At 44.7% G+C, this 144,179-nt stretch overlaps 1 protein-coding gene across 3 annotated transcripts; it reads left to right on the top strand.

Moving 5' to 3' along the window:
- Positions 1 to 48,791: 48,791 nt before the first annotated feature.
- On the top strand, positions 48,792 to 143,750 carry METTL16 (methyltransferase 16, RNA N6-adenosine). Of its 3 annotated transcripts, XM_063718378.1 has the most exons (11): positions 48,792 to 49,136; positions 56,645 to 56,772; positions 85,659 to 85,858; positions 89,905 to 90,045; positions 95,701 to 95,816; positions 99,229 to 99,371; positions 118,784 to 118,853; positions 122,119 to 122,208; positions 132,704 to 132,775; positions 138,914 to 139,087; positions 139,222 to 143,750. In XM_063718378.1, exons 2-11 carry the CDS (start codon positions 56,645 to 56,647, stop codon positions 139,846 to 139,848), a joined length of 1,761 nt encoding a protein of 586 aa, XP_063574448.1. In that variant the 5' UTR covers positions 48,792 to 49,136; the 3' UTR covers positions 139,849 to 143,750. The 3 variants fall into 3 exon arrangements, with proteins under 3 accessions (XP_063574448.1, XP_063574449.1, XP_009249394.3); XM_063718379.1 differs by lacking the exon at positions 56,645 to 56,772; XM_009251119.4 differs by lacking the exon at positions 132,704 to 132,775.
- Positions 143,751 to 144,179: the final 429 nt, after the last annotated feature.

Genomic DNA, 144,179 nt, shown 5'->3' with positions numbered 1-144,179 from the left:
CCCTGCCTCAGCCTCCCAAGTAGCTGGGATTACAGGTGCCCACCACCATGCCTGGCTAATTTTTGTATTTTTAGTAGAGATGGGGTTTCGCCATGTTGGCTGGTCTGGTCTTGAACTCCTGACCTCAGGTGATTCACCTGTCTCGGCCTCCCAAAGTGTTGGGATTACAGGTATGAGCCACCGTGCCTGGCCCTATTTTACCACACTTTAAAAAACAGTTTTATAGCCGGGGGCACGGTGGCTCATGCCTGTAATCCCAGCACTTTGAGAGGCTGAGGCAGGCGGATCACAAGGTCAGGAGCTTGAGACCGTCCTAGTCAACATGGTGAAACCCCATCTCTACTAAAATACAAAAAATTAGCAAGGCGTGGTGGCACGTGCCTGTAGTCCCAGCTACTCAGGAGGCTGAGGCAGGGGAACCGTCTGAACCTGGGAGGTGGAGGTAGCAGTGAGTGGAGATCGTGCCACTGTACTCCAGCCTGGGCAACAAAGCAAGATTCTGTCAAAAAAATAGTTTTATAAAAAGTTCATCCACAGATAAACAACATTTGATCCCAGCCTCTAAGATATCCTGGGGTTGAGAGATGGCAGCTGCCTTCCAGATGGATGGAGCTACTAGCCAGGAGAGCCAATCTAGCCCTCTAATCTCCTCACTAAAACCCCTTCAGTGGCTTCCCATTATTCTTGGGATCTTTGGCAAAAGCCTTGACAGGTTTATGGTGCCCTATGTTGTCACCTTTCCAACCTCATTTCGTGCTAATCCTCTACTTGTTTTTTCTGTCCCAGCCATCCTGGTCTTTCTTCTCTTCCTTGGAACACACCAAGCTCCTTTCCACCCCAGGACTTTTGCACAGGACTTTTCCTTTGCTTGAAAACCCTTTCCTCCTCACTCTATTGCTAACTCAAACCAAGTGTCATTTCCTCAAAGAAGCTCTCCTGGTATGGGTCAAGTTCCGTGTTATATTTGCTTATAGAACTACATCTTCCTGTTATAGTGGCAAACCACAGAAAACCTCCAAATAACAGGGGCTTACTCAAAATTAAACCTCATTTCTTTTGCACTTAGAAGTCCTGGGTGCTGGGCATGGTAGTGCCTGCCTATAGTCCCAGCTACTTGGGAGGCTGAGGTGGGAGGATCACTTGAGTCCAGGAGTTCTGGGCTGTAGTGCACTGTGCCAATCAGGTGTCCACACTAAGTTCAGCATCAATATGGTGACCTCCAAGGAATAGGGGACCACCAGGTTGCCTAAGGAGGGGTAACAGGCCCAGGTCAGAAATGGAGCAGGTCAAAACTCCTTTGCTGGCCAGGCGCGGTTGTTCACACCTGTAATCCTAGCACTTTGGGAGGCCGAGGTGGGCGGATCACCAGAGGTCGGAAGTTTGAGACCAGCCTGACCAACATGGAGAAATCCCATCTCTACTAAAAATACAAATTAGTTGGGTGTGGTGGCACATGCCTGTAATCCCAGCTACTTCGGAGACTGAGGCAGGAGAATTGCTTGAATCTAGGAGATGGAGGTTGCAGCGAGCCGAGATGGTGCCATTGCACTCCAGCCTGGGCAACAAGAGCGAAACTCCGTCTCAAAAAACAAAACAAAAAACAAAAACGAAAAAACTCCTATGCTGATCAGTAGTGGGATCACACCTGTGAACAGCCACTGCACTCCAGCCTGGGCAACATAGTGAGACTTCATCTCCAAAAAAAAAGTCTTGGGCCTCATGGTGCCTGAGATCCAAGCTGCTGCTTTCTCCTTCTTCCCCTTCCTCTTCATCTTCCTTCTTCCTTCTTCTTTCCTCCTCCTCCTCCTTCTTCTTCTTTCTTCCTTCTCTTTTGAGACAGGGTCTTGCACTGTTGCCCAGGCTGGAATGCAGCAGTGCAATCATAGCTCACTGCACTCCAGCCTGGACAACAGAGCTGCACCGGCTCAAGAGACCCTCCCATCTCAGCCTTCCAACTAGCTAGGATCACAGGTACACACCTCTGTGCTTCACTATTTTTTAAATTTTTAGTAGAGAAGGGGTCTCACTATGTTGCCCAGGTTGGTCTTGAACTCCTGGGCTCAAGTGATTCTCTTGCCCAAAGTGCTGGGATTACAGGTGTGAACCACGACACCAGCCCCACGGGCTTCCTTTATTTTCTTGCTCCAATACACATGGTTTTCATTCTCAAGGTCACTTGATAGTCCAAGACAGCAGCTGGAGCTCCAGCCATTATGTCCACATTCCCACAAGTGGGAAGAAGAAAGAGGAAAAAAGGCCAAGCCTCCTCCCTTTACAGACATCTCCTACAAGTCGAACATCCCACTTCTGCATATGTAGGATTGACCAGAATTTAGCCACAAGGCCACATCTAGTTGCAAGAAGCCTGGAAAATGCAGTTTTTATTCTAGGTACCCATACGTCTACCTAAAAATGAAATGTTCTATTACTCATAAAGAGGGACAGAAGGAACATTGAGGTGCTGCTAGAGCCTCTGCCACCAAAGCATTTGTTTTATTCATTTTGTAATCATACATTCATTGAAGGTGATAATTCAACTAACATCTTTCTCCCTCACCAGACTATGAGCTCCATGAGGGCAGGGCATCGTGTGCTTTTGTTTATTGTTGAATCCCCTGTGTCTAGCATGGTACTTGGTGTATAATGGTCATTCCTGAAAGATTGGTGGGCTGAATGTGGAAAGGAGGGTTTTTTTGTTTACAGACAGGGTGTCATTCTGTTGCCCAGGCTGGAGTACAGTGGTGCCATCATAGCTCACTGCAGCCTCGACCTCCAGGGTTCAAGTGATCTTCTTGCTTCAGCCTGCGGAGTAGCTGGGACTATAGGTGCATGTCGCTATGCCCGGCTAATTTTTTTTTTTTTTTTTTTTTGGTAGAGACAGGGTCTCACTGTGTTACCCAGGCTAGTCTTGAACTTCTTTCTGGGCTCAAGCAATCCTTCTACCTCAGTCTACCAAAGTGCTGGCATTACGGATATGAGACCCCATGCCTGGGTGCTCTGGGTCTGAAGTCTGTGCCATTAACCATCACTCAAGTCTGTTTGAGGACTAGGCTGTGAGGTGGTAAATTTCATCTCCCCTAGTCCTTTCGAATAGTACCAGGCTATCTCTGTGATACCTCAGGCCAAGTCAGCCCAATAAAACCCAGAGTTTTCCATTATAACTAAACCACTGTCCTACTGAGCTAGATTAAGAGAGGAAAACATCAGTGCTCACATCTATTCGGATGGCTATTGTTTGAAAGAAAAAAACAAATACCACACAGTGGCTCACACCTGTAATCCCAGCACTTTGGGAGGCCAAGGCGGGCAGATCACTTGAGGCCAGGAGTTCGAGACCAGCTTGGCCAACATGGTGAAACCCCACCCATCCCTACTAAAAATACAAAAGTTAGCCAGGCGTGGTGGTTGGCACCTGTAATCCCAGCTACTCAGGAGGCTGAGGCACAAGAATCGCTTAAACTCGGGAGGTGGAGGCTGCAGTGAGCTGAGATTGCACCACTGCACTCCAGTCTGGGCAACAGAGAGAGACTCTGTCATAAATAAATAAATAAATAAATAAATAAATAAATAAATAAATAAAAAGAAAGAAGAAAGAAAGGAAGGAAAGGAAAGGGCCAGGTGCGGTGGCTCATGCCTGTAATCCCAGCACTTTGGGAGGCTGAGGCAGGTGCATCATCTGACGTCAGGAGTTCGAGACCACCCTGGCCAACATGGCGAAACCCCATTTCTACTAAAAATACCAAAAATTACCTGGGTGTATTGGTGGGCGCCTGTAATCCCAGCTACTCAGGAGGCTGAGACAGGAGAATCGCTTGAACCCGGGAGTCGGAGGTTGCAGTGAGCCGAGATCACGCCATTGTACTCCAGCCTGGTTAATGAGAGTGAAACCCCGTTTCAAAAAAACAAAAAAAAAACAACTGTTTGCTGGGCCTGGCGGTTCACGTGTGTAAGCTCAATGCTCTGGGAGGCCAAAGCAGGAGGGTTACCTGAGGCTAGGAGTTCAAGACCAGCCTGGGCAACATAGTGAGACCCTATCTCTAAAAAAAAAGAAATAAATAAAATAACAAGTGTTGGTGAGGGTGTGAAGAAACTGGAACCCATGTGGATTCTGTGGGGATGTAAAATGATGCAGCTGCTGCAGAAAACAGTATAGTGAATCCTTACAAAACTAAGTGTGGAATTACCAGCCAACCCAGCAATTCCACTTTTTTTGTTTGTTTGTTTTGTTTTGTTTTGGCGGAGTCTCACGCTGTTGCCCAGGCTGGAGTGCAGTGGCGCCACCTCAGTTCACTGCAGCCTCTGCCTCCTGGATTCCAGTGATTCTCCTGCCTTAGCCTCCTGAGTAGGCGGAATTACAGGAACGTGCCACCACGCCTGGCTAATTTTTGTGTTTTTAGTAGAGACGGGGTTTCACCATGTTGGCCAGGCTGGTCTTGAACTCCTGATCTGAGGTGAACCTCCCACCTCGGCCTCCCAAAGTGCTTGGATTACAGGTGTGAGCCACCACGCCTGGCCTCAGTAATTCCACTTCTGGGTGTAGACCCAAAATAATTAAAGCAGGGACTGCAATGTGTATTTGTTCACCTACATTCACAGCTGCATTATTCACAACAGCCAAGTAGAAGCTACCCAAGTGTCCATCAACAGATGAATGGACACACAAAATGTGGTAGATTCATACAAGGAGATATATTAGTAAGCCTGAAAATGTAAGAAAATTCTGGCCCATGCTACAACATTGAAAACATGTGAAGTGAAGTAAGCTAGTCACAAAAATACAAATGTTTTATGATTCCACTTATATGAGGTTTCTAGGGTAGTCAAAATCATGGAGACAGAAATTAAGAGGGTGGTTTGTGGGCTTTGGGGAGGGGAGAATGGGGAGTTAGTGTTTAATGGGTGCAGTTTTCAGGGGAGGGTGATGAAAAAGTTACGGAGACAGATGGGTGTGATGGTTGTACAACAATATGAATGTACTTAATGCCGCTGAACCATACACTTAAAAATGGTTAAATGGAGGCCAGGGGCAGTGGCTCATGCCTGTCATCCCAGCACTTTGGGAGGCCGAGGAAGGTGGATCACTTGAGGTCAGGAGTTTGAGACCAGGCTGGCCAACACGGTGAAACCCTGTCTCCACTAAAAATACAAAAATTAGCCTGGCGTGGTGGTGTGCACCTGTAATTCCAGCTACTCGGGAGGCTGAGGCAGGAGAATGCTTGAACCTGGGAGGCGGAGGTTGCAGTGAGCTGAGATGATGCCACTGCACTCCACTCCAGCCTGAGCGACAGAACAAAACTGTCTCAAAAAAAAGCGTCTGCAGCCCTGTCTGTTGGAGGAAGATGGGACTGTCAGAGCTGCGGGGCTGAGGGCAGGGCAGTGGCAGGAGTCCTTTCCTGCCCTAGGAGTCACAGTCATTCAGCCTGCATGGGCAGGGTGTCCCGTTCTGTCAGTGTGCTTGACAAGACAACAACATGGTCCAACCAAGATTAGCCCATGTAGCAGGGATCCTTCTGACATCACCAGAAAGAGAAAGCCAAAGCATTGCCACATCTTTTTTTCTGGTTATTGGAGGGCATTTGTTTAAATGACATTTAATTTTTTTTTTTTTTTTTTTTTGAGGCAGAGTCTTGCCCTGTCTCCCAGGTTGGAGTGCAGCAGCTCGATCTTGGTTCACTGCAACCTCCGCCTCCCGGGTTCCAGCGATTCTCACACCTCAGCCTCCCAAGTAGCTGGGATTACAGGCGCCTGCCACCATGCCCAGCTAATTTTTGTATTTTTAGTAGAGACAGGGTTTCGCCATGTCAACCAGGCTGGTCTTGAACTCCTGATCTCAAATGATCTGCCTGCCTCAACCTCCCAAAGTGCTGGGATTACAGGCGTGAGCCACTGCACCTGGCCAAAATTTTTTATCTGTAATAAAATCATATAGGAACAGAGTTTTTAAAGAGTCCAATAGAAGAAAAAGGCTTAGAGGAAAGACAGCCACCTTCTGCTACCCAACTCCCTACCCAAGTCCTGCTTCTCAGATCCAACCACTTTGAACTCCTTTCTAGCTATTTTTTTCTGGTATTTATCCCCATAGCTCCAATAACAGGTTTATATCAGCACTTCTTAAAATTTCAGTTGCAGATATTACCCATGGGCTTCCTTGGAGGAACTTGAGGATTTATGAACTTGGAGGATTTAACTGTCTTACCTCACCTCTTTCCCTGCCTTCTCAACGTCTTTTTTTTTTTTTTTTTTTTTTTGAGATGGAGTTTCGCTCTTGTCGCACAGGTTGGAGTGCAATAGCGTAATCTTGGCTCACCACAACCTCCGAGGCCTCCCGGGTTCAAGCGATTCTCCTGCCTCAGCCTCCTGAGTAGCTGGGATTACAGGCATGCGCCACCACGTCCGGCTAATTTTGTATTTTTGGTAGACACAGGGTTTCTCCATGCTGGCCAGGCTGGTCTTGAACATCCCACTTCAGGTGAGACTCTATCTTTAAAAAATAGGCTGGGCGCGGTGGCCTCAGCCTCCCAAAGTGCTGGGATTACAAGTGTGAGCCACCGAGCCCTGCCCTTCTCAAGGTCTTTTAACACAATTTTGGCTAAAGCGTTATTTAGCATCTTCCTTATGATGGCTATGTAGGTATCAGTGACAACTACATGTATTTCCCTTTTGTTTTCCCTGGAGTGAACGTCTTCTTTTTTTCATGTGCTCAGCTTTGTTGGAATCTGTGAGTCTTCCCACACTCTCCAGCAACTCTGTAAACCCGTCCTAATCCAATTTTCCACATAGTCAAATTTGCTGGCTAGTTCCTCGGTTCTGTGTTTTCTTTGTGGACCCCTCTGCAACCCCTCACCCCACCTGGACAGGCTGCTCTCCTGGCGGCCGCAAGGTTCCCTTTCTGAAACTTTCCTTTGCTGTCCTCCTGGGAATGCCAAAGAGAATTGTTTTATAACTATTTTTATACCTTTAAAAAGCCCTACCTGTTCATTGTAGAAAAACTAAAAAGGCACAAGAAAGAAAAATAAAGGTGATACATAATTTTTCTACCCAAACATAACCATTGACATTTTGGTAGATATCTTCTTGGTCTTTTTCTACACATCGGTATACATCAAAGAGGGTAGAGCGTGGGGGAAACACGGGGGGAAATGCTATTTTGAAAACAAAGCTCAGGGGTGCTGCATTCCTGCCCCGGAAGAGCAGCAGGAAGATTCCGCTGTGGAGGAAAATAGCTTGTTGGGCCTCATCCGTTGATGAATAGCAAAAGTGCCGCCTGCCCCCAGGACACGGTTAACAGAGCATAAGGAGAGAAAATGTTTTTGAAAAAAACAGAGGAATCAAATGCTTTGCCAGGAGGCGGTGGCAGGAATTAAAACCCACAGCATGCGAGGGAACAAGTGTCTAGCGTCGCATCGTCCACTAGTGTCTAGCGTCGCATCGTCCACTACGGTAGTCACCAGCCTCATGAAGCTATTTGTTTATTATTAATTAATTAATTTATTATTATTATTTTTTTGAGACGGAGTTTCACTCCTGTTGCCCAGGCTGCAGTGCAATAGCATGATCTCAGCTCACCGCAACCTCCGCCTCCCGGGTTCAAGCGATTCTCCTGCCTCAGCCTCCTGAGTAGCTGGGATTACAGGCACCTGCCACCACACCCGGCTAATTTTGTGTTTTTTTTAGTATTTTTAGTAGAGATGGAGTTTCACCATATTGGCCAGGCCGGTCTCGAACTACAGACCTCAGGTGATCCACCCTCCTCAGCCTCCCAAAGTCCTGGGATTACAAGCATGAGCCACCGCGCCCAGCCTATTTTTTAAAGATAGAGTCTCACTCTGTCAACCAGAAGGGAGTGCAATAGCACAATCTTGGCTAACTGTAGCCTCCGCTTCCCGGGTTCAAGCGATTCTCCTGCCTCAGTCTCCAGATTGGCTGGGATTACAGGCACGTGCCACCACGCCCAGCTGATTTTTTTTATTTTTAGTAGAGACGGGGTTTCGCCATGTTGGCCAGGCTGGTCTGGAACTCCTGACCTTAAGTGATCCGCCCTTGAGGTGGAAATATCTTCATTTGACACAGCAGGCATGTGAAAAAATAAATAGGCCTGGCACAGTGGCTCACGCCTGTAATCCCAGCACTTTGGGAGGCGAAGTGGGAGGTTCGATTGAGCCCAAGAGTTCAAGACCAGCCTGGGCAACATGGTGAAACCCCATTTTTACCCAGGAGGACGAGGCTGCAGTGAGTGAGCAACACCTGGGCACTCGAATCTGGGTGGCAGAGCAAGACTCTGTCGCAAATAACTAACTAAATGAGACATATCTTCAGGCAAGAGAATGGCAGGTGGTTATTTTGGACAGTGATATCCAATGTTCAATTTTGAGCTGTATTGCACACTGTAGGGTGTTGTGGTTCTCTACCTCAAATCTTCAGTAAAGGCCAGGCGCGGTGGCTCACGACTGTAATTCCAGCACATTGGGAGGCCAAGGCGGGCGGATCACTTGAGGTCAGGAGATTGAGACCAGCCTGGCCAACATGGTGAAACCCCATCTGTACTAAAAATACAAAAATTTGCTGGGTGTGGTGGCAGGTGCATGCAATCCCAGCTACTCGGGAGGCTGAGGCAGGAGAATCGCTTGAATCTGGGAGGTGGAGGTTGCAGTGAGCCAAGATCTCGCCATTGTGCTCCAGCCTGGGTGACAGATTGAGACTCCATCTCAATAAACAACAACAACAACAACAACAACCACAAAAAAGGCTAGGCACAGTGGTTTATACCTGTAATCTCAGCACTTTGGGAGGCTGAGGCGGGCGGATCATGAGGTCAAGAGATCGAGACCAGCCTGGCCAACATGGTGAAACCCTGTCTCTACTAAAGATACAAAAAGTAGCCGGGCGTGGTGACATGCTCCTGTAGTCCCAGCTACTCAGGAGGCTGAGGCAGGAGAATCGCTTGAACCCGGGAGGCGGAGGTTGCCGTGAGCCAAGATCGTGCCATTGCACTCCAGCCTGGTGACAGAGAGAGACTCCGTCTCAAAAAAAAAAGAAAAAAAAATCTTCAATAAAGTCTGCTGCACACCTGGTTTGAGAGAAATGGTATTTGAGAGAAATGAAGGAACGAGGTGGCACAGTGTGGAACAGCATGGTGGGAAAGCAGAATAGGAGTGACAGAGTAAAGACTGAGAACCTCGAAGCATTCAACAATGAGCTAGCTCCTTGAAAAATCTTAGGAATTTTTTTTCCTTTGTAGAGACAGGGTCTTGCTCTGTCACCCAGGCTGGAGTGCAGTGGTGCCATCACAGCTCACTGGAGCCTTGAATTCCCGGGCTCAAGTGATCTTCCCACCTCAGCCTCCTAAGCAGCTGAGACTACAGGTATGTGCCACCACTCTCAGCTAATTAAAAAAAAATTTTTTTTTTGTGGAAATGGGGTCTCACTGTGCTGCCCAGGCTGGTCTCCAAATCCTAGGCTAAAGCGATCCTCCCACCTCGGCCCCCCAAAGTGTTGGGATTACAGGCATTAGCCACTGCACCTGTTCTAGGCACACATAATCTATGCAACTGAAAGATTACCAAGTCCCTGGAAGGGCGGGAGGAGCAGACTCAAGGTTTGCTTTCAGGAATGACTCCCAGAACACTCCCAATGGAGTCATTATCTGTCACCCACAGGAACGCTGAGTTGTAGGACATTCTGTTCTAGTGACAATCCAGGTACCAGGAAGCTGGGCCCAAGAGGCTGCTGCCACCCACCACCCCCACCTATACACTAGAATGTGGAATTCTGCCACTGCCACCTCCACAGTTTTCTCTCAATATCCTCAAACCTAGAGACTTGACATGGGCATCTCATGGCCTTCTTGCCAAAAGCAACCAGCTAAGAGCAAAAAGAACACAGCATGACCTCCTTCCCTTCCCCTCCCTTCCCCTCCCTTCCCCTCCCTTCCCCTCCCTTCCCTTCCTCTTGTCTCTTCTAGTCTCTTTCCTCCCTTCCCCTCCTCTTCTCTTCTTTTCTCTTTTTTTTCTGAGACAGAGTTTCACTCTTGTTGTCCAGGCTGGAGTGCAGTGGTGCGATCTCTGCTCACCACAACCTCCGCCTCCTGGGTTTAAGTGATTCTCCTGCCTCAGCCTCTCGAGTAGCTGGGATTACAGGTGCCTGCCACCACACCCGGCTAATTTTTGTATTTTTAGTAGAGGTGGAGTTTCATCATGTTGGCCAGGCTGGTCTTGAACTCCTGACCTCAGGTGATGCACCCGCCTCGGCCTCCCAAAGTGCTGGGATTACCGGCGTGAGCCACCGCACCCAGCCCACTTCCACTTTTCAGATCTCGAAGGAATGCATTTATTAATAAGTATCAACCTAGAACCCAAGCTGCACCCAGAATCCAAGCTGCATGCAATCTGCGAAGTGCAGCTTTCTCCTTCCAGCCTCCACAGCACAGAAAGGCCCTCTGGAAGAGCTGCCGAGGCTCCCTACGCTATCCAGCAGAGGCTGGTCACCTCTAGGAAATCTCACAGTCTCTGTTATGCGCAGAGCTATTTTTGTACTTCCTGCTCTCTATAGTCCTTTCTTCTAATAATAGAAGGTTTTCCTTTGAGGAGCCACCTCTCCTACTTGCAATGCATATGGTTGGGTGCGGCTGACCCCAGGCCCCAGTTCTAGGGGAGGGCACGGGTACCTACCCTTGGTAACTAGTATACTCCATCTCCTGCTTGTAATCCCAGCACTTTGGGAGGCCAAGGCAGGTGGATCACTTGAGGTCAGGAGTTCGAGACCAGCCTGACCAACATGGTGAAACCCTGTCTCTACTAAAATACAAAAACTAGCTGGGCATGGTGGCCCACACCTGTAATCCCAGCTACTTGGGAGGCTCACGCAGGAGAATTGCTTGAACCCAGGAGAAGGAGGTTCCAGGGTGCAGAGATCGCATCACTGCACTCCAGCCTGGGCGACAGAGCAAAACTCCGTCTCAAAAAAAAAAAAAAAAATTAGCCAGGCTTGGTGGCACATGCCTGTAATCCCAGCTACTCAAGAGGCTAAGACATGAGAATCGCTTGAACCTGGGACTTGGAGGTTGCAGTGAGCTGAGATTGCGCCACTGCACTCCAGCCTGAGCAATGGAGCGAGACTCTGTCTCAAAAATAAATAAATAAACTGTAGCAGGACAAGCTGCAGACAAAACCCCTCAGACACCAAGTTAAAGAAGGAAGGGCTTTATTCGGCCGGGAGCTTCTGCAAGACTCACGTCTCCAACAACCGAGCTCCCGGAGTGACCAATTCCTGTCCCTTTTAAGGGCTCAAAACTCTAAGGGGGTCTGCGTGAGACAGTCATGATAGATTGAGCAAGCGGGGGTACGTGACTGGGGTCTGCATGCACTGGTAATTAGAACGGAACAGAACAGGACAGGGATTTTCACAGTGCTTTTCTATATAACGTCTGTAATCTATAGGTAATATAACCGATTAGATCAGGGGTTGCTCTTCAACCAGGCCCAGGGTGTGGCACTGGGCTGTCTGCCCATGGATTTCATTTCTGCCTTTTAGTTTTTACTTCTTCTTTCTTTGGAGGCAGAAATTGGGCATAAGGGCCGGGCGCGGTGGCTCACGCCTGTAATCCCAGCACTTTGGGAGGCCGAGGCAGGCAGATCACGAGGTCAGGAGATCGAGACCATCCTGGCTAAAACGGTGAAACCCCGTTTCTACTAAAAATACAAAAAATTAGCTGGGCGTAGTGGCGGGTGCCTGTAGTCCCAGCTGCTTGGGAGGCTGAGGCAGGAGAATGGTGTGAACCTGGGAGGCGGAGCTTGCAGTGAGTTGAGATCCCGCCACTGCACTCCGGCCTGGGTGACAGAACAAGACTCCGTCTCAAAAAAAAAAAAAAAAAAGAAATTGGGCATAAGACAATACGAGGGGTGGTCTCCTCCCTTAAAACTAGTATACTCCATCTCCTGTTCTTGCTTGGTGTGTAATTCCTTAGAGAATATGTGAAGGGACATGATAGCATATCCCTGGAGACAGCCAAGAAGGGCAGGGATAGCCATTTATCTTGGACTGCTGGGATATTTACCAACCTAGAAGCCAGGGGCAGAACACTATGGTTCATTGTCATTTTCCGCTCTAAGAGTTGGCAATTGTCCGGTCTCAGTGATCCAGATGAGCCAATTATTCAACAGCTATCTTTTAGAATTTTTTTTTTGAGATGGAGTTTCACTCTTATTGCCCAAGCTGGAGTGCAGTGGTGCGATCTCAGCTCACTGCAACCTCCGCCTCCTGAGTTCAAGCGATTCTCCTGCCTCAGCCTCTCCAGTAGCTGGGATCATAGGTGTGCGCCACCATGCCTGGCTAATTTTTTGTATTTTTAGTAGAAACGGGGTTTCATCATGTTAGCCAGGCTGGTCTTGAACTCCAAACCTCAGGTGATCCGCCCGCCTTGGCCTTCGAAAGTGCTGGGATTACAGGCGTGAGCCACTGCGCCCAGCCTCCTTCAGAATTTCAAACTGTCTACAAAGAAGACAGTCCTGATTTTATTTTTATTTTTTAGAGACAGCGTCTCATTCTGTCACCCAGGCTGGAGCGCAGTGGTGTGACCATAGCTCACTGTAACCTTGAACTCCTGGGCTCAAGCCATCCTCCTGCCTCAGCCTCCTGAGTACCTGCGACCACACGTGTACACCTCTGCATGTGGCTAATTTTTTTTTTTTTTTCTGAGATGGAGTCTCACTCTGTCGCCCAGGCTGGAGTGCAGTGGCACTATCTCAGCTCACTGCAAGCTCCACTTCCCGGGTTCATGCCCTTCTCCTGCCTCAGCCTCCTGAGTAGCTGGGACTACAGGCGCCCGCCACCACGCCCGGCTAATTTTGTTTTTGTATTTTTAGTAGAGACAAGTTTCACCGTTTGCCAGGATGGTCTTGGTCTCCTGACCTTGTGATCTGCCCGCCTCAGCCTCCCAAAGTGCTGGGATTATAGGAGTGAGCCACCACGCCCGGCCTATTTTATTTTATTTTTGAGATGGAGTCTCACCCTGTTGCCCAGGCTGGAGTGCAATGGCATGATTTCGGCTAAGTGCAACCTCTGCCTCCAGGTTCAAATGATTCTCCTGCCTCAGCCTCCCAAGTAGCTGGGATTACAGGTGCGCACCACCACGCCCAGTTAATTTTTGTATTTTAAGTAGAGACGAGGTTTCACTGTGTTGGCCAGGCTGGTCTCAAACTCCTGACCTCATGATCTGCCTGCCTCAGACTCCCAAAGTGCTGGGATTACAGACGTGAGCCACCGCGCCCGGCCTAATTTTTGTATTTTTAGTAGAGATGGGGTTTCACCAAGTTGGCCAGGCTGGTCTCAAACTCCTCACCTCAAGTAATCCACCCGCCTTGGCCTCTCAAAGTCCTGGGATTATAGGTGTGAGCCACCGTGCCGGCCAGGACAGATGATCTCAAATGGCAAAGCTCTGAGATCCTGTTTGAGCTCATGATCCAAAGTCACCAAGAAGGTGTCAGCCCTAATGTTTTTCTGGGGGAGTAAATCAGAAGGGAAAGTGAATGCTCTCAGTTAAAGAAGGGGCTGCTCCTGAGATCTTTGGGCGCTTCCTGTATTCATGGGAGTCTTCCTGTCCATTTGTTCCCGTCTTGCTCTCAAACTTAAGGCTTCAGGGCAGGAATTGGCACATGTGAGACCCAAAGCCAGCCTCATGATCAAGACCTTGAATTCTGCTGAGTCCTGCCACGGTTGGAGTCCAAGGGTTGAAGACAAGCCTTTCCCAGCAGCTGATCAGGGCCTTTTACCGGCCCAGCCCAAGTGACTACTTGGCAGTGGACTTTGTGTGATCTATTGTTAGGTGCCCCAGAAGTGCCACTTTGGCTGACACCCTCATCCACATCAGGCCCCACAGCCCACAGGGCCTGTGACCTCTGAGTCTGTCTGTCGTCAAGGGCAACTCTCCTAGAGGATTTTCCAGGCTGAGCCACTTAAGAGAGGTGTCACGAGGGCAAGCCTCACTTCTGAAAAGAATGTTGACTAGGGAAGCCTGGTGGGAAGAGAAGAGCGGCATGTGGGAAGAAGCAGAGGCAATGAGGGGGAAGGAGAGTGGGGAATTCTGGAGTTACCCAAAAGGAAGAAAAAGGCTTGAACTTATGAAATGAAACAAAGCATGGCTTCCAAGAAATCTAGTTTGGCACAGGCAGATCCTTAAGTGAATAATAGATTAAAACGTGGTTGGGTGAGGTGGCTCACGCCTGTAATCCCAGCACTTTGGGAGGCCGAGGCGGGCGGATCACCTGAGGTCGAGAGTTCAAGACCAACCTGGCCAACATGATGAAACCCCCTTCTCTACTAAAAATACAAAAAAATTAGCCAGGCATGGTAACATGCACCCGTAATCCCAGCTACTCGGGAGGCTGAGGCAGGAGAATCTCTTGAACACAGGAGGTAGAGGTTGCAGTGAGCTGAGATCATGCTACTGCACTCAGTCTGGGCGATAGAGCTTCATCTCAAAATAAATAAATAAAGATTAAAATGTACAGAATGTCACATCATGTTGTACACAATAAGTACATACAATTTGTTATTTGTTTTGCTTTTTATCTTTTTATTTCTTCAAAGTGGTTTTTTGTTGTTGTTGTTGTTTTTTGTTTTTTTTTTTAGACAGAGTCTTGCTCTGTTGCCCAGACTGGAGTGCAATGGCGAGATCTCAGCTCACTGCAACCTCCGTCTGCCAGGTTCAAGTGATTCTCCTGCCTCAGCCTCCTGAGTAGCTGGGACAACAGGCACATACCACCACTCCCAGCTAATTTTTGTATTTTTAGTAGAGACGGGGTTTCACCATATTGGCCAGGCTGGTCTCGAACTCCTGACCTCATGATCTGCCCGCCTCAGCCTCCCAAAGTGCTGGGATTACAGCTGTGAGCCACCACGCCCAGCCTTGTCATAATTTTTAATGACTGTATGATATTTGATTATGTGAATGTACTATACATATATAGGTATATATATATGTGTGTGTGTGTGTATATATATACACATATATGTATATATTGACAGAGTTTTGCTCTTATTGCCCGGGCTGGAGTGCAATGGCACGATCTCGGCTCACAGCAACCTCTGCCTCCCAAGTTCAAGTGAATCTCTTGCTTCAGCCTCCTGAGTAGCTGGGATTATAGGTATGCGCCACCATGCTCGGCTTATTTTGTAATTTTAGTAGAGATGGGGTTTCTCCATGTTGGTCAGACTGGTCTCAAACTCTCAACCTCAGGTGATCTGCCTGCCTTGGCCTCCCAAAATGCTGGGATTACAGGTGTGAGCCACTGTGCCTGGCCGGAAGTACTATTTTTAACAATCTTCTGTTGCTAGATATTTAAATCATGTTTATTTTCAACTACTATAAACATGCTTCTTTAAACTTCCTGGCATATATATATATATATATATATATATATATATATATATATATCTTTGCACATCTGTCCAATTATTGCCTTCAGATAAATTCCTAAAAGTAGAGGTGATAGGTTAAATTTTTTTTATGCATATTGACATATTGACCACTTTTCCTACAGAAAGAGTGTACCAATTTATTTTCCACCACCCTGACTCATGCCTGATCACCCTTTAAGTTAACAGCTTTGGTACTTTTTGTATTAAGACCATGGCTGGCTGGGCGCCGTGGCTCATGCCTGTAATCCCAGCATTTTGGGAGGCTGAAGTGGGAGAATCGCTTGAGGCCAGCAGTTTGAGACCAGCCTGGCCAACATCTTGAGATCCTGTATTTACAAAAAGTTTAAAAATTAGCTCAGCTTGGCAGCCTGTGCCTATAGCCCCAATTACTCAGGAGGCTCAGGTGGGAGGATCACCTGTGCTCAGGAGTTCCAGGTTGCAGTGAGCTATGATGGCACCACTGCACTTCAGCCCCTAAGGGACAGAGCTTGTCCTCAGCCTCTGGAAGAGCTGGGACTACAGGCGCCCGCCACTACACCTGGGTAATTTGGTTTTGTTTGTTTGTTTGTTTGTATTTTTAGTAGAGACAGGGTTTCACCATGTTAGCCAGGATGGTCTCTATCTCCTGACCTCGTGATCCGCCCGCCTCAGCCTCCCAAAGTGCTGGGATTATAGGCGTGAACCACCGACCTTTCTTTTTTAACATCATAATTGCATAAGTTTTATCCTTTGGCTCAGCAATTCTACGAACAGGAAAAATTTTAAAGAAAATATCCGGATTACATGCAAAAAAGAGTTTATGCTGAGGCTCACTGCAAATTGTAATCACTTTGTATATGATTACATACACATAAAGAGTTTATACAGGCGTGGTGGCTCAAACCTGTAATCCCAGCACTTTGGGAGGCTAAGGCAGGTGGATTGCTTGAGGTCAGTAGTTCGACCTGACCAACATGGTGAGACCCCCATCTCTACTAAAAAAAAATACAAAATTAGCCGGGCATGGTGGCTCACGACTGTAATCCCACCTACTTGGGGAGGCTGAGGCAGGAGAATCACTTGAACCCAGGAGGCAGAGGTTGTAGTGAGCCAAGATGGCACCACTGCACTCCAGCCTGGTCAACAAGGGTGAAACTCCATCTCAAAAAACAAAACAAAACAAAAAAACAGTTTATGCCGATAGACTAGATTTTTTTCTGGCTGTCTGAGCAAGCCAATTGCTTTGGACAATCATCACTGTGTCCGGGTAGATTGGAAAGGGCGCCCTTAATTGTCTGAGTCTGCGCTCCAACTTTCTTACTGAGGGAGGAGGGGCGGGCGATGACTTGCAGCTCTGCGGACAGCACAAACCACCGTTGTTCAGACACCCACAGTCCGCACCCTTCTCCTTCTTCACAGGGTGAACCACCTGCCTATGCTGCTGTCTTTACCATCAGCCTCCCCAACCTCACTTTACCTTCCTCAATGACATCAGGTCTTGGCTCACACACAGCTCTCTGCCCCACCCTGTCTGCCAAAGGTCACTGGTGACATGTGCCCAGATAATTTTGCTACATTCTTTATGAGGCAGGATAATAATTTAAGATGATAACGAGTTTCTTCTTTCCCTTTCTCAAAATCCCTTTTAATCCAAGGCCACCATCCCTTCTAGGATAGAACCAGATAAAAAAGTCAACATCTTGGCTTTTAAACTCACAAGCTGTGCATTCAAGAGTGAGACCAAAAGACTCAGGAAGAGGTATGAGAGCCAGAAACAATTCCCCGCACCTCCGCTCCAGATAAGATTTCATTAGAGAGGGAAGACAGGTGGGGCACCGGAAGAGGAAGCAAAAGAACAGGAACTGTGCACCCAGCCTCATCTGAAGTTCAATAAACCTCTTTTAAGTGTATTGAAAAGATCTTGATTCCTGGGGAAGCCCCAGGAGGGCAGCAAGCCCCAGAGGCAAATCTCCTACCACAATGGCATGGACACTATGGAGTAGAAATGGTAGCTTGGCATGTCTAGGCTTGAGATTAGAAACAGATTCTTGGCCGGGCGCAGTGGCTCACGCCTGTAATCTCAGCACTTTGGGAGACCGAGGCAGGTGGATCACGAGATCAGGAGTTCGAGACCAACCTGGCCAACATGGTGAAACGCCGTCCCTACTAAAAATACAAAAATTAGCCAGGCATAGTGGTGCATGCCTGTAATCCCAGCTACTTGGGAGGCTGAGGCAGGAAAATCGCTTTAAATCGGGAGGTAGAGATTGCAGTGAGCCGAGATCATGCCACTGTGTTCCAGCCTGGGGTGACACAGCGAGACTCTGTTTAAAAAAAAAAAAAAAAAATATATATATATATATATATATATATATATATATATGCTGGGCGTGGTGGCTCACGCCTGTAATCCCAGCACTTTCGGAGGCTGAGGTGCCTGGTGGTGGGTGCCTGTAGTCCCAGCTACTCGGGAGGCTGAGGCACGAGAATGGCATGAACCTGGGAGGTGGAGCTTGCAGTGAGCCGAGATCGCACCACTGCACTCCAGCCTGGGTGACAGAGCAAGACTCTGTCTCAAAAAAAAAAAAAAATATATATATATATATATATATATTTGTATATTTGTATATACAAACACTGATTTTACTTGGAAGTGACTTGATTATGTTCTTTGCTTCCAGAGACCTGGGGCTGAAGAAGGACATTTAGTTCAGTTATAGAAAAATAAAGTCCATGCAACTGTGAAATTTGAGTCTCCTTTGATGACACTGAACAAATGGAAAAGCAGGGATCTAGCAATAACCCTGCAGTATTATGCAAGGTTTTTTGTTGTTGTTGTTTTCTTTGAGACGAGGTCTCACTCTGTCGCTCAGGCTGGACTGCAGTGGCACCATCTCAGATGACTGCAGCCCTGAGGCTTCCCAGGCTGAAGCGATTCTCCCGCCTCAGCCTCCTGAGTAGCTGGGACTACAGGCATGTGCCACCACGCCTAGCTAATTTTTTTATGTTTTGTAGAGACAGGGTTTCGCTATGCTGCCCAGGTTGGTCTCAACCTCCTGGGCTCAAGTGATCTGCCTGTCTCAACCTCCCAAGGTGCTGGGATTACAGGCATGAGCCATTGTGCCAGGCCTATGCAAGTATTTAATATTTACAAATACTACACACTAACATAGAAATGTTTATGATACAGTGTTATGTGAAAAAGCAGGATGTGTGTGCCCTTTTAAATTACAACAATGTTTTTCTTCGTTTTTTGAGATGGAGTCTTTCTCTGTCTTCCAGGCTAGAGTGCAGTGGCACGATCTCGGCTCACTGTAACCTCTGCCTCCCAGGTTCAAGCGATTCTCCTGCCTCTGCCTCCCGAGTAGCTAGGATTATAGGCGCCCACCACCACATCCAGCTAATGTTTGTATTTTTAGTAGAAACTGGGTTTCCCCATGTTGGCCAGACTGTTCTTGAACTCCTGACCTCAAGTGATCTGCCTGCCTGGGCCTCCCAAAGTGCTGGGATTACAGGCATGAGCCACTGCACACGGCCTCAATTATGACAATGTTTAGAAGAGGATGGGAATGGTGGCTCGTGCTTGTAATCCCAACACTTTAGGAGACCAAGGTGGGAGGATCACTTGAGCCAAGAAGTTTGAGACCAACCTAGGTAACAGAGCAAGACCCCGTCTCTACAAAAAAAAGAAAAAAAAACAGCTGGGCATGGTGGCACACACCTGTAGTCCCAGCTACTCAGGAGGTTAAGGTGGGAGAACCACTTGAGCCCAGGAGTTCAAGGCTGCAGTGAGCTATGATGACACCACTATACTTCAGCCTCAGTGACAGAACGAGAACTTGTTTCTATTAAAACAAAACAGGGCCAGGCGCGGTGTAATCCCAGTATCACGCCTGTAATCCCAGCACTTTGGGAGGCCGAGGCGGGCAGATCACGAGGTCAGGAGATTGAGACCATCCTGGTTAACACGGTGAAACCCCGTCTCTACTAAAAATACAAAAAATTAGCCAGGCGTGGTGGCGGGCGCCTGTAGTCCCAGCTACTTGGGAGGCTGAGGCAGGAGAATGGTGTGAACCCGGGAGGCGGAGCTTGCAGTGAGCAGAGATTGCGCCACTGCACTCCAGCCTGGGGGACAGAGCAAGACTCCGTCTCAAAAAAAAAAAAAACAAAAAACAAAAAACAGGCCAGGTACGGTGGCTCACGCTGTAACCCCAACACTTTGGGAGGCCGAGGTGGGCAGATAACAAGGTAAAGAGATAGAGACCATCCTGGCCAACATCGTGAAACTCCATCTCTACTATAAATACAAAAATTAGCCAGGTGTGGTGGCACGTGCCTGTAGTCCCAGCTACTCAGGAGGCAGAGCCGGGGAAATCTCTTGAACCCAGAAAGTGGAGGTTGTAGTGAGCCGAGATCACGCCACTGCACTCCAGCCTGGCAACAGAGCCAGACTCTGCCTCAAAAAAAAAAAAAAAAAAAAGAAAAGAAAAGAAACCACAAAGCAAAACAAAAGCAGCAAAAGCAATGTTTAAAAGAAAACCCTCAAAACATAGTTGAAATAAAATTTGGGACTAGACCAAAATGTTAAGTGGTTGTCTTTGGGAAGCTGTGGGTAATTTTTTTCCTCTATGAACATGTATGTATGTATGTATGTATGCGTGCACGTATGTACGTATGTATTTATTTTTGAGATAGCCTGAGATCTGTCGCCCAGGCTGTAGTGCAATGGCACAATCATGGCTCACTGCAGCCTTGACAACGTGGGCTCAAGCGATCCTCCCACCTCAGCCTCCTGAGTAGCTGGGACTATAGGCACACACCACCACACTTGGCTTGTTTTTTAATTTTTTTGTGGAGACAGGGTCTTGCCATGTTGTGCAGGCTGATCTTGAACTCCTGGCCTTAAGTGATCCTCCTGCCTCAGCCTCCCAAAGTGCTGGGATTACAGGCATGAGCCACCATGCCTAGCCCATGTATTTCTTTTTGCAGGCTGAGTATCCCTTATCTGCAATGTTTGCAACCAGAAGTGTTTCAGATTTCAGATTTTTTTTCCAGATTTTGGAATATTTGCATTATATTTATGTGTTGAACATCCCAAATCCAAAAATTCAAAATCTGAAATGTTGCAGTGAGTATTTTCCTTCAGTGTCATGTTGGTGCTCAAAAGTTTTGGATTTTTAAACATTTTGGGTTTCAGATTTTGGGATTTGGGATGCTCAACCTGTAATGAAATGTATGCATAAAATATATATGTATTATATATTTAACATATACATATTTAAATAGGTACTTGCGTGTTATTTTAAGCATGGTTTGGATCCATGGCCTAAAGCTTTGAATAGGCTGGAGAAAAGCAGGGTAAAAGGGATTATGCAGGCCCCATTTAGTATCGTCCTGCTCAGTCATCAGTTGTCTCCTTCCTCCTGCCTCGTAGGTAAATGTTGGGTGATGTCATGGACAGCACGAACCAAGAAATGGCAGACCATGATGAATAGGAGCCTTTGTTCGTAGGAAAGACAGGAAACCCATGTACTACTTTACATTTTAAGTCAGCAGTTCTCAAAGTGTCATCCTCAGATCAGCAGCTTCAGCACTGCTTGCTCGAAATGCAACTTCTCGGGAGGGCACAGTGGCTCATGCCTATAATCCCAGCACTTTGGGAGGCGGACGCAGGTGGATCACGAGGTCAGGAGATTGAGACAAGCCTGGCCAACATGGAGAAACCCTATCTCTACTAAAATATAAAATTAGCCGGGTGTGGTGGCACATGCCTGTCATCCCAGCTACTCAGGAGGCTGAGGCAGAAGAATCGCTTGAACCCAGGAGGTGGAGATTGCAGTGAGCCGAGATCGCACCACCGCATTCCAGCCTGGGCAACAGACCAAGACTCTGTCTCAAAAAAAAAAAAAAAAAAGAAATGCAAGTTCTCTGGCTCCACCCCAGACCCACTGAATCAGCAACTCTGGGGCTGGGACCCAGCAATGTGTATTTAATATTTAATAAGCCTTCCAGAGAATTCTGCTAAAGTTTGATAATGACATTCTTTTTTTTTTGATCAGGTTTTTTCAGTAAACTTTTTTTTTAGTAAACAGTTTTATATTTACAGAAAAATGGCAAAGATAGTAAGTACAAAAAGTTCCATATCCTCTGCACTCAGTTTCCCTATTAACATCTTACAATAATATGGTACATTTGGATAACTGCTTTTCTGATTAATAATCATGGAAGAGCTGGCTTTAGTCACTGGAGTAGATACCAATATGGAGGCTGAAAGGAACTAAGAACTACGTTTATCATCATTTTTACCACCACCTCTACCATGAAGTGGTGATATATTATGTTATTCATATACTTATTCCTATTTTATTTGAATTATTTATTTCATTTGATTCTCAATATATGCCTGTGAAGTAGGCCAAGGAAGTTATCCCCACCCTACAGATGAAAAAAACTGAGGACCAGAAAGATCACACAATTACTAATAATCATAGCTGATATATTTTTGTCTATTTGATTGTTTTTGTTTTGTTTTGTTTTGTTTTGTTTTGAGACAGGGTCTCATTCAGTCGCCCAGACTGGAGCATAGTGGCACAATCTTGGATCACTGCAGCCTCAACCTCCTGGACTCAAGTGATCCTCTTGTCTCAGCCTCCTGAGTAGCTGGGACTACAGGTGTGCACCACCACGTCCTGCTAATTAAAAATTTTTTTTTGTAGAAACAGGGTCTCCCTATGTTGCCCAGGTTGGTCCCAAACTCCTGGACTCAAGAAATCCTCCTGCCTCAGCCTCCCAAAGTACTGGCATTACAGGTGTGAGTCACTGCGCCTGGCCGACATGGCTGATGTTTATTAAACGTTTCCAATAAGGCAAGTCTTATTGATAATATACCAATAATATGTTAACAATTTATATGTATTATCTCATTTAAACTTCAAACCAGCATAGAAGTTTTTACATAAATAAAAATTTAAAAGGGGACGGTTGTGGTGACCCACGCCTATAATCCAAGCACTTTGGGAGGCCGAGGTGTGTGGATCACCTGAGGTCGGCAGTTAAAGACCAACATGGAGAAACCCCGTCTCCACTAAAAATACAAAATTAGCTGGGCGTGGTGGCGCATGCCTGTAATCCCAGCTACTTAGGAGGCTGAGGCAGGAGAATCGCTTGAACCCGGGAGGCAGAAGTTGCGGTGAGCCAAGATTGAGCCCCTGCACTCCAGCCTGGGCAACAAGAGCGAAACTCCGTCTCAAAAACAACAAAAACAAAAACAAAACACAAAATTAAAAGGAAATAAAAATAATTTTTAAAAAACCTCAAACTAATCTTAAATGCTACTATTACATCTTCATTTTACAGACAAGCAAACTGAGGCCCAGAAAGCCTAAGAAACTTACCCTTGGACATACGACTTGAAATAAAGGAAACAAATCAAATCTGAGAAGTCTGACTTCGAGCCCTCCACGTACAGCCATTAACCTATATGGTAACTATGGTGGCTGAATTCCCTTTCCCAGAATCCCCTTTGCCAGAGTTCCCTTTCCTGTGCATTTCCAGTCAGCATGGGCCACAAATCATTCTTTTTTTTTTTCGACCCTGAACCCAATTGAAGACTACACAAGAGAGTCCTATGAGAGATTGGAGGGCTGAATTGAAGCAGCAGCCATTCTGCAGCTGACACTTGGTGCTGGTTATCTGATGCCTCAACTCATTGGCAAGAGGCAGCAGCTACACCTGTAATTGCTTCACCTTCTCCTGAATCTTCCTTCAGCTTCTCTGACTCCTGGACCAGGTGTCAGTGTTTATATCTCTGGGCAAAGAGCCCTGATTTCTCCTGGACGCCCACACCACCACCATTAGAAGCAACAAGAACTGACACGGTCTCCAGCCTGCCCTCATGGGTTCCAGTTTATGCTAGTGAGTTCCAGCTCGTTCTCCACTTTACCAACTGCCTGCCCCGGGGACCTCAAACTCCAGCATCAGATGTGAAGACAACAACCGTGTAGAAACTGCTTAACCAGCAGCCTTCACTTTGCATGACCATGCAGGACCACAAATAGGACCGTGCAAGCTGAAACCATGCACAGCAATCTTTTTTTTTTTTTTTTTTTTTTTTTTTGATACAGAGTCTCGCTCTGTCGCCCAGGCTGGAGTGCAATGGCGCAATCTCGGCTCACTGCAACCTCTGCCTCCTGGGTTCAAGTGATTCTTCTGCCTCAGCCTTCCAAGCAGCTGGGACTACAGGCATGCGCTACCACGCCCAGTTAATTTTTGTATTTTTAGTAGAGATGGGTTTTCACTATATTGGCCAGGCTGATCTTGAACTCCTGACCTTGTGATCCACCCACCTAGGCCTCCCAAAGTGCTACGATTACACCACGTCCGGTGTTTTTTGTTTTGTTTTGTTTTGTTTTGTTTTTGAGACGGAGTCTCGCTCTGTTGCCCAGGCTGGAGTGCAGTGGCACCATCTCGGCTCACCGCAACCTCTGCCTCCCAGGTTCAAGCAATTCTCCTGTCTCAGCTTCCTGAGTAGTGGGACTACAGGTTGCTGCCCCCACGCCTGGCTAATTTTTTGTATTTTTAGTAGAGACGGGGTTTCACTGTGTTAGCCAGGATGGTTTCCATCTCCTGACCTTGTGATCTGCCTGCCTCAGCCTCCCAAAGTGCTGGGATTACAGGTGTGAGCCACCATGCCCGGCCGCAAAGCAATCTTAATAATCAATGAGAAAATGTATGATTGCTCTGTGACCTTTAAATATTTTGGTCAAAACATTAAAAACTCTCTTACTGTCAGTTGTAAATATATAGGAATTTTTTCTTTGATTACAGAAAATAGAGAGGGGTTTCACCATGTTGTCCAGCCTGGTCTCGAACTCCTGAGCTCAAGTGATCTGCCCACCTCGGCCTCCCAGAATGCTGGGATTACAGGTGTGAGCATGCCTGGTTGGAAAAAATTTTTCAAGCGCAGCTGATATTTATTTAATACCTCTTTTCATTCATGATAAAGTTTATTTAAACCTTTGCTCTTTTTCTTGGCCGGGTACGGTGGCTTACGCCTGTAATCCCAGCAATTTGGGAGGCTGAGGCGGGTGGATCACTTGAGATCAGGAGTTTGAGGCCAGCCTGGCCAACATAGTGAAACCCCGTCTCTACTAAAAACAAAATACAAAAGTTAGCCGGGCATGGTGGCACGTACCTGTAATCCCAACTACTCCGGAGGCTGAGGCAGGAGAATTGCTTGAACCCAGGAGGCAGAGGTTGCAGTGAGCCGAGATCGTGCCACTGCACTCCAGCCTGAGTGACAGAGTGAGACTCCATCTCAAAAAAAAAAAAAAAAAAAAAACCTTTTGTCTTTTTCTTAACCAGCTATGCCAGGGGGTTGGCAATTAGTCTTTTCAAAATACGAGATGCAGTTGTTTTCAGATATATCCACAAATCCTTTTCTTTTTTTTGAGACAGAGTCTCGCTCTGTTGCCCAGGCTGGAGTGCAGTGAGCCACCACGTCTTATAATATACACCTTAAATATAAGGATGCAGAAAGGCACATCATTCACTCAACAACAGAAAAAATAACAATAATAATTAAAAAATGGACAAGGCCGGGTGCGGTGGCTCACGCCTGTAATCCCAGCACTTTGGGAGGCCAAGACAGGCAGATCACGAGGTCAGGAGATTGAGACCATCCTGGCTAACAAGGTGAAACCCTGTCTCTACTAAAAACACAAAAAATTAGCCGGGCGTGGTGGTGGGCGCCTATAGTCCCAGCTCTCCTCGGGAGGCTGAGGCAGGAGAATCGCTTGAACCCGGAAGGCGGAGCTTGCAGTGAGCCGAGATCGTGCCAGTGCACTCCAGCCTGGGCAACAACAGCGAGAAGCCGCCTCAAATTTAAAAAAGAAAAAAAAAAGGATGGCCGGGCGCAGTAGCTCACGCCTGTAATCCCAGCACTTTGGGAGGCCAAGGCGGGTGGATCACGAGGTCAGGAGATCGAGACCATCCTGGCTAACACAGTGAAACCCCGTCTCTACTAAAAATACAAAAAATTAGCCGGGCGTGGTGGTGGAAGCCTGTAGTCCCAACTTGGGAGGCTGAGGCAGGAGAATGGCGTGAACCCGGGAGGCAGAGCTTGCAGTGAGCGGAGATCGCGACACTGCACTCCAGCCTGGGCGACAGAGGGAGACAAATGAAGGTATATAAATGGCCAAGAAACACATGAAAAGATGCTCAACATCACTAATCGTTAAGGAAATGTAAATCAAAACCTCATTCCCATTAGGATGGCCACTACAGAAAAAAAAAAAAAACACCCAGAAAATTAAGAGTGTTGGCGAGGATGTGGAAACATTGGAACTCTCGTGTACTGTTGGTGGGAATGTAAATGGTTAAAAGTAGCAGGGCAGTGTATTTGTTTGTTTGTTTTGAGATGGAGTCTCTATCTGTCGCCCAGGCTGGAGTGAAGTGGTACAATTTCAGCTCACTTCAACCTCCACCTCTCAGGCTCAAGCAATTCTCGTGCCTCAGTGTCCCGAGTAGCTGGGATTACAGGCAGGCGCCACCACGCCTGGCTAATTTGTGTGTGTGTGTGTGTGTTTTTTTAGTAGAGACAGGGTTACGCCATGTTGACCAGGCTGGTCTCAAGCTCCTGGCCTCAAGTAATTCACCTGCCTCAGCCTCCCAAAGTGTTGGGATTACAGGCCCCACCACCATACCCAGCCAGTTCCTTAAATATTTTTATATGACATTACAAACCACTTTATTTCAGTAATTTCTACATATTGTACAAACAGGCACAAGCTGGGAAAAAGAAAATTATCACAAGAAGAAATGATGAATGGTAAAAGAATGTCCCAAGAAAGAAATATTAATGAAATTAAATCCATTCCCACAAAGTAATTCCAGGCCCAGATGGCTTTATCATTGAATTCTACCAAAATACTTAAGGAAGAAAGAATGCTACTTTTATATTAACTTCATACCTGGGCCTCAATTTTCTCGTCTGTATAAGGCAGGTGTTGGACCAACTAAACTCAAAAGTTTCACTCTTGGCTGCTTACTGGGATGACTGGGGCAAGAGCAAAGGTGAAGATATTTCACTTTGAAAAAGGCTTCACAACTCTGTGGTTTGGTATGGCTGGGAGTGGTGGCTCTTGCCTGTAATCCCAGCACTTTGGGAGGCCAAGGTGGGAGGATCACTTGAGCCCAGAAGTTCAAGACCAGCATGGGCAACATAGTGAGACCCCGTCTCAAAAAAATAAACATTGTGTGGTTCGGTACTGGCTGATCATCAGTGGATGAGTGAAAGCTGCCTGGGCTCCGTTGTCCACGGTCTGTAATCTGTGATGGATGTTCCCATGTGAACTAAAGTGGGTCCTCCTCCAGGGGTCCTATTGAGAGGTGACAGCGTGCTGGCAGCCCTAGCTCGCTCTCGGTGCCTCCTCGGCCTCGGCACCCATTCCGGCCGCGCTTGAGGAGCCCTTCAGCCCGCCGCTGCACCGTGGGAGCCCTTCTCTGGGCTGGCCAAGGCCTGAGCCGGCTCCCTCAGCTTGCAGGGAGGTGTGGAGGAAGAGGCGCGGGTGGGAACCCGGGCTGCGCGTGGCGCCTGCGGGCCAGCGTGATTGCCAGGTGGGCGTGAGCTCGGCGGGCCGGCACTTGGAGCTGCAGGCCGACGCCGCCGGCCCCGCCAGCCCAGGCAGTGAGGGGCTTAGCACCTGGGCCAGCAGCTGCTGTGCTCGGTTTCTCGCCGGGCCTTAGCTGCCACCCCTCGGGGCAGGGCTCGGGACCTGCAGCCCGCCATGCCTGAGTCTCCACCCCCCCCCCCACCCTGGGCTCCTGCGCGGCCCGAGCCTCCCCGAGGAGCGCTGCTCCCTGCTCCAGGGTGCCCAAGGGCTGAAAAGTGCGGACGCAGGGCACAGTACTGGCATGCAGCTCCACCTGTGGCCCCGGTGCGAGATCCACTGGGTGAGGCCAGCCGGGCTCCTGAGTCTAGTGGGGACTTGGAGAACCTCTGTGTCTAGCTAAGGGATTGTGAGTGCACCAATCAGCACTCTGTCTAGCTCAAGGTTTGTGAACACACAAATCAGCACCCTGTGTCTAGCTCAGGGTTTGTGGATGCACCAATCAGCACTCTGTATCTAGCTAATCTGGTGGGGACTTGGAGAATCTTTATGTCTAGCTAAGGGATTGTGAATGCACCAATCAGCACTCTGTGTCTAGCTCAGGATTTGTAAATACACCAATCAGCACTCCGTATCTAGCTAATCTAGTGGGGACGTGGAGAACTTTTGTGTCTAGCTCAGGGATTGTAAACGCACCAATCAGCACCCTGTCAAAATGGACCAATCAGCTCTCTGTAAAACAGGCCAATTGGCTCTCTGTAAAATGGACCAATCAGCAGGATGTGGGTGGGGTCAGATAAGAGAAGAAAAGCAGGCTGCCTCAGGCAGCAGCAGTAACTCGCTCGGGTACCTCTCCACAGCGTGGTAACTTTGTTCTTTTGCTCTTTGCAGTAAATCTTGCCACTGGTCACTCTTTGGGTCTATGCTGCTTTTGTGAGCTGTAACGCTCACTAGGAAGGTCTGCAGCTTTGTTCCTGAAGCCAGTGAGACCACAAACCCAATGAGAGGAATGAACAACTCCAGACGTGCCCGGTTAAGAGCTGTGACACTCACCGTGAAGGTCTGCAGCTTCACTCCTGAGCCAGCGTCAGACCACGAATCCACCAGAAGGAAGAAACTCCGAACAAATCTGAACATCAGAAGGAAAAAACTCCGGACACACTGCTTTTAAGAACTGTAACACTCACCGCGAGGGTCCACGGCTTCATTTTTGAAGTCAGTGAGACCAAGAACCCACCAATTCCAGACATAATATGATCTCCACCACCTCCTTTTCCTCCTAGGGGAGCATAGAAAACTTGAAAGTATCCTGTAAGAAGGCCAGGCGCAGTGGCTCATGCCTGTAATCCCAGCACTTTGGGAGGCTAAGGCAGGCAGATCACCTGAGGTTAGGAGTTCGAGACCAGCTTGGCTAATATGTGAGCCGAGATCGTGCTACTGTACTCCCGCCTGGGAGACCGAGCGAGACTCCTTCTCAAAAACAGAGTATCCTGTAAGAAGAACCCCAGGATTCAGGATTAAGGGCAGATGGGGTCTTGAGTGTGATATTAATTTCAAAACTTCAACTATCCAGAACCTACAGATTTACCTTTCTAAGCAAAACTTTTAATTTTTATCATCTTGCTTGGAAACTGCTGAATATATTCTATCCATCTCTTCTTTCCTAGGTATAGGTTAACAGATTTATGTTCTCTGGCTTTTTCTTCAGAATATAGGGTTATAGTGATAAATATCAGTTACTGTAATGTCAGAAAAGCAATTGGGGAAATTAAAATACATATAATTATCTGCTCCTATACAAACTAAATCTTTCCTTTTTTTTTGAGACAGGGTCCTGCTGTGTCGATCCTGAGTGCTGGAGTGCAGGGGCAGGATCATGGCTCATCTTGATCTCCCAGGGTCAGTAATCCTCCCACTTCAGCCTCCCCAGTAGCTGGAACTACAGGCTCATACCACCATGCCCAGCTAATTTATATATATATATTTGTTGTTGTTGTTGTTGTTTTGTAGAGATGGGGTTTTAAGCATGTTGCCCAGGCTTTTCCAATTTTCTGTGATTTTTGAATTCTCATCTGCCATTAAAAAATATATATATAGCTTTGGCTGGACATGGTGGCTCATGCCTCCAATCCCAGCACTTTGGGAAGCCAAGGCAGGTGAATCACTTGAGGTCAGGCGTTCGAGACCAGCCTGGCCAAGATGGCGAAACCCCATCTCTACTAAAAATACAAAAAGAATTAGCCTGGTATGGTGGTGCATGCCTGCAATACCAGCTACTTGGGAGGCTGAGGCAGGAGAATCACTTGAACCCAGGAAGCAGAGGTTTCGGTGAGCTGAGATCATGCCACTGCACTCCAGCCTGGATGACAGAGTGATATGTCTCAAACAAAACAAAAACCTTCTGATGTTTCAGGGTGTTTTCAGTTACCTTAGGCATTATGTGTTATTTATTTTTATTGTTTTTTTGTTCATTTGTTTTTAAACAGTCTCGCTTTTATCTCCCAGCCTGGAGTGCAGTGATGTGATCTTGGCTCACTGCAACCTCCACCCCCCGGGTTCAAGCGATTCTCCTGCCTCAGCTTCCTGAGCAGCTGGGATTACAGGCGCCCACCACCACGCCTGGGTAATTTTTGTACTTTTAGTAGAGATGGGGTTTCTCCATGTTGGCCAGGCTGGTCTGGAACTCTTGATCACTCAGGTGATCCGCCCGCCTCGGCCTCCCAAAGTGCTGGGATTACAGGCGTGAGCCACTGCGCCCGGCCATTTTTATTTATTTATTTATTTTTATTTATTTTTTTGACGGAGTCTTGCTCTGCGGCCCAGGCTGGAGTGCAGTGATGCGATCTCGGCTCACTGCAAGCTCCACCTCCCAGGTTCACACCATTCTCCTGCCTCAGCCTCCCAAGTAGCTGGGACCACAAGCACCCACCACTGTGCCTGGCTAATTTTTTTTGTATTTTTAGTAGACGGGATTTCACCATGTTAGCCAAGATGGTCTTGATCTCCTGACCTCATAATCTGCCCACCTTGGCCTCCCAAAGTGCTGAGATTACAGGCGTGAGCCACTGTGCCCGGCCATTTTTATTGTTTTTTTTAGAGGCAGGGTCTTGCTCTCTTCACCAGGCTGGAGTGCAATGGCACAATGATAGCTCACTGCAGCCTCGAACTCCTGGGATCAAGCAATCCTCCCACCTTAGCTTCTCAAGTACCTAGAATGACAGGTGCATGCCACCACACTCAGCTAGTTTTTTGGGGTTTCTTTTTCTTAGTTTTTTTGTGGAGACGGGTCTCGCTATATTGCCCACGCTGGTCTTCAACTCCTAGGCCTCATGCAATCCTCCCACCTCAGGTTCCTAAAGTGCTGGGATTACAGGTGTGAGCCACCATGCCCAGCCTCAGTATTATGTGTTTTTTTTAGCAGCTGCTGATCAGACTTTTCTAATCTGCTGCTTCTGTTTTCCTGTGAGTTAAGAAAAGAGATAGGGCCGGGTGTGGTGGCTCACGCCTGTAATCCCAGCACTTTGGGAGGCCGAGGTAGGCGGATCATGAGGTCAGGAGTTTAAGACCAGCCTGACCAACATGGTGAAAACCCGTCTCTACTAAAAATACAAAAATTAGCCAGGTGTGGTGGTGCGTGCCTGTAATCCTAGCTACTCAAGAGGGTGAGGTAGGAGAATCGCTTGAACCTGGGAGGCGGAGGTTGCAGCGAGCTGAGATCACGCCACTGCACTCCAGCCTGGGCGACAGAGGGAGACTCCATCTCAAAAAAAGAAAAAAAAAAGATTATTTGTGACACCGGAGTTCAAGGCTTCAGTGAGCTATGATCATGCCACTGCATTCTGGGCAACAGGACCAGACTCCATCTCAAAAAGGGAAGGGGAGGGGAGGAGAGGGGAGGGGAGATGATTAGGCATGTTAGGATTGCGTGTAAACGCCATAAAGGTAACATGGGAAAATGTTATACTGAGATATTAACCATCAGTGGCTCCCACCTATCCACTCATGGTCAGAGAGCATCAAATCACAGAATTCTGAAATCTTTTCCAATCAAAGCCAAATGTCCTCCACTTTGCCCTTGGACTGGGGCCTGCCAGAGGGAGCTCAGAGACACATCAAGGGCTGACACTGGGTGAGAACTGTGCCCCCACCCTCTCCCGCTCTTCCTTCAAGCAGGTAAAAGATCTTGGGCTGCTTGTCTCTGGAGGCCTTGTGACTCCTATGGAAGAGTTTGGGATTGAGAAGGGATGAATTTCTTTTGGCCAGGATTTCTTATGACCTGGGGTCCTTGAATATGGATGGGAAAAACAATTACATTTTTTTTGTTGTTATTATTGAGATGGAGTCTTGCTCTGTCACCAGGCTGGAGTGCAGTGGCATGATCTCAGCTTACTGCAACCTGGGCCTCCGGGGTTGAAGTGATTCTCCTGCCTCAGCCTCCTGAGTAGCTGCGACTACAGGTGCCCGCCACCACACCCGGCTAATTTTTGTATTTTTAGTAGAGATGGGGTTTCACCATGTTGGCCAGGATGGTCTCGATCTCTTGACCTCGTGATCCACCTGCCTCGGCCTCCCAAAGTGTTGGGATTACAGGCATGAGCTACCACGCCCAGCCAAAAAATTACATCTTTATATTCACTAATTTGTATGTAAAATATAGATTTCTGGCTGGGCGAGTATAATACAAAGAGGAGTTCTTTTTTCATTTAATGTTAGAGCGTACACGGCAAGTCCAAACTGGACCTCATCATGCGAACACGGGTATTTGACTTTTCCGTGCTGTTGATATCTACAATGCACAGAAGTCTGTAACTAAAGCCAGGCCTTCAGTCACCAGAGAGGCCTCTGTAGCTGCCACAAACTTCAACCCCCAAACTCAGATGTGTAGGAAGTACTTTGGGTTTTGGGGATCCTGTATTTCCATGGGTTGTGTACAGTTTTGGGAGTTCTCTGGGAGAGCCTTATATATGATATGTATATGATATATATCATATACATATATGTGGTCTTATATATGATAAACAGTTGGATAATTTAAAAAAACAAAACCAGGCTGGGAGTGGTGGCTCATGCCTGTAATCCCAGCACTCTGGGAGGTCAAGGCGGGTAGATCACTTGAAGTAAGGAGTTTGAGACCAACCTGGCCAACACAGTGAAACCCTGTCTCTAATAAAATACAAAAATTAGCTAGGTGTGGTGGTGCGTGACTGTGATCCCAGCTGCTCAGGAGGCTGAGGCACAAGAATTGCTTGAACCCAGGAGGGGGAAAGTTGCAGTGAGCCGAGATCATGCCACTGCACTCCAGCCAGGGCGACAGAGCAAGACTCAGTCTCCAAAAAAACAAAAACAGAAACAGAAGCCTCTCATTGGATTGCCGAGAGGCTGGGGTGGAGTTGCGGAGCAGTGGCTAAGTATGGCCATCCTCATGGCACACCTGAGAAGGGCCATGGCCCCGGGAAAGGTGCGTCTGGCCTCTGCATTTGTTGCCTCACAGCTCAGGGAACCAAACTGGGACCCCAGACACCTTTGCACTGAGCCCACTCTCCAGTGCCTCCATTAGAGGCTACATGGGCAGCCTCAACGACAATGTCAGCTCTCCTTCTCATCTCTTATTTCTCCATTTTATACGTAAACTCACAACTCATGGCCTGAAAGAAGGACCAGCCAAAAGCTTCTTCCTCCTCCTCCTTTCTTTTTTTTTTGAGATGGAGTCTCTCTCTGTCGCCCAGGCTGGAGTGCAGTGGTGCGATCTCAGCTCACTGCAACCTCCACCTCCTGGGCTCAAGCGATTCTCCTGCCTCAGCCTCCTGAGTAGCTGGGACTACAGGCGCCCGCCACTACGCCCGGCTGATTTTTGTATTTTTAGTAGAGACGGGATTTTGCCATGTTGGCCAGGCTGGTCTCTAACTCCAGACCGTAAGTGATCCGCCTGCCATGGCCTCCCAAAGTGCTGGGATTACAGGCTTGAGCCACTGTGCCCGGCGCTTCCTCTTCCTTTCCATGTTTTTTTTGTGGGAGACAAGGTCTCACTCTGTCACCCAGGCTGGAGTGCAGTGGCGCAGTCTCAGCTCTCAGCTCACTGCTGCCTCCACCTCCTGGGTTCAAGAGATTCTCCTGCCTCAGGCTCCTGAGTAGCTGGGATTACAGGGGTGAACAACTGCACCTGGCCTACATGGTGTTTTGTTGTTGTTGTTGTTGTTTCTAAGACAAGGTCTTGCTCTGTCACTCAGGCTGGAGTGCAGTGGTGCACATCACAGCTCACTGCAGCCTCGAACTCCTAAAGCCATCCTCCTGCCTCAGCCTCACTAATAGCTGGGACTACAAGCATGTGCCACCATGCTTGGTTAATTTTTAAAATGGTATAGACAGGGTCTTGCTATCTTGCCCAGTTTGGTCTCAAACTCCTTGGCTCAAGCGATTCTCCTGCCTCAGCCTCCCAAAGTGTTGGGATTACAGGTGTGAGCCACTGCACCCAGCCTCTTTTCTTGTCCACAAATTCCCTCCCTGAAATAAAAGACCCTTCAGAGGTGAGAAAGAGTACTAGCCGTGCCCCGTTCAACTCTTGCAGAGAACCTATTTTCCCACCCCTGCTTCCCGGATAGGCCTTTCTTAACTTCAACCCACCCCTGCAGGGAGATGGGGTAGGACCTGAGGGGGAGGTAGGACTAGTGTCCAGCTTCCTTGTTATTCCCCGGGCCCTGACCTTTCCCCTCTACAGCTGGGCCTAGTGTGGGACACAGAGTCCCTGGCCTCAACTTGTCAAGTTATGCAATGGACCAGCTGACAGGTGAGGCAGGCTCTTCCCGCCCCCAGAGTGGTAGACTCATTAGCTGTTTAGTAGCCAGCATCTTCAAAGGGCTGAGTGTTGAGGCCTTGGGAGGAGCTGGGGCAAGACTGAGCTAGTGGCTGTGGGTCCTCCTCCCTCACCTCTATCCCTCAGGAGACACAGAAGATCCGGGTTCTGGTCCAAAATCTGCCATGGAAGAGCTAAGCATCCCCGGTCCATCCAAGTCTCCTTCCCACGCTAGCATTAGTTTTTCCATTTTTAAGACAAGTGATTAAAACTAGATGGAGCTGGACCCAGTGGCTCACATCTAAAATCCTAGCACTTTGGGGCCGAGCGCGGTGGCTCACGCCTGTAATCCCAGCACTTTGGGAGGCCGAGGTGGGCAGATCACCTGAGGTCAGGAGTCTGAGACTAGCCTGGCCAACATGGCAAAACCCTGTCTCTACTAAAAAATACAACAATTAGCCGGACGTGGTGGCACATGCTTTTAATCCCAGCTACTAGGGAGGCCGAGGCAGGAGAATTGCTTGAATCCAGTAAGCAGAAACTGCAGTGAGCCAGGATCACGCCACTGCACTGTAGCCTGGGCGACAGAGCGAGACTCCGTCTCAAAAAAAAAAAAAAAAAAAAGAAGACTCAGGAGAGCTCTAGGCCGGCTGCTGAGCTTACAAACAGTGAGAAAGAGCCAAAGAAGGCTCATCGCTAGAGATGCAGAAGGAAACCTAGAGGCACAGCCAGATGTGAGGCTGGAGGATGCAAAAGAGAAACAGTGGGAATGGTTTGGAGGCAGTAGGATAGGAGAAGGTAGATGCTGGAATGACTTGCTTGTCCAAAAATACAGCGTCCCACATAGTCCTGTTGTCGTCAGAGAAAAATGTCATATTAGCCAAACATGCAATCAGCTCGGCTGGGAAATGAGGCCATGCCTTCGTGACAGATGCAGGCTGTGAGACACAGACTGGGAGGAGCAGGACAGGGGCTGGTCGCAGTCTGTGTGGTGGAGGTGGAGGTGGATTTTTATAAGCTTCCATTGGCCTCTTGAGGCCTAACATCTTTTTTGTTTTTTGTTTTTTGTTTTTTGTTTGAGATGGAGTCTCCCTCTATTGGCCAGGCTGGAGTGCAGTGGCGCAATCTCGGCTCACCGCAACCTCTGCCTCCAGGGTTCAAGAGATTCTCCTGCCTCAGCCTCCCAAGTAGCTGGGACTACAGGCTTGTGCCACCATGCCCACCTAGCTTTTGTATTTTTAGTAGAGACGGGGGTTTCACGATATTGGCCAGGCTGGTCTCGAACTCCTGATCTCATGATCTGCCCATGTCAGCCTCCCAAAGTGTTGGGATTACAGGCGTGAGCCACCGCACCCAGCTGAGGCCTAATATCTTGCTGCCTGGTCCCTAGTGCCTGATGGAGGAGAGATGAGGTACAGAGGGTAAATAACCTCAAGAGATTCCAGTAGTGACTAAGGAACTTTGTCTTTCTCTGATTTTATTAATTTTTTTTTATTTTTTTATTTTTATTTTTATTTTCCTGAGACGGAGTCTCCCTCTGTCGCCAGGCTGGAGTGCAGAGGCACGATCTTGGCTCACTGCAACCTCCGCCTCCTGGGTTCAAGCAATTCCCCTGCTTCAGCCTCCCAAGTAGCTGGGACTACAGGCATGCACCACCATGCCTGGCTAGCTTTTTGTATTTTAGTAGAGATGGGGTTTCACCATGTTGGCCAGGGTGGTCTCGATCTCCTGACCTAGTGATCCACCTGCCTTGGCCTCCCAAAGTGCTGGGATTACAGGTGTGAGCCACCGCGCCTGGCCTATTTTTTAATTTTAAAATATTTAACATAGGCAAAAAATACATGTTGCTGGGCATGGTGGCTCATGCCTGTAATCCCAGCACTTTGGGAGGCCGAGGCGGGCGGATCACCTGAGGTCGGGAGTTCAAGACCAGCCTGACCAACGTGGCAAAACCCTGTCTCTACTAAAAATACAAAATTATCTGGGCGTGGTGGCAGGCGCCAGTAATCCCAGCTACACAGGAAGCTGAGGCAGGAGAATGGCGTGAACCCGAGAGGTGGAGCTTGCAGTGATCCGAGATTGGGCGACAGAGCGAGACTCCATCTCAAAAAAAAAAAAAAAAAAAAGTCATGCGTATGTAGTTTGTATGCACAATAAGACAAAGACTTGTGAACCTACCACCCAATTTAACAACTGGAATTCTTTTCCAGATTTTTGATGTTTAAATAATGCTTCTGCCTGTAATCCCAGCACTTTGGGAGTCCGAGGTGGGAGGATCTCTTGAGCCCAGAAGTTTGAGACCAGCCTGGGCAACATAGTGAGACTCTGTCTTGACAAAAAGTAAAGGCCAGGCATGGTGGCTGATGCCTGTAATCCCAGAACTTTGGGAGGCCGAGGTGGTGGATCACTTGAGGTCAAGAGTTCGAGACCAGCCTGGCCAACATGGTGAAACCCCGTCTCTACTAAAAATACAAAAAGTAACCAGGCACAGTGGTGCATGCCTATAATCCCAGCTACTCAGGAGGCTGAGGCAGGAGAATGCTTGAACCCGGGAGGCAGAGGTTGCAGTGAGCCAAGATGATGCCACTACACTCCAGCCCGGGTGACAGAGGAGACTCTATCTAAAGAAAAAAAAAATTTTCAAAAATTAGCCAGGTGTGGTGGTGTGCACCTGTGGTCCCATCTACTCAGGAGGCTGACGTGGGAGGATCACTTAAGCCCAGGAAGTTGAGGCTGCAGTGAGCTACAATGGTGCCACTGCACTGCAGCCTGGGCACAAAGGGAAACCCTGTCTCATAAAAACAGAAAAAGAAAAATCAGTGCTGCTAAGAGCATCCTGGATGTTTAGGTTTCCTAGACTCCAAGTGTAAGAATTTCTCTGGGATATGTACCCTGGAGTGGAACTATTGGGTCAAATTATTTTTCAGAGTGGTTGGACCCATTTACATTCCCCCCCCCATCAGTGTTCCTATTGTGCCACATCCTCACCAAGACTTGGTTCTGTTCTCCCAGTTTCCAGCACCCTATCTCTGCTGGTGACCCTGGAGTGGCTTTCACCTTTCCCAACCACAGCCAGTGGACTTTTTTTTTTTTTTTGAGATGGAGTTTCACTCTTGTTGTCCAGGCTGGAGTGCAATGGTGCAATCTCAGCTCACCGCAACCCTCCGCCTCCCGGGTTCAAGTGATTCTCCTGCCTCAGCCTCCCAAGTAGCTGGGATTACAGGCATGCACCACCATGCCCAGCTAATTTTGTATTTTTAGTAGAGACGGTGTTTCTCCATGTTGGTCAGGCTGGTCTTGAACTCCCAACCTCAGGTGATCCGCCTGCCTTGGCCTCCCAAAGTGCTGGAATTACAGGCATGAGCCACTGCGCCCAGCCACCAGTGGACTTTTTAATGCTCCAGTGAACATGCTGAGACACTTCTAGTCCTGTAGTTCTGTAGTCCTAGCTGAATGACATGGAGAACAAGGGAGGGGAGGAATTGCCAGATTAGGGAGAGACTAGGGAACTTGGGTTCTTTCTATGTGACTCTCAGAATCCCTGGACTTTCTTAGAAAATGGAAGCCAGCTGGTGGATTTGTTATTCATAGTTCTGTTCCAACCCAAAACATACTACAGCCTGATCCTCTGGGAATGATTGAAGATGCCTAAGTAACTGTCTTTCCTATCCAACCCCCAACAGCCTCTCCTGCTTCTCAGGTGAACACTGTTTACTTCCCTCTACTCTTGAAGTCAGTGTTTCTCCAAGTGTGGCACAGAAGCCACTTACATTAGAATCAGCTGACGTTAAAAATGCAGATTCTTGGCTGGGCATGGTGGCTCACGCCTATAATCCTAGCACTTTGGGAAGCCGAGGTGGGCAGATCACCTGAGGTCGGGAGTTTGAGACCAGCCTGACCAACATGGAGAAACCCCATCTCCACTAAAAATAGAAAAATTTGCCAGGTATGGTGGCATATGCCTGTAATCCCAGCCACTCGGGAGGCCAAGACAGGAGAATCACTTGAACCTGGGAGGTGGAGGTTGCGGTGAGCCAAGATCGCTCCATTGCACTCCAGCCTGGGCAACAAGAGCAAAACTCCATCTCAAAAAAAAAAAAAAAAAAAAAAAAAGCAGATTCCCAGCTGGGCGCGGGGGCTCACACCTGTAATCCTAGCACTTTGGGAGGCCGAGGTGGGCAGATCACGAGGTCAGGAGTTCTAGACCAGCCTGGCCAATGTGGTGAAACCCCATCTCTACTAAAAATACAAAAATTAGCTGGGCATGGTGGTTTATGCCTGTAGTCCCAGCTACTCGGGAGCCTGACGCAGGAGAACCGCTTGAACCTGGGAGGCGGAGCTTGCAGTGAGCAGAGATCGTGTCACTGCACTCCAGCCTGGGCAACAGAGTGAGATTCTGTTTCAAAAAAACAAAAAGCAGATTCTCAGACCTCGCCCCAGACTGAAGCTGATTCTCTGGAGTGTGACTTGGGAACCTGCTGTTTAATTAGCTCCCCAAGTGATCTTCACATTGAGATTTGAGGGCTACTGCTCTAAGCACTGCCAACTAGGAGGTCAGGCCAAGGTCATCTCTAGGCAGCTTCAGACACTCTCCTCCGTAAGGGACAAGTTGAATCCCATTTTTCCCTGATGCTTCCCCTACTTCCACTGTCCCCTTAAATTGTAGGATCCGCAGGTACAAGATGTGTATCCCAGCATTGTTTATAATAGAAAGAAACTAAAAACAGCTGCTTGCTAGTAGAAGCCTGGTAAAATATGCAATGGCACATCTTTCCAGTGGAATGCTGTGCAGCTATTAAAAGTGGCTTGATATCCGGGCGCGGTGGCTCATGCCTGTAATCCCAGCACTTTGGGAGGCCGAGGCGGGTGGATCACCTGAGGTCAGGAGTTTGAGACCAGACTGGCCAACATGGTGAAACCCCATCTCTACTAAAAGTACAAAAATTAGCTGGGCATGGTAGTGGGTGCCTGTAGTCCCAGCTACTCAGGAGGCTGAGACAGGAAAATCGCCTGAACACATAAAAGATACATTCAGTTGTAAGAGAACACCCAACTCAAGCTGCCTTAAACAATAAAATATGTGTTTGAGTTGAGAGTATTTATTATTTATTTATTTATCTATTTATTTTTTGAGATGGAGTCTCGCTCTGTCGCCCAGGCTGGAGTGCAGTGGCGCGATCTTGGCTCACTGCAAGCTCCGCCTCCCGAGTTCACACCATTCTCCTGCCTCAGCCTCCTGAGTAGCTGGGACTACAGGCGCCCGCCACCGTGCCCGGCTAATTTTTTGTATTTTTAGTGGAGACGGGGTTTCACCGTGTTAGCCAGGACGGTCTCGATCTCCTGACCTCAGGTGATCCACCCGCCTCGGCCTCCCAAAGTGCTGGGATTACAAGCGTGAGCCACTGCGCCCGGCTTATTTATTTTTTTGAGACAGAGTCTCCCTCTGTTGCCCAGGCTGGAGTCCAGTGGCGATCTCAGCTCACTGCAACCTCTGCCTCTCGGGTTCAAATGATTCTCCTGTCTCAGCCTCCCGAGTAGCTGGGACTACAGGCACGTGCCACCATGCCCAGCTATTAGTTTTAGTAGAGGCAGGGTTTCACCATGTTGGCCAGGATGGTCTCGATCTCTTGACCTCGTGATTTGCCCGCCTCGGCCTCCCAAAGTGCTAGGATCACGGGCGTGAGCCACTGCGCTCGGCTGACAGTATTTAAAAACACAACACCCCAAATGCATCTTTCCCTCTATTGTTCCAGGGCCTAAGAGACTATCGATCTCCCAGACTTCTGCACACAGGACCCTGGAAGTTATCTGAGAGCCTGTTCTGCAGAGGTGCTGGGAAGGACAAGTACACAGTGCAGTGTGAAGTAGGTGCCTAAGAGCCAGACAGTCATTTGAGCTCTCATTCAGCCACTTAGTGGCCGCAATACCTTCTTTAAAATTCTTAATCTCGGCTGGGCGTGGTGGCTCCGGCCTGTAAGCCCAACACTTTGAGAGGCTGAGGTGGGAGGATCACTTGAGTTCAGGAGTTCGAGACCAGCCCAGGCAACACAGTGAGACCCTGTCTCTATTGAAAGAGAGAGAGAGAGAGAGAGAGAGAGGAAAAAAAAAAAAAGATTAGAAGAGGTAACGTTTGGACCGGGCACGGTGGCTTACGTCTGTAATCCCACCCCTTTGGGAGGCCAAAGTGGGTGGATCACTTGAGTCCAGGAGTTTGAGACCAGCCTGGGCAACATGGTGAAACCCCGTCTCTACAAAACATATAAAAATTAGCAGGGTGTGATGGTGGGTGCCTGTAGTCCCAGCTACCTGGGAGCCTGAGGTGGGAGAATGTCTTGAGCCAAGGGAAGTCGAAGTTGCAGAGAGGCAGAGGTTGCAGTGAATCAAGATTGCGCCACTGCACTCCAACCTGGACAACGGAGCCAGACCCTGTCTCAAGAAATAAATAAAACACGGGCCGGATGCGGTGGCTCACGCCTGTAATCCCAGCACTTTGGGAGGCGGAGGCGGGCGGATCACGAGGTCAGGAGAACAAGACCACGGGGAGACCCCGTCTCTACTAAAAATACAAAAAATTAGCCAGGTGCAGTGGCAAGCGCCTGTAGTCCCAGCTACTCGGGAGGCTGAGGCAGAACAGTGTGAACCCGCGAGGGGGAGCTTGCAGTGAGCCGAGATCGCGCCACTGCACTCCGGCCTGGGCGACAGAGTGAGACTGTGTTTCAAAAAAAAGAAAGAAAGAAAGAAAACAGTGTTTCAACCAGAGGTTCACGGACAACCTGTGGGGATTTTTTTTTTTTTTTTTGGCGGAGTTTTGCTTTTGTTGCCCAGACTGGAGTGCAGTGGCGCGATCTCGGGGCTCACCGCCACCTCCGCCTCCCGGATTCAAGCGAGTCTCCTGCCTCAGCCTCCCGAGTAGCTGGGATTACGGGCATGTGACACCACGCCAGGCTAATGTTGTATTTTTGGTAGAGATGGGGTTTCTCCATGTTGGTCAGGCTGGTCTCGAACTCCTGGCCTCAGGTGACCCACCCGCCTAAGCCTCCCAAAGTGCTGGGATTACAGGCGTGAGCCACTGCGCCTGGCTAGGATTTGGATTTTTTAAAAAGGTCTTCCAAGATTCTGATGTGAGCTCCTAGTTGAGACCTGTTGCTCTAATACAAAATTGTTGTTGATTGTGGGCCAATAAAAGAAATGCAAATAACTATACAGAGGGCAAATTTGAGTGAGCACCCTAAGAAAGTGACGAAACAAATGCTATGGGGCTTCAAAGGAACGAGAGGTTACATCTGGATGGAAGAATCAAGAAGGCTTTATGGGTTAAGTGGCAATTTGTAATGAGACAAGAAAGTATGTGTAGGCTGTAGGACAGTAGAAATTGTGGGAAGGAGGCTGGACATGGTGGCTCACACCTGTAATTCCAGCACTTTGGGGGTCAAAGGTGGGCAGATCACTTGAGGTCAGGAATTTGAGCCTGGCCAACATGGTGAAACCCCATCTCTTTAAAAAAAAAAAAAAAAAAGCCGGGCATGGAGGCGGGCACCTGTAATCCCAGCTAGCTACTCAGGAGGCTGAAGCAGGAGAATCACTTGAGCCCAGGAGGCAGAGGTTGCAGTGAGTTGAGATTGCACTGCTACATTCCAGCTCCAGCTGGGGCCACAGACGAGACTGTTTCATTAAAAAAAAAAAAAAAAAAAAAAGGAAACTGTGGGAAGAAGAGGAAGAGGATATATATATATATTTTGAGACAGAGACTCACTCTGTCACCCAGGCTGGAGTACAGTGGCCCAGTGGCGCGATCTCGGCTCACTGCAATGTCTGCCTCCTGGGTTCAAGCGATTCTCCTGCCTCAGCCTCCTGAGTAGCTGGGATTACAGGCGTGCACCACCACGCCCGGCTAATTTTTTGTATTTTTAGTAGAGATGGGATTTCACCATATTAGCCAGGATAGTCTCCATCTCCTGACCTCATGATCCGCCTGCCTCGGCCTCCCAAAGTGCTGGGATTACAGGCATGAGCCACCGCGCCCGGCCAGGAAACTGTGGGAACAAGAGGAGGAGGATGTTTCAGAAAGAGATTAGTTTGGGTGAAGAGAGACGCAGAAAAGAACATAGAATATGTTCAGAGACCAGATCATAGTGAATTTGGCTGGAAGGTAGTTAAACACTGAAGGAAAAGGTAGGTTGGAACTGTTGTGAATGGTCTTGTATTCTAGGGTGAAGTCTTATTAAATATGAGTAGGAGAGTCAATATTGAAGAAATGCCAATCCTCTCAAAATTCATCTATATATATAAAATGTAATAACAATAAAAAAACCCAAAGGATTTTTGTAGAAAACTTAATAAAATGGTTCTAGAGTTTAGAAGCATCAACATGTGAGTCAGGCAAATTCTGAAAAACAAGATTAACATAGCAGCCTTATGTTATATTATACTGCATAGTAATAGAAAGCTACACTAATTAAAACAAATGTGTACATGTATAGAAATAAGCTGACAGATCAATGAAACAAGTCTAGAAATAAACTCAAGCATATGTGGGAAGTACATGAATTACCAACAGGACAATTCAAATCGATGTGTTAAAAATGGTATTCACGCAGGCCGGGTGCAAGTGGCTCATGCCTGTAATCCCAGCACTTTGGGAGGCCGAGGCAGGCGGATCACCTGAGGTCAGGAGACCACTCTGGCCAACATGGTAAAAACCCGTGTCTACTAAAAATACAAAAATCAGCTAGGTGTGGTGGCTACTCAGAGGACTGAGATAGGAGAATTGCTTGAACCTGGGAGGCGGAGGTTGCCGTGAGCTGAGATCATGCCAGTGCTCTCCAGCCTGGGTGACAGAGTGAGACTCCATCTCAAAAAAAAAAAAAAAAAAAGTATTCATGCTGGGTATGGTGGCTCACATCTGTAGTCCCAGCACTTTGGGAGGCCTAGGTGGAAGGAAGGATCGTTCTAAGCCAAGAGTTCAAGACTAGCCTGGGCAACATAGCAAGACCCTGTCTCTAAAAAAAAAAAAAAAAATTTTTTTTTTAAATTCGCTGGATGTGATGGTGTGCACCTGTAGTCATAGCTACTTAAGAGGCTGACATGGAGGCCAGGTGTGGTGGCTAACGCCTGTAATCCCAGCACTTTGGGAGGCCGAGGCGGGCGGATCACGAGGTCAGGAGATCGAGACCATCCCAGCTAACATGGTGAAACCCCGTTTCTACTAAAAATACAAAAAATTAGCCAGGCGTGATGGCAGGCAAGATCCTGCCTTCAGTTTTGGGGGGTATATACCTAGAAGTGGAATTGCCAGATCACAGGGTAATCCTATTTTTAATTTTTTGAGGAATTGCTCATTTTAGAGTATAATCCCTATTCATCTACATTTTGATTCTGTTTTGTCTGTCTGTGGTGCTTGTGGATGAGGCATGTGTAGTGAACATCATCACTCTTCAGCAATATTTTGAGCACATGGAGGGACTGCAGGCCTGCCCTCTTCCCCACCCCAAGTTAGGTGGGGACATCTGACTTGATTTGGTTGTCAATGATGCGTGTCACTTCTGAGTGGAAGCTCTGAAAAGCCATCCTCTCTCTCCCCTTTTTGCAGGGGTCCTGGAAGCCCATGTTGACATGGTGATGCCACAGGCTGTGGCTATGTGGATCATAGAATCATCACATGGAGGATGGCTGTTCTGAGCAGCTGCTGAGGCCACAGGAGGCTTTGCTTCCCCTCCAAACTATCTTTTCCTGCATAAGTGTCAGGCTGTGTTTTTTTTTTTTTTTTTTTGATAAATTTGATTTTCTCTTCTTTTTCTTATTTTAAATCTTTTTAAAAAATCATACAAATGATGTATGAATCCATTATCATTGTAAAACATTCAAATGATATAGACAAAATTAAAGACTCTCATGTCCCACTTCTAACATTCCAACCCAGTTTCCCTGAGGTTTCCCTAAGGTAACCGCTGTTCTCAGTCTGGGTTTTTCCTTTCAGATCTTTTTCTACGGCTACTTTTATGCTTTATATTTTCATATTGAAACGTGTTCTGGTTTTACTTTATATAAACAATATCAAACCGAACCTACTGTTTCACAATTTCCTTTTACCTTATTCCATATCTTGGAAATATTCCGTGTCAGTAGATATAGATTTCCTTTTTCTTTTTTGAGACAGGGTCTCGCTTTGTCACCCAGGTTGGAGTGCAGTGGCATGAACATGGCTCACTGTGGCCTCGACCTCTTCGGCTCAAGCGATCTTCCTGCCTCAGCCCCTCAAGTAGCTGGGACTATAGGCACACACCACCACACCCGGCTAATCTTTGTATTTTTTGTAGAAATGGGGTTTTGCTATGTTGGCTTCCTAGGTTGGTCTCAAACTCCTGGGCTCAAGTGAACCCACCTGCCTCAGCCTTCCAAGGTGCTGGGATTATAGGAATGAGCTATTGTACCTGGTCAATTTTCTTTGTTTTTATGATTATTTTGTTTCTTAATCCATATGGGATTATTTTATGTGTGGTGTAATTTTAATTTTTTTCCAAGTGGAAAAACGTCATTATTGGCTATTCTTGCACATTTTGTTTTCCAGCTAAATGTTATAATCATCTTAAGCTTCCTATAAAACTTCTTGGCATTTTAGATGGTCTTCCTATTCACCCTGTATTTTTTCAGAGTATCCTCAAATTTTCTGGTGTGTCAATAACACTAATTCTGAATTTTCAGCTCGATTTGAAATTTACTGTTTAATTTTTTAAATGAGTATGTTGTGTTTTATGAGACTTGGAACAGGAAGCAGGACAGTAGTAAGATGTACATTTATATCCAATTCTTCCACCAGCTATCATTAGTCATTTATTTATTTTATTTTTTGAGACGAAGTCTCCCTCTGTCGCCCAGGAGGGAGTGCAATGGCATGATCTTGGCTAACTGCAACCTCTGCCTCCTGGATTCAAGAGCCCAGGTAGTCGAGGCTACAGTGAGCTGTGATCATGACGCTACACTCCAGCCTGGGTGACAGAATGAGATCCTGTCTCAAAAAACATAAAGAAATGAAAAAGAAAATGTGGTATCCTTAGTGCAGAGGATCACTTCAGTGGCTCTCTCAGTTATGTAAATGTAAGCTGAGAAAAAATTATTGTTCTGTGAACAGGATATAACTTTTTTTTTTTGACATGGACTCTTGTTCTGTTGCCCAGGCTGGAATGCAGTGGCGCGATCTCAGTTCACTGCAATCTCTGCCTCCTGGGTTCAAGTGATTCTCCTGTCTCAGCCTCCCGAGTAGCTGGGATTACAGCCATCTACCACCCCGCCTAATTTTTTGTATTTTTAATAGAGACGGGGTTTCATCATGTTAGCCAGCCTAGTCTAGAACTCATGATCACAGGTGATCTGCCCTCCTCAGCCTCCCAAAGTGCTGGGATTACAGGCGTAAGCCACTGCACCTGCCTAGATATAGCTTTTGTGACAACTATAACGGCTATTAGATCCCTGATATGTAAACTTGGTCCCTAAGAAGGAGGTGGATACATTTACATAAGGAAGCTAGAGTCTTCTAAGCTAGAAGAAATTGATGCTCAATGATTACTTTCTGAAATATAAAGTTAGAGAGACCTGTGGCTGTTGACAGACTGGCTGTGGCCAAAGGACAGTGACAGGGAAGGGCCACAAAGTCCTTGAAATAATTAATTTCAGTAAAGAGGGAGTCCAGTCTGATGCCCTCAAGGATTGATTCCAGTCCAGTAGGCAGCTGATGCTGAAAGCAGCTCTGATAACCTGCTAGGCAACATTTCATAATTAGCAGCATTATTCACTGGATGTGCAGAATCAGTTTCCTGCTACAAAGAGGTAGCAAAGGATGTAACTGGCTAATTGGACATCTGCACTGTCCTTGCTGTGGTATGGAAGTTTGAGAGACTTCTCTGACCAATTACATCCTTGGAGATTTGAGGGTAAATTTGGAAAAAGGCAGATGTTGAATATCTTGTTAATCTATTCTGTGGAGTCTCCAGATAATTTTCATTTTATATAAAAAACTTTTCAAGGATATGTATTTATCATTGTACCACAACATTTGGGAATAGGTCATACCAGATACATTGGAAAGAACCTATGTCCCTCCACAGGGGAATTAGTTTTTTTTTGTTGTTGTTTGTTTGTTTGTTTGTTTTTGAGATGGAGTCTTACTCTGTTGCCCAGGCTGGAGTGCAACGGTGCGATCTTGGCTCACTGCAACCTCTGCCTCCCGGATTCAAGCGATTCTCCTGCCTCAGCCTCCCGAGTAGCTGGGATTGCAGGCGCCCGCCACCACGCCCAGCTAATTTTTGTATTTTTAATGGAGACAGGGTTTCACTATGTTGGCCAGGCTGGTCTCAAACTCCTGACCTCAAGTGATCCACCTGCCTTGGCCTCTCAGAGTGCTGGGATTACAGGTCTGGGCCACCGAACCTGGGCGCGAATTAGTTTTTTAAAAAGTGGTATATCCAGCTGGGTGCAGTGGCCCAGGCCTGTAATCCCAGCCCTCTGGGAGGCCAAGGCCAGTGGATCACAAAGTCAGGAGTTCGAGACCAACCTGGCCAACATGGTAAAACCCCATCTCTACTAAAAATACAAAAAAATTAGCCAGGCGTGGTGGTGGGCACCTGTAATCCCAGCTACTCGGGAGACTGAGGCAGAAGAATCGCTTGAACCTAGGAGGCGGAGGTTGCAGTGAGCCAAGATCGCGCCACTGCACTCCAGCCTGGGCGACAGAGAAAGACTCTGTCTCAAAAAAAAAAATAAAAAGTGGTATATCCATTCAATGGAATACTGTGCACCTATCACAAAGAGCAATATAGAACTATATTGATGGAAGTGGAAGAATCTCCAAGAGTTATATTTGAGTATATGTGCATGTGTATGTGTATATATATGTAATTACATATATACACGAATATATATTATTATTTGTATAAAAATTATTTGGTTATATATCCTTATGAGATACAGAGGTTTAGTAGTAAGGTTACCCAAATTTGATGGTGCTTGGCTGTGAGTGGTGAGATTTTAGATAATTTTTGTCTTTCTGATATCTTTATGTATTATTTAAATTATTTACAAATTTTCAGTTATTAAAATGTTTTATCTTTATGGTATACTTGAAAAAAACTGACCAGAGAAGTTATAAGGAACAATATTATTATTTTAGGAACTCACTATATACCAGACATTCTGCTGTTTTATATGCATTATCTGATTTAATTCTCACAACCCCATGAGATTATTATCCTATTTTGTAATATTGAGCAAACTAAGGCTTCAAGTGTTTAAGCAAATTGCCCATACTCACAGGGTTAGTAAATGGTGGGGGCAGGATTAAAGGCCAGGTTTCCCAGCTGCAGTGCTACTAGGGTCTCTCTGGCCTGACCTACAGGTAAACCGGGTTGCTCTTTGGAGCTAACAGAAAGTTACCAATATCTTAAATACAATCACTTCAACCCCACCAGTCCTATCTCCGAGACCATCTTTTCTTTTACCTTTCCAGCAGCATGCACTAAATAAAATGCCATAACTAGTATCAAAGCCACTACCAACCAAAGATGGAAAACTTTCTGTGGTAATATGTTACATTGGTTGCCGAAATGAACCATGCCTTCCAGTATTGGAAGGGACCCTGGCATAGTCCCCTCCCCTTGAATTTGGGCTGGCCCTTCTACTTGCTTTAACCAAGAATATAGCCAAGGTGCTAGTTCTGCACCGAAGCTTTAAGAGGGCCTGGCAGCTTCCACTTTTGCCCTTTTGGGAGCCCTGAGCCAACATATAAGAAGTATTCTGGCCGGGCGCGGAGGCTCACGCCTGTAATCTCAGTACTTTGGGAGGCCGAGGTGGGTGGATCACCTGAGGTCAGGAGTTCGAGACCAGCCTGGCCAACATGGTGAAACCCTGTCTCTACTAAAAATACAAAAAATTAGCTGGGCATGGTGGCAGGCGCCTGTAATCTCAGCTACTCAGCTACTCGGGAGGCTGAGGCAGGAGAATCGCTTGAACCCAGGAGGCAGAGGTTGCAGTGAGCCGAGATGGCACCATTGCACTCCAGCCTGGGCAATAAGAGTGAAACTCCATCTCGGGGGAAAAAAAAAGTCGTCCTACTATGCTAGACAAATTACATGGAAAGGCCACGTGGATAGGGAGAGAACTTGGACTATAGGGAGAGAAACCCAGTTCTTTCAGCGGAACCAGCCCCCACTTGTTGCTATGACCACTGGCAAAACCAGCAGAACGGGTGGGCTAATCACAGCCCAGATTGCAGAGCTGTGAGCAAATAAAATGGTGGTTGTTTTAAGTCTTACGTTTTGGGGCGGTTTGTTACACAACAGATTATGAAAACACCTCCTCAGCTTTCCTTGGGTGACTACTGGTACACTCACTTGTGCATCAGACTGAAGTCTCCATTCCTTAATCCTTACTATCTCCCAATTTTATGGCAATAGTTTGCCAGAAGCGTTCACATTAACGACGAGGACGTAGGCAGGCCCCTTTTTTTTTTTTTGAGACAGAGTCTCGCTCTTTCGCCCAGGCTGGAGTGCAGTGGCGCGATCTTGGCTCGCTGCAACCTCTGCTTCCCGGATTCAAGCGATTCTCCTGCCTCAGCCTCCCGAGTAGCTGCGATTACAGGCGCCCGCCACCACGCCCGGCTAATTTTTCTATTTTTGGTAGAGACGGGGTTTCACCATGTTGGCCAGGCTGGTCTTGAACTCCTGACCTCAGGTGATCTGCCCGCCTCAGCCTCCCAAAGTGCTGGGATTACACGCGTGAGCCACCGCGTCCGGCCAGATCCTCAGTTTTTCCGCTGTAAACGAGAGTACTCTTCCCCACCCCCACAGGCTTATATCTCTTACAATTCAGTGAGTGAGACATCGCCTGAGGACACACCTGTTGCACAAAAAGGGCTCACTGCACGCCATCACACCCAAGTCTCGTACCCTCATCTTCATAACCTGCCCAATCCCAGTGAATGTGATAGGTAAGTCTGTAGCAGGGCCCGGAAAACTTGTTTCTTTTTCTTTTAAATAAGTTTTCTCGCGAATTCGAACGCAGGTCCTCCTCCTGCCATACCGCAAAAGACTCCGCTCGTCACCACGGCCCCCGGCCTTCTGTCAGGAGCCGCAAACCCCAGGCCTCGCGAGGGTTTCTTCTTTCTTCAAGATCAGCCACAGGTCGCGCGAGAGGGATGTGTCCAATCACGAGGCTAGATGGCTTCACAAGATGGCGGCGCACTGGGAGCGTATCATCTGCGTTTCTAGGAGCTTCGCTGTGCGGCTGCTTTAAGATTCTAGGGTTGTACAGGCCCACGCCAGACACGACGTCTGGCAGGAACCTCGGCCTCAGAGGTGGGTCACTTATATCTCTCACGCAGATTTACTATCATGGGTCACTTAACCCGTGGATCACACGGGTTCCTCATTCTTGAGTTTTGGGATAGTGAGGTGCAGCCTTCGGGGTCTAGGAGGGGAGACCCGATGTGGCTGTGTGTGCGCACGCGGGGGTGTTGAGAGTGGATGAGTGGGAGGAGTTGGCGAATAGAATAGAGACTAGGATTGAAGTAGGAAAGACTCCCCGGGGTTTAGGAGGTTTAGAGAGATCCAAAACTGAGGCGGGAAGACAAACTGAGCTGATAAAATGACGGCGTGGAAAGAATGGAAGAGATGGAGAATGGCAGTGGCAGGACTAGTGGGAAAGTCGGATTTATGAGAGAAGGCGAAGAGAGAAGATGTAGATTGGTTTTGAGGTGGGAGGGATCTGTGCAGAAAGAATTTGAAGTTCTGAAATTGGAATTTAGCCTGTTTTACAGGCTGTGTATCAAGAGAGTGGTAGTTGAGGAGCGTTAATGGTCAAGAGGAACCAAGGAAACAGAAGCATGGAGATGAGAAAGAAAAAAAAAAAAAAAAAAGGGAAAGCCTCATTCTCAGGGTTCTACTATTAACTTTAGCTTTCTGGACTGACTCAAGTAACCAGGAAGAAAAGTTCCAGTCCTTGGGCTGAGCTTTTTTTGAAACTCAGTGAGGGTGCTTTGTGTCGGTGGTCCGGACAGGGAAGAGTTCTATCGTGGTTTCAATCAACAAATACTTGAGTGCCTACCCTCTCAGGCCCTATTTTAGGCGTTGGGATATGCGGTGAACAAGACAGACAAAATATTTACCCTCTTGAAGCTTACTGACGGGAGATTTTTTTAAGTAAGTAAAATATATGGAATGTCACATGGGTAAATTCTGTGTCGAAAATTGAAGCTAGAGCCTGGGTAGCAAAGCCAGACTCCCTTTCTACAAAAAATGAAGTAAATTAACCAGGTGCAGTGTCCTGTACCTGTAGTCCCAGCTGCTTGGGAGGCTCAGGCGGGAGGGTTGCTTGATCTCAGGAGTTGGAGGCTGCAGGGAGCTATGATTCCATCATTGCACTCTGGGCAACAGAATGGAAGACCTTGTCTCAACAAGAAGAAAAAAAAAAAAAGAATTGATGCCCAGTTAAACTCTGAAGAATAGGATATATTTAGCTAAGAACTCATTGCCTATATTGGGAGGTTAGTTAGAAAAGAAGTGGTTGTATTGACTCATTCTGTATCTGTTCTGACCAGAAAACTTGAATAATGTAGGAAATCAATCGAATCTGCCATATCTGTAATTTAATTTGTTTCACATATATTCAGAGTATCATGTTGTGTGTGCACTGATGTCAGCTGTGTAGTCTGTAGAATTTTCCTTGATGTGTTGCAGAGCCCTAACATGCCACTGTCTCTTGAAGTCATTGTTAGGATATGGTGACTATAGTCAGCAACAATGTATATTTCAAAATAGCTAGGAGAGAGGGCTTGAAATGTTACCAATACATAGATATAAAAAATACTCAAAGTGATGAATACCCCATATACTCTGACTTGATCATCAAAGTGATGAATACCCCATATACTCTGACTTGATCATCACACATTCTTTGTCTTTTTTTTTTTTTTTTTCCTTTTTCTGGAGAACGGGGTCTCGCTATATTGCCCAGGCAGGTCTCGAACTCCTGGGCTCAAGCTATCCTCCTGCCTCTTGCCTCCCTGAGAGCTGGGATTACAGGTGTGAGCCACCGCGCCTTGCCGATCATCACACATTCTATGCGTGTAACAAATACCCCATAAATGTCACATGTCCCCCATAAATTGGGAAAATATTTTCTATCAGCTTAAAGAAATTACTCTTAGTTTACCTTTCTTTTTTGTTGCTTGCCAGAATCACAAGAAAAGACATTTTCTTTTTCTTTTTTTTTTTTTTTGAGACAGAGTCTCACTGTCACCAAGGCTGGAGTGCAGTAGCACGATCTTGGCTCATTGCAACCTCCACCTCCCGGGTTCAAGTGATTCTCCTGCCTTAGCCTCCCGAGTAGCTGGGATTACAGGCACCCACCACCACGCCCAGCTAATTTTTTTTTTTTTTGAGACGGAGTGTTGCTCTGTCACCAGGCTGGAGTGTAGTGGTGTGATCTTGGTGCACTGCAACCTCGGCCTCCTGGATTCAAGTGATTCTCCTGCCTCAGCCTCCCGAGTAGCTGGGACTTCAGGCACGTGCCACCACACCCAGCTAATTTTTGTATTTTTAGTAGAGATAGGGTTTCGCTGTGTTGGCCAGGATGGTCTCCATGTTGGCCAGGCTGGTCTCACGAACTCCTGACCTCAGGTGATCCTCCAGTCTTGGCCTCCGAAAGTGTTGGGATTATAGTCGTGAGCAACCGTGCCTGGTCAACACTTTCATTTTGCATATTTTCTTTTTAATAAAGTCTATTATTTGTATTTGTTTATTTTGAGACAGGGTCTCACTATGTTGCCCAGGCTGGACTGGAACTCCTGGGCTCAAGCTATCCTTGGCCTCCCTAGTAGCTAGGACCACAGGCATGCACCACCTTGCCCAGTTGATGTTTTCTTGAGAACTGGGGGCCATCCTAGTTTTATGCTCCCCTCTTTCCTGATGGTCAGTAAAGGGTATGTCAATGCTAGGAAATTAAAACAGGTATATAGTCAATTTTAGTCATAGTGTGAGGGGGAAAATGTAGTAACAGTATGCTGAAAAACTTTCAGGTGGCTACTAATCCCCTCAAATTCTGAATTGTTTACTCAACAAATATTTATTGTATACAGGTTGCTGGGGGTATAGTAAAGATTAGGATGGATATGGTTGCAGGTCTATGTGTGACATATGCAAATTAATTACACACCCAGTAGTAAACTGAAGATCTCTGAGGGAGAAGCAGCACAGGGTGCTTTGAAAGCATGTAGATGGGCATCTGATTGGATTGTGGGGTCAGAGAAAGCCTGCCTGAGTAAATGATGCCTAGGGTGTGATTTGAGTAGCTAGTGGACCTTCAGAGGTGAAAGGCAATGGGGGGAGGTTGAGGAGAGTCTTACAGGCAGTAAGAATAGGAGATGGTGAGACAGACTACCATGCAGCAGAGAAAATGGAAGAAGACCAGTATGTCTGGAAGGGGAAAGTGGCAACAAATGAAGTTGGAGGGACAGATAAGGCCTGGATTATGCCTGCCTTATTAATGATTTTAGACTTTATTAGCTTAATAGCTTTGGGACGCCACTGAAGGGATTTAACAAGGAAATGTTCACATTTGCATGGGGGGAGTGGCTTGTCTGCTGAGTGAAAAATGGCTGGTAGAGGGCAAGAGTGGTTATGAAGAGATCAGTTTGAGACTCTTAGAGCAACCCAAGAAAGACATGGTAATGACCTGGGCCAGAGAGGTGGTGTTGTGAAGGGTGAAAAGTGGGATAAGGTCAATAAATAATTGGGAGATGGAGTATTCCGGACCTGGTGTGTTGTGAATGGGGGAGGCAGCATGGAGAAGGTGTTGAAGATTTTTGATGTGTTTATCACAAGAAAGATAGCAGTGCATTTGGTTAGATAGGGAAGATGAGAAGGACCAGTTTGGGGTGGTAGAAGTGATTTAATTTTGCACATATTGTACATATATTTTTGAGCCCTTCAAGTGAGAAATATGGTAGGCAGTTGGATATGTGATTTGGAAAAGTCTGGAATGAAGACAACAGTTCTTTTTTGAAATTGGTTTAATTTCCAGTGTAGGAAGCTGTCAAAAAACCATCTGAAATAGCATTGACAGATTTATGACTATGTAAAATTATGTCTCTAACAAAGATTGCAAAGGAAAAATATTTATTGCTAGGAGATGTTATAATAGAGGATTTATCTTAACTGGGGAGATTAGGGAAGGAAAGATCTTCCTGAAGAAGAGATGCTTGAACTGTGAGCCCAAGAATGACTAAGAATTTGCCAACTGAAGAGAGGGAGGAAAAAATGTTACAGATAAAAAGAATAACCTGCATGGGAGTCCGAGGCTGGAGAATCTCTTGAACCCAGGAGGCAGACGTTGCAGTGAGCCAAGATTGTGCCACTGCACTCCAGCCTGGTGACAGAGGGAGACTCTGTCTCAAAAAAAAAAAAAGAATAGCCTGCATAAAGGTCCTGTGGTCGGGGTAGAAGGACACAAAGAGCAAGGACATGTGACTTAAACTGATGGTGAAAAGATAGGCAAGGCCAGGTCATGTAGGGCCTTGTATGTAGGCTGAAGTGATGTTTTTTATTTTATCCTAAGAGTAAGGTTTTGAGCAGGTGGACATAGGAGAAGGACATACTGAGATTTGTGTTTAGAAATGATCACTGCGAGGTGGAAGGAGGGATGGCGAGAACAAGAGTGGATGCAGGGAGACCAATTAAGAGGCTGCTGTAAACCAGGTGCGGTGATGCACACCTGTGGGCTCAGCCATTTGGGAGCCCGACATGGGAGGATTGCTTAAGCCCAGGAGTTCAAATCTGGCCTGGGCAATGTTGTCTCTAATAAAACAAAAGTAAGTAAATAAAAAGGCTGTTCTGGCCGGGTGTGGTGGCTTACAACTATAATCCTAGCACTTTGGGAGCCTGAGGTGGCAGGATTGCTTGAGGCCGGGAGTTCAAGACCAACCTGGCCAACATAACGAAACTGTGTATCTTAAAAAAAAAAAAAAAAGGCCTCTGGGCTTGACATTGCTGGGGACAGGGAAAAAGAGTGGATTTAAGAGGTATTTAGTAGGTAAAACCTACAGGAGTGGTGATTTCTTGGATATGAGAAACTATCAAGTGACTCCTAGATTTTTGGCTAACATAATATTGTTAGAAGAATAATCATTATTTAAAAAGTAGAAAATAAAGATATTAAGAAAATAAAAGTCACTTAACACCCAGAGATAGATAGATATATATATATAATAGTAAAATATTTTAAAAATTACCAACTACCTGGAGATTTACTAAACCATTATAATAGTTTCTCTTTCAGTTTTTATATCTTGATATAAATACATTTGCTTTTATTTCTTGTTGTAATCTGGAAGAAGACAAAATTATGTTTGTTTTCATTTGGTTTTAGCTACCTGGGAATGACAAGATTGAAACTTTAAGTTGGAATCAAAGATATTTTTTCAAACTTTGGTGATGTTATGGTGCACTACCAAATATTCAGTCCTTGTAAGGATACTGTAAAAACTAACCCCCAGGCTGGGTGTGGTGGTTCATGTCTGTAGTCGTAGCACTTTGGGAGGCTGAGGCAGGAGGATCACTTGAGCTCAGGTGTCAGAGACCAATCTGGGCAACAAAGGGAGACCCTGTCTCTACAAAAAATAAAATTAAAAATAAATTAGCCAGCCGTGGTGGCATGGTGGCACATACCTATAGTCCCAGCTACTCGGGAGGCTGAGGTGGAAGGACTGTTTGAGCACGGGAGATCGAGGCTGCAGTGAGGTATGATTGTGCCACTGCACTCCATCCTGGATGACAGAGTGAGACACTGTCTCAAAACAAACAAAACAAGACAAAACAAAACACAACTAACCTCTAACTAATATCCTTGGTTATAGATCATATATACAGACTGTGTTCTGTCACTTTGATGCTCTTAAAGGAATACTTTTCAGCTTTCTTCCCTTGATTTAAAAAAAAAGATTCACTCTTATGTTGTCTACATTTTTAAAATCATGGAAAAATATACATAACATAAAATTTACCATTTTAGCCATTTTTAAGTGTACCATTCAGTGACATTAAATGTGTTCCTTCTCTTGTGCAACCATCACCTCTATCTCCAGAACTTTGTCATCATTCCAAAGTGAAACTCTGTACCTATTAAACAGTAACTCCTCATTCTTCCCTCCCCCAGCTCCTCATCACCTCTATTCCACTCTCCATCTGTGTAATAAATTTACCTCTTCTGGGTGCCTCATATAAGTGAAAGCATACAATATTTGTCCTTTTGTGTGTGGTTTATTTCCCTTAGCATGCTGTTTTCAGGGTTCTTCCATGTTGTAGCATGTATCAGAATTTCATTCCTTCTTAGGGCTGCATAATATTTATTGTGTGTATATACCGTATTTTGTTGATCCCTATTTATTGTATGGATATAACATATTTTGTTGATCATACATATTGTATGGATATACCGTCTTTTGTTGATCCATATTTAGTGTGTGGATATACCGTATTTTGTTGATCCATATTTATTTTATGGCTATACCGTGTTTTGTTGATCCATATTTATTGTATAGATATACCATGTTTTGTTGATCCATATTTATTGTATGGATATACTGTATTTTGTTGATCCATATTTATTGTATGGATATACCATCTTTTGTTGATCCATATTTATTGTATGGATATACCATGTTTTGTTAATCTATATTTATTGTATGGATTACCATATTTTGTTGATCCATATTTATTGTATGGATATACCGTATTTTGTTGATCCATATTTAGGGTATGGATATACCGTATTTTGTTGACCCATATTTATTATATGGATATACCGTATTTTGTTGATCCATATTTAGTGTATGGATATACTGTATTTTGTTGATCCATATGTAGGGTATGGATATAGTGTATTTTGTTGATCCATATTTAGTGTATGGATATACTGTATTTTGTTGATCCACATTCATCTGCTGATGGACACTCAGGTTGTTTCCCACCTTTTCACTCTTGGGAATGATACTACTGTGAACACTGCTGTACAAATATCTGTTTCAGTTCCTCCTTTCAGTTCTTTTGGGAATATACCTAGGAGTGGAATTGCTGAATCAGATAGTAATTCTATGTTTAGCTTTTTAAAGAACCGCCAAGCGTTTTTCAACAGCAGCTGTGCCATTTCACATTCCCAACAGCAATGCACGAGAACTCCAATTTCTTCACATCCTTGCAGAACACTTGTTGTTTCTGTTTTTTTAATTTTTGATTTTTGTTTTTTTGTTGACAGCAGCCATCCTAGTGGGCATGAAGTGGTATCTCACGTGGTTTTGATTTGTATTTCCCTGATGACTAATGATGTTCACCATCTCTTCATGTGCTTATTTGTTGTATACATTTTTAAAATGTAATTTCTACTTTCTCACTTGATCGGCAAAGACATGTTGGCTGTAACTATTAACTTGGCATCCACAGCTTTCCCCACTGATTTTTTTTTTTTTTGAGACGGAGTTTCGCTCTTGTTGCCCAGGCTGGAGTGCAATGGCGTGATCTCGGCTCACTGCACCCTCCACTTCCTGGGTTCAAGCAATTCTCCTGCCTCAACCTCCCGAGTAGCTGGGATTACAGGCTCCCGCCACCATGCTCGGCTACCTTTTGTATTTTTAGTAGAGACGGGCTTTCATCCTGTTGGCCAGGATGAGATGGTCTCGAACTCCTGAATCAGGTGATCTACTTGCCTTGGCCTCCCAAAGTACTGGGATTAGAGGCATGAGGCACCGCACTCGGCCCCCATTAATGGTTTTTAATAAATATGCTGATTTTCTTTCTCTCTTTCTCTCCTTAAGATGGCTCTGAGTAAATCAATGCATGCAAGAAATAGATACAAGGACAAACCTCCTGACTTTGCATATCTGGCATCCAAATATCCAGATTTTAAGCAGCATGTTCAGATAAATCTGAATGGAAGAGTGAGGTAGGTAACGGATGAAAAATCACTATTATTCTTGTGTGATTCAAATGGATATGATATAATAGAAAGCCCACCTGAATGTTAATCTTAGACATTTGATTAAACTTCCCGTGCGACCTTGGACAAATCACTTAATCTCTCTTGGTCTCAGCTTTTTAATGTATAACATTAGAGGAATGGACCAAATGCTTTTAAGTTTCCTTCTGGCTTAAAAAAAAAAAAATTCTCTTGATGTCCAAATTATTGCTTACCCTACAGAAATCCCAGAGTAACTGCAGAGACTTAGGATTGTGCTCTTCGTGATCTAAAACTTAGTGACTGGTGAGGATCTAAATACTTTTTTTTTTTGAGACAAAGTCTTGCTCTGTTGCCCAGGCTAGAGTACAGTGGCATGATCTCGGCTCACTGCAACCTCTACCTCCCAGGTTCAAGCGATTCTCCTGCCTCAGCCTCCTGAGTAGCTGGGATTATAGGCACCCGCCACCACGCTCGGTCAATGTTTGTATTTTTAGTAGAGACGGGGTTTCACCGTGTTGGTCAGACTGGTCTTGAACTCCTGACCTCGTGATCCGCCCACCTTGGCCTCCCAAAGTGCTGGGATTACAGGTGTGAGCCACCGTGCCCGGCCTAAAGATATTTTAATAAGTGTGTGTTTATTTTGATGTGAGGCAGGAAAATAATAACCAGGACATCAGGACTGATTTCACAGATACTATTATTTAAGATGTTACTAAACTTAAGAAGTGGATTTATTTTTATTTATTTATTTTGTTTTTAGAGATAGGGTCTTGCTCTATTGCCCAAGCTGGAGTGCAGTGGCACAGCCATAGCTTGTGACAGCATTGAACTCCTGGGCTTAAGCTGTCTTCCTGCTGCTGTCTTCCTGCCCCAGCCTCCTCAGACAAAAATAGCCAAGTGTGTCCTACCATGCTTAGCTATTTTTATTTTTATTTTTGTAGAGACAAGGTCTTGTCATATTGCCCAGGCTGGTCTCAAACTCCTAGATTCAAGTGGTCCTCCCTCCTTTGCCTCCCAAAGTTCTGAGATTATAGCCACCACACCAAGCCAGAAAGTTGATTTTTTATTTTTACTTTATTTTTTTGAGACGGAGTCTCTGTTGCCCAGGGTGGAGTACAGTGGTGCAGTCTCCCCTCACTGCAACCTCTGCCTCCCGAGTTCAAGCAATTCTCCTGTCTCAGCCTCCCGAGTAGCTGGGACTACAGGCCTCTACCACCACGCCTGGCTAATTTTTGTATTTTTAGTAGGGACGGAGTTTCACCATGTTGGCCAGGCTGGTCTTGAACTCCTGGCCTCAGGTGATCCGCCCGCCTTGGCTTCCCAAAGTGCTGGGATTACAGGTGTGAGCCACGTGCCCGGCCTTGATTTTTTTAAATTAAGAAAATAATAGTATAAGTGTTTCAGGAAATGGCAAAATTATGATAATTATATGGGAATGACTGATGTGTCTTTTATACCTCTGAGAAAGAACCATCTCTAACTGCATTCCTCAACTCTGCGAGTTACAGAGGGAATTGGAAATTCCAAGCCTGCCTGGAGAGAGGCGTAGTGATTCAGCTACGGGAAGGAAGAGGAGCAGGATTTGAGGAGAAAAGGGAAGGGAAAGAATAATAGTGGCCAGGCACGGTGGCTCAAGCCTGTAATCCCAGCACTTTGGGAGGCCAAGGTGGGCGGATCACTTGAGGTGAGGAGTTTGAGACCAGCCTGACCAACATGGTGAAAACCTCATCTCTATTAAAAATACAAAATGAGCTGGATGTGGTGGCACAAGCCTGTAATCCCAGCACTTTGGGAGGCCATGGTGGGCGGATCACTTAAGGTCAGGAGTTTGAGACCAGCCTGACCAACATGGTGAAAACCTCATCTCTACTAAAAATACAAAAATGAGCTGGATGTGGTGGCACAAGCCTGTAATCCCAGCTACTTGGGAGGCTGAGGCAGGATAATCACTTGAACCTGGGAGGTGGAGGTTGCAGTGAGCCGAGATCGTGCCACTGCACTCCAACCTGGGCAACAGAGTGAGACTCCAGCTCAAAAAAAAAAAAGAAAAAAGAAAAAAAAGAAGATTAGGATCGTAGGGCTTGAGGCATTTTCTTGACCTCTTCTTTACTCTAAGCCCTCTCCTTATAGCTTTAGAAATGGAGGCCCTGGGGCAAGACTTAACCTGAAAGCCAAGATAACCCTTAAAATCATACAGGAGTTCAAACAAATATTTATGTTCATATTTCTGGCAGATAATCCTTAGCTTTCATCAGATTCTCAAAGGGATCTGTGAAACTCTCCACCCCCACTCAAGTATACAAGAGTTAAGTTCACTTTGGGAGGCCGAGGTGGGCAGATCACCTGAAGTTAGGAGTTCAAGACCAGCCTGGCCAACAAAGCAAAACCCTGTCTCTATTAAAAATACAAAAAATTAGCTGGGCGTGGTGGTGCGCACCTATAGTCCCAGCTACTCAGGAGACTGAGGAGGGAGAATTGCTTGAACTGGGAAGGCAGAGGTTTTAGTGAACCGAGATCATGCCACTGCACTTCAGCCTGGGCAACAGAATGAGACTCTATCTCAAAAAAAAAAATAAAATAAATTGAGCACAACCTATATGTGAATGCTTGTACTACTTACTGTGTTACTATATTAAGTACATTTGAAAACATGTTTCAAAATAGAAATTAAGAATATATTTAAATAGGACTTCTGGTATTTTCTTTGGATACCATAAAGAATCACCTTTGGCACCTTACTTTGGAGTCAGTTACCCTAAAGAGATTGAATTGGGATTTCTCTGTTTATAACATCTCTCTCATTGTTTGTAAATCATTGTTTCATAGTGATATACGTGGATGTTGATCCTAGTAGCTTTAGGAAAGATACCATTTTAGTGGGGTGCAATGCTGGGCATCTGTAGTCCCAGCTACATGAGAGGCTGAGGTGAGAGGATCTTGAGTCCAGGAGTCTGAATCCAGCCTAGGCAACATAGCGAAATCCTGTAATTTAAAAAAAAAAAAAAAAAAAGATATAGTTTTGTCATTGTTTGTTTCCACTCTATACTTACTATTGTACTTAATCAGCTATTTAACAAAAACCTGTTGATTAGCCACATTGTGCTCAGTTCTAGGAAAGCCTTAAAAAACAAGAAAGATGTCACTGCCACAGTCACACGCTAGTTGATACACTAGTGGGGAAAATGGACAAATACATAAACCGTTAACCTTTTAGTATGGGAGAATCTGGGGGATGTGCCGTGGGATCACATGAAAAGGAGACTGTACCCTGACTTTGGGATTTAGAGAATGATTTGAAACCGAAATGGTCTGTTGGTTGTGTTTTAAGGAATGAGTGGAGTGATCCAGGTAGAAAGAAGAGTGTTCCAGGCAGAGGCAGCAGCATGTGCAAAGAATACTGCGCAGAGGGGAACTGCAGAAGTGAAGCGTGCCTGGGGTGCAGTGGACACGAGACAGGAGGAGGTGGGCTGGGGATGGTTATGCTTTGTGGTGCTTTATAAGGCCCACTGAGGAGTTTGAGATTTTTCTTAAGGGCGTGGTATGGAGGATTCTTGTGCCTTGCCCATCCCCATCCTCATCCACTAAAGTTTTATATTATTTTCTGAGGCAGAGTCTTGCTCTGTTGCCCAGGCTGGAGTGCAGTAATGTCATCTTGGCTCACTGCAACTTCCACCTCCTGGGTTCAAGTGATTCTTGTGCTTCAGCCTCCCAAGTAGCTGGGATTACAGGCATGCACCACCATGGCTGGCTAATTTTTGTATTTTTAGTAGAAAGGAGGTTTCACCATGTTGGCCAGGCTGGTCTCAAACTCCTGGCCTCAAGTGATGCGCCCACCTTGGCCTCCCAAAGTGCTGGGATTATAGGTGTGAGCCACTGCACCTGGCCCACGAAGGTTTTAAAGCAGGGGAATAACATGTTCAGAATTGTGTTTAAACAGATACATTGTAGGAGCGTTGTGGAGGATGCATTGCAGGGAGAGTTAAGACTGGAGGTCTAGGGAGGTAGGTAGGAAACTGTTTTAGTGGTCCAGATTAGATATGTCGGTAGCCTAACTAGGGAGAGGCAGCAGGGATAGACATCACAGGATGAGTTTGAGAAAAATTAGAACAGCAAGACATGGCGGAAAGAAAGGAGAACAGAAGAGCCAAGTATGGTACCAAGAGGATGGATGGTAGTGCCATACACAGAAGTGGGGACGAGGGGGAATGAGCTGTTTGGAGAGGATGATATTTTCAGTTTTGGGCATATTGGGTCTGAGAAGTCTGTGGGATATTCAAATGGAGTATTTCATAGGCACTGGAAAATAGGAGTCTGAAGAGAAGGACACAGCAGTCCAGCAGCGATGGTGGGGATGGTAGTGAAAGCCTGCTTCTCTGAGCTGAGCACTGAGGGTTGAATAGAAGGGGAAAATAATTCCAAGTGTAGAGAACCAAGTTTTGTTTGGTGTGGTAAGTTTGAAGAGCTGCATGTCGCTGGGGCTGAAGTGGATATAGGATAGCAGGTTGAGGAAAAACAGAAGACAAACAGCAGCCACAAAGAGCTTTCATAGCATGCCTGTGACGGTGAACTTGATTCCTTGGACACTGAGGAACCACAGGAGGGTTTTTAAGACGGTCAGGATTTTTTTTTTTTTTTTGAGAGGAAGTCTTGCTCTTGTCCCCCAGGCTGGAGTGCAATGGCGCGATCTCGGCTCACTGCAACCTCTGCCTCCTGGATTCTCCTGTCTCAGCCTCCTGAGTAGCTGGGATTACAGGCTCGCACCACCACACCCATCTAATTTTTGTATTTTTAGTAAAGACGGAGTTTCACCATGTTGGCCAGGCTGGTCTCAGAACTCCTGACCTCAGGTGATCCGCCCAGCTCAACCTCCCAAAGTACTGGGATTACAGGCGTGAGCCACCGCGCCCAGCTGATGGTTAGGATTTTTAAGATTTTTGTTTTGTTTTGTTTTGTTTGGAGACAGAGTCTTGCTCTGTCGCCAGGCTGGAGTGCAGTGGCGCTGTCTCGGCTCACCGCAAGCTCTGCCTCGCAGGTTCAAGAGATTCTCCTGCCTCAACCTCCTGAGTAGCTGGGACTACAGGCACATGCCACCATGCCCAGCTAATTTTTGTATTTTTAGTAGAGATGGGGTTTCACCATGATGGGCAGGATGGTCCCGATCTCTTTTTTTTTTGAGATGGAGTCTTACTCTGCTACCCAGGTTGGAGTGCAGTGGCGAGATCTCGGCTCACTGCAAGCTCCGCCTCCCGGGTTCACGCCATTCTCCTGCCTCAGCCTCCTGAGTAGCTGGGACTACAGGTGCCTGCCACCACACCCAGCTAATTTTTTGTATTTTTAGTAGAGATGGGGTTTCACCGTGTTAGCCACGATGGTCTCGATCTCCTGACCTCATGATCCGCCCGCCTCAGCCTCCCAAAGTGTTGGGATTACAGGTGTGAGCCACTGTGCCAGGCCTAAGAGATATATTTTTTAAAAGGCCGAGTGCAGTGCCTCATACCTGGAGTCACGGCACTTTCAGAGGCTGAGGCAGGAGGATCGCTTGAGCCCAGGGGGTCGAGGCTGCAGTGAACCATGATCGTGCCACTGCACTCCAGCCTAGGCAACAGAGCGAGACCTTGTTTCCAAAAAAAAACCTGTCACCCTGAAGCAGACCTAACAGATCTGTTTTTACAACATACCTAAAGGTACCTGGCAAGTCGCAGACATTGAGTTAATGTTTGTTGACTGCGTGAGAAAAATTTCTCTATTAAATGATACTCCAGGCCGGGCGTAGTGGCTCATGCCTATATTCCCAGCACTTTGAGAGGCCAGCGAATGGCTTGAGCTCAGAAGTTTGAGATCATCCTGGGCAACATGGAGAGACCCCTTCTCTGCTAAAAATACAAAAATAAGCCGGGCGTGGTGGCATATGCCTGTAATCTCAGCTACTTGGAAGGCTGAGGCACGAGAATCGCTTGAGCTTGAGAGGTAGAGGTTGCAGTGAGCCGAGATTGTGCCACTACACTCCAGCCTGGGCGACAGAGTGAGATCCTATCTCAAAAAAAAAAAAAAAAAAAAAAAAGAGGCTGGTGCCGTGGCTCATGCCTGTAAACCCAGCACTTTGGGAGGCCAAGGTGGGCGGATCACCTGAGGTCAGGAGTTCGAGACCAGTCTGGCCAACATGGTGAAACCCCGTCTCTATTAAAAATACAAAAATAAGCCAGGCATGATGGTGCACACTTGTGATCCCAGCTACTTGGGAGGCTGAGGCAGGAGAATCGCTTGAACCCAGGAGGTGGAGGTTGCAGTGAGCCGAGATCGTGCCACTGCACTCCAACCTGGGCAACAGAGCAAGAGTCTGCCTCAAGAAAATAAAAAAGAAAAACAACAACAACAAAACGATATGCCATATATAAGTGGCATGAGACTGGTAATTTATAAAGAACAGAAATTTATTTCTCATAGTCTAGGAGCTGGGAAGTCCAAGATCAAGGCTCTGGCATCTGGTTAAGGGCCCTTTTGCTGCATCCTCACAGGGTGGAAGGTGGACGGGGGCAAACCCACTTCTGCAAGCTTTTTTTTATTTTTATTTTTTTTTTTTTTATTTTTATTTTTTTTTCATATTTTAATTTTTTTATTATTACAGAAGTGATACATAATTGCAATGCAAACCTTTAGAAAATAGAATTAGTAAGCAAAAGAAAATAAAACTTGCCCTTAATCTTAGCATGTAGGGCTAAAACTAGTATTAGCATTTTGGCATCTTTCCTGCTAATCTTTTTTTTTTTTTTTCTTTTTTTTTTTTAATTTCTGAAGTATTTATTGATCATTCTTGGGTGTTTCTCGGAGAGGGGGATATGGCAGGGTCATAGGATAATAGTGGAGAGAAGGTCAGGAGATAAACACATGAACAAAGGTCTCTGGTTTTCCTAGGCAGAGGACCCTGCGGCCTTCTGCAGTGTTTGTGCCCCTGAGTACTTGAGATTAGGGAGTGGTGATGACTCTTAAAGAGCATGCTGCCTTCAAGCATCTGTTTAACAAAGCACATCTTGCACCACCCTTAATCCATTTAACCCTGAGTTGACACAGCACATGTTTCAGAGAGCAGGGGGCTGGGGGAAAGGCCATAGATCAACAGCATCCCAAGGCAGAAGAATTTCTCCTAGTCAGAACAAAATGGAGTCTCCTATGCCCACCCCTTTCTACACAGACACAGCAACAATCTGATCTCTCCTTCCTTTCCCCACACTTCCTCCCCTTCTCTTCAACAAAACCGCCATCGTCCTCATGGCCCGCTCCCGATGGTCGCTGTCTCTTTGGAGCTGTTGGGTACACCTCCCAGACAGGGCGGCCGGGCAGAGGCGCTCCTCACCTCCCAGACAGGGCGGCTGGGCAGAGGTGCCCCTCGCTTCCCAGACGGGGCCGCCCGGGCAGAGGCGCTCCTCTCCTCCCAGACGGGGCGGCCGGGCAGAGGCGCTCCTCACTTCCCCGACGGGGCCGCCCGGGCAGAGGCGCTCCTCGCTTCCCAGACGGGGCCGCCCGGGCAGAGGCGCTCCTCAGTTCCTCCCAGACCGGGTGGCAGCGGGGCAGAGGCGCTCCTCACCTCCCAGACGGGGCGGCCGGGCAGAGGCGCTCCTCACTTCCCCGACGGGGCGGCCGAGCAGAGGCGCTCCTCACTTCCCAGAGGGGGCGGCCGAGCAGAGGCGCTCCTCACTTCCCAGAGGGGGCGGCCGGTCAGAGGCGCTCCTCACTTCCCAGACGGGGCGGCCGGGCAGAGACGCTCCTCACTTCCTCCCAGATGGGGTGGCGGCCAGGCAGAGGCGCTCCTCACCTCCCAGACAGGGCGGCCGGGCAGAGGCGCTCCTCACTTCCCAGACTGGGCGGCCGGGCAGAGGCGCTCCTCACCTCCTAGACGGGGCGACCAGGCAGAGGCGCTCCTCACTTCCCAGACGGTGTGGCGGCTGGGCAGAGGTGCTCCTCCCTTCCCAGATGGGGCAGCCAGGCAGAGGCGCTCCTCACTTCCCAGACGGTGTGGCGGCCGGGCAGAGGTGCTCCTCCCTTCCCAGATGGGGCAGCCAGGCAGAGGCGCTCCTCACTTCCTCCCAGACGGGGTGGCAGCATTAATCCATTCATAAGGGCAAAGCCCCTCGTGACCTAAACCTCTCCCACTAGGCCCCACCTCCTAACACTGTTGGCATTGGGGATTAAGTTTCCAACAAAGGAACTCTGGGGGACACATTCAGATCATAGCACATACCTAAAACGGAATTACAGAGAAATGAAAAGTAAAGGGATGCGCAAAAATAAGTAGGTAAATGAGAGTTCCCCCTAAATCAAATAAAGTAGAAAAGAAGGCAAAAAGCATCAAAATGGAAAATTATATGGATAAATAACTTTCAGTGAAGATGAAGACTTAGCATTTTGAAAAATATAGAAATTTTAAAAAATATGTTTGACAGAGTATAGTGGTTCACATCTATAATCCCAGCTACTTGGGAGGCTGAGGTGGGAGGATCATTTGATCCCAGGAGTTCAAGGCTGCAGTGAACTTAAGATTACACCACCGCACTCCAGCCTGAGCGACAAGGTGAGACCCCTCTCTAAAAAACACTGTTTGACATAATTTGGAACTTTTTAAAAATATTTCTAACTAAGTAGACAGAAATATACAGAGAACAGTGAACTTAGGGACTGTCAGAGGATCCATGAATGCCTTGAACACAATTAGATAAAAATACTATCTGTGTATGATGTTTTTTCTTTTTCTTTTTTTTGTTTTGTTTTGTGTGTGTGTGTGTGTGCATGTGTGTTTTGAGACAGAGTTGCTCTGTCACCCTGGCTGTTGGAGTGCAGTGGCATGGTCTCAGGTCACTGCAACCTCCAACTCCCAGGTACAAGCAATTCTCCTGCCTCAGCCTCCTGAGTAGCTGGGATTACAGGTGTGCACCGCCACGCCCAAATAATTTTTGTATTTTTTAATAGAGACAAGGTTTTGCCATGTTGGCCAGGCTGATCTCAAACTGCTGACCTCAAGTGACCCGCCTGCCTTGGCCTCCCAAAGTGCTGGGATTACAGGCATGAGCCACCACGCCCGGCCAGTCTTCACTTTTAATTCTAGTTCTCTTGCTATTTTCAGCACATCTGCAGTTACTTCCTATGCTGAAGTCTTGAGCCCGTCAGGCTCACCTATGAGGGTTGAAATAATCTTTTTCTTTTTTTTTTTTTTGAGACAGAGTCTCGCTCTGTCACCCAGGCTGGGGTGCAGTGGCCGGATCTCAGCTCACTGCAGCCTCCACCTCCTGGGTTCAAGGGATTCTCCTGCCTCAGCCTTCTGGGTAGCTGGGATTACAGGTGTGTACAACCACACCTGGCTAATTTTTGTATTTTTAGTAGAGACAGTGTTTCACCATGTTAGCCAGGCTGGTCTCGAACTCCTGACCTTGTGATCCGCCCACCTTGGCCTCTCAAAGTGCTGGGATTACAGGCGTGAGCCACCGCGCCCAGCCGAAATCATCTTTTTCATATTCAATTAATGTTGATAATGACCTCCTCTCATCAATCCCAAATGTTCTTTTATTTTTTGTTTTTGAGACAGGGTCTCACTCTGTTGCCCAGGCTAGAATGCAGTGGTATAATTGTGGCTCACTGTAGCCTCAACCTCCCCAGGCTCAGGTGATCCTCTTACCTCAGCCTCCCAAGTAGCTGGGACTAGGTGTGTGCTGCCACACCCAGCTAATTTTTTGTGGTTGTCGTTTCACACCATCTGGTCTCGAACTCCTGGGCTCAAGTGATTTGCCTCTCTCTACCTCTGAAAGTATTGGGATTACAGCCATGAGCCACCATGCCTGGCCAATCCCGAATGTTTTTAATGGCATCTAGAATGCTGAATCTTTTCCAGAACGTTTTCAATTTACTTTGCCCAGATCTGTCTGAGGAATCACTATCTATGGCCTTAAAATATTTCTTAAATAATAAGAAGTGTAACCTCCGCCTCCCGGGTTCAAACGATTCCTCTGCCTCAGCCTCTCGAGTATCTGGGACTGCAGGTGCACGCCACCACGCCTGGCTAATTTTTTGTATGTTAGTAGAGATGGGGTTTCACCATGTTGGCCAGGATGGTCTCGATCTCCTGACCTCGTGATTCGCCTGCCTCAACCTCCCAAAGTGCTAGGATTACAGGCATGAGCAACCACGCCCGGCCTTGTTTTTGTTTTTTAGAGAGAGGGTCCCTGTCACCCAGGCTGGAGTGCAGTGGTAGGATTATAGCTCATTGTAGCCTCAAATTCCTGGGCTCAAGCAATCCTCCTACCTCAGTCTCCTGAGTAACAAACAAAAACAAACATACACACACAAAAAAACAAAAAACAAAGACCACTGATCATAAATCACCACAACAAAGTTTGAAATATTGTGAGAGTTACCGACATGTGGCATAGACACATAAAGTGGGCATGTGCTATTGGAAAAATGGCACCAATACACTTGCTAGATGTGAGATTGCCGCAAACATTTGATTTGCTAAAAATACAATGTATATCTCTTATACCCCCTAAATATATATACCTACCATGTACCCACAAAAATTAGTAAATCTTCACTGGGCACAGTGGCTCATGCCTGTAATCCCAGCACTTTGGGAGGCCAAGGTGGGTGGATCATTTGAGGCCAGGAGTTCGAGACCAGCCTGGCCAACATGGGGAAACCCCATCTCTACTAAAAATACAAAAATTAACCTCCCAGCGACTCGGGAGGCTGAGGCACGAGAATCGCTTGAACCCAGGAGATAGAGGTTACGGTGAGCCAAGATTGCACCACTACACTGCAGCCTGGGCGACAGAGCGAGACTCTGTCTCAAAAACAAAAAGAAAATAAATTAAAAGTAATCTTTAAAAGGTTTTTTAAAAAGACCTGTTACAGGGAAAAAGAAATGTGTCTGTGAGGGGATGGGAAGAGGATACAGCAGTCTTGAGGAGAACTTCCTTGTTTTTCTTTTAGAGATGAGAGCAATGTGAGCCTATTTATAGTTGCAACCTTGCGTGGTTCACAGGAACCTGTGGTAGATATGGAAGAGAGGAGAGATGCTCTTGGTGTAAATCACCTGGCGGCTCCCAGAAATCTTCCCCCTTCCTGCTTAGGTAGGAGTTGTTGATGATTGTCTGCACTGGTAGAATGTTCTTCGTTTTCACAATGGTTTCTTTTTTTTTTTTTTGAGACAGAGTCTCACACTGTCACCCAGACTGGAGTGCGGTGGCCCGATCTCAGCTCACTGCAGCCTCCACCACCTGAGTTCAAGCAATTCATGTGCCTCAGTCTCCTGAGTAGCTGGAATTACAGGCGTGTGCCACCACAGCTGGCTAATTTTTGTATTTTTAGTAGAGATGGGGTTTTACCATGTTGGCCAGGCTGGTCTCGAACTCCTGACCTCAAGTGATCTGCCCGCTTTGTCCTCCCAAAGTGCTGGGATTACAGGCGTGAGCCACAGCACCCAGCCTACAATGGCTTTGTATTTAATTCTGTCAGTTGTATTAAAGAAGAATCACCGGGCTGGGTGTGGTGGTTTACGCCTGTAATTCCAGCACTTTGGGAGGCTGAGGTGGGCGGATCATGAGGTCAGGAGATCGAGACCATCCTGGCTAACAGTGAAACCCGGTCTCTACTAAAAATACAAAAAAATTAGCCGGACGTTGTGGCACGCACCTCTAATCCCAGCTACTCAGGAGGCTGAGGCAGGAGAATGGCATGAACCTGGGAGGCGGAGCTTGCAGTGAGCTGAAATTGTCTCAGAAAAAAAAAAAAGAAGAATCACCAGAATATAAACTCAACTAATGATGGAAAAGGAATGTCACACAAAACATTAGACCTTCATTGGGTCAGAGTGTCACTTATTTGCTTAACTCCTAAGTGCTCTCTTAAGGGAATCAGGGGTGTTTTGGAAAGGAGACATTTCTAAGTTAGTCTTGTTAAGTATCAGTCTTGAGGGTGCCACTTCCAGCTGTGTTTTTTTGTTTTTTTTTTTTGAGACGGAGTCCTGCTCTGTCGCCCAGGCTGGAGTGCAGTAGCGTGATCTTGGCTCCCTGCAACCTCCACCTCCTGGGGTTCAAGCAATTCTCCTGCCTTAGCCTCCTGAGTAGATGGGATTATAGGTGCCCACCACCACATCTGGCTAATTTTTTTTAATTTTTTAATTTTTAGTAGAGATGGGGTTTCACTATGTTGGCCAGGCTGGTCTCGAACTCCTGACCTCTTGATCCACCTGCCTCGGCCTCCCAAAGTGCTGGGATTACAGGTCTGAGCCACTGTGGCCAGCCTTAGCTGTGAGATTTTATGTAATTTTCTTAGCTTTACTGAGACTGAGTCTTCTCACCTGAAAAGGAGGGATGAGAGGACATCCTCATGAAGGTTAGCAGTAATGTGTGTAGAGTGACTAGCATTCTGTAGACACTGGGTTCATGGTAGGTGCTCATATTGTTGTTAAGCCTGGTATAATTAAGGTGGCAAGGATTGCTACTCTGATGTCTTGTTTTTCTTCCCTGCACGTATAAATCTGACCCTTGCAATTAGATTTTAGTTTGTGTTTTTTCACAATAATCAGTTCCATAGGGACAGCCTACAATTTAGGTCAGCGCTGTCAGTTCAGCTTGAATAGAATGTGACACTTAACCGATTTGTTTTTATTTATTTATTATTTATTTATTATTTATTTATTTATTTATTTATTTTTGAGACGGAGTCTCGCTTTGTCGCCCAGGCTGGAGTGCAGTGGCGCGATCTGGGCTCACTGCAAGCTCCGCCTCCCGGGTTCACGCCATTCTCCTCCCTCAGCCTCCCGAGTAGCTGGGACTACAGGTGCCCGCCACCGCGCCCGGCTAATTTTTTGTATTTTTAGTAGAGACGGGGTTTCACCATGTTAGCCAGGATGGTCTCGGTCTCCTGACCTCGTGATCCGCCCGCCTCAGCCTCCCAAAGTGCTGAGATTACAGGCGTGAGCCACCGCGCCCGGCCCTATTTGTCTTTATTTTTATTTATTTTAACTGATTTTTTTTTTTTTTTTGTGAGACGGAGTCTCGCTCTGTCGCCCAGGCTGGAGTGCAGTGGCCCGATCTCGGCTCACTGCAAGCTCCGCCTCCCGGGTTCACGCCATTCTCCTGCCTCAGCCTCCGGAGTAGCTGGGACTACAGGTGCCCGCCACCACGCCCGGCTAATTTTTTGTATTTTTAGTAGAGACGGGGTTTCACCGTGTTAGCCAGGATGGTCTCGATCTCCTGACCTCGTGATTCACCCGCCTCGGCCTCCCAAAGTGCTGGCATTACAGGCGTGAGCCACCGCGCCTGGCCAACTGATTTGTTTTTAAACCAGAGACCCAGCATTGAAGGGCTTTATCATGCTGGATAGACTGTACCATTTTTAGCACCTCAGTGACCATCTAAAGACTAGAAACCAACCTTGGAGTAACACTGGGAGGCTTTTGGCTTTTGTTGTTGTTACATCAGGTTCAGCTTCTACAGGATTAGAATGATTGTTATTTTAACAATGGATTACAGAAATGTGTCTGTTCAAAATCCATCTGTAATGGTAATACTGTATTCATCAGTGGTAGAGCAGGAGTCATTCTGGGGAAATCGGCCATGAGCCTGTTGACAATAGGCTATTTTGGGAAGCTGGATGTGTTAAACAAACAACAAAGGCTGAAAATGAATAAACCGCTGATTTTCACGTGAGAGCTAATTTTAGTTCCTGGGCCTCCCTGTGATCTCTGAAATGAGAATGAAAAAAAGATCTTGCATGTGTTCAGGATTTTTGAATGTCCCAGGGTGCTAACATGACCTAGATACTTAACTAGTGAAGTCGAGTGACTTGACTTTGCCCTACAAAAGTATTTTTGACACTCAGACTAGTGTCTGGATCTTTTCAGAAATAAACAACAAAGTCTAAGAATCAGCTCTTCATTGGTGTTCACTTTATTTCCTTCCATTAAACTAGCCTCAGCTTAATGTCTTGTACTTTTTTAGGATATAGTTCCTTGTGAATAAGTTGTGTGCTCTAGTTCATCATTTTGTAAGTTGAATATATATATATATATTTGAATAACAAGAATTGTTTATGTAAGCAACAACTTTCTTTGAAGGCCCTTGGAAAACATTAATTATATTGTTCTCTTGCCCAAAATGTCTCTTGAAGCTTTATGATGAGCACTATAGCTGCAGCACTATCTTTTGGTGATTGCTGTCACTGTGTTACGGAGAGCAAGTGTTCTAGAACCAAAGACCCATTTTCCGGTTTTCAAAAAAGGAATTATTTTTTTACTATACAGACATTATAGACCCCTTAATGGGAAAATTAGAGAAATACATTTTTCCTAACTACATTTATAATGGTAATGTCACATAGATACAGAAAGTCACAGTTCTTTCACCCTAAAAGATGAAATTAGTCCGTAATATCATCTTTCTAAGCCCTTGTCTTTATTCATACGTAGGAATTTTTGTGGTTGTAGTTGTAGTTACATGCAATCATTCATCTTCTCCCCCATTTGACATTATACTGTAAGCATTTTACATAAAGTTACAAAAGCTGTAATATATCCACCCAAGCGAGTACAGTGCAGTCGTTAAAAAGAATAAGACTGGGCTGATCCACATATACTTGTATGAAGAGAGTTTACATATTTAGTTAAAAAAAAGTGGAATTATGTAATTAAATATGTTTAGATAATACAGAAATGTGAGGTGAAGGAAGTCTCCACCCGTCTCATCTACCCACCTGCATGCATATCGAGTCCCTACTTACCCTTCCAGACTTTTCCTCTGCATCTGTTTATACGGGGTCTTTTTGTTTTGTTTTTACAAGAATGCAATCAGAATGTACATATATACTTCTACTCAACTTCTTTTTCAAACGTAATACATTGAGGAACCCTCTTCATACAAGTATATGTAGATCAGCCTAATCTTATTCTTTTTAATAACTGCATAGGATTTTCTTGCATGGATATATTATAGCTTATTTAGCCAATTCCATATTGATTACTTTTAGGTTGTTCCTAAATTTTGTGTAGTACAAAACTTAAATTTAATCGTTCCTCTTTTATCACTGGACTTTTTTTTTTTTTTTTTTTTTAAGCTTCACTGAATTTAGGGTAAGTCACTGGGCATTGCTAGGAAATCGCTGTATTCCTTTTTTTTTTTTTTTTTTTGAGTCTCGCTCTGTCACCCAGGCTGGAGTGCAGTGGCGTGATCTTGGCTCACTGCAAACTCCACCTCTCAGGTTCGAGCGATTCTCCTGCCTCAGCCTCCTTAGTAGCTGAGATTACGGGCGCATGCCACCACGCCCAGCTAATTTTTTTTGCATTTTTAGTAGAGATGGGATTTCACCGTCTCTATTAAATGGCGATTACAGTTGCCCGCCACCATGCTTGGCTAATTTTTGTATTTTTAGTGGAGACGGGGTTTCGCTGTGTTGGCCAGGCTCATCTCAAACTCCTGACGTCAGGTGACCTGCCTGCCTCGGCCTACCAAAGTGCTGGGATTACAGATGTGAGCCACTGCGCCCGGCCGAAATCGCAGTATTCTTAACTATGCCTGGAAAGGGCAAAGAAGTGTTTGGATGACTAGATTTTTCTTTTCTGTTAGTTGCTCTTTAGTTAGCATAGGAATGGTATTTAAAAGATCAGCCTGAAGGCCCAGCTTCAAGCTGCTTTATGCTTGTAATCACAGTATTTTGGGAAGCTATTGCTTGAGGCCAGGAGTTCAAGACCAGCCTGGTCAATATAGTGAGACCCCTTCTTTACAAAAAATAAAAATTAAAAAAAAAAAAAGAATGAAAAGGTTAGCTTGATTGATCGAGGTACAATTTCTTATTTTGCCAGTAGGATTTTGGATTCTTTGGTTAATTTAGGGTTATCAGTAATGGTTGTTTCCATTGTTTCAGGATCTGTGTTTTTGTATGTTACTATCTAATTGCTTATTTGACCCATGAGAGTGTTTAAAAAGTAGACATTTTCTTCAATAAGTCTTCTGTATCAGAGAGTTGAAAAAGTGGGAAGGATGTCAGTACAGTACTTTAATAATTTAAGGCCACTTAATTTTTTTTATTGTTGTGAGAAACGCAACGTAGAATGTCCCATCTTAATCCAGTTTAAGTGTACGGTGTGTTAACTCTGTGCTTGTTGTTGTGCAGCAGATTTCTAGAACCTTTTCATGAGTTAGACTACTTTAGATACCTTTACCTTAAAGTAGAATCACGCAGTATTTGTTGTTTTTGACTGGCTTATTTCACTTAGCTTGATATCCTCAAAGACTTATCCATGTTCTAGCATGTGACAGGATTTCCTTTTTTTTTTTTTGGTCGGGGGGACAGAGTCTCGCTCTGTTGCCCCGGCTGGAGTGCAGTGGCGCTATCTCTGCTCACTGCAACCTCCGCCTCCCGGGTTGAAGCAATTCTCCTGCCTCAGCCTCCCGAGTAGCTGGGATTATAAGCGCCCACCACCAAGCCTGGCTAATTTTTGTATTTCTAGTAGAGATGGGGTTTCACCATATTGGCCAGGCTGGTCTCAAACTCCTGACCTCAGGTGATCTGCCCACCTCAGCCTCCCGAAGTGTTGGGATTACAGGCGTGAGCCACTGTGCCGGGCCAGGATTTTCTTCTTTTTAAAGGCAGAATAGTATTCCATTTTGTGTATATACCACATTTGCTTTATCTGTTAATCTGTCAGTGGACCTTTAGGTTGCTTTCACCTCTTGGCTGTTGGGGTTAATGCTGCAGTAGATATGGGTGTACAGATATCTCTTTGAGGTCCTGTTTTCAAATCTTTTGAGGGTTTTTTCATTTTTTAGAGTTGAAATTGTCTATATTTAAGGTGTACAGCATGATTTTTATGTTATGTTATGTTTGTTATGTTATGTTATGTGTTATGTTATGTTATGTTATGTTTGTTATGTTATGTTATGTTATGTTATGTTATGTTATGTTATGTTATGTGACTGGGTCTTGCTCTGTTGCCCAGGCTGGAGTGCAGTGATGCAATCATGGCTCACTGTAGCCTTGACCTCCTGTGCTCAAGTGATCCTCCTGTGCTCAAGTGATCCTCCTGCCTCAGCCTCCTGAGTAGCTGGGATTATGGGTGTCCGCCACCACACCTGGCTAATTAAAATTTTTTTTTTGTAGAGACAGGGTCTCTTTTTGTTGCCCAGGCTGGTCTTGAACTCCTGGGCTCAAGCAATCCTCCTGCCTCAGCCTCCCACAGTGCTGGGATTACAGGTGTGAGCTTCCACACTCTGCCCTCATTTAATCTTTAGCTGATTCCAGGGTGGTTTCTAACTCTACCACTACCAAAGCAGCTCTTTAAAAGTTCTCCAGCAGCCTCATGTCACTGACTCTGATTTTCAGCGCTCCGTTGCCTTCTGAGCAGCAGGTCACTCTGCTGGTTGGTTTATCCTTCATGGATACCCTCTTGCCTTGGCCTCCTCAGCACCACACTGGAAAACTCTGGTTTTCCTTCTTCCACTCTGGTGTTCCTTTGTCTCCTTGTGGAACTTCCTCTGTAATGACTGCGCATACAGCTATTAAAGGAGTTTTCAAAGCTTGCTCTGCAGCTCTCTTTCCTTCGCACTTTATATTTTCTCCCTCATCACTGTCATCCGTGCCAGGACTTCACTTGTTTGTTTGCAAATCACTTACATGTTTATTTCTACACACCTCTTCTCTGGGCTCCATCTCCACTTAAATGTCTCAGATACAGCTCAGATTTATATTTCTCTTCAAAAACGGTTCTCTGCCAGAGTTACTAACTTCAGTTAGGGTAGCACTGCCTATCCTGTTGAACAAGCCAGAACCTTGGGAGACTCATGTGAAACACAGCATCCCTTAGCCCACATATCATTTCATTGCTAAATCTCACAAATGTTCTCTCCAAAAATCTCTAATTCCTTTCACTTTTCCCTATCTCTGTCATTGCTACCTTTATCTAGATCTAGCCTTTTTTTTTTTTTTTTTTTTTTTGAGACGGGATCTCACTCTGTTGCTCAGGCTGGAGTGCAGTGGTACAGTTTCAGCTCACTGCAGCCTCCACCTCCCAGGCTCAAGTGATCTTCCCACCTCAGTACCGCGCCCCACCCTCACTCCCCCACCTAGAGTAGCTGGGAACACAGGTGCATGCCACCACACCCCCACACTGACTAATTTTTGTGTATTTTATAGAAGTAGGGTTTCACCATACTGCCCAGGTTGGTCTCAAACTCCTGGACTCAAGCAATCTACCCACCTCAGCCACCCAAAGTGCTGGAATTACAGGCGTGAGTCACCACACCCAGTCTTTATCTAGCCTCTTAACTCAGGTATAGCAGTAGCTTCCTAATTAGAGCCTTTGCTTCCACTTTGTTCCAACTTTATTCTATACCATACCTAAATCCTTAACATAGAATATAATTTTATCAGCTGGGCGCGGTGGCTTGTGCCTGTAATCCCAGCACTTTGGGAGGTCGAGGTGGGCAGATCATGAGGTCAGGAGATTGAGACCATCCTGCCTGACAAGGTGAAACCCCGTCTCTACTAAAAATACAAAAAATTAGCTGGACGTGGTGCCACATGCCTGTAGTCCCAGCTACTTGGGAGGCTGAGGCAGGAGAATTGCTTGAACCCGGGAGGCGGAAGTTGCAAGGAGCCAAGATTGCGCCATTGCGCTCCAGCCTGGGTGACAGAGCGAGACTCTGTCTCAAAAGAAAAAAAAAAAAAAAAAGAATATAATTGTATGCTGGTGTGATTATTAATAGTTTTTACTTTCACTTTCAGAAAAGTTACAGACTGGATATGATAAAATTATATGGTCACTCTAATTATAATGCCCTACATAATCTGGAACCTGCCTTCCTCCCCAGCTTCACCTTGAACTATATACACTTACTTTGCTCTCTGCATTTGAGGCACAGTGACTGTCTCTTAGTACCTGGAATGCTCCAGAAGTTCTGCCTTAGGGTCTTTGTACTTGCGGTTTGCTTTACCTAGGACCCTAGAATGCCACGTTCCCTTCCCCTCGTTCCTTCCTTTGTGAATTTTTCTTCCATTGTCTGTTCTTAGCTCAGTTGTCTGTGTAGGGAAGCCTTCTCTGACCTGCCTAAGGCAGATCCACTAATTAGGGGGGGTCAGTAGTATCTTTCACCTGTCTTTTATAGCATTTGTCGCAGTTATAGTTTTACAGGTATTTAAGTGATTTCTGGATAATACCTATCCTCCGCCAGACCGTCCGCTTCAGAAAGGGTGGGATTGTCTGTGTTTGCTTACTGCAATATCCCTAGCATTTTGCCTAATACCTGGCACATAGTTGACACTTAATAACTATTTGTTGAAAGAATAAAGGAATGCATGCCAGCTGTCACAGTTTCTTAAAAATTCTGACCTATTCTGTATATCTCAGTTGAACAGAGTAGTGCTCAAAAGAAACATTTTTATATTTCACTTTTAAAAGTAGAGTAGCCAAGTACCCCAACTTTCTTTACAATTCTACTATTTACAATAGAGTAGAGCAGTGGTCTCCAACCTTTTTGGCACCAGGGACCAGTTTCACGGATGACAATTTTTCCATGGACCTGTGGTGGGGGAGGGGTGATTTCGGGATGATTCAAGCGCATTACATTTATTGTGCATTTATTACATTTTATTATTTCATGTAATGAAATAATTATACAACTCACCATAGTGGAGAATCAGCTTGTTTTCCCGCAGCTTGTTTCCCCTCAGCTAGACGGTCCCATGTGGGGGTGATGGGAGACAGTGACAGATCATCAGGCTTTAGATCCTCAAGGAGTGCTCAACCTAGATCCCTCGCATGCGGCGTTCCCAGGAGGGTTCATGCTCCTGTGAGAATCTAATGCTGCCGCTGATCTGACAGGAGGCGGAGCTCAGGCAGTAATGCGAGCAATGGGAAGTGGCTGTAAATTCAGATGAAGCTCTGCTTGCCACTCACCTCCTGCTGTGCGGCCCAGTTCCTAACAGGCCAGGGACCAACATCAGTCCATGGCCCAGGGGTTGGGGACTCCTGTAATAGAGGGTGCAGCCCATTAGCCTGTGAATTGTATAAGGCTTGTAGTTATTATTTATTGCCCATATTAATTTTAAGAATCAAATCCATTTCATATGAAAACATGGATCACTGGTTTTGTTTGAAAGAATTAGAGAGCTGGCAAAACCGGGCTGGCAAATCCACACGACATTAACTACTTAGAACAGAGTGGTGGTCACCAGGCGCGGTGGCTTACACCTGTAATCCCAGCACTTTGGGAGGCCAAGGCAGGCAGAATATCTGAGGTCAGGAGTTCAAGACCAGCCTGGCCAACATGGCGAAACCCCATCTCTACTAAAAATACAAAATTAGCCAGGCATGGTGGTACATGTCTGTAGTCCTATCTACTCAGGAGGTTGAGGCAGAAGAATCGCCTGAACCCGGGAGGTGGAGGTTGCTGTGAGCCGAGATTGCGCCATTGAACTCCAGGCTGGGCGACAAGAACGAAACTTCGTCTCAAAAAAAAAAAAAGAAAAGAGTAGTGGTCATAACCTTTGAAATGGTCATTTGTGGCATCTGGCATAGTGCTACTAAAAGTGGTTAATGAACTGGCTGCTTAACCACAAACTATTTGTTACTGTCCACAGAGATAAGGACCTTGTGCCGTATGTTTAGGTTACCTCACATTTCTTTGGTTTAATTGACTTTTTAATGTGTTGTTTACATTCTGGCACAAGCTGCTTATCTTGTCAGGGACTGGCATTCTGAGTAGTACCGATAGCTATTCCTTATAAATATTTTGAAACCCCTGATTTTCACAATTACTTAGAAATGCCAGTGCAAAATAGCAATACTTTTGTTACTATTTACTGCCCTTAGATAATACTCTTTATCAAGCTTATTTTGTAAAGTAAGTTACTAAGTTTCTTTAATAGAGATTTTCTGAAAACTTTTTTCTCTTCAAATTCCTTTTACCATGAAATTTTATGTTTGAGATGTTAAGCCTTTGAACATAGACATAGGATATTTTTCCTTTTGTGTGTTTAGCAGTGAAATTTAGTTAATAGGTCAAGGCTACCATTCTCGAGTTAAAGACACCAATGTGTTTGAATGCCTTAGCATGGTACTTAGATGTGAACTTCTTCCTCATATGTAAAACTTGACTTTCATTCCTGTGTCATTGAAGAAAATGGAATTGGCCCATTTTTCTCACATACTTGACTGATTTCACAGGAATAAAATATTCTTGTTAGAAGTGAAACTGAAGTTTTTATAGATTTTATACCTTTTTATTGCTCATCATTTATCTTGTTGATCCTGAGTTTATACTGCTTTTAATCGAGTAAGAAATACAAAGATAGTGCACATCTTTTTTTTTATGTGAAAATTGATTGAGGCCATTGCTGTGCTATTGAGTAAAGCAGAAATGTGTTCGTGGTTGTTGCCCCTGGATTAACCTTCTTTTATTAGCCCCCATAAATGACAAAATTAATACATATCCAATTCTGATGTCTAAGAATAAACTTAATACCCCTTTAAATAGACAATGTATTTTAATGAGACTTTTAATTGCTAGCATATATTTATGCAATAAACTTCTGCTTCCAGTGTCCTATAGAAGCTGTTCTTTAAAACCAATACCCACAGAAATGGAAAGTCAGTCACTTTTTAAAAAGTTGTTATTCTCTTGACCTCCATCAGCATTTTATATTTTTAACCCATTCTGCATAGTTGCTCATTTAATCCTTTTGATCCAAAAATTAAGGTTGTCTGTTGTGAAATAACTCCTATTTTTGTTTTTATTTGTAGTTGTCTGGAATACTTTTGGTTAAGCTTTTATTTTCAACCTTTGGCTCATTTTGTTTTAGCCGTAGTTTTTGTTTAAAACAGTTTATTGTAATTAGTTGATTTTGGCTTTTGTGATCTAATCTGAGAGTATTATGAGTTTACATTCATTTTATATCATGCTTTGTTCTTGTTGCTTTTTTTTTACACTATATAATCTGATTTTCACCTACCTTTCCTTTACTGCCCCTGATTTTATTTGATTGTATTATTTATCTTCATTCTTCTAGTGTTAATATTCTTTTTTTTTTTTTTTTTGAGACAGGGTCCCACTCTGTCACCCAGGCTGGAGTGCAGTGATGGGATCTTGGCTCACTGCAGCCTTGATCTCCTGGGCTCAAGTGATCCTCCTGCCTCCTGAGTAGCGGGGACTGCAGGCTCATATAACCACCATACTCCGCATCCAGCTAATTTTTGTACTTTTTGTAGAGATGGGCTTTCGCCATGTTGCCCATGCTGGTCTCGAGCTCCTGAGCTCAAGCAGTGCGCCCACCTCGGCCTCCCAAAGTGCTGAGATTACAGGTGTGAGCCATTGGGCCCAGCCAGTTTATCTTCTTAAATGCGTGCTTCTATCTCTGCTACTTAGTTTATCAGCTTTAAATGAAGTCTGTTGACCCTGTGTATAAAAGCTGAGGAACTCCCTCTCCATTTCCTGTTTCCTGTCCTGAATTTTGATTATGTGTATGTTGTCATGGTTTGTAAACACTTATATTTTATTATGTAGCCACGGTTCACAGGTGTTTTCATCTTAGCTCTCTGGTTAAAATGGCTTAAATGCTCATTGCCGTTGTTTTGCTATACAGTAAGTCCTCACTTAGTGTTGCCAGTAGGATCTTGGAAACTGCGACATTAATGAAATGATGTATAGCAGGTCCTCTAATAACGTCATTTCCTTATAAGTGATGAGAAAAAAATTGATTTTGTTATATATGGTTTCGCTTAAAGTCAAAGAACCTATTGTCAATGTTAAGTGAAGACTTACTGTAGTTCCTTAATTTATCTCGATTGATTAAACTTTTTCCGTTAGGAATTTCTTCACAAAGAACTTGTGAAAACTCTACTCCTTGAGTTCCTGTATACTCAAAATATTTATCTGTTGTCATTATAATCAAAGTAAGTGTGGCTGAGCATAAAATTATGTCACACTTTTTTTTCGTCTAAGGGCTTTGTAGTCAGTGTTCTTTTGTCTTCTACTATTGAATGGTGCTGTGTGGACATCTAAAGGCAGCCTCATTTACCCTACTGTGTCCCTAACCCCAAAATCAATTGTTTAGCTTATTTGCCTAGATATCTAAAGGATTTTTTTTTCTTGTAAGCCTTAAAGTCTGAGAATTTTTCTGTGTGTTGGTATTGCTAATTCTGTATCTTTTCCTAGGAATATAGTGAGCCTTCTATTTCTGGAAAGTTATCTTGAATCATATCTTTGAATATTTCTTTATTCTAATCCTTTGGTTCTCTTATTCAGAATCCCCAGTTATATGTAAGGAGGTCTTCATTATTGACCTCTCTTATGTTTACTACTTTTTCTTTACTTTTTAAAACTTCTTGCTTCTTTCCATTTCATTTGTTTATTGAGATATAGTTCACATACTATAAAATTCACTCTTATAACTCAGTGGTTTTTAGTATATTGACACTTGTACAACCACAACCATTATCTCATTCCTGAATTTTGTTTAATTTTGCCTGCTTTTTTGGGTCTTCCTTGCTTTATCCCTTTCTCTTCTTCTCTGTATCATTGAAGCATATAATATCAGTTTGTTTCATAATTAGGGGTATTAACTTTGGTCACTTCTTTAAGGGGGTATCTGTCAGATTTCTTCATTTTACTGTTATTTTATCCTTTCATAATCTGATAATTGATATCATTATCAAGGTAGTTGATAATTTGTGGGGAAGTACGTTGTGACTGTGTAAATATCCTGGGTTTTTTTTTTCTTTTTTTGTCGTCGTTTCTTTTTTTTTCTGAAACATGGTCTCACTCTGTCATCCATACAGGAGTGCAGTGACTTGATCTATGCTCACTGCAACCTCTGCCTTCCAGGTTCAAGCAATTCTCCCAGCTCAGCCTCCTAAGTAGCTGGGACTAAAGGTGCGTGTGCCACTATGCTCAGCTAGTTTTTGTATTTTTTGATAGAGATGGGGTTTCACCGTGTTGGCCAGGCTGGTCTTGAACTCCTGACCTCAAGTGATCCGTCTGCCTTGGCCTCCCAAAGTGTTGGGATTACAGGTGTGAGCTGCCATGCCCAGCCAGCCCAATATCCTGTTTTTCAACAAACTTTTACTCATTATTTTTAGCATCCATTGATAATTCTTAATTGAAACAATTATTAGCATGGTGATTGCCAAATGTAATTGTCTAACTGTTTCATTACTTCTACATTTAAGGATGGACTCACGTTTTTTATTCTGTGGGCTGTAATCCCTTGTTAGCCTTCTTCATTCACATCGACACAGATTTGGCCAAAGGGAGCCCCATCAAGCAGGGTCTAGTGTACTTTTGATTTGTTCCTATCTTCCTTTCAGCATGTCCTGTTTTCTAACACAATAAAATGCTTTGGGTTTATCTTGTACTTCCCTATCCAATTCTGGAATAACCATTTATACAAGGAACTCTGATTCCTTTGGGGAGTACTATTTAGAAACCAAGGTCTGGAGCTCTAGTTATGCTCATAGCAATGGGAGCGTCATTGCTTCTAGGCTCTGGCTGTGTCTCTTCAGAGTCCACTATAGTCATCCTATTTCTGTCTGCTATAGATTATATTAAAGTTTCATTCTTCATCCCTTCCATTTTCCTCCCTATAAGTTAGTATCTGGAAGCGTTCTTAGAGGTCACAAGAAATCATTATATTCAGGTATGGAATGCAATTTTATATAGATAACAAATCTATATTCATGAAATCTGATTCTGCCTATCCATCTTTTTGCAAGGTATTTTCCTATGAAAGGTATGTTTTTTCTTTTCTTTTCTTTTTTTTTTTTTTTTTGAGACAGAGTCTTTCTCTGTCACCTAGGCTGGAGTGCAGTGGCACAGTCTCGGCTCACTGCAACCTCTGCCTCCTGGGTTCAAGCGATTCTCCTGCCTCAGCCTCCCGAGTAGCTGGGATTACAGGCATGCGCCACCACGCCAGGCTAATTTTGTATTTTTAGTAGAGTCGGGGTTTCTCCATGTTGGTCAGGCTGGTCTCGAACTGCTGACCTCAGGTGATCCACCCACCTCAGCCTCCCAAAGTGCTTGGATTACAGGCGTGAGCCACCGTGCCCAGCCAAGGTGTGTTTTTTCTGAACAGTTTTTTGAAAGAGTAGGTCATGTTATCTAACAACCACGGGCTGTCTGTTCTTTAATATGTGTTCAATAGTGTTGTTGTACGTTTGGCATCATATAACAGACTTTAATATGTGTTCAATAGTGTTGTTGTGTGTTCGGCGTCATATAACAGACTTTAATACGTGTTCAATAGTGTTGTTGTACGTTCGGCGTCATATAACAGACTTTAATACGTGTTCAATAGTGTTGTTGTACGTTCGGCGTCATATAACAGACTTTAATACGTGTTCAATAGTGTTGTACGTTCGGCGTCATATAACAGACTTTAATACGTGTTCAATAGTGTTGTTGTACGTTCGGCGTCATATAACAGACTTTAATACGTGTTCAATAGTGTTGTTGTACGTTCGGCGTCATATAACAGACTTTAATACGTGTTCAATAGTGTTGTTGTACGTTCGGCGTCATATAACAGACTTTAATACGTGTTCAATAGTGTTGTTGTACGTTCGGCGTCATATAACAGACTTTAATACGTGTTCAATAGTGTTGTTGTACGTTCGGCGTCATATAACAGACTTTAATACGTGTTCAATAGTGTTGTTGTACGTTCGGCGTCATATAACAGACTTTAATACGTGTTCAATAGTGTTGTTGTACGTTCGGCGTCATATAACAGACTTTAATACGTGTTCAATAGTGTTGTTGTACGTTCGGCGTCATATAACAGACTTTAATACGTGTTCAATAGTGTTGTTGTACGTTCGGCGTCATATAACAGACTTTAATACGTGTTCAATAGTGTTGTTGTACGTTCGGCGTCATATAACAGACTTTAATACGTGTTCAATAGTGTTGTTGTACGTTCGGCGTCATATAACAGACTTTAATACGTGTTCAATAGTGTTGTTGTACGTTCGGCGTCATATAACAGACTTTAATACGTGTTCAATAGTGTTGTTGTACGTTCGGCGTCATATAACAGACTTTAATACGTGTTCAATAGTGTTGTTGTACGTTCGGCGTCATATAACAGACTTTAATACGTGTTCAATAGTGTTGTTGTACGTTCGGCGTCATATAACAGACTTTAATACGTGTTCAATAGTGTTGTTGTACGTTCGGCGTCATATAACAGACTTTAATACGTGTTCAATAGTGTTGTTGTACGTTCGGCGTCATATAACAGACTTTAATACGTGTTCAATAGTGTTGTTGTATGTTCGGCATCATATAACAGAAGAATAAAGAATTTTTCATCATATCAGACTGGAAGGTAATGGAAATGTTTGCTGTTTGTTTATTCTGTTTTCAGTAACTGTTTCAACAGTTCCAAGTCTATAATTTGCTCGACAAATATTTAATGACTACCATTGTACTAGGTCATAATATTCCTCACAGTCGTAAAATACCAGCAAGAAGGACCCTTAGCCTGTTGAGTCAAAGCGCTTACTTTTTTTTTTTTTTTCCCCGAGGTGTAGTCTCCCTCTGTCACCCAGCATGGAGTGCAATGGCTTGATCTCGGCTCACTGCAACATTTGCCTCCCAGGCTCAAGCGATTCTCCTGCCTCAGCCTCCTGCGTAGCTGGGATTATAGGTGTCCGCCACCATGACCGACTCATTTTTGTATTTTTTGTGCAGGTGGGGTTTCACCATGTTGGCCAGGCTGGTCTCAAACTCCTGACCTCAGGTGATCCACCCGCCTCGGCCTCCCAAAGTGGTAGGATTACAGGTGTGAGCCACCATGTCCAGCCAGTCCTTTACTTTTATAGGTGGAGAAACTGAGACCTAAGAACCGAAGTGACTTACTTAAGTCCATGGCTAATTGATTGCAGAGCCAAAAGTGGAGTCCAGATCTCCTAACTTCCATACTAGAACATTTTTGCTGTGGGGAGTGCAGAGAGATTGGATTGATGGTACCTGCCTGAAGTTTCCATGATTGCTGGGTGGAAACAGCACTCTTTCCTTCTGTCTTGGCACTCAAGCATCGAGATGGACATTGAATTTTTCCAGTGATTGGTCATTTGATGGCCAGGCAGGGGAGCAGAAAAGGAGATGGTCCAGACCAGAAGCTGTTTGAGGATGTGTTGTTGCCTGACCAGACACCTTAAGGCCAGAATTCTAAGTAGTTTCAAAACTCCTCCCTTTCATAGCCCCATCTACTGACTTTCTGCTTTCTTCAAAATGCTCTGTTGGCCAGGTACAGTGGTTCACGCCTGCAATCCCAACACTTAGGCTGAGGCGGGCGGATTACATGGGCCCAGGAGTTCAAGACCAGTTGAGGCAACATAATGGGCTGGGCCCTTTTCCCTACAAAAAAAAAAAAAAAAAAAAAAAGCTGAGTGTGGTGGTATGCACCTGTAGTCCCAGCTACTTGTGGGGCCGAGGCAGGAGGGTCACTTGAGCCTGGGAGGTTGAGGCTGCAGTGAGCCATGATCACACCGTGCATTCCAGTCTGAGAGAGAGTGAGGACCTGGCTCAAAAACAAAACATAACAAAAAAAACCCCACAAAAACCAAAAAAGACCCTGCTCTGTTTATAAATAAGGTTTGTTGGTTTTCTTTTTTAATATTTTCAGTTTAGCAGTATTTTGACATCAACAGTTATATTGGTACAAGTTTCTTAAAAAGTTAAATACAAATATATCTTATGATCCATTCCTGACTGTCTACCCAAGAGCAGTGAAAACGTATGTCCACACAAAGACTTGTATGTGAATGTTCATAGCAGCATTGTTCGTGATGGGCAACAATCCATGATGACCATGATGGAAACAACCCAGATGTTCAGAAACTGGTGAATGGATAAACAAAATGTAGTTATTCTTACTATGGAACATTACTCACCCATAAAAAGAAGTGAAACACTGACAAGTTGTAAAATGGATGAACCTCACAAACTTGTGTTAAGTGACCAGAAGACCTCATTATGATTTCAGTTACTTGAAATGTCCAGAAAAGGCAAATCTATAAAGACAGAAAGTACATCAATGGTTGCCTCAGGCTAAAGTTGGAAATGAGGAAAGACATGCAAATGGTCATGATTTCTGCTTTTTGGGGTGATGGGGTGTTCTAAAAATGGGTTTTGGTGATGGTTGCACGACTCTGTTAATATACTAGAAACTATTCAATTGTACACTTACAGGTGAATTTTATGGTATGTAAATTATACTTCATAAAGCTTTAAAAAGTTACATTTAAAATTTGATGTCTGTAATATTTGTCATATTTAAGTATCTTATCCTGTGTTCATTATTAAACATTTTTATACTGACTTCTTTCCACTTTAAAGTAGGATTTTCAGGGAATGCTAATGTCAGATGATGTTAATGGTAACAGTAAAAACAGCTAGCATTTGTAAAATAGTTACTGTGCACCAGACATTATGCTAAGTACTTCTCAGGTTATCTCACAGTAGCATTGTGATATTGGTATTACTATCCTCATTTCACAGCAGAGGAAACAGTTTCATAGAGGTAAATTACTTGTTCAAAGTCACACAGTAAGGAGACAATGAGACAGGAATTTGAGCCGAGTCATTTAATCTCTGTGCTCCATATACAGATATGCAGTGTTTCTGGTGGAGGATTGTACTGCTTTTCATATGCTGTGACTGTGTTAAACACTCATGTATATATGCCACTGGGATGAATGCTCTATATAACTATTTATGTGTGATCTCTCTAGGAAGTTCAGATGGGTATTTGGTTCTGCCTATTTGCCATAGAGCTTGTACAACATAGTGAATCTTACTAATCAGTTTTACTTCTTTTTCTCTATTCCTCAGCCTTAATTTTAAAGACCCTGAAGCAGTCAGAGCTCTGACTTGTACTCTCCTAAGGGAAGATTTTGGACTTTCTATTGATATTCCATTGGAGAGACTAATTCCCACAGTTCCCTTGAGACTCAACTATATTCACTGGGTAGAAGATCTGATCGGTCACCAGGAATCTGACAAAAGTACTCTCCGAAGAGGAATTGACATAGGTATATAGTTTTAAATTATTTTGGGCTAAACATAGGTTTCATAAGTTTTGCAAGATCAAATTCTTTGTAAACTTTTCTACTGGGTATTTGTTGTTGTACGAAAGAAGCTGGCTACAGATACAGGTTGAGCATCCTTAATCCGAAAATCCGAAATGCTTCAAAATCTGCAACCTTTGAGCACTGATATGCTGCTCAAAGGCAATGTGCATTGGAGCTTTCCAGATTTGGGGGTTAGGGATGTTCAGCCTGTAAATATAATGCAGATATTTCAAAATCTGAAAAAAAAATTGAAATCCAGAACACTTCTCATTGCAAGCATTTTGGATTAGGGATCCTCAGCCTGCATTACCGTTCTTTTTTTACTACACCTGGCCTTTTCTCCCACTGATGTCTCTTGAGAAGGGATTGTCAGTCCAAACAGGGAGAAAGAGGTTAAGGGAAGTACAAAATGAAAATGAGGCTCTTATTTACATAGCTTTTCATTTTATTTTTTTTAATTAAAAATTTTTTTAAATTTTTTTATTTTGAGATGGGGTCTCGTCATGTTGCCCAGCTTGGTCTTGACTCCTGGTCTCAAGCAATCCACCTGCCTTGGCTTCCCAAAGTGCTGGGATTACAGGCATGAGCCACTATGCCTGGCCCTATTTAGCTTTTCAGATTACCACATTGATGTCTGTGTCTGTTGGGCTTTATTTTTACTCTGGATTATTTGATGTCTTTGTATTGTGATTTTTTTTTTTTCTTTTTTTTTGAGACAGAGTTTTGCTCTTGTTGCCCAGGCTGGAGTGCAATGGCACGGTCTCGACTCATTGCAACCTCCGCCTCCCGGGTTCAAGCAATGCTCCTGCCTCAGCCTCCCAAGTAGCTTGGATTACAGGTGCCTGCCACCACCCCTGGCTAATTTTTGTATTTCTAGTAGAGATGGGATTTCACCATGTTGATCAGGTTGTTCTCAAACTCCTGACCTCAGGTGATCTGCCTGCCTCGTCCTCCCAAAGTGCTGGGATTACAGGTGTGAGCCACCATGCCCAGCCTCTATTTCTAACTGAGTAGAATTAATAGCAGTCCTAATTTCTAGATAGTAGTAAATGTTTAACTTTGATATTTGCATGCATTTTCAGCCCTCATCCTACATGATCTTTTCAGCGGCATTTATTGATCCCTCCTTTCTCTTTTGTTCTCTCTCCTTCATTGGCTTCCATGACACCAGACTGCTGGTTTCCTCCTTCGTTTCTTTGCACTGTTCTCCACTTTTCAGGCACACCTTCCTGTAGCTGACCACTAGATACTGGTATTCCTTGCATAAGGCTCAGCCTTTAGCTCCTTTCTCACTCAGCACCCTACCCTGGTAATTGCATTCACTTCTATGAAGATTTCCCACCTCCATGTGAATAAATCACATATTTATATGTTCCTCCAACTCAGATTACTTTCCTTGACCTCCAATCTCATATATATGAGAAACTTGGATTTCTGAAAAACATCTCAGACTTGCTATGTCCAAGACCAAACCCACACTCTGTTTCCCTAATCCTGGTTCTCTTTGTTTCTTGTTTCAGTGAGTCTACCATAGTCCACCCTGTGGTCCTTGATACTTGCTTCTCCACATGCAGTGAAAAAATGTCCATCACTGTTTCCTGTTGACTTTCTCTCTTAAATGCTTCCGAAATCATCTACTTCTTTCCATCTCCACTGCCATCCTAGCCAAGTCATCATCTCTCACCTTTCTGCATTTCTCACCTCTTCTGCTTCTCAGCTAGTTTGCTTAAAAAGCTTGACAGCCTAGTTGGTACTAATTTCATTTTAATTATGCCCCAAACCCTCTAAAATAGCACTTGGGGATAGAGGAGGTTAATGGATTTTAATTCTTCACAAGGGGCACTACCTAACTGCAATCACATCCATTCTAATTAGGGTTTTATATAAATTCTTCCCCCAGACTCCATCAGTTTGCTCTAATTCTATGATTACGTACTTTCCATTTTTATTTGTCATTACAAAGATTATTACCCATTTAAAAATGTCATTTGGCTTTCTGAGGGGATTTCGTTCTGTCCTGTAAAGGACTAGTAGAGAATCTGTTGCGTTCTATTAGAGTGCAAGTCTTTGGGTCTTAAGAATTAAGAAACTTTTTTTGGCGCTGACAGATCTTTTATGTGTATTTATTACCCTGGAGGTAAGTGTACTTTTTTATCTTTTAAATGAAATTGAAGTTTGAAGAGAGAGGCAGTTGTGTAAAAGTCAAGGATCTGGTCTGGATTTTTTTCCTACAGAGTCGAAAGTACAGCTGACATGTTCTTATTGTGTGTGTGTTTGGCTAACTAGAATGGCTAGCAGGAGCCAAAGAACTGTGGTTTCTGACAGGACCTTGAATACCCTTTACCACGCCTTCCCTCACTGCCCTGCAGGTATCCAAGGAGGTGCTTGTCCAGTAGCGCTGGGGCCAGGATACTCTCGGGCAAACGTGGTAGGCAATGCAGCATTCACTGTGACCGTCAGAGAGCTTCAGTGTTACGGCCATCATCTTTTACTGCTAGCCTGTTCAGGATGCATAATGAGGAAGCAGGATGATGAGTCTGGATTTCCTCTGGGTTGGGAGTATCTAGCCTCTGCTTCTTCCTGGCAAACCCTTACAAGGCTAGACCAGAATTGGGATATGGTCAGATGATAGCAGGCCTAGAGTGGCTGGTAGAGGCTGACTGCTTTAGGCCTTTGGGAGAAACACTCTTCTCTTGAATATACTCTTTAGGATCTAATTGGCCAAGATAGTCAATATTGTAAGAGAGAGAGAGACTTGATGTCACCCAGGCTGAAGTGCAGTGGCACGATCTCGGCTCACTGCAACCTCCACCTCCCAGGTTCGAGCGATTCTCCTGCCTCAGCCTCCTGAGTAGCTGGAATTACAGGTACCCACCATCATGCCCAGCTAATTTTTGTATTTTTAGTAGAGACGGGTTTCACCATGTTGGCCAGGCAGGCCTCGAACTCCTGACCTCACGTGGTCTGCCTGCCTCAGCCTCCCAAAGTGCTGGGACTATAGGTGTGAGCCACCACACCCGGCCTGTAAAAACAATATTCTTGGTTAGTATATAGTCCAGTCCAGGGCTAGGGGTTCTACATAATTTAGTACCAAACCCTAGTGGTCAAACAGTGTTTTTTTTCACCTGGAGTGTTTGCCTCTTGAATGCCTCCCTTGAAACTGTGGTGGGGCTAGCCAGTGACTCTGATGTCATGGCTCCAAACCAAATATTTTCCCATGTCTCCACATCTGAGAGATGAGTTATCTCTTTAGCTTTTTTTTTTTTTTTTTTTTTCCTTTTTTCTTCTTGTTTCTTTCAGCTGACAACTTACAGACATTTGGGTTAATTCAGCAGTTTAATATAATAAACATTTTATACCCTACATATTTTTTCCTGCTTTTGGAGAATGGAATGTACATTGATCCGTTTTAAGATATTACAAAGGCATTTTAACAAATAGCATTATTTTCTTTTAAGAAAATTGAGTTTTGTATGAGATTTAAAATGAAGACTCTTTACAAAGTAAATCAGCTGAGTTTTGAGCATTTTAGGTGAATTAGTCATGTATTCCTCGACCTTTGCTTGTGTGTTCTTCATTTTTTATACAACACACGAAAGAGGAGGCCAGCAAGGTTTCAATCCTTTAGGAAGTTGGAGTCTAATTAGGAGATAAGACTAACATACACGAATGACTAGGGAACCCAGTAGCCATAACATGTATGAAATCAGGTACCAGCTTGTGATTTCTCTACCAAAAAATACAAAAATTACAGAAAATACAAAAAATAGCCAGGCATGGTGGCATGTACCTGTAGTTCCCGGTACTCAGGAGGCTGAGTGGGGAGAATCACCTGAGCCCAGGAAGTCGAGGCTGCAGTGAACCGTGATCACACTACTGCACTGTAGCCTGGGTGACAGAGTGAGACCCTGTCTGCAAACAGAATTCTGAGAAGAATGGTGTTTTCATGATTATTGTAACCTTTCCCTCTGGTGTGTAGAATGTGTTTTGTGTTTTTATTTTATTAGGCACGGGAGCATCCTGCATCTACCCCTTACTCGGAGCAACCTTGAATGGCTGGTATTTCCTCGCAACAGAAGTGGATGATATGTGTTTCAACTATGCAAAGAAAAACGTGGAACAGAATAACTTATCTGATCTCATAAAAGGTTAGCACCACAGAATGAGTGCCTCCAAACTTTGTGTCTTCACCTGTCTTTTTAGTTTAACGCATTTCATTACCTTTTTCTTTAATACGCAGACTTCGGTAATTTAAAAAAATCCGGCACTTTGTAATTGGGTTTGCTGTCTTGATACCAGAATTAACTCAGAAAGAAAATAGTAACTACAGTTGATCCTTATGATTTGTGAATTCTTTTTTTGTGAATTTGCCTATTTGCCAAAATTTATTTATTTATCCATTCATTTATTTTAGTAGATTTTCTTGAAGAAATGTTTCTTTATTCGCTATAACCCCTTAGAAACATTTCCAGAGACTTTAAGTGGTGGTTTTTTGTTTGTTTGTTGAGTTTATTTTTTAGGGCATTTTTAGGTTCATAGCAAAATGAAGTGAAAGGTTCAGAGATTCCCTGTATTTCCCTGCCCCCACACACGCATAGCCTTCTCCATTATCAGCATCCCCCAACAGAGTGGGATATTTGTCACAGGTGATGAACCTATGCTGGCACGTCATTATCACCCACAGTTCATACTTTACATTACGGTTTCCTCTTGGTGGTGTACATTCTGCAGTTTTGGACGAATGAAGCTGACATGTATCTCCCAGTATGGTATACACAGAATCGTTTCACTGCCCTGCCGTCTTCTGTGCCTCAGCTGTCCATCTCTCACTGCCCCCAACCCCAGGAAACTACTGACCTTTTTACTGTCTCCACAGTTTTACATTTTCCAGAATGTCATATAATTGGAATCATACAGTATATAGACTTTTCAGATTGGCTTCTTCCACTTAGTGACATTTATTTAAATTTCCTAATGTCTTTTTATAGTTTGATAGCTTTTTTTTATTCTTTTATTTTTTTTTTCTGCTGCCTCTCTAATTGCAGAAAGCTCATTTATTTTTAGCACATTTCATTTTGATATTCCATTATCTGGGTGTACCAGAGTTTCTCCATTCACCTATTGAAGGACATCTTGATTGCTTTCGAATTTTGACAATTACACATAAAGTTGTGAGAAACATCTGTGTGCAGCTTTTTCTGTGCATGTAAGTTTTTGACTCCTTTAGGTAAATACCAAGCAGTGTGCTTGCTGGATGGTATGGTAATAGTGTGTTTAATTTTGTAAGAAACCACCAAACTGTCTTCCAGAGTACTGTTTTGCACTCCCACCAGCAATGGATGAAGTTCCTGTTGCTCACATCCTTGCCAGCACTGGGTGCTGGATGTTGTCAGTGTTCTGGATTTTGGCCATTCTAATAGGCGTGTAGTGGTATTTCATTATTTTAATTTGCATTTTCCTGATATTCATGTGGAGCATCTTTTCATGTGCTTATTTACCATCTGTATATCTTTTTTGGTGAGATGTCTGTTCAGGCCTTTTGCCCTTTTTTTTTTTTTTTGAAACTTAGTTTTGCTCTTGTTCCCCAGGCTGGAATGCAATGGTATGATCTCGGCTCACGGCAACCTCTGCCTCCCGGGTTCAAGTGATTCTCCTGCTTCAGCCTCCCAAGCAGCTGAGTTTACAGGCGCCTGCCACCACGCCCAGCTAATTTTTGTATTTTTAGTAGAGATGGGGTTTCATCATGTTGCCCAGGCTGGTCTCAAACTCCTGTCCTGAAGTGATTCTCTTGTCTGGACCTCCTAGAGCGTTGGAATGATAGACATGAGCCACTGCCCCCAGCCAAGCCCAGCTTATTGATCCCTTCTTATTTTTATTTTTTATTTTTTGAGATGGAGTCTTGCTCTGTCGCCCAGGCTGGAGTGCAGTGGCGCAATCTCGGCTCACTGCAAGCTCCGCCTGCCGGGTTCACACAATTCTCCTGCCTCACCTCCTGAGTAGCTGGGACTACAGGCGCCCGCCACCGTGCCTGGCTAATTTTTTGTATTTTCAGTAGAGATGGGGTTTTACTGTGTTAGCCAGGATGGTCTCGATCTCCTGACTTCGTGATCCTCCCGCCTTGGCCTCCCAAAGTGCTGGGATTACAGGCGTGAGCCACTGCACCTGGCCATTGATCCCTTCTTTTAAGGAATGGTATACAGTACTGTTGGTATTATATCCAAAAAGTGCTGTAATCTCAGCATGCTGGGAGGCTGAGGTGGGTAGATACTTCAGGTCAGGAGTTCGAGACCAGCCTGGCCTATATGATGAAACCCCCATCTCTACTACAAATACAAAAATTAGCCAGCGTGGTGGCGCATGCATGTAATCCCAGTGACTCAGGAGGCTGAGGAACAAGAATCACTTGAACCTGGGAGGCGGAGGTTGCAGTGAGCCAAGATTGCGACACTGCACCCCAGCCTGGGAAACAGAGCAGGACTCTGTTACTTTCTAGGAGTTTTATAGTCTTGCATTTTGCATTTAGGTCTGCGATCTGTTTTGAGTTAAATTTTGTGAGGGATATAAGGTCTGCGTCTAGATTCATTTTATGCATGTGGATGTCCAAGTGATGTTCCAGTATCAGTTCTTGAAAAGACTATATCTATTCTCTTCTGTTGATCTATTCATTCACTAAAAACATACTGTTTTGATTACAGTAGCTTTGTAGTAAGTCTTAGAATTGGGTAGTGTCAGTCTTTCAATTTGCCTCTTTTCTTTCAGTATTGTGTTGGCTATCCTGAGTCTTTTGCCTCTCCAAATAAACTTTACAATTAGTTTATCAATAGCTAAAGTGTATATGTATGTTTGTATGTATGAATATATTTACTTATTTAATTTTAGAGACAGGGTCTCACTGTCACCCAGGCTGGAGTGTAGTGGTTCACTGTAGCCTCAACCTCCTATGTTCAGGTAATTATCCAGCCTCAGCCTTGTGAGTAGCTGAGACTGCCAGTGTGTGCCACCACACCTGGCTAATTTTTGTGTTTTTTTGTAGAGATGGGGTCTTACTGTGTTGCCCAGGCTGGTCTTGAACTCCTGGGCTTGAGTGATCTTCTGGCCTCAGCCTCCCAAAGTGCTGGAGTTACAGGCATGAGCCACTGCCCCCAATCTAAAATTTATTTTTAACTTAAAATTGACATTCATGGTACTTTTGTGGTCACTCACAGACTTGTGCATAGTGGCAAATAATTAGAGTTGCCCCAGTGTGCGTGTTCCCAGCTGAGGCTCAACAAGGCGATGCTCTGCCTTCTTATTCCAGCTTCCATACTGTGAACCAAATGTCCTTTCCTTGGTCTGTTTAATACCACGTTTTGGGTTTTTTTTTCTTTTTCATTTTTGTGCTTTCTCTTGGTGATTTTGCTGTTTAAAATAGTCCCTAAACATAGTGCTGAAAGGCTATCTTGTGTTCATCAGTGCAAAAAGGCTGTGTTGTGCCTTACAGAGAAAACACGTGTGTTAGATAAGCTTCCTTCAGACATGAGTTGTAGTGCTGTTGGCCATGAGTTCACTGTTAGTGAATCAGCGACGTATATTCGATAAAGTGTCTTTGAACAGGAACACCATAAAATAAGGTTGTGTGTCTATCAGTTGATGAAAATATGAAGAGAGACTTGTAGGAACCTAACCCTGTATTTCCCCTGGGAATCAGTGGTTCAGTATTCACTCATTGACTATTTGTGGCTACTTTGTAGAATATAACTAGCGCAGATAATGAGAATTGACTATATATGAAGTAACTTAGTCACCAAGATTTTAAAAGGAAGGAAACCCTACTGTTGATTAAACTATACCATCTTTTTAATTTCAGTACATAGGCCGGGTGCGGTGGCTAACACCTGTAATCCCAGCACTTTGGGAGGCCGAAGCAGATTGTCTGAGGTCAGGAGTTTGAGACCAGCCTGACCAACATGGTGAAACTCCATCTCTACTAAAAATACAAAAATTAGCCGGGCGTGGTGATGGGCACCTGTAATCCCGGCTACTTGGGAGGCTGAGGCAGGAGAATAGCTTGAACCCAGGAGGCAGAGGTTGCAGTGAGCGGAGATTGCGCCACTGCACTCTATCCTGGTCTACAGAATGAGACTGTGTCTCAAAAACAAATAATAATTTCAGTACATGGAACTGTGCTAGAAATAGTCAAATCCCCTTGTGATTAGTTACTTTTTATTTTTGTGATCATTCTGTGTATAAAGCAGTGTTAATTTTTTTCCATTAAAGAGATTTTATGTCTCTTTATGAAAGAAATAAGACTTTTCTTCATAGTATTGAACATATCTTTGTAAGGGGAGACATTAATATTATTAATGCATTTGTTTTATTTCTCCATTGTTGTGTAACAAATTGTTCCAAAATCTAGGAGCCTACTTATTTATTTATTTTTATTTATTTTTTATTTTTTGAGACAGAGTCTTGCTGTGTTGCCCAGGCTGGAGTGCAATGGCACAATCTGCTGCTCACTGCAACCTCTGTCTCCCAGGTTCAAGTGATTCTCCTGCCTCAGCCTCCCAAGTAGCTGGGAATGTCGGTGCCCGCCACCACACCTGTCTAAGTTTTGTAATTTTTTAGTAGAGACAGGGTTTCACCATGTTGGGCAGGCAGGTCTCGAACTCCTTACCTCAAGTGATCCACCTGCCTCGGCCTCCTGAAGTGTTGGAATTACAGGCATGAGCCACCATGCCCAGCCTTAGGAGCCTTAAAAAAAAAAAAAAAAAAAACACACACACACACAACAAAAAATCCCATTTTTTAATTAGAAACAGGGTCTCACTCTGTCATCCAGGCTGGTGTGCCGTGGCGTGATCATGGCTCACTGCAGCCTCAGCCTCCTGGGCTCAAGCAGTCTCTCACTTTAGCCTCCCAAGTAGCTAGAATTACAGGCTCATACCACCATGTTCAGGTAATTTTCTTATTTTTAAAATTTTTGTAGAGATAGGTTCTTGCTATGTTGCCCAGGTTAATCTGGAACTCTTGGTCTCAAGCAGTTCTCCCGTCTTGGCCTCCCAGAGCACTGGGATTACAGGCATGAACCATCACACTTGGCCCTAGCAACTTTAAACAATAAACATTTATCTCATAGTTCCTGTGGGTCATAAATTTTGGCATGGCTTAGTCGAGTGGTTCTAGTTGAGACACTTTGATGCATTTGCAGTCAAGTTGTTGGGTAGAGCTACAGTCATCTGAAGGATTTGCGGGTGGTAGAGATTTGCTTCCAAGATGGCTTACTCACGGCTCACTCACACGACTCTTGGAAGGAAACCCTAGTTCATAGCCATGTGGATCTCTCCATGAAGCTATTTGAGTGTCCTTAAAATGCAGCCTATACTCAAGGAGAGGGAAATTAAACTCCATCTCCTGAAGGGAGTACTGTCAAAGAGTTTCAGGACATACATTCACACCTTACTTAACAGCAGGGATATATTCTGAGAAATGCATTGTTAGGTGATTTCATCGTAGTGTGTGCTCACACACACCTGAATGGTGCAGCCTACTACACACCTGGGCCTATATGTAATAGCCTGTGGCTCCTAGGCTATAACCTGAACAGTATGTCACTGTATTGAATACTGAAGGCCATTTTAGGACAATGGTATTTGTGTATCTAAGCATATCAAACATAGAAAAGGTACAGTAAAAATGTGGTATTATAATCTTATGGGACCACCGTCATATATGCAGTTGACCAAAGCATCATTATGCAGTGCGTGATTATACTTTAAAACCACCACAACATTAATATTAGTTCACAGTCCTGTTTTTTCTCCTAGTGGTGAAAGTACCACAGAAGACACTCCTGATGGATGCTCTTAAAGAAGAATCTGAGATAATCTATGACTTTTGCATGTGCAACCCTCCCTTTTTTGCCAATCAATTGGAAGCCAAGGTAAAATGTCTTCTGCTTTAAAATGATTGAATATAGGCTGGGCGCGGTGGCTCACGCCTGTAATCCCTGCACTTTAGGAGGCCAAGGCGGGTGGATCATGAAGTCAGGAGTTTGAGACCAGCCTGGCCAACATGGTGAAACCCCGTCTCTACTAAAGATACAAAAAAATTAGCCAGGTGTCATGGCCCATGCCTGTAATCCCAGCTACTTGGGAGACTGAGGCAGGAGAATCGCTTGAACCCGGGAGGCAGAGGTTGCAGTGAGCCAAGATCATGCCATTGCACTCCAGCCTGGGCTACAGGGCAAGACTCTATCTCAAAAAAAAAAAAAAAAAAAAATCTAAATTTGCCTTATTTGTACAGATAAGAGCAAAGAAAACTTTTAAAAATTAACTTATTATTTTTTAAATTAATATATTTGAGATGAGGTCTCACTGTGTTGCTCAATCTGGTCTTGAACATCCGGACTCAAGCAGTCCCCCTCCCGTCAGCTCCCCTAGTAGCTGAGGCCATAGGCGTGTGCTGCAGTGCCTGGCTTTTGAAAGCCGTGTACCAGTTAGGGGGCTTTTGGTTTGAAGTACTTTCGGCTCTCTGTATCTGTAGGTCCTACACCTGTGGGTTCCGCAGCGTGGATTCAGCCAACCACGCATTGAAAGCATTGGGAGGCTTGCACGGTGACTCACACTTGTAATCCCAGCACTTTGGGAGGCCAAGGTGGGCGGATAGCTTGAGCTCAGGAGTTCAAAACCAGCCTGGGCAACGTGGTGAAGCCCTGTCTCTACAAAAACTACAAAAAGAATTAACCAGGCACTATGGCGTGTGCCTGTAGACCCAGCTACTTGGGAGGCTGAGGTGGGAGGAAGGCTTGAGCCCAGGAGGTGCCGGTTGCATTGAGCCGGGATCGTGTCACTGCACTCCAGCCTGGGTAACAGAGCAAGACCCTGTCTCAAAAAAAAAATATTTGGGGAAAAAAAGAAAACAATAAAAAATAACAATGTAACAATGAAAAATAATACAAAAATACAGTATCACTATTTTTACATAGCATTCACATTGTATAAGGTATTATAACTAATCTAGGAATTATTGAAAGTATACGAGATGATGTGGGCAGGTGAAATGCAAACCCTACCCCATGTGATAAAAGGGACTTGAGCTTCCTTGGATTTTGGTATCTAAGGCAGATCTTCCTCAGATACCGAGGGAGACCTGTACCTAAAAACCCAATTTAGATTGACTTAATGACAAAGAAAGTTCATTGGCTGACATATTTGAGAAACCTAGCAGTAGTTGGGATTTCATAATGATTTGATTAAGGTGTTGGCAGTATTAAGAGTTCTGTTTTTCTCTTGGCTGTGACTTGTTCTATGGTTGTTTTTGTTCATAAGCTGGTTTACTTGTGGTACAGCAATATTTAGAGGGTGGGAGGGTGAGGAGAGAGCTCTTTTCTTCCCTAAACCATTGAACAGTTGATTTTCTTGTCATTGGACCAACTTAGGTCATAGTCCACTTCTGGACTGAGCTTCTTGGCTTAGGAAGGAAATCAATGTTTTTTACTGTTAAGTGGCTTTTTTTTTTTTTTTTTTTTTGTGACAGAGTCTTACTCTTGTCACCCAGGCTGGAGTGCAGTGGTGCAATCTCAGCTCACTGCAACCTCTACCTCCCAGGTTCAAGCAATTCTGCCTCAGCCTCCTGAGTAGCTGGGATCACAAGCGTGCACCTCCACGCCTGGCTAATTTTTGTATTTTTAGTAGAGATGGGGTTTCGCCATGTTGGCCAGGCTGGTCTCAAACTCCTGACCTCAGGTGATCTACCTGCTTGGCCTCCCAGAATGCTGGGAATGCAGGTGTAAGCCATCACACCCGGTCAACACTTCTTATTTGTCCTTTTTTTTTGAGGTGGGGGGTGCGGGGAATGGAGTCTTATTCTGTCGCCAAGGCTGGAGTGCAGTGGTGAGATTTCCGCTCACCGCAACCTCCACCTCCCAGGTTCAAGAAATTCTCGTGCCTCAGCCTCCTGAGTTGCTGGGACTCCTGGTGGACACCACCGCGTGTGGCTAATTTTTTTGCATTTTTATTAGAGACAGGGTTTTACCATGTTGGCCAGGCTGGTCTCGAAATCCTGACCTCAAGTGATCTGCCCACCTTGGCAGATCCCCAAGTGCTAGGATTACAGGCATGAGCCACCATGCCCAGCCTGATCTGTCTATTTTTTTTTTTTTTTTTTTTGAGACAGAGTCTTGTTCTGTCGCCCAGGCTGGAGTGCAGTGGCGTGATCTCGGTTCACTGCAACCTCTGCCTCCTGGGTTCAAGCGATTCTCCTGCCTCAGCCTCCCGAGTAGCGGGGACTACAGGCGTGAGCCACCATGCCTGGCTGATTTTTTGTATTTTTTTAGTAGAGACGGGGTTTCACTGTGTTAGCCAGGATGGTCTCGATCTCCTGACCTCGTGATCCTCCCGCCTCAGCCTCCTAAAGTGCTGGGATGACAGACATGAGCCACAGCGCCCAGCCTGATCTGTCTTTTTGATTATAGCCATCCTAGTGGGTAAAAAGTGGGATCTCATTGTGGTTTTGATTAGGATTTCCCTGATGGCTGATGATGTCGAGCATCTTTTCCTGTGCTTATTGGCCATTTGTATATCTTCTTTGGAGAAATGCTTATTCATATCTTTTGCTCATGTTTAAATTCGTTTATTTTTCTTTTTATTGTTAAGTTGTAAGCATTCTTTATAAGCAAGTTCCTTATTAGATAGTGATTTGCAAACATTCCCTTCCTGTGGGTTGTCTTCTCAGTTTCTTGATGGTTCCCTTTGCAGCTCAGAAGTTTTTAATTCGGATGAAGTCCAGTTTATCTGTTTTCTTTTTTGTTGCTTATGCTTTTGTTGTCATGTCTCAGAAAGCATTGCCTAATCCAAGGTCATGAAATTTTTTTCTTAGGTTTTCTTGTAAGGATTTTATAGTTTTAGCTTTTACTTTTAGGTCTTTGATGAATTTTGAGTTAACTTTTCATATGGTATGAGGTAAGGGTGGATTAAATATTTAAATGTGAAAAGCAAAACCATGAAAATGCTAGGAAAAACATAAGTAAATATTTGTTTAATCTTTGGGTGGATTTTCTGTACAGGAAAAAGAAAGCATAAAGAAAAAGTGACAGATTGGGCTTTATAAAAAGGTAAACAATTTTCATGTTTAACCACAAAAATGCAAAGTAAAAGACCTGGGAAGAAATAGTTGCATGAAGTAGCTGTTTGAAATAAAATATTTTAGTGGCTATGATTTTAAAATCCTAAATCTAGCATACTATTTGGAAAGTAAAAATTGCAACTAAACATTCTAACTTAGAGATAGATTACATTCAAACTTGGTTCTTGGGGTATACACATTTTTCACCAGGGTTTTTTGTTGTTGTTCAGGGAGTAAACTCACGAAATCCTCGAAGACCTCCACCTAGTTCTGTTAATACAGGAGGTATCACAGAGATCATGGCAGAAGGAGGTGAATTAGAGTTTGTTAAAAGGATCATCCATGACAGTCTACAACTTAAAAAAAGATTAAGGTAAGTCTGTTTTTACAACATGGAGTCCATTTTTACAACATAGGAATATTTACCCCCTATGTAGTTTTTTTTTTGGTGGGAGGGACAGAGTCTTGCTCTTGTTGCCAGGCTGGAGTGCAGTGGCGTGATCTCAGCTCACTGCAACCTCTGCCTCCTGGGTTCAAGCTTTTCTTGTGCCTCAGCCTCCCAAGTAGCTGGGATTACAGGCACCTGCCACCTGTAATTTTTATATTTCTAGTAGAGACGGGGGTTTCACCATGTTAGCCAGGCTGGTCTGGAACTCCTAGCCTCAGGTGATCTGCCTGCCTCGATCTCCCAAAGTGCTGGAATTATAGGCATGAGCCTCCGTGCCCGGCCTCCCCTATGTAGTTCTAAAACAAACTATGTCACTCAGAGCAAAAGTAATCCAAGTGGTCAGAAGAACAAACAGATAAAGATTGCAGGCTGGGCGTGGTGGCTCACGCCTGTAATCCCAGCACTTCGGGAGGCCGAGGTGGGCAGATCAGAAGGTTAGGAGTTCAAGACCAGCCTGGCCAATGTAGTGAAACCCTGTCTCTACTAAAAATGTAAAAATGAGCTGGGTGTGGTGGTGGATGCCTGTAGTCCCAGCTACTTGGGAGGCTGACGCAGGAGAATCGCTTGAACCCAGGAGGCAGAGGTTGCAGTGAGCCGAGATCACGCCACTGCACTCCAGCCTGGGCGAGAGAGTAAGATTCCTTCTCCAAAAATAAAAATAAAAATAAAAATAAAGATTGCAAAGGTAGTGGCTCCTACAATCTGCGAAGACCGTGTTTCTGAGGATGTTCCATGCCTTTAATTGATTAGTGTTTACTGTAATCATGTGTATTACATACATAGGAAAGAGGAAAATACCGTATGATTGTATTGCTCCCATTAGGATGGTCCTGTGGTGGAACAAAACTGATTCAAATATGGCTTTTGATTAGAAAACAGATGGGTTCAGTTCCGTCCCATGAACCAGAATAAATTTGTTGCCTCCTCCTTTCAGCAATTTAGGTTCTTGGAATCAGTCTCCCAAACAGTGACAGATGTGAGGACACTGAGCTGTCAAGAACTTAATGAAGGGAAACTGAGATCACTAACCAGTTGCAGAGGAGGGTTAAGGCCATTCCTTTTGAAAGCTAATTATTTTGGACAACACACCTGTCATTAAGCAACATAAGGTACTCAAAAAGAGCTATTTGTCTCGCTTGACTTATCACCCTGCCACATGTTGTTGAAATGATGGATAATATGGTAGTTCAAAAACTAAAAGAGCTTTCAATCCAAGGATTTAGCTTTGGGACATAGGGAAGGTTTTATTTATTATTATTATTGTGGTAAATACACGTAACATAAAATTTACCATCTGTATTAGTCCATTCTCACTGCTATAAAGAAATACCTGAGACTGAGTAATTTGTAAAGAAAAGAGGTTTAATTAGTTCACAGTTCCACAGGCTGTACAGGAAGCATGGCTGGGGAAGCTTCAGGAAACGTACAATCATGGCAGAAGGTAAAGGGGAAGCAGGCACATCATTACATGGCCAGAGGAGGAGGAAGAGAAAGGAGGAGGTGCTACACACTTAAACAACCAGATCTAGTGAGATCTCACTCACTATCACCAGAACAGCAAGGGGAAATCTGCCCTCAGGATCCAGTCACCTCCCAGCAGGCCCCCTCGCCAACACTAGAGATTACAGTTTGACATGAGATTTGGGCGGGGACACAAATCCAAACCGTATCACCATCTAAAATTTTAGAGTATAGTTTAGTAATGTGAAGTACATTCACATTGTTGTGCAAGCAGTCTGCAGAACTCTTCATTTTTTGTAACTATAACTCTGTACTCGTTAAATACCTCCTCATTCTCTCCTTCCCTGAGCCCCTGGCAACCATCATTCTGCTGTCTGTCTCAATGAACTTGACTACTCTAGGTAGCTCATACAAATGGGATCATACAGTATTTGTCCTTTAATGACTGGCTTTTTTCACTTTTCGTCATATTGTCAAGGTTCATCTGTGATGCAGCATATTTCAGGATTTTCTTCCTTTTTAAGGCTGATATGCCACATTTCGTTTATCCATTCATCTGTTGATGGAGGATACTTAGGTTGCTTGTACCCTTTGGCTGTTGTGAATAATGCTATATGAATGTGGGTGTATAAATATCTCCTGGAGACCCTGCTTTCAATTCTTTGGATGTAGACCTAGAAGTAGAATTCATGGATAGGGGAGACTTTTTTCCTATATGGTATTGTCCTCTTTTCTGTCTATGTAATATAAATGATTATAGGAAACAAAATCACTTAAAGACATGAGAAGGCTGGGCACGGTGGCTCACGCCTGTAATCCCAGCACTCTGGGAGACTGAAGCGTGTGGATCACCTGAGGTCAGGAGTTGGAGACCAGCCTGGCCAACATGGTGAAACCCTGTCTCTAGTAAAAAATACAAAAAATTAGCCGGGCGTGGTGGCGGACGCCTGTAATCCCAGCTACTCGGGAGGCTGAGGCAGCAGAACTGCTTGAACCTGGGAGGCAGAGGTTGCAGTGAACCAAGATTGTGCCACTGTACTCCAGCCTGGGCGACAGAGCGAGACTCCATCTGAAAAAAAAAAAAAAAAAAAAAAAAGACAGGAGAACATCCTCAGAAATGAAAACATCCTCAGAAACAGGGTCTTTGCAGGATATAGGAGCTACTACCTTTTCAATCTTTGTTTATTCTTATTCTATAAATCTTTCCTATCTCCCAAAGGTAGAAAGCTGCTTATTTTATTAAAGACCAATTCCAAAATCATCAAATGTCCTGATTTTTTTTTTCTAGACAGAGTCTCACTCTACTAGGGCGAAACGGGGTTTCTCCATGTTTTTCCATGTTGGTCAGGCTGGTCTCGAACTCCCGACCTCAGGTGATCTACCCACCTCAGCCTCCCAAGGTGCTGAGATTAAAAGCATGAGCCACTGCACCCGGCCCCCATGCACATTTTTATAGTTGACATCATGTTTATACAACTGTGTGACTCACATTTCAGAGTGCTGTGAAAATTGTGTATTTTGAAGCTCTAAAAAATAAGAGATTATAAACAGGTACCTTAACCCTACCATCTGTTCTTATCCCTCTAGAATGTTTTTTCCCTTGTCCCTGAAGAAATACAGGAACTAAGCAGAATTTGCAGCGTTATGGGGTGAAATAAGTTAAATGTGTTGGACTGACCTTAGGATGGCGCTTGTGATGCCTTGCCTTCCTTGGGAGGTTAATGTCTCACCTCTGTCATGCTCAGCAGCAGTTACAGTTTCGTTTTGTGTCTTAAGGAATTTTGCAGCTAAAAAGACCTTGAGAGGTAAAGTTATCCAACCTCTTGGTTTACAGACTAGAAACTTAGAACTCAGATATCCTCATTCTAGTCCAGTGGTCTTTCCATCACCCCTCGCAGCCTCTGCAGCTCTAAGCTGCAGTTGGACTCTGTGAAGAGCCTTTCTATCGTTGATGAAGATTTACAAGTGCTTGTCACCCTTACTTTGGCTTTTTTTACCTGTGGCTTGAGCTTACTTAATAGCTTTTTTTTCTCTCAAGTGACTCACCTAGGCCAGGCACAATGGCTTACACCTGTAATCCCAGCACTTTGGGAGGCTAGGTTGGTGGATCACTTGAGCTCTGGAGTTCAAGACCAGCCTGGGCCACATGGTGAGACCCCTTCTCTACAAATAATACAAAAATGAGCTGGGTGTGATGGTACGTGCCTGGAGTCCCAGCTACTCGGGAGGCTGAGGTAGGAGGCTCGCTTGAGCCCAGGAGGTCGAGGCTGCAGTAAGCTGAGATTGTACCACTGCACTCCAGCTTGAGTGACAGAGTGAGACCCTATCTCAAAAAAGAAAAAAAAAAAAAAAAGGACTCACACATCTAACCTTCTAGATAAATTACCAGACTTTATCAAACTCCTCATGGCCTGAATTGTGTGTGTGTGTGTGTGTGTGTGTGTGTGTGTCAGAGTCTTGCTCTGTCACCCAGGCTGCAGTGAGGTGGAGTGATCTTGTCTCACTGCAACCTCTGCCTCCCAAGTTCAAGTGATTCTCCCACGTCAGCCTCCCGAGTTGCTGGGATTTCAAATGTGTGCGCCCTAACTCAGCTAATTTTTGTATTTTTATTAGAGACAGGGTTTCACCATGTTGCCCAGGCTGGTCCCGAACTCTTGAGTTCAAATGATCTGCCCGCCTTGGCCTCACAAAGTGCCGGGATTACAGGTGTGAGTCACCACACCTGGCCCTGAATTTTTTTTTTTTTTAATTTCTTCTCCACACCATAATTTTGTATGTTTTGGATTCTCTCTTGTCATTGGTTATCAGTTCTATAACTGATGCCCTTTATGGCAATGATTTTAGGCTTTTCTTAGGAACCAGAGATCTGTATTCTACAAAGCACCAGCGTGTCCCCTGCCAGATGATGGATACTGCTTGGATTTGGATATAATCCACGTATTTGGGGATGGGTAATAAATTTAATAATCTGGGCCTAGGCTGGGCACAGTGGCCCATACCTGTAATACCAGCACTTTGGGAGGCTGAGGCAGGAGAATCAGTTGAGCTCAGGAGATTGAGACCAGCCTGGGCAACATAGCAAGACCCCATCTCTACAAAAAATTAAAAAATTAGCTGGGTATGGTTGCACGTGCCTGTTGTCCCAGCTACGCAGGAGGCCAAGGTGGAAGAATTGCTTGAGCCTGGGAGGTTGAGGCTGCTATGAGCTGTGTTTATGCCGCTGCACTCCAGCCTGGGTGACAGCAAGAGCCCGTCTCAAAAATTAATAATGATCTGGGGCTTTTGAATGTCATTCTTTGGTTTGAAATTGTGATTTATCATTGGTAAAATGGAATGATAGTAGCTATCTTGTAGAGTGGTTATAGAATTAAATGAATACATATTTGACATAATAATAATACTGGATATTAAATAGGGTGATTTTTAACTCTTTTTTTTTTTTTTTTTTTGAGACAGAGTCTCGCTCTGTCATCCAGGCTGGAGTGCAGTGGCACGATTTTAGCTCACTGCAACCTCCGCCTCCTAGGTTTAAGCAATTCTCCTACCTCAGTCTCCCAAGTAGCTGGGATGAAAGGCACGCGCCACCATGCCAGCTAATTTTTGTATTTTTAGTAGAGATGGGGTTTCAGCGTGTTGGCCAGGCTGGTCTCAAACTCCTGACCTCAGGTTATCCGCCTGCCTCGGCCTCCTAAAATGCTGGGATTACAGGCGTGAGCCACTGTGCCCGGCGGATTTTTAACTCTTGACTATTCTAGGAGGGTTGCAACATGTAGCATAAATGTTAGATGACTTTTTTTTTTTTTTTTTTTGAGACGGAGTCTCGCTCTGTCGCCCAGGCTGGAGTGCAGTGGCACGTTCTTGGCTCACTGCAACCTCTGCCTCCCGAGTTCACGCCATTCTCCTGCCTCAGCCTCCTGAGTAGCTGGGACTACAGGCGCCCGTCACCACGCCCAGCTAATTTTTTTTTTGTATTTTTAGTAGAGACGGGGTTTCACCGTGTTAGCTAGGATGATCTCGATCTCATGACCTCGTGATCCACCCACCTTGGCCTCCCAAAGTGCTGGGATTACAGGCGTGAGTCACCCTGCCCAACCGACATTATTATTTTTATAATTTTGTTATCTCTTAAACAATATAACCACACTTACAGGAAATTAGAAAATGGAGAAAGCTGCTTTGGCATTAAAAAAAAAAAAAAAAAAAAAGGCCAGGTGCAGTGGCTCATGCCTGTATTCCCAGCACTTTGGGAGGCCAAGGGGGGCGGATCATGAGGTCAGGAGATCAAGACCATCCTGGCTAACACGGTGAAACCCCATCTCCACTAAAAATACAAAAAATTAGCCAGGCGTGGTGGCGGGCACCTGTAGTCCCAGCTACTCGGGAGGCTGAGGCAGGAGAATGGTGTGAACCCGGGAGGGGGAGCTTGCAGTGAGCTGAGATTGCGCCACTGCACTCCAGCCTGGGTGACAGAGTGAGACTCCATCTCGGGGGGGAAAAAAAAAAAAAGACACTGGGCGTGGTGGCTCACATGTAATCACAGTGCTTTGGGAGGCTGAGGTGGGTGGATTGCGTGAGATCAGGAGTTTGACACCAGCCTGGCCAACATGGTGAAACCTCGTAACCCTGTCTCTACTAAAAATACAAAAATTAACTGGGCATGGTGGCATGCACCTGTAATCCCAGCTACATTGCAGGCTGAGGCAGGAGAATCACTTACCTGGGAGACAGAAGGTTACAGTGAGCTGAGATTGTGACAGTGTACTCCAGCCTGGGCAACAGAGCGAAACTATGTCTTAAAAATAAATAAATAAATACAAAATAAGTAGCTTGACAGTCCGGGTGTGGTAACTCATGCCTGTAATCCCAGCACTTTGCAAGGCTGAGGCTGAGGATGGCTTCAGGCCACGAGTTCAAGACCAGCCTGGGCAACATAGCAAGACTCTGTGTCTACAAAAAATCAGCCTGGTGTGGTGGCATGTTCTTGTAGTCCCAGCTACTTGTGAGGCTGAGGCCTGAGGATCACTTAAGTCCAGGAGGTCAAGGCTGCACTGAGCCATGATCACACCACTGCACTCCAACCGGGAAAACAGAACGAGACCCTGTCTCAGTCAGTCAGTCAGTAGCTAGTGAGCTTAACAACAGTCCGTAATTAACTAATTCTTTATTATTGGGCATTCAGAGGTTTTCTTGTTTTCACTGTTAAAAAGAACATACCACTTCTTGTTTCTTACTGAACTGCCATCTGTTGAGGCTGTTATGAATGGCTACGTTTGACCCCTGCTTTCATCTTTGATTGGGACCCAAAGTAGGGTTGTCAGTCAATGAAGGTGTTTTGGGGTATCATTACAAAGAATTGTGCCCCTCAACTAACTTCCTACACAGATACCAGAGATAGAGAAGTACTGGGGACAGATGGTGTACCAGCTTGTTCTCCAGGTAGTGCAGCGTTTTTGCAATTAAAACACGAAGGAACATTTCCCAGTTGTGAGCTCCACAGGGGGTAGATGCTATTTTGATTTTTCCTTCATACTAAGGTAGGAAAAAGAAGGATAAGCAACCTGAAAGATAAGGGACTACTTTATTTTATTTTAATTAATTAATCAATTTATTTTTGAGACAGGGTCTTGCTCTGTCACCCAGACTAGAGTGCAGTGAGTGGCATGATCACGGCTCACTGCAGCCTTCACCTTCTGAGCTCAAGCAATCCTCCTGCCTCTGCCTCCTGAGTAGCTACGACTATATGTGCACAACACCATGCCAGGCCAATTTTTGTATTTTTTTGTAGAGATGGGGTTTTGCCATGTTGCCCAGGCTGGCCTCAAAGTCCTGGGCTCAAGTCATTCCGCCCCACCTTGGCTTCCTAGAGTTCTGGGGTTACAGGCGTGAGCCATTGCACCTGGCCCTACCTTATTTTCTTTAATGAATTAGGTTATATGCATTTCATCATTTTAACTCAGGTATCGTGCTTAGTTTAATCCCTTTCAGGATTGATATGGCAGCCTTGTTGATTGGTGTCTGCTCTAAGGTCTCAGGGAGAAAAGATTGGATCCAGCAGCTTGCGCCGCAGTGAGCTATCTGTGTCAGCTTACATGGCATTTCTGACTAGTGACATAGTCACTGCTTGGTTCTGCGTTAGCTGGTGAAAGAAGAGAATTCTTAAAATCAACAAGCATGTATTTTGAGTTCATCTAACAGTCTACAAAGGAATAACAGGCTGGGCGCGGTGGCTCACGCCTGTAATCCTGGCACTTTGGGAGGCTGAGGTGGGTGGATCACCTGAGGTCAGGAGTTCAAGACCAGCCTGGCCATCATGTTGAAATCCCGTCTCTACTAAAAATATAAAAAGTAGCTGGGCAGGCCAGACACGGTGACTCATGCCTGTAATCCCAGCACTTTAGGAGGCTGAGGCGGGCGGATCACCTGAGGTCAGGAGTTTGAGACCAGCCTGGCCAACATGGTGAAACACTGTCTTTATAAAAATACAAAAAGTAGCCAGACATGGTGGCGCATGCCTATAGTCCCAGCTATTTGGGAGGCTGAGGCAGGAGAATCGCTTGAACCTGGGGGGCGGAGGTTGTAGTGAGCCAAGATAACGCCATTGCATTCCAGCCTGGGCAACAGAGTGAGACTCCGTCTCAAAAAAAAAAAAAAAAGTACCTGGGCATAGTGGCACGTGCCTCTGTAATACCAGCTGCTTGGGAGGCTGAGGCAGGAGAATCGCTTGAAACTGGGAGGCAGAGGTTGCAGTGAACTGAGATTGCGCCACTGCACTCCAGCCTGAGCAACAGAGCGAGACTCCATCTCAAAAATAATAAATAAATAAATAAATAAATAAATAGGATAACAAATTAAAAGCCTTGGTTCCACTTGCTTGTTATAATGTAGTCTTTTGGCTGGGCGCGGGGGCTCACTCCTGTAATCCTAGCACTTTGGGAGGCCAAGGTGGGCAGATCACCAGAGGTCAGGAGTTCAAGATCAGCCTGGCCAACATGGTGAAACCCCGTCTCTACTAAAATACAAAAATTAGCTGGGCATGATGGCGGGTGCCTGTAATCCCAGCTACTTGGGAGGCTTGGATGGGAGAATTGCTTGAACCCAGGAGACAGTGGTTGCAGTGAGCTGAGATCACTCCATTGCACTCCACCCTGGGTGGCTGAGCAAGATTCCGTCTCAAAAAAAAAAAAAAAAGAAAATAATAATAATATAGTCTTATCCAGTCAAAAAGTGAATAATTAAAATCACTTATTAATAAGAGCATAGGATAAAAGTTTATTTTTAGTTATATAGATTCAAAATTTATGATAGTTTAAATAGTAAATTTTGAGATCAGGTGGACATTGGGGCTGCTCCGTTCAATATCTAGGGGCATTTGTTCTGGTAATTTATTATAGGCAGCAAGGTGCTGGATTTTACTACTTAGAGAACTTTTTAGGTAAGGTTCATAATTGCTTATACCCCAAACCTCTGCTTTCCGTTTTTCTATATTATACTTCACTTTAGTTTTTAATAAGTTTCTAAATAACCATTCCCCACTGAGGGGAAAAAAAGTTTTTTGGAGAAATGGTAAATTCCATTTCTGAGTTAGGGTAAGTACACAATGAGCCTGGAATATCTTCTAGTACCAGAAAGTAATGATGTACTCAAAAAATGACATGTCAGAAGAACCTAGAGTGCACTCAGGGCAAAGCTGGGGACATGAGTTTCAAGATGAGTAATGACAATAATGACTTATAACCCATTGAATAAGATAAAATACATACAGGGGATAGAGTGAATGCCGATGAATAAATATAGAAAGAATAATAAATGTAGACTATTATATTATTTCTAAAATAATGTAATAGCATTTTTCATACTTTTAAAGTTAGATTTTTCATTTATGTTATTTAGTGTATGAGGTTGAAATACCAGATTGCCAGTCTTCAATAGTTTCTGACCTATAAAACAGTTTTTGACGTATAAAAATGTCAGTTTCATACAGTTTTAACCTAATTGGTGATTTTAGAAGCTCTTAAATTTTGCAACAATCATAGTAATAATTGATTCGTGGAACAATTGGCAAAGGGAAATTTGAAAAGGAACAAGATAACTACCTAGTTTCAAAGAACCACCCCTTCCCCCTTTAGGTTACTTACAGTTACAAAGAGAAATGTGGGAGTTTACAAAGTAAAGAGTTTGCTTTGGAGAAAGCACAGGCCGCCTCCCTGACCAGGTGCTCATCTCCTGATGTGATGCACCCGGAGGGACAAGCAGCGCCTCCGTGCTCTTCACGCCAGAAATGTGTCATCTGAATCCAACGACGTGGAAACTTCTGACACACCCAATTGAGGGATTGTGTAAAATCAGCTCCTCAAAAACATTAAGATCATGAGAGTAAAAGAAGACTGAGGAACTATTCCAGATTGAAGGAGGCTAAAGAGACATGACAAGTACACGAAATTCGCAATCCTAATGGGCCTTGCATCAGGGGAGAAAATTGGGATAAACAGGTGAAATTTAAGTGTGGACTGTATTCCAGATAATAGTATTGAATGAGTGTTAAGTTTTAGCAATTTGATAATTCCTCTGTGGTTACAAAAATGAATACACTTGTTTCCGCCTGGCGCAGTGGCTCACACCTGTAATCCCAGCACTTTGGGAGGCCGAGGCAGGTGGATCACCTGAGGTCAGGAGTTCAAGACCAGCCTGGCCAACATGGTGAAACCCCATCTCTAGGAAAAATACAAAAATTAGCCTGTTGTGGTGGCACACACCTGTAATCCCAGCTACTCTGGAGGCTGAGGCAGGAGACTCGCTTGAGCCTGGGAGGCGGAGGTTGCAGTGAGCCGAGATTGCACCACTGCACTCCAGCCTGGGAGACAGAGCAAGCCTCTGTCTGAAAAAAATGTCTTAAAAACAAAAACGAAAACAAAAAACTACGCGCTTTTAAAATGGACGTGCCAAAATGTTACAGTTAATGAGACATGATGATGTCTGTAGCTGATTCTCAAACAGCTTAGGAAAAAACACATAGACACAGAATGAAGGAAGATGTAATTGGTGAATCTGGGTGAAGGGTATACTGGAGTCATTTGCGTGAATCTTGCAACTCTTTTGAAAGTTTGAAATTATTTCAAAATAATTTTTCTTGAAACCTACCATCTCAGAGGAATTCCTAAATGTTGTAATAAGTAGAGTGCTACTTTCATTGTTAAAATAGTTTAATGGATTCAAAGTCTCTTGGGTGACTAGATCTTCCTTTTCTTCATTTTTTTTTCCACTTGCATTTTGATTAGTTGTCACAAGATGCCTGTTGAGAGTAGCTAGGATCTAGTGGGTAGGCATATTTAAAATGTGCAGCTAAAATAGGATTTTTAACACATCCAATGACTTCTGCTTTTTCCATAACAAATAAAACTGTTGCTGAAAACAGTGTATATATGACATTCAGTCTGAAATGATTCGCAGTGTGGTATTCAGTTTAGTGCAAAGGTTAAAAGAAATATGAACTCCCTCCCGAGTGTCTATTAAGTATCAGTGCCATGTTTATTACTAGCCTTTCTTGTCTTCTAAATATTTCTTTTCCTTCATCTCCTGAAGAACCTTACAGTATCTTTTTTTTTTTTTTTTTTTTTTTTTTGAGACAAGGGCTTGCTCTGTCATCCAGGCTGGGGTGTAGTGGTGCAATCACTGCTCACTGCAGCCCTGACCTCCCAGGCTCAAGCGATCCTATCACCTCATCCCCCCTAGTAGCTGGGACCACAGGCATGCACCACCATGCCCAGCTATTTTTTGTAGAGATGGGGTCTTGCCATGTTGCCCAGGATGGTCTTGAACTCCTGGGCTCAAGTGATCCACCTGCCTCGGCCTCCCAAAGTGCTGGAGTTACAGATGTGAGCCACCAAGCCAAGCCAGTATCTTTTTTTGTTGTTCTAGGCCACTTCTTGGCTTCTGATAGCTCTGATCTATCTAATCTGTTGAGGAATGCTAGTTTTAAAGGAAAGTGTTAATTAACCTGTTTTATGCTGTTATCGTGTCAGCACTAATTGCTCCTGATTTCTCTTCCTTCATCTTGTTCATAATATACCCAAGGCTTTAAATTCCTGGTTAATGAATCCTCCATTTATACACTTTCTTTTCTTTTCTTTTTTTTTGGAAACAGTATCTACCTCTGTCACCCAGGCTGGAGTGCAGTGCCACCATCTCAGCTCACTGCAACCTCCGCCTCCTGGGTTCAAGTGATTCTCCTGCTTCAGCCTCCTGAGTAGCTGGGACTACAGGTGCGCACCACCACACTAGCTAAATTTTTTTGTATTTTTTAATAGAGACAGGGTTTCCCATGTTGGCCAGGCTGGTCCTGAACTCCTGACCCCAAGTGATCCTCCCACCTCGCCCTCTGAAAGCGCTGGGATTACAGGCGTGAGCCACTGTGCCCGATGATACTTTCTTAAAGGGAACGTATTATTTTTCTTCTAAACATTTTTAAACCACCAAATGAAATTTATTATCCTTTAAATAACTTTACTGGGGTTTGTTTAAAGTAGTTTAGCTGTAACAATTATTTCTTTATTTTCAAAGGGAAAAAAGATTGCCTAAACAAAAATAGGTGCGGTCACCTCTTGTTGAATTCACAGTGAAGACAAAATATTTGTTGATGCCCACTATTTCTAAAGTAATATAATAGTATTTTTCATACTTTTAAAATAATTAGATTTTTCATTTATGTTATTTAATGTACGAGATCAAAATACCACATTGCTAGTCTTCAATAATTTTTGACCTATAAAACAGTTTTTGACATATAAAAATGTCAGTTTCATACAGTTTTAACCTAATTGGTGATTTTAGAGGCTCTTAAATTCTCTTAGAATTTTAGCCACTTGAAAATTCATCTTTGTAGTAGGCATTTTGTATATAAACAATTAAATATTGAATGTATATCCCTTAATCTGAAATTTCCCTTTTAATGCGATTAGGTGAATTTTGAATGACACAGGTGATTATAATGCTTAGTGAGAAAAGCAGGAGACAGAATATGTATTGTTAGTTTGGCTAAGCTGTTACAAAACAAGAAGGAAACATGTAAAACATTACAATATGGTTAACCTTACTTTATGTGTATTTGAAGGTATAAGATAATCACATTTATAAATTTATATATTTCAATCAGTCGTACTGAGGTAAACTTGAGTAACTCCCATTTAAGTGTGCAGTTGGATGAGTTTAGACAAATGTGGAACATTTCTATCACCCTAAAAAGTTTCCTGTTCCCCTCTGCAGTCTGTCCACACTCTGCTCCCAGCTTCCTGTAGCCCTGATGTACTTTCTGTCACAACAGTTTTGTGTGTTCTAGACTTTTCATACAAATGGAGTCATAGAAAATGTAGGTTTTGATTATCTGCTTCCTTTCACGTAGCAGCATATCCATGCTTTTTTTGTGTCAGTGGCCTGTCCCTTTTGTTGCTAAATAGGCTGAGTATACCACAGTTTGTTCATCCATTTGCCAGCTGAAGGACATTTGGGTCATTTCCAGGTTTTGGCTAGTAGGAATAAAACTGAATATTTGCTTATAATTTTTTGTGTCTAATTAAATTTTCCTCCATCTTAAGTAAATACCTGAGAGTAGGACTCCTGGTCCTGTTGTAAGTGTATGTTTAACTTTATTAAGAAGCTGCTTTACAAAGTGACTATACAGTATTTTACATTCCCACCAGCAATATCTGAGAGTTTCCGTTGACACCATTTGGTACTGTTGTCACCTTTTTAAAATGTATCTGTTCTAACGGGTAGGTAGTGGTATCTCATTATGATTGGAATTTGCATTTCTCTGGTGGCTGGTGATAGGGTGCATGCGCATGTGCTTGTTGGCCATTCCTGTATCTCCTTTTTATTGGCTTATTAATCTTACTGACCGGTAGTTCTTTATAGATTCTGAATACAGTCCATTGTCAAATGTGTTTTGCAAGTATTTCCTCCCAGTCTACAGTTGCCTTTCCATTTTTATAAATCTCTTTTAAAAAGACCAAACCTTTAGTGGCCTTTGTTTAAAATCAGCTGACCATGTAAGTTAGTTATTTCTGGACTCTGTGCCATTCTGTTAATCTGTGTCTATCTTATGCCAGTACCATGTTGTCTGAATTATCATAGCTTTGTAGAAGTCTTGAAATCCGGCAGTGTAAATCCTCTATCTTTGTTTTTTTTTTTTTTTTCAAAATTGTTTTAAGCCAGATGTGGTGGCTCATGCCTGTAATCCCAGCACGTTGGGAGGCAGAGGCAGGAGGATTGCTTGCATCCAGGAGTTTGAGACCAGCCTGTGCAACATAGTCATACCCTGTCTTTATGGAAAAAAATTTGTTTTAGCTACTTGAAATCTTTTGCATTTCCATATAAATTTTAGCATCAGTTTATCGATTTTCATGAAAATGTATGGTTGGGATTGTGTTGAATTTATAGGTCAAGTTGGAAAGAATTGATACCTTAACAATAATGAGTCTTCCATTCCAACCTGGTTTAGCTATTCATTTATGTAGGTCTTCAATATCTTTCAGCTTTACACACATTATACGAACTTTATTCCTAAGTATTTTATGTATTTTCATGCTACCATAAATGGCATTTTAAAATTTTAATTTCTAGTTATGTATTGCTACTATAAGAAAACACAGTTTATTTATTTTATTAGTGTTTTCCCTTTTTTTTTTTTTTTTTTGTTGAGACAGAGTCTTGCTGCAGTGCAGCAACCTCTGCCTCCCAGGTTCAAACGATTCTCACGCCTCAGCCTCCCAAGTAGCTGGGACTACAGGCGCACACCACCACACCCAGCTAATTTTTGTATTTTTAGTAGAGACGGGGTTTCACCATGTTGGCCAGGATGGTCTTGATCTCTTGGCCTTGTGATCCGCCCGCCTCAGCCTCCCAAAGTGCTGAGATTACAGGAGTGAGCCACCGCGCCCGGCCCCGACAATTGATTTTATGTTGACCTTTCATTCTGTGGCCCTTGCTGAACTCACTTATTAGTTCTAATAGGTTTTTCCTGGATTTCATGGAGTTTTCTGCATAGAAGACCATGTCTTCCGTGATGTGAAGGCAGAAGTAAAGGCAGTTTTACTTCTTTCATTTCAGTTTGTATGCATTTTATTTCTTTTTCTTGCCTTACTGTACTGACTAGGATCTCCAGCACAATTCTGAATAGAAGTGGTGAAGAGTAGCCATCTTGCATCATTCCCAATCTTAGGGCAGCTTTATCATACTTTGACCGTGATGATGTTGGCTGTTACAGAGTTTTTTGGTTTGAGGTTTTTGTTTGTTTGTTTCTTAGATTCACTTTATTAGGTTGAGGAAGTTTTCTTCTATTTCTAGTCTGTTCAGAGTTTTTAATCATGAATGATGAGTTTTGTCATGAAAAAGTGTTGACTTTTTCCAAATGCTCTTCCTATGTCTATTGAAGTGATAATGTGGTTTGTCCTTTTTAGTCCATTAATACAGTGACTTATAGATATTGATTTTTGAATATTGAACCAGCCTTGCCTTCTTATAGTAAATGCCCCTTGGTTATAATGTATTATTCTTTTTGTATATTGCTGGATTAAATTTACTAGTATTTTATTAAGGATTTTAAAACCTTTTTTATTTACCTTTTATTTTATTATTTTTTTAATTAACTAAATTTTTTTTTTTTTTTAAGATGAGTCTTACTCTGTTGCCCAGGCTGGAGTGGAGTGGCACCATCTCAGCTCACTGTGACCTCTGCCTCTCGAGTTCAAGCAATTCTCCTGTCTCAGCCTCCTGAGTAGCTAGGATTACAGGTGTGTGCCACCACACCTGTCTAATTTTTGTATTTTCAGTAGAGGCGGGGTTTTGCCATATTGGCCAGGCTGGTCTCAAACTCCTGACCTCAGGTGATCCACCCACCTCAGCCTCCCAAAGTGCTGGGATTACAGGCATGAGCCACCACACATATAAATCCCTGGCCTTTATATGCATTTTATTTTTAGTTGACAAATAATAGTTGTATGTTTTTTGGGGGTACAAGGTGATGTTTTAATATACAGTCATGTGTTGCTTAATGAGGGGGGAAATCTGAGAAGTGCATCATTAGGTGATTTTTTTGTTATTGTGTGAATGCCATAGATGATATAGCCTACTACACACCTAGGCCTATAATGTAATCATAGCCTGTGTTTCCTAGGCTACAAACCTGTACAGCATGTACAGCATGCACAGCATGGTATTACATACCATGGGCAGTTTTAGCACAATGGTAAGTTTTGTGTATGTAAACATATCAAACATAGAAAAAGGACAGTAAAAATTAAAGATAAAAATGGGCTGAGCACGGCGGCTCACACCTGTAATCCCAGCACTTTGGGAGGCCAAGGTGGGTGGATCACGAGGTTAGGAGATGGAGACCTTTGTGGCTAACATGGTGAAACCCTGTCTCTACTAAAAATACAAAAAATTAGCCTAGCATGGTGGCATGCACCTCTAATTCCAGCACTTTGAGAGGCCTAAGTGGGCGGAACACCTGAGGTCAGGAGTTCAAGACCAGCCTGGCCAACATGGTGAAACCCCGTCACTACTAAAAATACAAAAATTAGCTGGGAGTGGTCGGGGGGGTGCCTGTAGTCCCAGCTACTCGGGAGGCTGAGGCAGGAGAATTGCTTGAACCCGGGAGGCAGAGTTTGCAGTGAGCCAAGAGCACGCCACTGCACTCCAGCCTGGGCGACAGAGCGAAACTCCATCTCAGAAAAAAAAAAAAATGGTCCACCTGTGTAGGGCACTTACCATGAGTAGAGCTTGCAGGGCTAGAAGCTGCTCTGGGTGAGTCAGTGAGAGAGTGGCGAGCGAATATGAAGGCCTAGAACATCACTGTATAGTATTGTAGACTTTATAAACACTGTACACTTAAGCTACACTTTATTTTTTAAAATTGTGCTATGACGTTGCAACAGCTACGACATCACTAGGCAATAGGAATTTTTCAACTTCATTTTATTTTATTTTATTTTATTTTACTTTATTTTATTTTGAGACAGAGTCTCACTCTGTATCCCAGGCTAGAGTGCAGTGGTGTGATCTCTGCTCGCTGCAACCTCCACCTCTGGGGTTCAAGCTATTTTCCTGCCTCAGCCTCCTGAGTAGCTGGGATTACATACAGGTGCCCACCACCACATCTGGCTAATTTTTGTATTTTTAGCAGAGACAGGGTTTCACCATGTTGGCCAGGCTAGTCTTGAACTCTTGGCCTCAAGTGATCTGCCGCCTTAGCCTCCCAAAGTGTGAGCCACTGTGCCCGGCCTCAACTCCATTTTAATCTTATGGGACCCCCTATTGTAAGTGCCATCTGTTACTGACTGAGATGTCCTTATGTGACTCATGGCTGTATGTGTTTATTGTTAAATGATTCAATCATACTAACATATTCCTCACCCAATTTTTTGTGTGGTGAGAACATTTTAAGTCTAATCTTTTAGCAATTTTGAAATATGTAATATGTCATTATTAACTGTAGTCACCATGCTATGCTAAAAACTAAAACTTATTCCTGCTGTCTGACTGAAACTTTGTGCCCTCCCACCAACATCTTCCCTTTTCCTAGCTCACCCTCCCTTGTTAAGGATTTTTAGATCTTAGGTTCATGAAGGATACCTGGTCTATACTTTTCTTATCATTATAAGAAATAAGGCCAGGTACGGTGGCTCACCCCTGTAATCCCAGCACTTTGGGAGGCCAAGGTGGACGGATCCCACAGTCAGGAGATCGAGACCATCCTGGCTAACATGGTGAAACCCCGTTTCTACTAAAAAAAAAAAAAAAAAAAAAAAAAGCCGGGCGTGGTGGCGGGCGCCTGTAGTCCCAGCTACTCGGGAGGCTGAGACAGGATAATGGCGTGAACCCAGGAGGTGGAGCTTGCAGTGAGCCGAGATCGTGCTACTGCACTCCAGCCTGGGTGACAGAGTGAGACTCTTGTCTCAAGAAAAAAAAAAAAAAAAAGAAATGATACGATTTGTTGATGTAATACTGGCCTTATAAGATGAGTTGGGGAAGTGTTCCCTCTTTAATATTTTTTGGAAGAGTTTGCATACAATTAATATTATTTCTTCCTTAAATGTTTAGTAGAATTCACTAGTGAAGTGACTTGGGTCTGGAAAGTTTTTAATACAAATTCAATTTCTTTAATTGATAGAGAACTATTGAAGTTATCTATTTCTCTATCGTGCATGGTGGCTCGTGCTTGTAATTCCAGCACTTAAGAGAGGCCGAGGCGGGAGTTTAAGACCAGCCTGGCCAACATGGTGAAACCCTGTCTCTACTAAAAATACAAAAGAAAATTAGCCGGGTGTGGTGGCGCATGCCTGTAATCCCAACTACTCAGGAGGCTGAGGTGGGAAAATCGCTTGAGCCCGGGAAGTGGAGGTTGCAGTGAGTGGAGATCACGCCACTGCACTCCAGCCTGGGCAACAGAGTGGTACTCTGTCTCAAAAACAAAAAAATTAGTTGGGCGTGGTGGCACACACATATAATCCCAGTTACTTGGGAGGCTGAGGCAGGAGAATTGCCTCAACCGGGGAGGCGGAGGTGGTGGTGAGCCCAGATGGTACCACTGCACTCCAGCCTGGGCAACAAAACAAGACTATCTCAAAAAAAAAAAAAAGAACTATTCAAGTTATCTATTTCTTCCTGAGTAATCTTGGGTAGTTTGTGTTTTTGAAGCAATTTGTTTCATCTAAGTTGTGAAATTTATTGGCAAAAAGTTGTTCTATACCCTCTTCACACCCTTTAATACCTGTAGGGTCTGCGGGATGTCCCCTCTTTCAGTTCTGATACTGAGAGTTCTGTCTTCTTTTTTTCTTGACTTCAAGAAAATTTGTTTTCATAGAACCAGCTCTTGGTTTCATTATTCTTCTCCATTGTTTTCCTGTTTTCTCTTTCCTCAGTTTCTGCTCTAATCTTTTTTTTTTTCCTTTCTTCTTCTTACTTGGGTTTCATTTGCTCTTGTTAATTTGCTTTACAAATTGTAACTCCGTCAGCGTCTCTGAACTTTGATCTGTGTCTCATCAACTCAGCAAGACGTCGGACTGTGTTTGAATTTCTTTTCCCTGTACTGCAGTCTGGGAATTTCCTTCTAGGAAAGCTCTAGCAAATGCAGGCTTACCTCATTTGTTTCTGGGACTGTAGGTCTGCACTGCCAGTTATCCAATGTCTGAAAAACAGCTATTTTATATGTTTTGTCCAGTTTCCAGGTTGTTTATGGTGGAAGGGCAATTCCCATAGTAACTAATCTTTCATGGGCTGAAGCAGAGGTCCTTTACAAACTTTTTAGAATAATCAGAAGCAATACATTCTATCCCTTTACCTTTTAATCAGTTCAGTCCAACTTCTCCACATTCCTTCTTCTGGATTTGTTTTTACTCTAGAGCAAATTGATTTCATGATCTGTTGAAACTCGAAGGCATTATCTATCCTTAAATTACTTGCAGATGAGGACATCTCACAATACAGGTTCCTGCTGGATGTAATTTTAAGTTCTCTTAGTATGATGTTTTTGTTGTTCTTTATTTTCTAATTTCTGTCCTAGAGCTAAATGGCCTTCGTTGTAAGCATGACAGATGAGACTTCTTTAATCTTTTTCCAAATATTTAATACATAGCCCTGAAGCATTGGAGAGGCTAAGTACATTTATTTATTTATTTATTTTTTAAGTTGCCTTGGGCTTGTTTTCCATCATTAGATTTGGTCTTTGTCGAAATACATTGTATGTAATTCTTGGTATTTTTCACTTGTGACCTTACTGAATGTTTGTTACTGTTCTCATCTTATTCACTTGAATAATGCTTAGTTTAAAATTTTAACCACATAAACAGTATTTACTTGTCTGATTTTTTTTTTTTTCCTAGATGGTATAGCTGTATGCTGGGAAAGAAATGCAGCCTGGCGCCTCTGAAGGAAGAGCTTCGCATACAAGGGGTGAGGCTTCCTCATTACTGTTCTCATGTAGCTACTTTTCTTTGTATCCATGGGGCACAAGTACAGTTTTGCTACATTGATATATTGCATTGTGGCGAAGTCAGGGCCTTCAGTGTAACTGTCACTGGAACAATTCATGTCGTTGTGCATGTCCTACCCACCAAGCAACCTCCCGTCACCCGGTCTCCCACTCCCCAACCACAAGTCTCCCTTTGCCCATCATTCCATACTTTGCTTCCATGTGGTACACATTATTTAACTCCCACTTAGAAGTAAGAACACGTGGTACTTGTCTTTCTATGTCTCAGTTGTTTCACTTAAGATAATGGCCTCCAGTTCTGTCCATGTTGCTGAAGACACAATTTCATTCTTTTTTATGGCTGAATAGTATTCCATTGTATATGTATACCTCATTTTTAAAATCCAATCCTTTGTTGATGGATGCTTAAGTTTATTCAAGTCCAGATATCTTTTCTTTCTTTTCTTTTCTTTTTTTTTGAGATCAAGTACTAGCTCTGTTCCCAGGCTGGAGTACAGTGGTGGGATCATGACTCACTGTAACCTTGAACTCCTGGGCTCAACCCATCCTCCTGCCTCAGCCTCCTGAGTAGCTGGGACTATAGGCACATGGCACCATGCCTAGCTAATTTTGTTTTTCTTTAGTAGTGATGGGGTCTTGCCATGTTGCCCAGGCTGGTCTCAAACTCCTGGGCTCAAGCAGTCCTCTCACCTCAGCCTCCCAAAGTGCTGGGATTACAGGTGTGCACCATTGCACCCCACCTAATGATTTCTTTTCCTTTGGGACCAAGTCTTCTAGTATTTTTTATACTTTCAGGTCTTATATTCAAGTCTTTAGTCCATCTTGAGGTTTTTTTCATATATCTACTGTGTTTTTTTGTTTTTTTTTTTAGAAATGGGGTCGGGCTGGGCACAGTGGCTCACGCCTGTAATCCCAGCACTTTGGCAGGCCGATGCAGGTGGATCATGAGGTCAAGAGATCGAGACCATCCTGGGCAACATGGTGAAACCCCATCTCTACTAAAAATACAAAAATTAGCCGGGCATGGTGACGCGCACCTGTAGTCCCAGCTACTGGGGAGGCTGAGGCAGGAGAATCTCTTGAACCTGGGAGGCAGAGGTTGCAGTGAGCTGAGATCGTGCCACTGCACTCCAGCCTGGTGACACAGCGAGACTCCGTCTCAAAAAAAAAAAAAGATGGTGTCTTGCTCTGTCAACCAGACTGTAGTGTGGTTGCACAATCATAGTTTGCTGCAACCTCAAACTTCTAGGCTTAAGCAATCCTCCCGCTTCAGCCTCCCAAGTAGCTGGGACTGTTGGCACACACCAGCACGCCCAGCTAATTTTTAAGTTTTTAGTAGAAACAAGGTCTCTCTGTGTTGCCCAGACTAGTTCAAACTCCTCTACTCAAGTAATCCTTATTTTTTATAAAGATAAGTTCTTGCTGTATTGCCCAGGCTGGTCTCGAACTACTGGCCTCAAGTGATCCTCCCACCTTGGCCTCCCAAAGTGCTGGGATCACAGGCGGGACCCACGCACCTGACCTGTATCTACTCCGATGGTAGTTTTGAGTATAGAATTTTCTTTATACTCTGAAACTCTAAATATGTTTTTTGTTTTGTTTTCTAAGTTCTGTATTTTTAGGGCTAAAATATATTTTTTATAGATTATTAAAACAAGGCCTTTTTTGACAATCATAGAGAAAGGTGGAGAAAAACAGGATAAATAGAATGTCAGAGAGAAACCAGAAATCAAAAAACCTGGTATCTACCACTGACCTCACATCGAACTCCTTTTTATTTTTAATTTTTTTTTAATTTTTATTTTTTGCCATGCCTCCAAGACAAGTTCAACTCACTCCTTTATAGATCCAGAAACTCAAGCTACATAGGTTTAAGGGCTTGTTGTGGGCCATGCAGTTAGCTCTGGGGGAACAGCACCAGAACACAGCCTCGGTCCCATGTGCTTCCCACTAGGATGACATTCCACAAGAGCAGAGCCCCGTGCTCCTGTTTCAGAAGGCAGGTTGCAAGTAAGTACTCCCAGGCCTGGCAGAGTGGCTCATGTCTATAATCACAGCACTTTGGGAGGCTGAGGCGGGCAGATTGCTTGAACCCAGAAATTCAAGACCAGCCTGGGCAACACAGCGAAATCTCATCTCAACAAAAAAATACAAAAAGTTAGCCAAGTGTGATGGCGCGTGCCTGTAGTCCCCACTACCCAGGAGGCTGAGGTGGGAGGATCCATTGAGCTCGGAAAGTTGAAGTTGCAGCAAGCTAAGATCACGCCACTGCACTACGGTCTGGATGACAGAGCGAGACCCTGTCTCCCAAAAAAATTATTTTACATAAAATAAATACTCCCCCTGCCACTTCCACTTTCCTCCCAGTTTCTGGGGTTTGGTGTGAGTCAGAGGACTTCTCAGCAAAAGGGTCAGATGCACATCAGTGGGAGGAGCAGAGTTTCTGGTCTCTGGTTTCTCTCTGACGACCTATTCCCCCTCTTTTCCTCACAATACCATTTCTTGGGTAAATTGTGAGACCTACAAACTAGTTCCTTTACCTTTCCTAAAATCTGATTAATAAAACAGATTACCTACCTGTGTCTAGCCAGACTTTGGTTGACTTTCTTTCTAAAAAAGAAAACAAAAAATCACTTGAGGCTGGGTGTGGTGGCTCACGCCTGTAATCTCAGCACTTTGAGAGGTGGGCGAATCGCCTGAGGTCAGGAGTTTGAGACCAGCGATGGTGAAACCCCACCTCTACTAAAAATACAAAAATTAGCTGGGCGTGGTGGCCTGCGCCTGTAATCCCAGCCATTCGGGAGGGTGAGGCAGGAGAATTGCTTGAATCTGGGAGGCGGAGGTTGCAGTGAGCCAAGACCACACACTGCACTCCAGCCTGGGTGACAGAGCAAGACTCTGTCTCAAAAAAACAAAAAACAAAAAAACTCACTTGAATCATATTACAAATAATTCTCTAAAGAGCTGTGTTTTCAGTGTTTCGTATATTTGAACCTTCAAGTCATATCTGTAAATTCTCTTATGTTTTTTGGGAGGAAAAAATATAACTTCGTTGAGAGAGGATTTATTCATTCATTATTAGGCAGCTATCTATAACTGTTGTTTGATAATATTGTTTGTTAACTGATTAAAAAGAAGGATCAACATCATATGGCATGACGCAGCAGCCAGAAACATTGGTAGAATGATTGCAGTTTGATGAGATGCTGTCTTTGTTGGTTTCAGGTTCCTAAAGTCACCTACACTGAATTCTGTCAAGGTCGGACGATGAGATGGGCCTTAGCTTGGAGTTTTTATGATGATGTCACAGTACCAGTAAGTACAGACCTTGCTCAGCTTCACCACCTGCCAGCAAGCACATGGTGGGTTTTGGTCCGTCATAAGTGAACTGAATTGGTAGTGTCCTGTTTAACTGAAGTTTGCCCCAAATGCTTATGTCAAAATGGAAAGGGGTTGTAACCAAGACACAGTCCTAGAAGGCTGGTCCTGGAGACCATGGAGCCTTCCTCTGTGAGTCTGTACAACACAGTGATTTTTGCTCAGCCGACAGAAATTTATCTTTTAGGAATTAAAAATTTGGCTGGGCATGGTGGCTTATGCCTGTAATCCCAGCACTTTGGGAGGCCGAGCTGGGCAGATAACTTGAGGCCAGGAGTTTGAGACCTGCCTGGCCAACATGGTGAAACTGTGTCTCTGTTAAAAATACAAAAATTAGCTGGGCGTGGTGGCACTCCTGTAATCCCAGCTACTAGGGAGGCTGAGGCACGAGAATTGCTTGAACCCAGGAGACGGAGGTTGCAATGAGCTGAGATTGTGCCACTGCACGCCAGCCTGGGCCACAGAGCAAGACTCTGTCTCAAAAATATTAAAAATGAAATAAAAATTTTTTTAGAAAACAAAAATTCAGGTAACATAACCTGTAGAAACATTTTGCAGGTATAATTACGCTGGTGGACATTCCTCAAGAATTGAAAGTGAGGTCTCTTTCTTTTCCTTACCACTGCCACTTTCCTAGAATAGCTGCCTCCTGGGGCTCCTGGAGAACGTAGAAGTTGACTTTTTGGATTGCAGGCTTTTGGTGTGTAACACTTGGGGATCATTCTAATGAAGGGTTCTGTCTTGGCTTTCAGATTAGCACTAGAATATTAACCATTTTTGAAGCTGGGTGATAGATCATTATCCCTTTCTATTTTGTGTATGCTAGAACATTTTCTGGAATAAAAAGTTTAAAGAAATGATTTGTGGCCAGGCCTGGTGGCTCACACCTGTGATCTCAACACTTTGGGAGGCTGAGGCGGGCGGATCACTTGAACTCAGGAGTTCAAAACTAGCCTAGGCAACATGGTGAAACCCCGTCTCTGCAAAAAATACAAAAATTTTTGTATTTTGATGGCGCATGCCTGTAGTCCCAGCTGCTGGGGAGGCTGAGGTGGGAGGATCACTTGAGCCTGGCAGGTAGAGAGGCTGCAGTGAACCCTGATCGTGTCACTGCACTTTCTGCACTTCACCCTGGGGCAACAGAGTGAGATCCTGTCTCAAAAAAAAAAAAAAAAAAAAAAAAAAGGTTTGTTCACAGATGTCTCTTTGTCCTCAGTGCTGCTATAGGTAAAGGAAAACCACCTCTGAGCTGGCCAGACTGAATGATTTTCCGGGCAGTGCTGAGAGGCAGTGACAGAATAGCATCTGTTGCTTCTCACAGTTCCCTCCCAGATGTGGCTGGCTTCTTGTTGCCTGGAGATTCCCAGCTGAAGTGTCTGCACACACTGCCCAGCACGTGCTCTTCCACACACTGCTCAGCACATGCTCTTCATTTCTTAGTATGTGCGGGGACCTGACACCTGCTGCTTTGCTCCCTCAGCCCCTACAGTGGGCTTGTTCTGGGTGCTGTTCCTCCAAGCTCTTGGCTGCTCTTGGTCTCTAAAGTCATCTTACATGTTGCTGTGTGTCTGAGTCTCTTTTCCTGCTCTTGTAGGGTAGAGGAGTAGAGACATGTAGCACAAGGGAACAATTTGCAGATACTATCATGTTTCTGAAAACAGGAGCTTAAATTCGAGGTTGAGCCTGTCCTTCTCCTCTGCAGCTAGAAGTTCTGCTGGGTTCAAGCACACTCCCCAGTGCCATTTGAATGGCCCTTTCCATGAAGGGTAGACTCCTGGACAGTGCAGTAAGGTATCTAGAGGTTTGTGTTTGAAATAGTCTCTGGTTAAAAAGATGCTTCTCCTTTTTTGACACCCCTCACCACCCCGAAGAATTATCCTTTCTGTCATTTTCTAGAATACCAGGGCCCTCACACCACATGGTTAAAATCATTAGTAATGCTCTGAGTTATCCCCGTGGAGACACTAACAGCTGCAGCAAAGTGGAACTGCACCTGTTTTCAAGTGCTTTCTGCTTCCCCCGCCTCCCACACGTGTCGGCGCTGCAGGTGGAAGAGCGGATAACGTACCCTGGCACTCCACACCAGCTCCGAGACCAAGTCCTCCTGGCCCTCCTGCATGAGTAGCCTTGCCAGGTCTACGTAGTAAAGGGCACTGTTTCTGTGTTAACAAAACCAGCTTATTTTCAAAAGGAACCCCCTAAGCTTCCCTCCCCTCCTCTCCTCTGTTTTGGGGCATCCTTCAGCCCCATTCATAGTTCTCAACCATCAGAGAATGCTGAGGGCCCCAGACTCCCCGCCTGCCAGGGTCTTCCTCCCTCCCCACCACTACCCCAGCCCCAAGCCGCTAATAATGCACTCCCAAGTGTTCCATTAGACGCACTTCAGCCGCTACAGGAAAAAACGGCAATTCCTGATTTGTAGTAACCCAGCAACAGTTTCTTAGCGCTGCTGCCCTTGATCAGCAACTGCTTTCCCCAGGGGGTCGTCCCAGGGTACTCACGAGGTTTTTATTTGGCCGTCCTCTTGGTTCTCTTCCGTATTCCTAGACCTCTGTCCCCACCCTCGTTTTTTGAAAAGCCCATCTGACTTTCCCCCTCTTGCTCCTGTTGGGGGTGAGGAAGGAGGAGGATGCTGCTTTAGACAAGGAATAGAGCTAGTTAAGCAGAAACATTGACCTATTTCCCCACCCCCACTCCCGCCATTTTAGGGTAAATGTGCAAGTTACTATGGCAACTTCTGTTTTCACTTATCTCAAGCCTACTGACTCGTTTCTGTTGGTGCTGAATGCTGAAAAATTCTAATTCACTCGTGATTCAAGTGCCCACACTCAACCCATTCCTGTTGTCTGGATTTATTTTAGCAACAAAAAGACAGGTCCTAATGTTGATAGAATTTTGTTCCATAATTTCAACTAATGAATATAAGGAAGCATGTTCTACAAACTGTTCTCTGCAGAATTCTAACAAGCCACTTACCTCTTTGTTCCAGCTCTCCTCTAATTGCCCAAGGCATTATTTTAGCTTTGTTTTGGTTTGCTTTAAGGAAGTTTGACGTTTGTTAGGAGAAAAAGGGGAAAGTGTAGCCCTAGTGAGTTGTTCACTCTTGGTGTGAGCACTGCTGAGGAACTCTGGGCTTAAAAAGGATCCCCTGCATTGAAGACATTACCTTTAAGCCTGGGACATGGCTGTCTAGGGAGTAAGAACTAGAGGGCTTTTTGGAGAGCAGATGGAGGAGAGGTGTCAAATTAATTAGGCAACTTTGTGCGTGTTGGAGCTGGGTATCCTGACAGTGCCCAGCTCCCTTCTCTTTGGGTTTTCAGTCTTGTCCACATAGCTGAAGGATGCCGTGTAGGTGCCCCAGGGTGGGGCAGACATCAGGCTGGTACTTGAGATCTCCCTCTCATTTTAAAGAGCTCATCTGCTTTTATCAATGTTATGTGTTGATTTATTTGTTGAAAGTGTCCTGCTGTTAAGAAATGGTTTGGGCTGGCCATGGTGGCTGATGCTTGTAATCCCAGAACTTTGGGAGGCCAAGGTAGTGATCACCTGAAGTCAGGAGTTTGAGACCAGCCTGGCCAACATGATGAAACCCCATCTCTACTAAAAATACAAAAGTTAGCTGGGCATGGTGGTGCACACCTGTAATCCCAGCTACTGGGGAGACTGAGGCAGGAGAATCGCTTGAACCTGCAAGGCGGAGGTTATAGTGGGCAGAGGTTACAGTGAGCCAAGGTCACGCCACTGCCCACCAGCCTGGGTGACAGAGTGAGACTGGGTCTCAAAATAAAAAGAACAAAGAAATAGTTTGAAAACCAGTACTGTACCAGGCTGTGCCTTACGCTACAAAATGGATGTGATGGCCAGGGGCTGAGCTCTTGAGCAAAACCAAAGCTTAGGACCCTCTTCTTAGTTACTTTTCTTCTTAAGTGTGGTCTTCGTTGTGATGATAAACAAATCAGATATTGGTTTCTGTTACTCACAATGATCAGTTTTGCAGGAAAGAAAAACACGTGGCGCTATTGATGCAGATTTGCAGCAGATTTGCATATGAGTAAGTTCTGAATGGTAGGGGCAAGAGCGGCCAGGAGTTGAGAAAAGGAAATTGCTCAGGCTGGGGCTAGTCAAGGACCGCTTTGTGGAGGAGGAGTCGCCAGCGTCTGACTCGTAGGTAGGCAGGTGGGTGGCGTTCCCAGTGTTTGCTGAATGTTTAAAGGAACGGTGTAGGACTTGCATTAAGGAGCAACATCGTGCGCAGGATCCAGTAGATTTAGTAGATTTGAAGCACTGGATATAGTATTTGTTGTTGTTTGAATACTTCACATACATTATATTCTCATTTTATTTCCACCTCACAGCAATCGAGTGAAGTAGATGGTATTACTCTCCGTCTACTGGAGGCTCCAAAAAGTCAGGTTAGAACCCAGATGAGTCTGATTTCACAGCGTGAGCACCTAATGTCACTCTGACACTCTGCCCGCCACGGCCCTATGTTGTTCCTGGCCTGGCCAGAACCTGCTCATGTTGGCCTCGCATCTTGCTTATGGACCATCCTAGCAGCTTCTCATCTACGAGTGACTTGGATTCATCCTGTGGTCAGCATCCTGTTCCCCCACTCCTGAGTGGCCACCTACCACCAGCGGGAGGAAGTACACTTCCTCGTTTGGCTCCTTGGGCCTCCCAGATCTGTCCTGACTTTCCATCCTAATCACTCCCAGTTGTCCTGACTGTACTGTCTCCACAGCCTTCCCATGGTGCTGAAGTCAGAGCTGACTTTGTACAGCTTTTGCACATACCCCATTCTGATCCTTCCCTCTGACGTCCTCCACTGCAGCGCAGCCCAATTCCAACTTACTTGCATAAAGCTCCCAGAAGCATTCAGCCCATGGAACCTGGACATCTCTCCCTTTCTCTGGACTTAACTGCACCGATCTCTTTCAGTTATCTGTAGTCTGCATAAACTTCCTGTGGCATACTTTACATTGGTGTTTTGTTTAACTGAGGTACTGTGGATAACACCAAAACCTTCTTGCATAGGTGTGGAAAAGGCCTTTTGTGAGCTGGTCCCTGTCTGGCTTTACATAGAACAGGCTACCTAACTTCGCTAAACTTCAGTTTCCTCATCTATAAAATGGGGAATAATAATAGTATCTACCACATAGGGTTGTTTTGAGGATTAGGTGTACTTAACTTAGTGCCTGGCATGTAGTAATGCACAGTCAAATGTATTGTCTTGTCATTTCCCATCATTCCTTCCCACCTGCCCCTGTATTTGATACTCCAGCCACGTTGAGCTACAGCTCTCTGATCCCTCTGCCTGGAGATTCCTCCTCTGACCATTAACCCATTTATGCCGGAAGTTGCAAGTTTTTTTTGTGTGTGAAAACTCAGACCTTGGCGATGACCTTGAGCAGTCAGATATAAATAATTCCATCAAGCTTAATTTTTTTTTTTTTTATTTTGAGACTGAGTCTCACTCTGTTGCCAAGGCTGGAGTGTAGTGGCGCACTCACAGCTCACTGCAGCTCCGACCTCCCAGGCTCGTGTGATCCTCCCCTGTCAGCCTCCTTAGTAGCTGCGCCTACAGGCATGTGCCACCATGCCTGGCTAATTTTTGTATTATTTTATAGAGACAGGGTCTCCCTAGGTTGCCCAGGTTGGTCTTGAACTCCTGGGCTCAAGTGATCCACCTTCCTCGGCCTCCCACAGTGCTGAGATTACAGGCATGAACCATTGCACCCAGCCTAAAATGCAAACTAATTTAATATTGAGTCACATTTAGGCCGGGCGTGGTGGCTCACACCTATAATCCCAGCACTTTAGGAGGCTGAGGCAGGCAGATCACGAGGTCAAGAGATCGAGACCATCCTGGCTAACACGGTGAAACCCCGTCTCTACTAAAAATACAAAAAAATAGCTGGGCATGGTGGTGGGCGCCTATAGTCCCAGCTACCCGAGAGGCTGAGGCAGGAGAATGGCATGAACCCGGGAGACGGAGTGTGCAGTGAGCCAGGATCGTGCCACTGCACTCCAGCCTGGGCGACAGAACAAGACTCAGTCTCAAAAAAAAAAAAAAAAAAATATTGAGTCACATTGACCTTCTGAGAAGATACCTTGTTGTTATTTCTCCTTGTTATTATTGTTATTATATCCTTGTTGTTATTTCTCTTGCTCCGTTGTTATTTCTACAAAGTATGGCAAATGATAAGGTTATTTTTAAACATTTAATTTTAAACCATCTATTCCCCAAAATGCAGATTGCAGACTCCCCAATTCACAGGCATTTTGTTTTATTTATTTATTTATTTATTTTTGAGTCAAAAGATACCAAAAAGGATGTTAAATCTCATTAGTTATTAGAGAACTGCAAATGAAAAACATAATGGCATACTGGATAGACCATCCAGTGTTGGCAAGGATGCAGAGCAATTGCCGATCCTCTCATGCAGCTGGGTGTCAACTGGTAACATTCAGGAGAACATATCTTTAGGAAGATTTACAAGAGCTGAGCTTGCTCATACCCTGTGACCCAGCAGTTCCACTCCTAAGTTTACATCCAAAAGAAATGTGTATTCACACATATCACAAACATTGTACAAGAATGTTCACAGCAACATTATTCATAATAGCCCTAAACCAGAAGCAACTGAAATGTCTCTAAATAGTAAAAAGGGTAAATAAGTTGTAGTGTATTCAGAAGATGGAAACTAAACAGTAATTCTGTTCCAGTAAATGAACCTGCCTTCACAACAATATGAATGAATCCCATACACGTGATTTACATGAAAAGGCTGGGTGCAGCAGCTCCTACCTGTAATCCTAGCATTTTGGGAAGCAGAGGCAGGTGGATCACCTGAGGTCAGGATTTTGAGACTAGCCTGGCCAACATAGTGAAACTCTGTCTCTACTAAAAATACAAAAATTAGCTGGGCATGGTGGCACATTCCTGTAATCCCAGCTAGTCGGGAGGCTGAGGCAGGAGAATTGCTTGAACCCGGGAGGCAGAGGTTGCAGCGAGCCGAGATCACGCCACTGAACTCCAGCCTGGGCGACAAGAGCGAGACTCTGTCTCAAAAATAATAATAATTATTATTATTTAATAATTTACATGAAAGAAGTCAGATACTGAAGACTGCAAACAGGTACAACCCATGGTGATAGAAATTGGGATACTGAGAGAGGGATTGGTAATGGCGAATGAGCATGAGAGGGAATTGGGGTTCCTGGTAAATAAGTTCTTAAGACTTAACGTTTATAACAGATATGCTTTTCTGTATCTATATTTCAATTTAAAAAAAAAATTCTAAAAATATATCTAGGCTGGGCGCGGTGGCTCACGCCTGTAATCCCAGCACTTTAGGAGGCCAAGGCTGGCGGATCGCGAGGTCAGGAGATTGAGACCATCCTGGCTAACGCAGTGAAACCCCATCTCTACTAAAGAAAATACAAAAAAATTAGCTGGGCGTGGTGGCGGGCGCCTGTAGTCCCAACTACTCGGGAGGCTGAGGCAGGAGAATGGCGTGAACCCAGGAGGCAGAGCTTGCATTGAGCTGAGATCGAGCCACTGCACTTCAGCCTGGGAGACAGAGCGAGACTCTGTCTCAAAAAAAAAAAAAAAAAAAGAATTCTAAAAATACATCTGAATAGAACAGAATTAAGGCAACTGAAACTGTCTAAAGTTCATAATTCAACTTTAAATACAGATAGAAGCATATTTTTAGGTATAGCAGCGCTGTCTCTATGAAAAAAAAAAAATTAGCCAGGAGTGGTGGTATGCGCCTGTAGTCCCAGCTACGTGGGAGGCTGAGATGAGAAGATCATTTGACCCCAGTAGTTTGAGTCTGCAGTGAGCTATGATTGCACCACTGCACTCCAGCCTGGGTGACAGAGCAAGACTTTGTCTTAAAAAGAAAAAAAGTGGGGGATGGGCAGGTGGCTCATGTCTGTAATCCCAGCACTTTGGGAGGCCGAGGCAGGTGGATCAACTGAGGTTAGGAGTTTGAGACTAGCCTGGCCAACATGGTGAAACCATGTCTCCACTAAAAATAGAAAAAAATTAGCTGGGCATGGTGGTGGGCGCCTGTAATCCCAGCTACTCGGGACGCTGAGACAGGAGAATCGCTTGAACCTGGTAGGCAGAGGTTGCTGTGAGCCGAGATCGTGCCACTGCACTCCAGCCTGGGCGACAGAGCGAGACTCCGCCTCAGAAAAAAAAAAAAGAAGAAAAAGAAGCTTGATCAGATACAGGGTTGATTTTTGTTTTTGTTTTTTTTTTTTGCTTGGGGAGGGGGAGCAAGAATACTTTGCAGGTGGTATGTGGTATATACTACGGTATGGAGGCACATGTTAGATTGTATCTTCATGATGTGAGCAGTCATTGATAATCATTACCTAGATCCATTAATTCATTTAGAGTTGCAAATAATGATATTCCAATTCTATTCGTCCCTTCATTTATTAGCTGAGGTACTTCTATGAAAGGAAACTTCTCCTTATTAGTTATTAGTAACTTTGAAGTGCAGTTCGTCTAGTAATAGCAGGATAAATGTTTGATTCTTGGCTGAGCACAGTGGCTCACGCCTGTAATCCCAGCACTTTGGGAGGCCGAGGCGGGTGGATTGCCTGAGATCAGGAGTTCAAGACCAGCCTGGCCAACATAGTGAATCCCCGTCTCTATTAAAAATACAAATTTAGTCAGGTGTGATGATACATGCCTGTAGTCCCAGCTACGTGGGAGGCTGAGGCAGGAGAATCGCTTGAACCCGGGAGGCAGAGGTTGCAGTGAGCCAAGGTCGTACCACTGCACTCCTCCTGGGGGAGACTACATCTCCAAAAAAAAAAAAAAGTTTCATTCTTTTGCTTTATCAGTTTTAAAAATAATGAGTTGGCTGGGCATGGTGGCTCACGCGTGTAATCCCAGCGCTTTTGGGAGGCTGAAGCGGGTGGATCACCTGAGGTTGGGAGTTCGAGACCAGCCTGACCAACATGGAGAAACCCTGTCTCTACTAAAAATACAAAATTAGCCAGGCCTGGTGGTGCATGCCTGTAGTCCCAGCTACTCGGGAGGCTGAGGCGGAAGAATCACTTGAACCCAGGAGGCAGAGGTTGCAGTGAGCCGAGATCACGCCACTGCACTCCAGCCTGGGCAACAAGAGCAAAACTCCGTCTCAAAAAGTAAATAAATAAATAAAAACAATGAGTTGGTGGTTCCCTAGCATCTTCCAAAAGTGACCAAAGAGGGTGGTTTGGTTTTCCTTTGTAGCATCTTATGAAGTCATGGATTACTTCTTTTTTCTTTTTATTAAATAGAGATGAGGTCTTACTATGTTGCCCGTGCTGGGCTCGAACTCCTGGACTCAAGTGATCCTCCTGCTTCTGCCTCCCAAAGTGCTGAGATTACAGGTGTGAGCCACTGTGCCCCGCTGGATTACAATTTTTTTATATATTTTTCAATTCATGACACTTAGTATCTCTACTGAGGCACAGTCCGTCTTTGGCCATGGAGAATTTATTCAACTTGGCTCCTGAGTCTTTTTTATCATATCCACTGTAGTCTTTGATGGCTTCCTTGCTTTCTGGTATCACAAGTTGTTCTAGGCTCATGTTTTTTCCTGTCTCAGATCTGGAATCAACCATTTCTCCCAGGAGATCTGGTTTATTTTGCTGGGAAGTTGTATTTAAAGGTATTCATCTGGGCACTAGGGATGGTACCAGGTTAGTCATTGTTTTTAGAGGCTTTTTCAGCAGAGCTAGGAATTACTACTTTTAAGATAAAATATGTTGCAAGTTCTTGTTGATTCCTTTCCTTTCTTTTCCTTTCCTCCTCTCCCCTCCCCTTCCTTTCCCATCCCTCTCCTTCCCTCTTCCACTTCCTCCCTCCCTCCCTCCCTCCCTTCCTTGCCACCACACCTAGCTAATTTTTTTTTTTTTTTTGGGGGGTAAAGATGGAGTTTTGCCATGTTGCCCAAGCTGGTCTCAAACTCTTGGGCTCAAGTGATCCTCCTGCCTCGACCTTCCCAAGTGCTGGGATTGCAGGTGTGAGCCACTGTACCCAGCATATACTTGCTGATACTTTATTCAGTTTCACATCTGCAGGTTTTTACTGAATTTCATCAGTTGTCCATCTATATCTCCCATTCAAAAACCCTGTGACTGCGGTGGTGAACACCTGTAATCCTAGCTACTTAGGAGGCTGAGGCGGGTGATCACTTGAGCTCAGGTGTTTGAGGCCAGCCTGGGCAACACAGAAGACCCTATCTCTTAAAAAAAGAAAAAAAATCCCAGGCCAAAAAATCCAGTCCTCAGCCAACATATTACTCATTAACTTTATCTCACCAGTAAGCCCCAAGAGTCTCAAAAGTAACATTACCATCAACAAAGTGATTTCTGAAAATAGCTATTTTTTTACTTTTACATTTCTTTTTTGTCCTTGGAGACTCTCATGATGGATTTCAAAGTCATTTGGAACGTTTCCACTCTGAATTTTCTGCATGGAGTCAGGACAGAGGTTCGTTTGTTTCATCTTACTTCAGATTTTTAGGGAGTGCCTTTTTTGTTGTTAATTTTGTTTTGTAATAAAATATATTTCTAATTTCTCTACCTGTAAAGTGAAAAAAAATCAAATCTCAAAAGAATGGTCAGAAGTCTAACTTCTTTCTTCTATCTCATTCACCCTAATCCTTTACTTCCTCATGGGTTACTATTTAAACAATTTTATAATTTATCATTCCTTTATTTGTATTTATATTTTTGAGCCAGGGTCTTGCTCTGTTGCCCAGGCTGGAGTGCTGTGGCACGATGTTGGCTCACTGCAGGCCCTGCCTCCTGGGTTCAGGCTATTATTCTCCTGCCTCAGTCTTCCGAGCAGCTGGGATTACAGGTACATGCCTCCATGCCCGGCTCTTTTTTTTTTTTTTTTTTTTTTTGTATTTTTAGTAGAGATGGGGTTTCACCATGTTGGCCAGGCTGGTCTTGAACTATTGACCTCAAGTGATCTGCCTGCCTTGGCCTCCCAAAGTGCTGGGATTGCAGGCATGAGCCACCGTGCCCATCCCATTTTTTCAAATTCAAGGAAATACACGTATGTATTTATAATCATTCCTTCTTAAATAGGTAGCATTCTGCAATAAGTTTTCTTCCCCTTGCTATTTTTACTTTTTTTTTTTTTTGAGACGGAGTCTTGCTCTGTCACCCAGGTTGGAGTGCAGTGGCGCGATCTCGGCTCACTGCAACCTCTGACTCCCTGGTTCAAGCAATTCTCCTGCCTCAGCCTCCCGAGTAGCTGGGATTATAGACACGTGCCACCATGCCCAACTAATGTTTGTATTTTTAGTAGAGACGGGGTTTCACCATGTTGGCCAAGCTGGTCTTGATCTCCTGACCTTGTGATTTACCTGCCTCAGCCTCCCAAAGTGCTGGGATTACAGGCGTGAGCCACAGCACCCGGCTGCTGTTTTTACTTTTTACTGTTTTTACATAATCCTGGGGATGATTTCAGGACATTTTAAACAACGACCTGTCAGATTAAGATGAAAGAAATGGGCTGGGTGTGGTGAAGTGCACCTGTAGTTGCAGCTACTTGGGAGGCTGAAGTGAGAGAATCACCTGCGCATAGGAGTTCGAGGCCAGCCTGGGCAACATTGTAACTCCCTATCTCTTTTAAAAAACAGACGGCCACTGCACTGGGGTCTCCTCTCTGCCTTGTCCGCTTTCCCCTTGAGGTTTTTCTAGAAGTTGCTTTGCCAAAACAAAGAGGTTGTGGCTTTGTGTGCACCAGATTTCTCTGTAGAATGGCTCTTCTCTTCCTGCAAATACTAGAGAGAATTTAATGATTTCATTCAGCCTGTGGCTTTTTTTTTTTTTTTTTTTTTTTTTTTTGCCTTAGCCATAATTAACGGAGACATAACATGCTACACTGATCTGTGTCAAGCTACACCACAGGTGAAAGTTTCTTGGCTGATGGCATCATTGAGATCTAGAAATTAAAGTGAAGATTCAAATTTGTACCAGTCTGGGCGACACGGCAGAACCCCATCTCTACAAAAAATACAAAAATTAGCTAGGCATGGTGGCGCACACCTGTAGTCCCTGCTACTCAGAAGACTGAGGTGGGAGGATCACTTGAGCCTAGGAGGTTACACTGAGCCGTAATTGCGCCATTGCACTCCAGCCTGGGTGCCAGAGCATGGCCCCGACTCAAAAAAGAAAGACAAGAAAAGAAATTTGTAGACCACCCTGCTACGTAGCATATTTTAAAATTGAAGAACTGGTTTTTTGTTTGTTTGTTTTTGCCTGATTGACGGCCTCTCTGATCTAATGTGTTTTTAACGTTTGCAGTTCCTCTCTTATTGATGATCATTCCTTGACTACTTGGAATTCAAAAGATATAAAACCTGTGTTCTCTACAGACCTGCGACTCCTCACCAGGCTTCTCTCACATTGTAATTCCAGCAGTGCATCTTCAAATCCAAAATCAGCCGTCAGTTCACCTAGCTCTTTGCATTAAACTGGATTAGCCATTGTAAATGATTGGTTTTGGGGTAGACTTTAAAATGTTGAATTATTTATGTACGCCTTGCCTGCTAAACTAGATTATGACAGTTTGAGTGTAGCACTCTTCATTTAAAATATTTGTGTTTTGCAATTATAAGGATATTAGCAAAATAAGATCATTTCAACTGGGGGAAAACTGACAGCTTCTATGTACTAGTGTTTGCGGCAAAATGTAAAAGTTGCCTACGACCAGAGACCCGTGGTGTTGAATTTAAGCATTAATTTCTTAGAACTTGATCCTATATTTTACTGTGGCCCTGCCCACTAGGAATCCTCATGATAAATAAGAGGGGGCTGAGCAGCTGCTGTGAGCCATGCTTATGTTACTCTTTCATCATTCAAAAGCCTTGCTGGAGAACTCCTGGAGTATGAATTATCTGTCTTTTTTTTTTTTTTGAGACGGAGTCTCGCTCTGTCACCAAGGCTGGAGTGCAGCGGCGCGATCTCTGTTCACTGCAAGCTCCGCCTCCCGGGTTCACGCCATTCTCCCGCCTCAGCCTCCCGAGTAGCCGGGACTACAGGCGTGTGCTGCCACGCCCAGTGAATTTTTTGTATTTTTAGTAGAGATGGGGTTTCACCATGTTGGCCAGGATGGTCTCGATCTCCTGACCTCGTGATCCGCCTACCTCGGCCTCCCAGAGTGCTGGGATTAGAGGCGTGAGCCACCGTGCCTGGCCTGTCTGTCTCTTAATGTCTAGTTTCTATAGTAGAGCAAAGCCAAATTGAAGACAGTCCTGAGATGATGTGTGTGCATGTGGGTACTAGAGCAGTTCATTAGAAATCTTCCGAATGCGGCTGGCGCGGTGGCTCAGGCCTGGAGTCCGAACATTTTGGGAGGCTGAGGCAGATGGAGGGCTTGAGCCTACGAGTTCCAGACCAGCCTGGGCAATCAATATAGCAAGACCCCTCTCTATTTAAAAAATAAAAATAAAAGGAAAATTTTTAATTTAGAAATATCAAGTTTGTTGAATGACCATTGTATATGGGAAAGTTGGGTCAGGATGCAGGTGAAGGAGCCATATTTGAGAGAGGGAAGTTTTCATTTTAGTCCTGAGATAACTGGGTAATAAGTTGTCGATTTTGTGATTTCTGACTTCCTCAGAACTCTGAAAGCATCCCTGATAGAGTTCTTGTCAGGTTGGTAAAGATGTATTTTCTTCTTTTAATCTCTAGAAATGATGAAGCCCGTCCTTACTTTTGGAGAAAGAGTATCGCAGGTCAGCTTTAGCATAATGAGAAACAGCAATATCTTGACTTTACTGGTCAGAATTTGTGAGCAAAATGATCACTCCTTCTGTGAGAAGAGATGGAAAGTGCTGCCCTTTTAGCCATGCTTGTAGATGACCTTTGTTGTGCAGGGGGCGCTGGTGGGGAGGGCCAGGTTGCAGTAAGCTCTCCATGGTCATGGTCTTTGATGTTGGGACAGGGAATGGGGAGTCTGATTCTCCACCCCCGTCATCCTCCCACACACTGGCTTAATACGCTTCTTCCCCAGCTTAATACTCTTATTGTAAGCTCCTTACTGCAAAGCGTTAGGCTCTCAGTAGACTAGAAATTATGTTTCTCATGCAGGATGATTGAGTAATAACAATATGACTGTCTTAATGTCAATATGAATTTGTCTCATCTTGTCTGAAACATAATTGAACAAGTTCAGGTTCAGACAGGTGTTAGAGTCCACTATTCATTTCTCAAGAGCAGGTTCTTCAAACACACACACACACACACACACACACCCTTTGTTTTTTATCCTTTCCTAACAGTTTCCTAGTATAGAATAAACTGGCTAGGTTGTTGTGTATGTGTGCAGTGTGAGGCTGCTGGTTAGTTCTTATTAGAAGACGTCCCTGAGTAATCAGAACCTGTGGTGTGTGCGTGTGTGCGTGTGTGCTGTCAGTGTTGCCAGGTCCAACTGGAATGATCAGTAGCAGTCATCAGATTCCTTTTAGCAGAAAAAGATCTTAAACCTGACTTGGTGTTTTTTCTTTTTTATCCTTTTTGTTTTTGTTGTTTTTGAGACACAGTCTCCTTCTGTCTCCAGGCTGGAGTGCAGTGGTGTAATCTCATCTCACTGCAATCTCCACCTCCTGGGTTCAAGTGATTCTCCTGCCCCAGCTTCCCGAGTAGCTGGAATTACAGGCGCCTGCCACCACACCCGGCTAATTTTTGTATTTTTACTAGAGATGGGGTTTTACCATGTTGGCCAGGCTGGTCTCAAACTCCTGAGCTTAATTCATCTGGCCGCCTCGGCCTCCCAAAGTGCTGGGATTACAGGCATAAGCCACCACACCCAGCCTAAAGTTTTTACTTTAAAGAAAGAAATTTTCAGGCTGGACACGGTGGCTCACACTTGTAATTCCAGCACTTTGGGAGGCCGAGGTGGGTGGATCACGAGGTCAAGAGATCGAGACCATCCTGGCCAACATGGTGAAACCCTGTCTCTACTAAAAATACAAAAATTGGCTGGGCTTGGTGGCGTAGTCCCAGGTACTCAGGAGGCTGAGGCAGGAGAATCGCTTGAAACCGGAGGCAGAGGTTGCAGTGAGCTGAGATGGCGCCACCACACTCCACTGACAGAGTGAGACTCCATCTCAAAAATAAATAAATAAATAAATAAATTTTCAATACAGTGGTGGCATTGGTTTTTTTTTTTTTTTTTTTTTTTCCCGGAGACAGAGTTTCACTCTTGTTGCCCAGGCCCAGACTGGAGTGCAGTGGCACAATCTCGGCTCACTGCAATCTTTGGCTCCTGGGTTCAAGCAATTCTGCCTCAGCCTCCCGAGTAGCTGGGATTATAGGTGCGTGCCCCCATGCCCAGCTAATTTTTGTATTTTTAGTAGTGATGGGGTTTCACCATGTGGGCCAGGATGGTCTTGAACTCCTGACCTCAAGTGATCTGCCTGCCTCAGCCTCACAAAGTGCTAGGATTACAAGCATGAGCCACCGCGCCCGGCCGGTGCCATTGGTTTTTAAAGTGGAACTTGAGTCCCTCTAGTGGGTAGGGTATAATTCACCTTCCCAGCTTGAGACAGAATGGAAGATGCCAGTCATGATTTTCTTGGAACCAGCTTTCAAATCCAGTCTTCTCATCAGCGCCGGTGTCACCCTCCCCAGCTAAAAGGCAGTGCTTAGCTCGCCGCTGGCTTGGTCCCGACATCAGCCAAGATTCAGGAGTCCTCCTCCTCTGCCCATGTGATCTTAGTGGTCCTGACCCTTCCTTGCATGTAATCTCACGGCTGTGGTTCACCGGCTGCTTTATCTCAAGCCTCAGCAAATATAAACTCAAACTACAACTTGATGATGTTTCTGCCATGCAGTTCTTTCTAGCCAAGAACACAGTGCCCCCAAGGTCCTTGAGTTGTCATGAAATAAATAATTGTGCAGGTCTGCTTTGGGTACCACAGGTACACGAAGGACGTTTAGCAGTTGGAGTTACATCCTGATAGCCAGAACAAAACCAGTGTGGTGCGGCTGGAAAGAACGTGGGTTTGGCGTTCAGTCCTAACTGCAGTTGTTGTGTGACCTGGAGCTGTGTGACGTAGCCTTTCTGTATCTTCATCTTCCCTTTTGTAAAATAGGGAGATGTCTAAACTATCTTGTGGGGTTCTTATTTTTTTAATTAAAAAAATTTTTTTTTTCTTATGAGACAGGGTCTCACCCCGTTTCCTGGGCTAGATCGCGGTAGCGCGGTCAGAGCTCACTGCAGCCTGGAAGTCTTGGGCTCAAATGATCCTCCCTCCTCTGCTTTCAGAGTAGCCGGGACCACAGGCATACACCACTGTGGCTGACTAGTTTTAAACATTTTTTTAGAGATGGAGGTCTTACTATGTTGCCTGGGCTGATCTCAAATTCCTGGGCTCAAGTGATCCTCCTGCCATGGCCCCCTAGAGTGCTGGGATTATAGGCGTGAATGACTGCACCTTGCAGGGTTGTTTTAAGTGCTGGAAATAACACACACAAAACCCTTTGTGTTTTCAGTGCTCTGTGATGGGTTGCAGAAGTTGTGGAAATTTTCTCTGAGTTCATTACAATGCATGAGATTTAATTATTCAGATAACTTTCTCGTCTTTTCCATGCTTCCTTTTTCTTGCAGTCACCACCAAGTAAGCGGAGAAAATTAGAGAAACCAAGGAAACCCATTACATTTGTGGTGCTGGCGTCTGTGCTGAAGGAATTATCCCTCAAAGCATCACCTCTGGGCTCGGAGACGGCGGAAGGCATAGTCGTTGTCACAACGTGGATTGAAAAAATTCTCACCGATTTGAAGGTACCTGCTTAACAATATTGACGAAGTACTCATAATGATCCTTCTCTTTTTTCTTTTTTTTTTTTTTTTATTGAGAGTTTGGACAGAGAGGGGAAACGTGATTTCCCATAAAACTCTGTTTTTCCTCCAAACAGGTCCAGCATAAACGAGTTCCCTGTGGAAAAGAGGAAGTTAGCCTTTTCCTAACGGCCATAGAAAACTCCTGGATTCATTTAAGGAGAAAGAAAAGAGAGCGCGTGAGACAGCTGAGAGAAGTTCCCCGAGCTCCTGAGGATGTCATTCAGGCCTTGGAAGAGAAAAAGGCCACCCCCAAAGAGTCTGGCAATAGCCAAGAACTGGCTAGGGGCCCCCAGGAGAGGACCCTCTGTGGGTCTGCTCTGCGGGAAGGCGAGGCTGCCGCTGTGGAGGGCCCGTGCCTGAGCCAGGAGTCCCTGTCCCAGGAGGAAAACCCGGAACCCACGGAGGATGAAAGGAGTGAGGAAAAGGGAGGGGTGGAGGTTTTGGAAAGTTGTCAGGGCTCTAGCAACGGAGCCCAGGACCAAGAGGCTTCTGAGCAGTTCAGCAGCCCAGTGGCTGAAAGGGGGAAACATCTCCCAGGAGTGGCCGGACAGTACCTGTTTAAGTGTTTGATAAATGTTAAGAAGGAGGTGGATGATGCCTTAGTTGAGATGCACTGGGTTGAGGGCCAGAACAGGGATCTGATGAACCAGCTCTGCACCTACATACGCAACCAAATTTTCAGGCTTGTTGCAGTTAACTAGAAACCTCCTGCACACTTGGAAACGTGTTGATAGTAACTTGCTTTGGAGTGGCCTGTGGGGTGGCAAGAGGAATCCTACCAGCGGCCCGTTAGCACGATGTGGAATTATCTTCGAAAACAAAAACCTGTGAATCTGTCCCCCACCTCCCCCCACCTCCTTCCCGCTTTTTGAGTTACAGGGAGTCGTAGTGTGGTCGTTTACAAGGAGGAATTGTGGTCATCAGTAACAACAGAAAGCCCTCAGTAAACTCCCGAGGGATTGCAAGCTGGCCCAAGCTGGCCCCCTCAGCTTTGGACTGCTTCTGCAAGGCCAAAAGGGTTGTTTGTGGAGTCTGGGCTGGGCAGCACTGCCTAGAATATCATGCTGTCTCTGTCACCCAAGGGTGTTTCTTGAGGAGGGATGGCTCTCTCTGCCTCCAGTTGGAGGCCCTGGTACCCTGTTCTAGGTCACTCTTCAAGATGGGGCCTACCTTACATCAATCCCACAAAAGGAGCCATATGGTGGGTGGTGGGGAATCTGGGAGAGAAACCTTAGTAATGCTGGGAAGGAGCAGCAGAGTCTGGGGACCACCCAGTAAATGGCACATTCCTGACACGTGGCTGTTTTGATGTTGCTTATTTCAGAAGCAGAATTAGGTAGGCAAAACTCCCGGGTGTGACTGAGGCACACAGAAGGCACCCATACCCCCACCTCCAGCCTGTTGACAGTACCATTTTGTAGCAGTTTTACTACTGTATGATTTTTGTTTGGACATTTGAAGTAGAGCTTGTTTTGTTTTTAATATAAGAATATTCACAAATTAAAAACCAGCGGTCCTATTTGAATCCTGGGGTTAGCTGAGTGAGCGGCTGATGATAGAAATGAGAAATGGAACAAAATAGTATGTGCCATAGGTAGCTTAAGAAAGTCTCAGATATTTTGTTGCTGATCAAATACTGTTTTTTTGTGGCTTCACTTGTATCCCCCCTGTACTTACCTACTCACATTGGAGAGTTCTGAGGCCGGGGTAACCGTGTCCTTAAAACACGTTTCTAATTGGAATGCCAGGGTTCAGTAGCAGTCCCCCCAGAAAAGGGGTGACCTTCTGCTGTGCTTGACTTTAACAGCTTGATGTTGCATTAGCAGCCTAGGGTTCTATGCAGACTAAAATCTTTGCCAGAGCTCCTTGCCATCTGCTAAGAAGACTGGGGCTGAGTAGTTAAGCCAGCCTTCTGAGAGGTGGCTGTTGGTTAGGACAGGAAGCTGGTGACCTTGGCATATCTTGGCAGCAGCTAGATCAGGCCCTCGGCAGAGACACAGGAAGTAGAACTACTGTGCTTTAATTTGGCTGTGGAGCTGGAGCTAGAGAAGGCAGCATACTGACCAGTGGCTTTTTGATTGTTTGTTTGTTATGAGATGGAGTTTCACTCTTGTTGTCTAGGCTGGAGTGCAGTGGTGCGATCTCAGCCCACTGCAACCCCTGTCTCCCGGGTTCAAGTGATTCTCCTGCCTCAGCCTCCTGAGTAGCTGGAATTACAGGCACACGCCACCACGCCTGGCTAATTTTGTGTTTTTGGTAGAGATGGGATTTCACCATGTTGGCCAGGCTAATCTTGAACTCATGATCTCAGGTGATCCACCCACCTTGGCTTCCCAAAGTGCTGGGATTACAGCCGTGAGCCACCACTCCCGGCCTCTGACCAGTGTTCTTAACCTGGTCCGTGGACCTCCAGAGAGTCCATATACCTCCTAGAGTTACTTCTAAAAGCTCTGTGAGCGTATGTGTGTTTTTGTATTTTTTCTCCTGGAGAGAGGGTTCCCAGAACCCTCAGCCATAGACAAAGGGGTCAATAACCCACTAAGGATTAAGAATCATTATTCTAGTCCAAGCATTCATGTGTCAGGCTGCAAAAAACAACACCCAGGGTCACACAGAGCCAAGACTCAATTCAGGACCGTGGATTCCCCTGGTCTAGAAATTTTCTGCTATGCTAGCCCACACCACCCCACTGTCCTTACCTCGAGTGAATATCACATTTGAGTCATTTGCTGGACCCAAACCTAGTTTCCTTGGTATAATTTTAGGATAATTGTTTAAGTGGCAACTATCCATTCAGTAAGTAATAAGTACTTATTGTTTGCTTGTTTCATTATGCAAGAGTGGCACATGCTCATTAAAGATTTGGAAAAATGAAAGTCAAAACAACAAAATCACCCCTAGTCCCAACCTTCTGTAACATAACCACTCTTGGTATTGGTGCGTTCCTTTCTAGTCTCTCTGTAGACGGGCTGTGTGAGTGTGTGGGTTTAACTTTGGTTGTACTCATGCTGCATATTCAGTTTTATATTCTGGTCCTTTTTTCATTTAACATCTTACAAGTATTTTTCCATGTTATAACAGTAGTGTATGGACTTACACTCTTTTCCTGTTCAAAGTGTCTTTCAGGCACAGCACTGGCCTTTAAGTCTGTGTCTTAGGGATTTCCAGAGAATGCTCTGTGTATTGAGGCACAGGTGTTTCTGTGTCTCAGTGTTTCTGTCCCTAGGTTTAAGGCTTCATATGATGGAGGAGATTTTATAGATGTTAAGCTAATGATCTTAGAGTTTTAAAAAATCCGTGACAGTGGCCGGGCGCAGTGGCTCACGCCTGTAATCCCAGCACTGTGAGGCTGAGGTGGGCGCATCGCATGAGGTCAGGAATTTGAGACCAGCCTGGCCAACATGGCGAAACCCCATCTCTACTCAAAATACAAAAATTAGCCAGGCATGATAGCGCACACCTATAATCCCAGCTACTCGGGAGGCTGAGGCAGGAGACTCACTTGAACCTGGGAGGTGGAGGTTGCAGTGAGCCGAGAATGTCACTGCACTACAGCCTGGGTGACAAAGTGAGACTGTCTCCAAAAAAAAAAAAGAACCCGTGAGCAGGCCAGCTTTCAGTCTGGAGCCGAGTGCCTTCTGTGCATTTGGATGTTTCCATTTCCTTCCCTGAGAAGATTTTCTTAGGCTACCTAGTGAGAGAACATTGAAAATATTTTTAAAGGACATCTAAACATTGTTTTGGTCATGCATATGCTTTATAATTGTGTGTTGTTTCATAGCATATACCTCTGGTACAGGTGGGCAAGTTTTTCTTTGAAGAAATAGGTTATTGACTCATATGTCATAATCTTGAGTGTTACTCTCCTGAAGTGTCCGGAGGTCACATTCATGTTGTTGGGTTGGTATGAAATTAAATCTTTGTGGTGTGACCCTAAATTCTCTTCTGGTCCCTAGAATCGGCTTCTGGTCTCCTGATAACTGAAGTGGAGACAGAAGCTGACAGAAGCTGAGCCTGTTTTCCAGGCAAACTAAAGCTGCTTTTGTTCTTCGGAATCTGCTTTGCCTCCGTCAGCCTGGTTCCTTCCCCACATGCTGGCCGCACTGTCCCCACTCCAGACCTCTGCTGCGTGTCCTGGCAGCTCGGCAGTGGCCTTTCAACGCATCCTAAGCTTCGTGTAGATTACTTTAGTATATATTTTTTATAAAACATAAAGCCTTTCCTCTCGATGGAAATCAAAGCTTACCATGTGAGCACTCGAACTTCTGAGTTCTGACGGGAATAACAAAACTGCAAGGAGTGGAAAAGATGGAAAAGCTGTGGGAAATCCAAGGCCTTTTGAAGGAAGGGAGCTGATGACTTCACGACCAGCTCCTGGAGCCCGTCCTTTCTGCTGAAGCCGCGGCATTTCCCTCCGTGGCCACATGAGGGCACCCTTGGCCCTTTTATCAAAGCGCCTTCACTTCCCCGTGGGAATGGAGACAAGTCTGTCCATGGTGTTTTCTTGAAATACCCAGTTGCTACCCAGATTTGTATTTTTATGTAAACAAATACATTTTCACAGAAATAAAATTTGAAAAATAAAAGTAGAAAGAGAAAAAAACACTAGCCATGGTCTCTTTACCTGGTATAATCCCTTTCGACCTTTTAATGTTTTTTTAATGGTCCCAGCTGACTTTTTTCTATTATTTCCAGCTGTCCTTCTACTCTAGAATATATCCAGTTTGGGCCAGTCCTTTGGAACAAGTTTTTCTTGATATCTAGTTAATGAAGATACTGGAGGGGAAATGCTGAGTGATCTTCAAACAGTAACTTTCCAAAAGCCTTATGTTCCAGGAGTAATACCAAGATCTCCAAGAAAGCAGCTGGGTTCAGAAGGCCGGGTGCGGTGGCTCATGCCTGTCATCCCAGCACTTTGGGAGGCAGAGGCGGGCGGATCACAAGGTCAGGAGTTCAAGACCAGCCTGACCAACATGGTGAAGCCCCGTTTCTACTAAAAATACAAAAATGAGCTGGGCGTGGTGGTATATGC

Source organism: Pongo abelii, chromosome 19 (genome assembly GCF_028885655.2).
Source record: "Pongo abelii isolate AG06213 chromosome 19, NHGRI_mPonAbe1-v2.0_pri, whole genome shotgun sequence".
Classification (NCBI taxonomy): Eukaryota; Metazoa; Chordata; class Mammalia; order Primates; family Hominidae; genus Pongo; species Pongo abelii.
The sequence above is the reverse complement of the archived record's forward strand: the minus strand, read 5'-3'. Positions and strand labels throughout refer to the sequence as shown.

Bases quoted from the DNA above. Each gene is read 5' to 3' on its own strand.
- METTL16 (XM_063718378.1), top strand. From the start codon at position 56,645: ATGGCTCTGAGTAAATCAATGCATGCAAGAAATAGATACAAGGACAAA. The intron at 118,854-122,118 runs GTGAGGCTTCCT...TGTTGGTTTCAG, and splicing joins AAGAGCTTCGCATACAAGGG to GTTCCTAAAGTCACCTACAC. The intron at 139,088-139,221 runs GTACCTGCTTAA...TCCTCCAAACAG, and splicing joins AAATTCTCACCGATTTGAAG to GTCCAGCATAAACGAGTTCC.